This window comes from Perognathus longimembris, chromosome 23 (assembly GCF_023159225.1).
Source record: "Perognathus longimembris pacificus isolate PPM17 chromosome 23, ASM2315922v1, whole genome shotgun sequence".
Taxonomy (NCBI): Eukaryota; Metazoa; Chordata; class Mammalia; order Rodentia; family Heteromyidae; genus Perognathus; species Perognathus longimembris.
In genome coordinates, this window is record NC_063183.1 from 2089802 (window position 1) to 2229960 (window position 140159).

General features: G+C 48.9%; 3 protein-coding genes, 1 non-coding gene and 1 pseudogene across 6 annotated transcripts; 4 read left to right on the plus strand and 1 right to left on the minus strand.

Moving 5' to 3' along the window:
- The first annotated feature begins 782 nt into the window (after positions 1-782).
- Eef2k (eukaryotic elongation factor 2 kinase) lies at positions 783-63965 on the plus strand. 2 transcript variants are annotated; one of them, XM_048331671.1, is made up of 18 exons: positions 784-996; positions 18513-18825; positions 28429-28529; positions 30980-31040; positions 32621-32658; positions 34422-34593; positions 41136-41285; positions 41876-42008; positions 42258-42385; positions 43693-43891; positions 45586-45653; positions 46898-46975; positions 48158-48220; positions 49328-49462; positions 49624-49812; positions 58917-59041; positions 61893-62071; positions 63592-63965. In XM_048331671.1, the coding sequence occupies exons 2-18, from the start codon at positions 18583-18585 to the stop codon at positions 63699-63701; spliced, it is 2172 nt and encodes a 723-aa protein (XP_048187628.1). In that variant the 5' UTR covers positions 784-996; positions 18513-18582; the 3' UTR covers positions 63702-63965. The 2 variants fall into 2 exon arrangements, with proteins under 2 accessions (XP_048187630.1, XP_048187628.1); XM_048331673.1 differs by lacking the exon at positions 48158-48220 and having other exon boundaries at positions 783-996.
- Positions 33431-33523, plus strand: LOC125341270 (annotated as a pseudogene).
- Positions 63966-71842: 7877 nt separating the features above from the next.
- Trnal-aag lies at positions 71843-71924 on the plus strand. Its single transcript has one exon. It is a non-coding gene; the product is annotated as a tRNA-Leu (tRNA).
- Positions 71925-72103: 179 nt separating this feature from the next.
- Polr3e (RNA polymerase III subunit E) lies at positions 72104-96640 on the plus strand. Of its 2 annotated transcripts, XM_048331674.1 has the most exons (21): positions 72104-72225; positions 77677-77751; positions 78149-78199; positions 79680-79757; positions 80122-80237; positions 80914-80996; positions 82940-83047; positions 83359-83408; positions 84630-84749; positions 85649-85734; positions 85895-85939; positions 86038-86129; positions 86998-87118; positions 89413-89494; positions 90364-90423; positions 90503-90660; positions 90983-91044; positions 91330-91886; positions 93440-93517; positions 94816-94941; positions 95881-96640. In XM_048331674.1, exons 2-21 carry the CDS (start codon positions 77716-77718, stop codon positions 95935-95937), a joined length of 2166 nt encoding a protein of 721 aa, XP_048187631.1. In that variant the 5' UTR covers positions 72104-72225; positions 77677-77715; the 3' UTR covers positions 95938-96640. The 2 variants fall into 2 exon arrangements, with proteins under 2 accessions (XP_048187631.1, XP_048187632.1); XM_048331675.1 differs by lacking the exons at positions 72104-72225; positions 77677-77751 and having other exon boundaries at positions 78147-78199; positions 80096-80237.
- A 1913-nt stretch (positions 96641-98553) lies between these two features.
- On the minus strand, positions 98554-118297 carry Cdr2 (cerebellar degeneration related protein 2). Its single transcript, XM_048332652.1, has 5 exons — positions 117949-118297; positions 108937-109049; positions 100114-100262; positions 99741-99905; positions 98554-99495 (listed from the first exon to the last, which is right to left on the minus strand). The coding sequence occupies exons 1-5, from the start codon at positions 118025-118027 to the stop codon at positions 98679-98681; spliced, it is 1323 nt and encodes a 440-aa protein (XP_048188609.1). The 5' UTR covers positions 118028-118297; the 3' UTR covers positions 98554-98678.
- Positions 118298-140159: the final 21862 nt, after the last annotated feature.

Below are 140159 nucleotides of genomic sequence, written 5' to 3' on the forward strand. Positions count from 1 at the left end.
GACCCTGGGTTCAGAGTTAGGAGTACAATACCTTGTCCAAGACAAGACAGTGCTTGGGGGAATTTTTTTTTTTTAAGTTTACTTCAAAAATGTGTTTCCAGGCTGGGAATGTGGCTTAGTGGTGGAGTCCTTGCCTAATATGCATGAGGCCCTGAGTTTGGTTCCTCAGCACCACATAAATAAAAATTTTTAAATGTATTTCCCAGTATTTAACCTGCGAAGAAAACAGCATATTGGTTCATTTTATACGATTATTTTATTTCCAAGAAATACTGGTTAAAACTATTTACATACCTACCTTCAAGTCCACAGTTTAGGACTCTTATTTGCATGGCTTAAAAATGATAGCACAGCATCTTTACATTTAGGGTTGGGAAAGATATTCCATTCAAGACAAAGCCTGAAGCACCCATGTTTTCTAGAGGAATCACTGCAGTGATCCCGGAATTCCCAATTCCCAGTTCTCACTGGCAGAAGTTAGGAACAGCGGCGTTCCGGATGCCATGATCTCAGTATGTATAGAGACTCTCGCAGACCGGCAGCTGTGGGTGCCTTCCGCAGGTGGTGTCCCTGGGCGCATGCGCGTGCGGGGGGCCGGGGGGGGGGAGGGGAGAATGCGCGCGTGCGCGTCAGCCGCGGGCCGCAGCGGCTCCGCGAGGCGGCTGCAGGTGCCGCCCTGGCCACCCGGGGGCGTCCGCGAGCCCCGCGCCGCCCGCTCCCGTGCCACGCCGCCGCCCCGCCCCCGCCGCTCTCCGCTCCGCTCCTGCGGGACCCGACGCCCGCGCCGCCGCTGCTCAGTCCCGCCTCGCAGGCTGTCGACCCCGGCCGCCGCCCCGGCCCTGCGCAGGCTCCTCGGAGCACCGTACCCACCCGCCGTTCTCCAACACGCCCAGGCCGCCCGCCCTGCACCTGGACCTTGGGGCCTCGAGCCTGCGCCGGCCCCTGCGGACCTCAGGACCGCTGACCGCCGCCGCCCCGCCGGTGCTCCCGCGGGAGGTAGGTGCGCGGCGGGCTGCGGGCTGCGGGCCCGAGGCGGGGCCCGGGGGAATCTACCAAAAAGGCGGGGGACGGTGAGCGGCGACGTCGGGGCTCAGGACCCCGAGGCCTGCCTGGGTACCCCGATCCCTCATCCCGACCCTGTAGGCCTGCCCGGGGCCCCCGACCCCGAGGCCTTCCCGGAGACCCCGGCCCCAGACCCCTCACCCCGACCCCAAGACCTGCCCGGGGACCCCGACCCCGTAGGCCTGCCCGGGATTCCCGCACTCGGCACACGCCCGGCCCCGCTCGGCGGCGGACTTGGGGTCGGCGGGCGCCGGGACACGTGCGTCCCGCGTCCGGGCGAGACGGGGCGGGGGCTCCGGGTGAGCCCGGCGGGGATCCGCCGTGATGTCCCGGTGTTCGCGGGGACCCGTGGTGGGTACCCCGGGGAGGAGCCGCCCGCTCCAAGCCTGGCCTCCGGGGCCGGCGCTGCGCCCACGGAAGCGGGCTTCACAGAGTGGGAAACCGAGGCCGAGTGGCCCCTCGGACCCCCGGCAGCCGCCCGCCGGCAGAAGACGGGCGGGTGGGGATGCGAGGCGGGCTGCAGCCGACGGTGTGTGGAGCGGTGGGGTGCGGGCTGACTGGGAAGGCCTCCTGGGGAAGGTGTGGGCAGGGATGCCCAAGAACCCAGAAACCTCCCCGTGGCTCTTCCTTTTCTGCCCGGGACTCCTGGGCGTGGAGGAGATCCCAGCCCGGAGCTGGAGCAGCCTGGGTCCTCCCTCCAGTGTGCCCGCCGGTCCTGGGCCGTCTGCTGGAAAGAATGGGGCTTCCAGAAACTCCATGGAAGGTTTGTGCTGAAGGCTGGTTGGCTGCGGCCTCAGGACGGGCTGTTCCACCCCGAAAACGGGCGGTGTCTTTCTCTGCTTATTCTGCACCTGGCCACAAACCCCAAAGAAAAAGTCTAGCCCTGGGCAGGGCTACTAGCAGCTGGTTGCCAACACTCTGGGAGCAGCATGGAGAAAAGAGGCCAAACAGAAACAGATTTCCTCACTAGGGCTCGCCATTGGTGGTTTGCTTTATTGTTTTGTTTTGAAGAGTTGGACAAGCTCTGCCCAGATCTTATATCCGAGGCAGAAAAGTTTCAAGATCAGCTCTAGAGGCAAACTAGAAGTGGCTGGCTGGACTGATGAAAAAACTAAGAGGTTTTAGCTGCGTGCCAGTGGAACACAGCTGTAATCCTAGCTACTCGGGAGGCGGAGATCTGAGGATCGAGATTGGAAGCCAGCCTGGGCAGGAAAGTCCTTGAGACTCTTACCTCCAATTAACAAAAAGATCTGTAAGTGGAGATGATGCGGCTCAAGTGGTGGAGCACTAGCTATTGCCTTGAATGACATAGCTCAGACCAGCACCCAATGCTGGCACAAAACAGAAAGCTAAGAGGTTTTGTTGGAAGGGGGACAAGTTCTGCTGAGGCAGCGGCAGTTATCCCGGTGGAGTGAAGGAGGCCTTGGTTAAGGTGTAGGCAGTGTCCACACCTGGGAGGATGGATGTTTTCCTCTTAGAGTGTGGTTGGAAAGGCATGTGGCCAGGGTCATGAGCACAGAAAGGATCTGAAGAGGCCAGTCCTTAACACACTGAGATAAGGCAGACGTTCAGGTCTTTTTTTATTTTTTTCACTTTGGCTGTATTTATTTAATTTTTTTTTATTACATTTTATTGTCAAGGTGATGTACAGAGGGGATACAGTTACATAAGGTAGTGAGTACATTTCTTGTCATATTTGTTACACCCTCCATCATTTTTCTTTCTCTTCCCTAGTTCAGGTAAGCATATATACAATATCCAGTGTACCAAAATCATATACAGTGTCCATGTGGGGTATGCTAAAGGAAATTCACCTAGAACATTAAACGTAACAACAACAATAAAGTCCTCCTGTGTCCTTCTCTTGGAGTTCTTCTTGTTTATCCTCATCTTATATAATCATATGTACATAGCTGTTGAGCTATTGTGATCCTCTGATAGGTCTATCCTAGACCTTTTTATGTTTGTTTAGTAGTTGTTTGGTTTTAGATACATAATGCAAAGTTGCTGACTGAAAAATGTGGAAATACCATTTGAAAAGAAGTTTGTTATTTTGCAGACCTGGTCTGGTCTCTGCTCTTCTTCCCCTCCCCCTCCACCCTCCCCAAATAATATATTAAGGAGACCATGAGCCTTTGTTCTCTGTATTCTAGGCTTGTCTTGCTCAACATTATTTGTTCAAAATCTGACCATTCCCCTGCAAATACCATTATTTTATCATTCCTAATTGCTATGTAGTATTCCATTGTATACAGGTACCACATTTTTTTGGATCCATTCATTTGTAGTAGGGCATCTGGGTTGTTTCCATATTTTGGCTATTGTGAATTGTGCAGCAATGAACATGGATGTGCAGATGTTTTTATGGTATCCTGTTCAGGACAGATGCCTAGGAGTGGTATGGCTGGGTCATAGGGTATGCTGAGCTTTTTGAGGAACCTCCATACAGTTCTCCAAAGTGGTTGTACTAGTTTGCACTCCCACCAACAGTGGAGAAGGCTTCCTCTTTCCTCTTCAGCATTTGTTGTTGCCTGAGTTCAGAGTATAGGCCATTCTAACTGGAGTAAGGTGGTATCTCAGGGTTGTTTTTATTTGCATTTCCTTTACTACCAGGGATGTTGAACATTTCCTCATGTGTTTCTTTGCCATTTTTATTTCTTCTACTGTGAAGTCTCTCTTTAGCTCCTTTGCCCATTTAATAATTGGTTTAGTGGGTTTGGAGGAGGTTAGTTTCTTGAGTTCTCTGTAGATGACAGGTATTAGGCCTTTATCTGTTGCTGTGCTGGTGAAGATCCTTTCCCATGTGGTTGGTGGTCTTTCTAGTTTAGTGGCTATGTCTTCAGCTGTGCCAAAACTTTTTTATTTTGTAGTAGTCCCATTTGTCGAGTCTCTCCCCTGTCTCTTGTGCCCCTGGGACTCTGTTCAGGAAGTTCCTTCCTGTGCCTATAAGTTCTAGTGTCTTTCCTACTCTGTCCTTCAGTAGTTTCAGGGTTTCAGGTCTGATGTTGAGGTCCTTAATCCATTTTGAGTTGATCTTGTTGCATGACAATAGGCCAGGGTCCACTTTGAGTTTTCTGCATGTGGCTGAGTTTTCCCAGCACCAGTAGTTGAAAAGGCTATGTTTTTTCCATTGTATGTCTTTAGCTCCTTTGTCAAATATCAGGTGACTGTAAGTATGCGGATTTATTTCTGGGTCTTCTATCCTATTCCACTGGTCTTCAGGTCTGTTTTTATGCCAGTAACAGGCTGTTTTTGTTATGATGGCTCTGTAATAGAGCTTGAAGTCTGGTATTGTGATACTCCTGCGCTGAGCTCAGGTCTTAAGGCCCCCTTTGCCCCAAGCTGTGGAAGTCCTAGAGATTCCAAGGGCTGGGAAGTCAGCCATGGCCTGCATTCCCCCCTCCAGCTGTTTGCCTTCCTAGACTTGGTAGCCACAGAAAGTGGCTACAAGCAGGGGGGCTAAAAGGCAATGTCAGGAGGCTCATCTAACATCTCCCTCCATTGTTGGCTCACCCTAGAGTTTGATTCCTGAGGTCTGGAGTGAGGCTCTGGGGATTTGCATTGCTTTCCCTTCCATTCTTCCTCTTTCCACCCTCTTTCTTATACTGGGATTTGAGCACAGGCTCTCCCTTGGCTTTTTCTCTCAGGGCCACTTGAGCCACAGCTCCACTTCCAGCTTTTTTACTGGTTTATTGGAGATAAGAGTCTGGGATTTGTCTCCTGAGGCTGGCTTTCAAACCATGACTGTCAGATCCCAGCCTCCTGAGTAGCTAGGATTACAGGAAGTTAGCCACCAGTGCCTGGCTTGGGAATTTGCATTTCTAACTAATTTCAGAAAGCTTCTGCTGGAGTCCCTGGATCATGATTTAGGCTTTCAGACCCACTGGCTCAGGAAGTGATCACATGAAAAGCCCTGGATTTGGTCAGGCTACTTTCAAATCTAAGTCGCCTGCCTTTTATATATTTGATATGGAGCAAATCATTAAACCTCTCTCTCCCTGTTTCCCTTTCTATACAATGGAATGAATACAATGGAATGCCTGCAGCCTGGGATTCAGGGGAGGCTCCTTGGAGGAGCCTCTAAACTGAGGCCTGATGGCTGAGCTGATGAACTGGCCAGGAGACCGAAGGGAGGGAGCCTAGGAGCCAGACAGGGGAGAGGGATGCTGCGTGGAAACCCAGGACAGCTACAGAGGGGAGGATCTGCTCTGGGCAGGACCACAGGGGAGGCCAGGTGACCAAGGCCTTTGAAGTGGGCTGCTGGTGGGCCTGGAAGCTGGTCCTCTCCTCTTTTCCCCTCCTCTTCTCTCTCATCTCCCCTCTTTTCTCTCTCTCATACTTAGTCCTGGGTGGTATCCCTTAGCTTTTCCACTCAAGGCTAGTGCTCTCCCACTTGAGCCACACCTCTGCTCATGGATTTTCTTACCTAGGCTGGCTTTGAACCTTCATCCTAAAATCTCAGCCTCATGAGTATTAACTAGGATTAGTGGTATGAGCCACCAGAACTCAACAGAACCATTATTTCTGTGCAACTCTATTGCCAAAATGGGTCGTGTAGCCCTGCTGAGGTGTAGAGGATGCTGGGAAGTGTATTCTGGGTTAGAGGAACACGCATTCATGGTGGATTGTTGACTGTGTTTGCCATGGTGGCGTTTCCTAGCCAATTTCCTCAATTCTTTCCCACCGTGCTCTCTCTCTCAGCTCCACCTATTAAATGAAAGAATTTTACAGGTGAGAAGGTTGAGGTTCAGAGAGGTGAAATAATTTGCCCAGCATTGCTTAGCTATAAGGGACGAGCTGGAACTTGAACTCAAATCTGTTTATCCTAACAATCTTAGGTGACCTAGTCTTGGTTGTGATGCTTTCTACATTCTCCATGGTCTAGGTTTTGGCTTTTCCATGCAGGGTCTCAGCTGGGACCCCTGATGATGACCCAGAAGTCCTTTTGCTCCCCCTATGCCCATTCTCCCAGCTTTTATCCATCCATCCATCCATGAAATGTCTAGGTGTGTGTTACATTCTGGGCTGGGACTAGAAGAGGTGTTAGATGCAGACCCTTGTTTGTTTCACATGCTCACGTGGTCTGACCACTGAGAGGGTGGTGCAAACACAATTCATTGTGCAGTAGGGGACAACACCCCTGATCTGACCTATTGTTGGGCACTATGTCTGGGGGACACGCAGACAGTGTTTAGCAGAGGACTAAAAGGGTTTGTTTTTGTTTTTTGTTGGTCATGAGGCTTGAACTCAGGGCTTGGCTGCTGTCTCTGAGTTTTTTCACTCAAGGCCAGTGCTCTACTACTTTGAACCACAGTGCCACTTCCTGTTTCTAGTGGTTAATTGGAGGTAAATGTCTGGCTTTGAATCACGATCTCTGGATCTCAGCCTCCTGAGTAGCTAGAATTACAGGTGTGAGCCACCAGCACCTTTTATATTTCTAAAATATGGAATGTTTCAACCAGAAAAGTATCATTAGTTGTTGAGTTCTCAGAAGAACTTAAAGAGTGTACATTTCTGAAAATTCCAAAAATAGGTAAAGTATGCAGAGATATAAACAGATAGGCCAACTCTTGGTAATAATATGAAATATACCTCAAGAGCTTTTCAAACTTTGCATGTTGTACCGTTTTTTTCTTTTACAATTATTTTCCTTTTTGTCCTTGTCATTTTACCAGTGTACTGCATGAAGCCAAAGAAAACTGTGAGGGCACTATTAAAAACCTCAGAGTGACTGAGTGCCAGCCGGCACTTCAGTGTGAACTCAGGGCCTCATCCCCACTCAGCGTGCTTGTTCAGCTGGTCCCTTGAGCTGTGCCTCCAGCCCAGCTTTTTGCTGGTTATTTGCTTATTTTGGCTGGCTATTTTGGAGACAGAGTCTCACAGACTTTTTCTCCCTGGCCTGGCTTCAAACATTCATCTTTTGGATCTCAGCCTCCAGATCCTGAAACAAGGCATGAGGCACCAGCACCCTACTTGACAGATTTAATTCTGAGGGGGGAAAAATTAATGTTCAAAGCACTTTTGTGCATTTCGTTTTGCTAACTGAAGCTCTAATTACAATCCTTTCTGCACAGTTTTCTAATTTCTGAAACAATGTTATGTGAACCAAGTATGGTGGGTGACATTTTTGTGAGTGTTTCAGCAGAGCCACTGTTGCCTCTGTTGTGGGGTTTCCATAGCAGGTTGCTGTTTGCACCAGTCAGGACTTCATTTCTCTGTCTCTATGTGAGGGGTGGAGATTGGTTCTTAAGGAGGAGAGGAAAGAGAGGGGGTAGGAAAAGCTCCTGACCTTCCACTGGAAGGGCTGCCCAGGCTACTTACACTGTGGATATTTCCATTCCATAATCTGATAATTCTTCATTGTGGTGCGATGTTCTGTGTTTTTATTTTATTTTTATCTATTTTGATAGAATGAAGGCTTAAACTCAGGGTTTGGACTGAAAGCATAGGTCTCGGCCATCCCAAAGGACCATGCGGAGATAATCACAGGCAGGAGAAGAAGGTTCATAAGGAGGTTTATTAGGGCGGCCATAGTTCCCACGGGAGAGGGAGCTACATGGCGTCTGCACCTTATCCAGGTAGCAGCTTCTCTCTCTGGGGGTAAAGGGGAAGTAGTTAGGTAGTGAGTAGGAGTGGCTCATTAGATATGGGTGGATCTGGGGGCTAGTGGGAGGAGCGGAGGACCTGAGGCTAGAGAAATGCTAACTTGGATGCAGGGTGTGTGTGTGTGTGCGCGCGTGCCCGTCCGTCCGTCCGTCCTAGGGCTTGAACTCAAGACCTAGGTGCTGTCCCTGAGCTTCTGCTAACTTGGATGCAGGTGTGTGTGTGTGTGTGTGTGTGTGTGTGTGTGTGTGTGTGTGTGTCCGTCCGTCCATCCTAGGGCTTGAACTCAAGACCTAGGTGCTGTCCCTGAGCTTCTGCTAACTTGGATGCAGTGTGTGTGTGTGTGTGTGTGTGTGTGTGTGTGTGTGTCCGTCCGTCCGTCCATCCTAGGGCTTGAACTCAAGACCTAGGTGCTGTCCCTGAGCTTCTGCTAACTTGGATGCAGGGGTGTGTGTGTGTGTGTGTGTGTGTGTGTGTGTGTGTGTGTGTCCGTCCGTCCGTCCGTCCGTCCATCCTAGGGCTTGAACTCAAGACCTAGGTGCTGTCCCTGAGCTTCTTTTCCTCAAAGCTAGTGTTCTACCACTTGTACCACAGCATTTTTTGGTGGTTAATTGGAAATCAGAGTCTCATGGACTTTCCTATCCAGGCTGGCTTGGAACTTCAGTCCTCAGATCTCAGCCTCCTCATTAGCTAGGATTACAGGTGTGAGCCTCTGGTGTCGATTGCCCTTTGAGGGAGCAAAATTGCCTCCAATTATGACCCATTTAGGACAGGTTGCGTTAGATTTTGTTTGTTAGTTTTTTGCGCTTTTTTTGTTGTTGTTGTCCATACTGGGGCTTGAATTTAGCCTCTCTTTCACTTAGATTTTGTGGCTCAAGGCTTGTGCCCTACCACTTAAACTATACCTCCATTTCTGGCTTTTTGCTGGTTATTTGGTGATAAGAATCCTCAGATTTGGGCTGACTCTGAATTGCTTATCCTTAGATGGAAACCTACTGGGTAGCTAGGATTGTGGGATTATAAACTTTGGCCACTTGAGGCTAGGGCAGGGCAAGTTTAGTAAATTAACAGTAGATTAAGACAGCACAAAGTTACTGTGTTATAGTTCTGGGGGCAGAAGTTCTAAAGTAAAAATGTCAGTGGGGTTGTATTCCTTTTGAGAAGCTCTTATGAGTGTGTGTGTGTGTGTATGTGTGTGTGTATGTGTGTGTGTGTGTGTGTGTCTGTGTGTGTGTCTGACTGTGGTTTGAGCTCAGGTCCTCATACTTGCTAGGTCTGCACTCTACCATTTGATTTATGCCCCCAGATCTTTTTGTCTGAATGGGTTTTTTGATATAATCCTGAGACTTTGGCAGGCCAGTCTGGACTAGGTTCTTCCTATTTAATGCCCCCTTGCATAGCTGGGATTACGCATGCATGCCATCAGTACCAGCTTACTGATTCACATGGGGGAGTCTCACCAAATTTTTGCCCTAGCTGACCTCAGCTCTTGATTCTCCTTGTTTCTGCTTCCTCAGTAGCTGGGAGTACAGGTGTGATCGACCACAGCTAGCCTACTTCCCTACCTTTTCTAGCTCCTCTGGCATCCTGGGCTCTTGGCCTCCCATTCCTTCACAGCTGCAGTCTGGCAACTTCACACCTTCCCAGTTTGGTCTGGTTTGGTTTTTGGTTCTGGCACTAGGGGTAAACTCAGTGCCTTGTGCATGTCTGGCACGGGATTTCCCACTGGCTAATGTTCTCACTATAGCCCCATGTCTCCCTCTGTGTCTATCGCCTGGCCCTTCTCTTGGCCTTCTCTTCTCCCTGAGATCTTCCGGTTGCCTTTCTTTGCAATGTAATGACAAGCCAATCCAGTATGACTTTCTTATTAATCACCTCTGCCAAGTCCCTGTTGCCATAAAAGGTCGCATATTTGTAGACTCCAAGGGTTGGGAGGTGTGCGTCTCCAGAGGGGCTGTTATTCTGCTGGCCACTCAGACTGCTCTGGGCAACAGAAATGCTTACTGAACACCTGGACTGTATGCTGGTAGCTCACTCACGCCTGTAGTCCTAGCTACTCCGGAGGCAGAGATGAGGATCCAAGTTCCAAGCCAGCCTAGGCAGAAAAGCTTGTGAGATTTGTCTCCAGCTAACCATTAATAAGTGGTAGAGTGCCAGCCTTGAGGTAAAGAGCCCAGTGAGAGCATAATGCCTTCAGTTCAAGTCCCTGTGCCTGAATACACACACACACACACACACACACACACACACACACACACGAAAAGAAGAGGGGAAGAAAGCCTGAGAGGAACAAAGTGCTTTGGATGTGTGTGTGTGTGTGTGTTGTTGTTGTGTAATAGCAGCTAATATATGTTCAAGTACTGTCTGTGCCAAGCACCAGAGGCCTGGTGCACTGAATCTTTTGAACAGCCCCCTGGGCTGGGACTCTGCTGTCTGCTGTTTTAATAGGGGAGGAAATGTCCTGGGGCAGGCTTTCAGGAGTAAATCAGAATTGGACTGAATCTTACAGGAACAGACAGGTTTGCCCTTGAGTGGGAAAGGAGGCATTGGGGCAAGAGGTACAGAGTGTGCAGCCAGGGAGGGGAGGCGAGCTTGGCCCTGCAGCGTGGTAACTGGTTCTGGGCCTCTCGGAGGTAGGCAGCCTGAAACGTCAGGGAGGAAGGATCAGAGGGCAAGAGCCACTGGACACCTCTCCTTGTGTTCTGACATGAAGTACCATTTCTCTTAATAGTTTAAGTGTTTACCTTTGAACATCTATCTACTGAAGGCTAGGGTGCAGACATGAATGAGACACTAACCTGAGTACTTAGCTGAAGGCTTGATGCTGTACCACCTTAAACACATAAAGTGCAGAGCAGCAAGACATTGATTGGCCTGGAAGGATCATGGTTCAAAGCTAGCCTGGGAGGAAAGTCCATGGGACTTTTATCTCCAACTGACCACAAAAAAAGCCAGAAGTGGAGCTGTGGTTCAAGTGTTAGACTGCCAGCCTTGAGTGAAAAAACAAGGGAGAGCATGAGGCCCCAAGTTCAAGTCCCAGTACTGGCATGCACACACACACACACACACACACACACACACACACACACACACACACAAATCTGGGTGCTGATGGATCATGCCTGTAATCACAGCTACTCAGAATGCTGAGCTCTGAGGATCACAGTTCAAAGCCAGTCTGGGCAGGAAAGTCCATGAGACTCTTATTTCCAATTAACCACCAAAAAGCCAGATGTGAAACTGTGGCTCAAGTGGTAGAGCCTTGAGCAAAAAAGCAAAGGGATGCCAGGCACTGGTGGCTCACGCCTGTAATCCTAGCTACTCAAGAGGCTAAGATCTGAGGATCGTAGTTCAAAGCCAGCACAGGCAGGAAAGTCCATGAGACTCTTATCTCCATTAAGCCACCAGAAAACCAGGAGTGGAGCTGTGGCTCAAAGGTGGTAGAGCATTAGCCTTGAGCAGAAAAGCTCAGGGACAGCGCCTAGACAGTGAGTTAAAGCCCCACGACCAATAACAACAACAAAAAAGCCAAGGACAGTGTCCAGGCCCTGAGTTCAAGCCCCAGGAATGGCACAAAACAAAGAAAGCTAGGATTAGCATCTGCTGAGCTGTGCCCCATTAGGTACAGATCCCCAGTGGTCACAGCCTCCACTGGTCTACTGTTTAGAACAAAGTCTGCTCTTATCAGAGGAGCCAGGCTGCAGAGCACAAACTGTCAGCCAGTACATTGGACGCGCGTGCGTGTGTGTGTGTGTGTGTGTGTGTGTGTGTGTGTGTGTGTGGTGTTGTAAGGCACATTTTTCTATGTAGTCCAGGCTGGCCTTGATCTCTGATCTTTCTGCTTATAGGCCACTCAAGCCTGTGTTTCTCTAATCTCCTAGTGGGAAGACTAAGGCTTTGCCTCCACTTCTGCCTCCCCCACTCCCCCCAACCTTCCAGCCCTGTCCCCCTCTGGTAGCTTTCAAGTCCTGTCAGACTCTGGCAAGTCTCCAGGGTAGGCTGAGATAGAATGAAGGGGAGACTCCAGTGTTGCAGGGGGTGACAGGAAAGCAAGAGAGGCCCGGGCTCTCCTGAGCCTCACAGTAACGTGATTTTTACAGAAATAAGACAACACACGTGAAGGACTGGCCGCCCCACTGCCACTGAGCACTTGATGCCTCCTTGCACTTGGCAGTGATGGGAGCTGGTAGGCTAGGCAGAAGTGGCCCCCAAATCTGTAAAGGCCACCCTGGGAGACCAGCTGATGGGGCCGCCCTGGGCGGCTGTTTACAGGCCACCTTGGACCCCAGCATGAGTTGTCATTTTGAGTTTTTTGTGCCAGTACTGTGGCTTGAATTCAGGCCCTCCAGCTCTTACTCTGCTTTTTCACTCAAGGCTGGTGCTTTGCCACTTGAGCCATACTGCCACTTCTGGCTTTTTGCCGGTTCATTGGAGATAAGAATTTCAAAGACTTTTCTGCTCTAGCTTTAAACTGTGATTCTCAGATCTCAACCTCCTGAATAGCTAGGATTAAGACATGAACCACCAGTTCCCAGCCTCATTTTCTTTTTTTTTTTTTTTTGGCCAGTCCTGGGGCTTGGACTCAGGGCCTGAGCACTGTCCCTGGCTTCTTTTTGCTCAAGGCTAGCACTCTGCCACTTGAGCCACAGCGCCACTTCTGGCCTTTTCTGTATATGTGGTGCTGGGGAATCGAACCCAGGGCCTCATGTATATGAGGCAGGCACTCTTGCCACTAGGCCATATCCGCAGCCCCCCAGCCTCATTTTCTCCTGAGCAAAAAAATGCAAGCAGCTGGCATACCTATAATCCTTGCTCCTTGGGAAGCAAAGGTAGGAGAATTTCAGTCTAAGATTGGACTGGGCAAAAGTGTGAGACCCTGACTGAAGAACAAACTAAAAGCACAAGGACTGAGGAATGGCTCAAATGGTAGACTTGCAAGGTTGTGGTACTGAGTTTTATTCGTAGTATCCTCCCCCCACCAGAACAAAAGTATGTGTGTGGTGTCTCGTAGCACTTTTAACTCCTGCGTCACTGCCAAGGGATGCTCTTCGGTCTTGCCCTGTGTGCACAGGGCAGGGCGGGGCAGGCCATATTTTCTCTGGGTTGCTGGCTCCTGAAAGGGGGAGCTGGAATTGCAGCTGCTTCTGCCACAAGCAGGCCCCTCCCTCCTGGGGTGAGGGTGGCCTTGGGAGGCCCAGCTGTCACTGTAGCTTGACCCCCAGGCCTGCCCCAAGCTTTGCAAGTGTAGTTTCCTTCTCCCCTGAATAGCAAGATTCAGAGATTTTGCTATTCAGTGCCTCAAATAGCCTGCTTCCTGAGAAGAAGCTGGCCTGGCCACTAACCAGATGTTTGGGCTGCCAGCCTGCCTGGTGATAGAAATGTTGATGACAGCTGCTCTATCTCTGTGCTGGCACTGTGCCACCACTGCAGTGGGGGCAAAGCTGAGTGGTCTCTCACGTCAGGTCCTCCAGGACTGCTGAGGCCAGAGAGGGGAAACCACGAAGGGCAGACTGGGGTTAGGACCGGGGTCCCTGACTCAGCCTGTCTTTGGGGATATTTGGGGTGGGGGGGGGGCAGTGTCTGGGCCTGAGAGGAAGACACTGGGTCCTTTCCTGTGTTCAGGCTCTCTGCCAACAGGAGCAAGCTCTGTCTTTGGGCTGAGAAAAGCATAAGTCATGGTGGAGATTTCCAGGAGGCCTGATGTCAGAACAGGAGTTGGTAGCTGGGTTGTGGGCTAACAGGAATCCTTTGTCAGCCGGGGGCTGGTGGCTCACGCCTGTCATACTAGTTATTCAGGAGGCTGTGATCTGAGAATAGCGGTTCAAAGCCAGCTTGGGCAGTAAAGTTGGTGAGACTATCTCCAATTAACCACCATAAAACTGGAAGTGGAGCTGTAGCTCAAAGAGTAGAGCCTAGTCTTGAGCAAAAAGAGGGCCCAGGCCCCACGTTCAAGTCCCACAACCGATCAAAGGTAAAAAACAAAACAAAACAAAACAAAAAAACACAAGAATCCCTTGCCAATGGGGAAATGGATTGACCTACAACAAATCATGTTAAATGAGGTAAGCCAAGCTCAGAGAGACAAATGGCACATGTTTTCTCTTATATGCAGAAGCCAGATCTAAAATACCCTGGGGCATGACAAATTATACAGGATTAAAATTAAAAGTTACAATTTAAGTGTTCACACACAGTGAGACCAAAGGAGGATATTCTTAGGGAGGAACACAAAAGTACAGTGCTTATGCCTCTGATCATATATTAATTGAAATGAACTTCAGGAAATGGGAACAAGAGGTTTTTTCTTTGTTGTTTTTGTTTTCTTTTTGTCTTGTTTGTCTTTGGGAGGATAAGAGGGCACAGAAATGGAGGGACAATGGGTGAACAAATGCAGCAGTAGTACTCACTAGACACAATGTGGAAAATGAACTGTATAACTTGTGGGTGGGGACAGGAGGGGAAAACTTGGAGAGAGGGATGGAGGGGGTGAAACTATCCAAAAAGAAATGTACTCACTACCTAACTTATGTAACTGTAGCCCCTCTGTACATCACCTTTGTAATAACAAGAAAAATAAATAATTTCTTTTAAAAATAAGAAGCCCCTGCCAACCCCGGGGGAATGGAACCCCCCCCCCCCCAGGAGCCTGTCTTGCTGTACAAATGGAAGAGCAGCTGCCAATTTAGGACTTGGATGGAGGCCACAGTTTTCCCGGGCTGACCTTACTTAGGCAATTTATCATAAGGGATGTGACATTTATGGCATTGGAGAGAAAAGGGCTGCTAGGCCAGGTAGGATTAGCAGTGTGTGTGGGTGGGGGGAGGGAAGATTACAATAGATTATACAGATTTAGATATCAAACTATGGAGATTATGAGTCCCCAAGATTATTAATACTGCCTTATGATGTAAGAGACCCAGGTGCTCTGGCTCATGGCTCTGCACTTTGTACCTGGTGGCCTACAACATCTCTGCTCAAGCTCTAGCAATGACACCTGCCTCCCAGCCAGAAGGAAGGAGGAAATGGGAAGGTCCCACCTGCTCCCTTTAAGAGCCTCCTCCCCCCCCCCCCCCCCCGCCCCGCTTAAGTTGTATGCAGCCCTTCTGCTTATATCTTATTGGCCAGAGCTTGGTCACGCTGAGCTGCAAAGGAGTTTGGGAAATGTAGTCCTCATTCCAAGTGACCAGGTGCTTAGCACTGTGTCAAGAGAAAGAAGCTTTGTCAAGCAACCACAGCTGCATGAAGAGCAGATTTGTAACAATTCTAAAGCTACGAGACAGACCAGGATCACTCAGTTCTGGACACACCAAGTGTGTGAGTGTAAGGCTCAGTGCCAGGCAATTTCACAACTGCTTGTCTGCAGCAGCTCTGGGGTTCCAGGGTCAGTTATGTCAGGGTGATGGTAGGATGTGGCCATGGGCTGTCATTCTGTCTTACAAGCTATGTGCACTAACTGTGGAACCACAGTAACTCAGCTGTAAAATGGAGTTGGAGCCAAAACACTGGTAATCCTAGCTACCAGGAGGCTGAGATCTGAACATCAAGGTTTGAAGCCATCTTGGGCAGAAAAATCCACAGGATTCCATCTTCAAAAGAGCCAGCAAGGGGTTAAGAATGTGGCTTAGTGGTAGAGTGCTTGCCTAGCATGTGCGTGAAGCCCTGGGTTCGATTCTTCAGTACCACATAAACAGAAAAAGCCAGAAATGGTGCTCTTGCTCAAGTGGTAGAGTGCTAGCCTTGAACAAAAAGAGGTCAGGGCAGTGCCCAGGCCCTGAGTTCAAGTGTCAGGACTGGGGGCGGGGGGGAGGGGGAAGCCAGCAAAAATGCTGACTTAGGACTATGGTGGCTTGGTCTCCAGACTCAGATGTGAGTGAAAAACTGAGCCAGAGCAGAGTCTTAAGCCAGTCTAGAATTGCAAACAAATAAGCAAATGAATGAATGGAGGAGTTTGCCAGGTAAATTAATTTGGCAAGGTCCTCAGCAGCAGAGCCAGGACTTTTCCTGACAGCCAGGCTTCTGCCATTGGTTAAGCACTGAGTAACATTGCTTGGTGGCTGCTGCTGCAGCTGTGTTTTTAGCTTTCCCCTGGTGCCATTTTTGGCCCCCAGAGATGCTGCGTCTGCTTGACCCGCCAACAGCCCTGGCCACCACACTGTCTCAGTCAGCAGGGACACTGGCCAGGCACTGACCTGGGCAGAGCAGAGCAGGCAGGTGGCACAGAGATTTGAATTGCAAGTAGGATCAAATGTCTATGATCTTGGCTCCAGGATGGGGACTCTGTCTCGGCCGGAGAGTAAGAAACAAATTTTAGCAAAGGACATAGAGTTGCAAATTGTTCATAGGCAAAGCAGTAACAAAAACAAGAACAACAAAAAAAAGGATAACAGAAGAAAAGATAGAAAAATAACAGCCAGGCATGTGTGGCTTAGGCCTGTAAAGCTACTCAGGAGACTGGGACCTGAGAATTGTGGTTCAAAGCCAACCCAAGCAGAAAAGTCTGGGAGCCTTCAGTTAACCAACAAAAAGCTAGAAGTAAAGGTGTGGCTCAAGTAGTAGAGTATCAGGCTAGAGCAAAATAGATCAAGGCCAGGCACAGGTAGCTCACACCTATAATTTTAGTTAATCGGAAGGCTGAGATCTGAGGATCTCAGTTCAAAGCCAGCAGACAGGAAAATTACAGGCATGAACTCTACCAAGGCCCGGCAAATTTACGAATTGCAATGAAATCTTAAATCCATTTTCAGATATTTTTTGCCTGTGGTTTGAGGAAGGGGCGCATGCAGCTGGTCTATTATCCCAGCACTATGGAAAAAGATGAGTCTCTCCCCCATCCAGTTCTTAGCACTTTAGTTAACAACACAGTGGCTGTAGAAGAGCGCGAATTACCAGCTAGCTGAGCATACTATCCTGTAATCTCCCTGAACCAAGTGGTGACTATCTTTGCAAGCCTATGGTTATGAGAGCTTCCTCTTTTCCTCTTCCTGCTGGGGAAGATGGACAGTGGTTATCTAACCGGCCTCCAGGATGTAGTTAGTGTGGTAGTTTTCTTGTTGCTGAGAGTGTCCTCCGAAGTGTTTGTTTATCCCTGGGAAGTGTGCTGAGCGCCTTCTCTGCCAGACACTTTCTGAACTACTCAGTGGGCCACAGAGTAAAAGCTAAACTGGTTGATTTCAGCTTGGTAGAATTATTGGGGAAAAAAATGAACAAGAAAGATGTAGCTCATGTCAGTAATCTTAGCTACTGGGGAGGCCAAGATCTGAGGATTGAGCCCGGAAGCTAGCTTAGGCAGGAAAGTCTATGAAATTCTTGTCTCCAGTTATCACCAAAAGCTAAAAGTGGAGCAGTGGCTCAAGTGGTGACGTGCTAGTCTTGAGCAAAAAACACCCAGACTCTTAAGTTCAAGGCCCAGAAAGATGCTCTAGGCCAGGCACTGATGGCTCACACCTGTAATTCTAGCTATTTAGGCAACTGAAGTGTGAGGATCAAAATTAGAAACCAGCCCAGGCAGGAAAGTCTGTGAGATTCTTATTTCCAGTTATCACCAAAAGCTGGAAGTGGAGCTGTGGTTCAAGTGGTAGAATGTTAGTCTTCCCAGGCCTTGAGTTCAAGCCCCAGTACTGGCACAAGAAAGAAGAGGAAGGAAAAGATATACTAAGAAGTGTCTAGGCATGCATTTGAGCAGGTGGTTCTTTGGTGTGAAATGGCTCAGATTTAGTTTTTTGGGTCTGGATCTCAATGGTGAGAAAGAACCCATTATAGGAAGTTTGTTTCAGGCCTAGGGAACAGCAAGTACAAAGGCCCTGGAGTGGGAACACATTTGAAGTGTTCACAGTTCCACAAGTAAAAACCATTGTCCCTGGAGGACAGCCAGGGCCGGGAGAGAGTGGGCATGGGGCCAAATGAGTGCTGCCCTTGTAGACTTCATAAGGTGTTGGTTTTATTAGGAGCTCAGCACTGGTGCCTCATGCCTATAATCCTAGCTACTCAGGAGGCTAAGACCTTAGGATCACGGTTCGAAGCCAGTCCAGGCAGGAAAGGTCATGAGACTCTTATCTCCAGCAAAGAGCCAGAAACTCTTTGAGCTGTGTCTCAAGTGGTGTTGTGACAGCCTTGGGTAAAAAAGCTGAGGAAAACCTCCGAGTCCCTGAGTTAAAGGCCTAGTACTGGGATGAAAAAAAAACACATATGTATAAATATAATGTGTATTTGTATGTATATATTATATGTAAATATACAAAATATACATATATATACATATAAAAAAGGGAAGTTGCTGGAGGGTGTTAAACTGAGGAGTGTTGATCTAAGTTTTGCCCTAAAAGAGTCATTGTGGTTGCTTAAGAGGCATTTCTGACTGCGTGCTGATGGCTCACATCTGTAATCCTGGCTGCTCAGGAGGCTCAGATCTGAGGATTGTGATTCAAAGCCAGCATGGGCAGCAAATTTCATGAGACTCTTATCTCCAATTAACTACCAAAAAACCAGATGGGTGCTGTGGTTCAGTAGTGGTAGAGTGCTAGCCTAGAGCAAAAAGAGCTCTGGAACAGAGCCCAGGCCTTGAGTTCAAGCTCATGACGAAAAAATTTAAAAAAGACAAGAGACATTTCTGCTTCCCACATTTCTAATACCTCAGATCTTAGAAGTGCAGCTACTGGCTTAACTGGCTAGAACATTTAAATGGTCCCAAATGCATGGTGGGTACTGTACTGCTCCCTGAAAGATAGCTCTAGGTTTTGCTCTGAGGGTGCGGCTCTTGCTATCACCAGTGAACTGCTGCATGCCTTAAGGTACCCGGCTAGCTCTCACGTGGGGTGCTAGCACCCATGCCTGGCTCTGCTTCCTCCCAGGACCTTCCTTACTGCTGCATTTGCTCAGTAACTCTGGCTGGACCACGCATCCCTGGGCTGCTCCTGGAACATGGCAGACGAAGACCTTATCTTCCGCCTGGAAGGCGTCGGTGGCGGCCAGACCTCCCATGTGGGCCAAGATGGAGATTCTGATTTGGACAGCGATGATGACGATGGTTACTTCATCTGCCCTATCACTGATGACCCCAGGTCCAACCACAACGCCAATTCTAAGGTCAATAACTTCCACAGCCTAAGGAAAAGTGAGCAGAATGGCTCCAGTCAGTCCCCAGCCAGCTCCTTCCACTTCAAGGTCAGTGAACACACCTGGCCCCCTCAGCACTTGCTCACCTGCGGATATGGCTCAAGAGTCACAGGTTCACTGGTTGGAGTCTTTCCTGGCTCCAAACCCTGGCCAGCACTCTAAAATCTGAGGTTTTGCCTGCTGACCTGGGAGGAGTCTGTACCCCCTTCCCCCATGAAGGGATGTTTACCATATATTCAAAATTTGTCAGTGAGACTTACTTACCTAGCTTCTTTTTTGTGTGTGTGCCAGTCCTAGGCTTGAACTCAGGGCCTGGGCACTGTCCCTGGCTTCTTTTTGCTCAAGGCTAGCCCTCTGCCACTTGAGCCACAGTGCCACTTCTGGACTTTTCCTATATATGTGGTGCCAGGGAATTGAACCCAGGGCTTCATGTATGGGAGGCAAGCACTCTTGCCACTAGGCCATATTCCCAGCCCTGTTCCTGAGCTTTTTTTTGGCTCAAGGCTAGTGCTCTACCGCTTGGAGCCACAGTGCCACTTTCAGTTTTCAGGTGGTGAATTGGAGATGAGTGTCTTGTGGCCTTTCCTGCCCAGGTTGGCTTCTATCAGCTTTCCTCAGATCTCAGCCTCCTGATAACTAGAATTACTGGCATGAGCCACCACCACTTGGCTTCCTGGCTTTCTCTGCTCAAGTCTAGCATTCTACCATTTGAGCTTCAGCTCCACTTCTGGCTTTTGGTGGTTAATTGGAGAAAAGAGGCTTTTCTGCCCAGGCTAGCTTTCATCCATGATCCTCAGATCTCAGCCTCTGGAATAGCTTGGATTATAGGCATGAGCTACCAGTGTCTGGCTTACCTAGGTTCTTTTAAAGTCATGGAACAGAACAAAATAAAAACATTAGAGTACATTGCACACTATAAACATGTTACTTTTTTTTTTTTTGGCCAGTCCTGGGCCTTGGACTCAGGGCCTGAGCACTGTCCCTGGCTTCTTCCCGCTCAAGGCTAGCACTCTGCCACTTGAGCCACAGCGCCACTTCTGGCCGTTTTCTGTATATGTGGTGCTGGGGAATCGAACCTAGGGCCTCGTGTATCCGAGGCAGGCACTCTTGCCACTAGGCTATATCCCCAGCCCAACATGTTACTCTTGAATGTGGGTATATACACACACAAAATTGGTGATTTGCTTATAGTCAGCAATTTATCTTAAAAAAAAGAAAATGAGATGGAGTCAGGCACTGAGAGCTCATGCCTGTAACTAGCTGTTCAGAAGGCTGAAATCTGAGGATCTCAGTTCAGTCTTTCCAATATAAGAGACTCATCTCCAGTTAACCAGGAAAAGGTCAGAAGTGGAAGTGTGGCTCAAGCAGTAGAGGGCCAGCCTTGAGCAAAAAAAGCTGAGTGAGCTCAAGGCCCTAAGTTCAAGCCCCAGTACCAGCATAAAACAAAAACAAACAAAAAGTGGTGGGGGCAAAATTCAAAACCAGGTAGCAATGCTGCTGTCATTTAATTGACATTTTCAAACACTTTAAGTGTCAGCACTATAAGCAAAAGTTCTATTGCCATTATGGGATTTGAAGTTAAAACCATTCTTTTATAGCTTCAGAATCAGTCTGTACTTAACAAAGTAATAATTTTGTTCTCAGAGAGGACTGTGTAACTTTTTTCTTTCTTTCAGGACAGAGTTCTAGCCTAACTCACTCGGGCAGGCAGCTCCAGAAATAGCCCTGTAGGTCTCCTCTGGGGTTGGGGGCCCCCTGAAGGGGCTGGATGCAATTTATATCATTTCCCTTCCCAAAGCAGCCTTGGGAAATGTCGTGGGAAGGATAGATGTTCAGACAGTTCAGCTGTCCCATCAGGAGGGGCTGTGTGTGTGAGTGAGTGTGTGTGTGTGTGTGATTGCGCGTGCACGCATGCCAGTCATGGGGTTTGAACTTGGCTTAGGTGCTGCCTCTGAACATGACATGAAGGGTTTTAAGTGACAGACATGGTTCTGACAGGATATTAAATTTACTTTAAAACAAGTATAATGATCTTGGTTGGTCACCAGTGGCTCATACCTGTAATCCTAACTCATCAGGAGGCTGAGATCTGAAGGTTAAGGTTTGAAGCCAGCCTGGGCAGAAAAGTTCATGAGAGACCCTTATCTACAATTAATCGCCAAAGAGGTGAAAGTGGTTCAAGCCTTGAGCTAAAAATAAGTATCTCTGGGACAGCATCCAGACCCTGAGTGCAACCCCCAGAACTGGCACAAACAAAACCAAACAAAAAAGAAGCCCAAATATAACCATTCTATGTGACTGGACAGTGCCTATCAATATTTCAGGGCCTGTGGGTATGACTTAGGGCTAGAGTGCTTGTCTTACATGCAGAAGACCCCGGTTTGACCCCCCCCCCAGTACTGTAAAAAATAAAATAAAAGGAACAATAAAATAAACATGTGTATGTTGTGTATGTATGTGAGGAAAAAGTGTGTGAAAACCCCTTGACACAGTGTTGGTCCGTAGTAGATACAAAAATGATAGCTATTAAAAAAAAAAAAAAGGTGTTGGGGGCTGGTAGCTCATGCCTATAATCCTAGCTACAAAGTGCTGCGAATTGAGGATGGCAGTTGAAGGTTAGCCCAGGTAGATATATCCATGAGATTCTTTATCTGCAATTAACCAGCAAGTAGCCAAAAGTGGAAGTGTGGGCTCAAATGGTTGTAGAATGCCGGCCTTGAATGGAAAAAGCCAGGTAAAAGCACAAGGCCCTGAGTTCAAGCTTTAGTATAACTCTCTCTCTCTCTCTCTCTCTCTCTCTCTCTCTCTCTCTCTCTCTCTCTCTCTCTCTCTGTCTCTGTCTCTCTTACACACACACACACACACATCTCATGAACTGTGCACGAGTGGTTCATGCCTGTAATCCTTGCTACTCGGGAGGCTGAGATCTGAGGACTGAGGTTCAGAGCCAGCCTGGCCAGGAAAGTCCAGGAGACTCTTATCTCAAATTAACCACCAAAAAGTGAGAAGTAGAGCTGTGGGTCATAAAATAAACTCATAAACACAATATATGTTAGTATTTGCAGGAGTGATTTGGTGATCTCACACAACACACATCCCTACAAGGTATGTATTACTTGTATGAAGAATCTACACAAATGAACAAATAACCTTTCCTCTAAAGTTAGGACTTCCATAAGTCATCAGAGTTCAAATGCCTTCTTCAGGACTGTGTTCACCCTTCCCGTGGCTTCGGGGTTCTGGTGTGGGCTCCTCCTTTCCCACCTCTGCAACAGATGCATGGGTGTGTGCAAATTACAGGGACGGTCTCCCAGTCTGCAGAAGTTGCTGGCACTCTCCAGTGTACAATGCAGGGGATAATTAGCATACACATACCATGTCTCCTGGCACATCTGCATGTGTGTGCATGCACACAAAACGTGCATGTGTGTTACACAAATGCACTTGGAGAATATCAGCCTCTTAGGAAGCTCATCACTGTTCACAGGGATTGCCTTTGACTAGGATCAGAGATTCTTTTTCTATGTCTCTGTCATTTCTACATTTTCTAGAATAAGCATATGTAGCTTATATGATTTGTTTGTTTGTTTTATGCCAGTCCTGGGGCTTGAACTCAGGGCCTGTGAGCTGTTTCTGAGCTCTTTTGCTAAAGGCTAGCACACGGCCACTTGAGCCACAGTGCCACTGGCCGTTTTCTATATATGTGGTGCTGGGGAATCGAACCTAGGGCTTCATGTATACAAGGCAAGCACTCTTGCCGCTAGGCCATATTCCCAGCCCCAGTGAGACTCTTATCTCCAGTTAACCACCAGAAAAATGAAGTAGCACTGTGGCTGAAAGTGGTAGAGCACTAGCCTTGAGCAAAAAAGCTCAGAGACAGTGCCTGGGCCCTGAGTTCATGACCACTACCACCAACAACAAAAGTGAAGAATCTCATGGGCCTTCTTCTTGCACAAGCTAGATTTGAATTTTGACTGTCACATCTCAGCCTCTGAGTAGCTAGGATTATAGGCATGAGCTACTGGTGCCTGGCCACATGCTTTTAATTTTGTAAGAAGGTGAGAAATTTTATTTTACAAAAACTGTCTGGGGGTCATTCCACATCACATATAGAGCACTTTAAGAAAAATTTCGGTGCATGGCTTTCACCAAATGATAGATGTGATTTTATCAGCCCTTTGTGTGTGTGTGTGTGTACATATGTGTGTGTACGTACATGCATGCGTGTGTGCGTGCGTGTATGCAGGTAAGGAAATTGAACTCCTAGCCTAGGTGCTGTTCCTTACCTTTTTTTGCTCAGTCTTGCTGCTCTACCACTTGAACCACAGCTCTATTTCTGTCTTTTTGCTAGTTGATTGGAAAAAAGCGTGGGCTGGCTTTGAACTGCAGTTTTCAAACCCGACTCCTGAGTAGCTGGGATTATAGGCACCTGGCCAGTTCAGCCCTTTTTGAGTGTGTGTGTGGGGGGGGGGCTTGTAGATATGTCAATACTGAGGCTTGAACTCAGGGCATGGGCACTGTCCCTTAGCTTTTTTCCCTTAAGGCTGGCGCTGTACCATTTGAGCCATGCCTCCATTTCTAGCTTTTTGCTGGTTAATTGGAGATAAGAGTCTCTTGGGTTTGTCTGCTTAGGCTTGACTTCAAACCTTCATCCTCATATACTGAGGATTTATAGGCATGAGCCATTATATCTAGCTGATTTTTTTCCCCAGTGCTGGGGCTTGAACCCAGGACCTTGTGTGCGCTAGGCAACAATTGCTCTACACTGGACTATGAGTGTAATTTCTGTTGTTTTTTTCTCCCTATTATCAACAGTGTAATAGTACATTTCACACATATGTGACTATATTATATATAATATGTAGTGATACACATTTTCAAGCAAACCTTAAAATGCTGTATGTCTTGTAATATACAATTAATATATGTGCCAGGTAAAATGAATCCATCCCAACCCTCTGTGTGGAACATGGGAAAAGTGGGCCTTCCACCTCTGAGCCCAGGGCTATGCTTCCAGAAATGTCTTTTGCATGCAGAAGCACATGTTTGCACGTCTTTCCTTTCTCCCAGAAACATTGCAAACCTGTTCTGTGCTCTTGTGTCTGCCCTGCCTCCCCTCCCCTGGGAGCTGCTGTGGGCGGGGCAGGCCCTGCTGGACGTGCCTTGCTCACATGGACTCATTTACTGTGCACAGCAAGTCCCTGGCGGCTGGCATTTTGCCCAACAGTAAACCTTGGGCTCCGAGAACTTAAGTGGCTCTCCCAGGAGATCTTGCTCCAGAGTTGATTCTGTTACTAACTGCAGCTTTTTTTGGTCCTTGGTCTTGCTTTTTTTTTTTTTTTTTTCCTTGCAAGTCCTGGGGCTCAAACTCAGGACCTAGGTGCTGTCTCTGAGCTTATTTTGCTCAAGGCTAGTGTTCCACATCTTGAGCCATAGCTCTACTTCTGCCTTTTTGCTGGTTACTTGGGAATAACAGCCTCAGACTTTCATGCCTGGTCTGGCTTCCAACAGTGACCTCAGCCTCATGAGTAGCTGGGTTACAGACATGAGCCACTGATGCCCAGTCTGGTCTTGCTTCTTTAATGCTATGCTCTTCTTTTGTTTTTTGTTGTTTTCAGAGGTAAGGTTGGAATTTGGGTCCTCATGCATATCACCAGTGGGCTTTGTTATTTTTACTGATTGAATATCATTTCATTGGAAAAAAATACTTTTGCTCAAAGAATGCCCAGCACTAACATGACTGAGGTACAGCTTTGCCTGTAAATGCTGAGGATTGTCCACAGGCTAGTGCTCATGCCTGTAATCCTAGCTACTCTGGAGGTTAAGATCTAAAGATCTCTGTTCAAAGCCAGCTGGGACAGAAGAGTCCCTGAGACTCTTATCTCCAATTAACTAGTGAGAAGCCAGAAGTGGAGCTGTGGTAGAGCACCATCCTTAAATGGAAAAGGACAAGCAAGAAGGCAAGGCCCTGAGTTCAAGCTCTAGTACTAGCACAACAACAGAATATTGCGTGCTGGGTGTCGCTGGTTGCCTTTCAGAGAGGTTGGGCTAACATGAATGCCTCCTACCCACTCCATGCCCAACATGCAGCTCTCCCACGCCCTGTCAGCCCCCTTCCACTGCACTCAAGCCGTTCAATCACCAGACTAGGAGGCTGGGGGAGGGGGAGGACCCTGCACAGAACTGTGTTCTCTGGAATGAGATAAGGATGTGAGATCAGGAGACTGGCCTTGTGACTCACCAGGCAAAGCGGTGTTCCTGCCCAGGCGGAGGCCCAGAGGACTCAGCCCAGCAGTCTCAGGCTTCACAAGGCAGTGAGCACAGCGAACAACCCTGAGGCAGTGAACTGTGTGTGTGTTTGTGTTTGTGCCTGTGTGCATGCCTGCAGGCGCACAGTCCCTTGCTCTGGGAATGGAGACAACTCAGCAAGGGTGTGGGCCATGGATTCATGATAGAGGGCTTGAGGCTGCAGGTTCTGTCCCTATGTGGTGATGGATGGATCAATCATTCATAGATAGATGGATGGATGGATGGATCAATCATTCATAGATAGATAGATAGATAGATAGACAGACAGACAGACAGGTAGACAGAGATAGGCAGCCAGACAGGTAGATGAGATGAAAGAGACTGCACTTGCTAGACAGGCATGCTTCCTCTTGAGCCTCCACTCACTCCACTCTTCACACTGGTTATTTTTAAGATAAGGTCTTTTTGCCTGCCCAGCCTGACCGTGATCCTCGCTGTATAACAAACATATATAACACCTATGTGTTGGTTGAGTTTGGCTCTCATGAGCTTTTTTGCCTTTGCTAGCCTTTAACCATAGTTCTCTTGATTTCAGCCTCCTGAATAGGAAGGAGTACAGGTGTGAGCCACTGTACCTGGTCAATTTATCCATTTAAACTGTACAAATCATCTGGGTGTCAGGACTCACACCTGTACTCTTAGCTGTTTAAGAGGCTGAGTATCAATCACTGTTTGAAGCCAGCCCAGACTGGAAAGACCGTGAGACTCTTGTTTGTTTTGTTTTTGTTTTTTGCCAGTCCTGGGGCTTGAACTCAGGGCCTGAGCACTGTCCCTGGCTTCTTTTTGCTCAAGGCTAGCATTCTACCACTTGAGCCACAGCGCCACTTCTGGCCTTTTCTATATATGTGGTGCTGAGGAATCAAACCAGGGCTTTGTGAATGCTAGGCTAGCACTCTACCACTAAGCCATGTTTCCATCCCCTATCAGACTCTTATCTTTAATTTACAACCAGAAAACCAGAAGTAGTGCTCTAGCTGTAAGTGGTAGAGCATGATCCTTGAGCGAAAGAGCTCAGGGACAGCATTCAGGCTTAGAGTTGAGGTCCCACAAACAAAAGAAAAAAAGTGTATGCACACATAAAATGTACAAATCACCAGCTTTTCATATAGTCATATAGTTCTGATTCCAGCACTATAACAAATTTTACTATGTTTCATTCCCTCAAAAACACTTTCTGGCTAGGAATGTAGCTTAGTAGATTGCTAGCCTAGCATTCACAAAGCCCTGGACATCTTTCCTCCCTCCCCTTCTCTCCCTTCTTTCTTTCTGGTTGGTCGAGTGGAAATGGGCTGTCATGTGGTAGTTCTGTGTTTAGCTCTTTATGCCTTTCATACCACATCAGCCAGCCAGGGTGTGGCAGGCTTGGCCTGGAGTCCCAGGCCTGCCATTTCTTGGCTGCTGATGGTATTTGGCAAGAAGTTTCTTTTATTCTTTAAGTCTGGGATCCTTATGGTAATCTGGGGAATGGCCCCACCTGCTCAGTGCAATCACAAATTGCCATAGGGTGACTGGCAGGATGCCATCTTGAAAAGGACTCCCAAGAGGTCAGGGCACTTTTTTTTTTTTTTTTTTTTTTTTGCCAGTCCTGGGGCTTGGTCTCAGGGCCTGAGCACTGTCCCTGGCTTCTTCTTGCTCAAGGCTAGCACTCTACCACTTGAGCCACAGCGCCACTTCTGGCCATTTTCTGTATATGTAATGCTGGGGAATCGAACCCAGGGCCTCATGTATACGAGGCAAGCACTCTTGCCACTAGGCCATATCCCCAGCCCCATCAGGGCACTTTTATTTCAGTGAATGTTACTGGTTTGGTGTGTGTGTGTGTGCACACTGGGGCTTAAACAGAATCTGGGAACTGTCCCTTAGCTTTTTTACTCAACGGTGCTGCTGTAACACTTGAGCCACAGCTCCATCCACAGCTCTTTTGGCTTCTTGGTTGTTAAATGGAGATAAAAGTGTCACAGATTTTCCTGCCTGTGCTGGCTTTTTTTTTTTTTTTAATTGCCAGTCCTGGGGCTTGAACTCAGGGCCTGAGCTTGAACTGAGTCCCTGAGCTTCTTTTTGCTCAAGGCTAGCAATCTACCACTTGAGCCACAGCACCACTTCCAGGTTTTTCTGTTTACATATTGCTGAGGAATTGAACCCAGGGCTTCATGCATGCTAGGCAAGCACTCTACCATGAGGCCACATTCCCAGCCCCCCCAGGCAGGCTTTGAACCACAATCCTCAGATTTCTGTGTTCTGAGTAGCTAGGATTGCAGGTGTGAGCCAGCAGTGCCCAGCTTTTCACATTTTAAATGTCGTGTATGGAACAGTTACATTTTCAAACACATTATGTGTCCCATTGAGCTCTTGCACAAGGGTGTAGAGCTGAAGACAGAAAGGTGTTTTTAGTTCAGTACTGTTGGTCATAGGTCCTGGGGAAGTGAATCCAAGTACTTTTCCACGTGGGAGCTGAAAAGATAAGATAGCCTGCAGTACAGTTACACAATGGGTAGCTTTCAGCCGGGGAGAGGAAATGAGGTCAGTAAGGCAAGCTATACACAGGACCTGGAGAAGGGAAATCAAGCTAGGGGCTGGCAGCACCCCTGTAAGCCTAGCTATTCAGGGCTGAAATCTGAGGATCACAGTTTGAATCCAGCCTAAGCAGACAAATCCAAGGGATTCTTCATACAGTGGGGGTTTTGTTTTTGTTTTTTCCAGTCCTGGGGTTTGAACTCAAGGCCTGGGCACCGTCCCTGAGCTTCTTTAGCTCAAGGCTAACACTCTACCTCTTGAGCCACAGCACCACTTCCAGCTTTTTCTGTTTATGTGGCACTGAGGAATTGAACCCAGGGCTTCATGAATGCTAGGCAAGCACTCTACCACTAAGCCACATTCCCAGCCCTCAAAGGACTCCTTATTTCCAAATAACCTGCAAAAAGTTGAAAGGGGAGGTGTGACTCAAATGATAGAGTGCCAAGCTTGAGCAGAAAAGCCCAAGAAAGAGCATGAGGCCCTGAGTTCAAGTCCTGGCACAAAACCAAAAAAGAAAGGCCAGGTGCTGGGGCTCATGTCTGTAATCCTAGCTGCTCAGTAGGCTGAGGTCTGAGGATTGCAGTTCAAAGCCAGCCTGGGTAGAAAAGTCTGTGAGACTCTTAATCTCCATTTAAACACCAAAAAAGCCAGAAGTGGAATTGTGGCTCAAGTGGTAGAGCACTAGCTTTGAGCATAAAATCTCAGGGATAGCATCTTAGCCCTGAGTTCAAGCCCAGGACGGCACAATCCCCAAGGATTCCATGTCTGTGAAAGCCTCCAGGGACAGGCACCTGGGCCATAGGTCTAATGTCCCTTTGCCTTCCCCAGGAAACCTGGAAACATGCGATTGAGAAGGCCAAGCACATGCCTGACCCCTGGGCCGAGTTCCACCTCGAGGATGTTGCCACAGAACGGGCATCCAGGCACAGGTTAGTGACTTGTCTGAGGGCTTTGAAGAGTCCAGGGAGGCCCAAGTCCCATTGGAGTCAAAGAGAAGGGAGTAATACAGAGCAAGTAGCCCCAATCTGAAAACCCACATTTTGGATCTTCAAATTATGACTGCTTACCCAGTCAATTCTACACAAATACTACAGACATCTGGAAACATCTGAAAGCGGAAATGCTTCTGGTTCTTGGAGAAGGGAGACTCTACCTGTAATCACAGCAGCCAGGGAACTGGGGCCCGGCTCCACTGGAAGAGCATCTGCCTTGCAAGGGCAGGGCCCTGAGTTTAAAGGAAGGACGAAGCAGCAGCCACCGTCTGAGTGTTTGTCCATGTGCCAGGCACTGTAGGTTATCTCACTGGGTCCTAATGGGGCCACAGGTACATATGAGCCAGGTTAGGCTGACCTCTGCCGCAGTAACCCAGGACTCTGGATGAGAGTTTAGGGCAGCCCAGGGATGCAGGCTACTCTTATTATGGCTCCATCGTCTCAACCTGTAACTCACCAGGCACTGGTGGCTCACACCTATAATCCCAGCTAGTCAGGAGACTGAAATCTGAGGATTGAAGTTCTAAGTAAGCCTCCAATAAACCACTCAGAAAAAGCCAGAAGTGGGGCTGTGGCTCAAGTGGTAGAGCACTAGCCTTGACCAAAAGCTCAGGACAACACCCAGACCCCGAGTTCAAACTCTAGGCCCAAGGGGGACAAAAGCCAGAAATGGAAGTGTGGCCCAAGTGATAGAGCACCAGCTTGGACCAGAAAGTTAAGGGGCATGTTGAAAATGAACTATACAACTTGTGGGAGGGAAAGACTTGGAGGGAGGGAAGGGCTGACGTTGTCCAAAAAGAAGTGTACTTATACCTGCCTTCAGTCACTGTAACCGCTCTGTACATCACCTTTATAATAACACTAAGAAATTTGATAAGGAAAAAACAAGCTAAGGGACAATACTCTGGCCCAGTGTTGAAGCTCCAGCACCAGCACACAACAACAACAATAATAACAAAGCACTGCTGGGGATAGCCGCCTCCTCTGAGCCTGGGCGGGGCTACCTGCCGGGCCTCTGTGTGCTGCTTCTTACACAGGTTTCCAGATCTGAGAAACCTGTTCTCACCAGGGCTGGGCGTGTCCTGGAATCTGCCCCAGCTGAGAAGTAGGACCAAGGAGGCCTCCACCCAGAGCTAATAACAGCTGAGCCCAGAGTTAGTGATGGGTGTTAGAGATCCCTGAGGCCAGGAGCTACCCCCTGGCAGCCCATTTCAAACCTCAAGGGGTGGGGCTGGGGGATATAGCCTAGTGGCAAGAGTGCCTGCCTCGGATACACGAGGCCCTAGGTTCGATTCCCCAGCACCACATATACAGAAAACGGCCAGAAGCGGCGCTGTGGCTCAAGTGGCAGAGTGCTAGCCTTGAGCGGGAAGAAGCCAGGGACAGTGCTCAGGCCCTGAGTCCAAGGCCCAGGACTGGCCAAAAAAAAAAAAAAAAACCTCAAGGGGTGGGGCTGGGAATGTGGCTTAGTGGTAAAGTGCTTGCCTAGCAAGCATGAAGCCCTGGGTTCCATTCTCAGCACCACATAAACAGAAAAGGCCGGAAGTGGCGCTGTGGCTCAAGTGGTGGAGTGCTAGCCCTGAGTTTCAAAAGGAAGCCAAGAACGGTGCTCAGGCCCTGAGTTTAAGCCCCAGGACTGACAAAAAACAAAAAAACAACAAAACCTCAAGGGGTGGGAATGCCTGGAAATAGAGTTAGTCTAGAATTTTCTCAGAAAGATGGAAGTATCCTGGAACATTCATCTCTCACTTGCCTCCTGCTCTTCCTCCTTCTCTTTCTCCTTCTCCTCTACCTACTTTCTTGTCTTCCTTCCTCCTTCCCCCTTTTTCTTTCTTTCCTTCTCTTCTTCTTTGCCTTCTTCTCCTTCCTTCTTCCCAAGTGCCTGGCAATGATGAGGGTACAGCTACTTTCCTTGGGACTTGTTACATAGAACAGTTATAGGGATATTTGTTTTTTCAGGCATTTATCCAACATGCATTTGTTAAGATCTACATACCCTGCTGGGCGCCAGTAGTTCACACTTAATATCTGACTGCTCAGGAGGCTGAGATTGGAAGATCAAAGTTTTGAAGCCAATTCAGGCAGGAAAGTCTGTGTGTTTTTTTATTTACATTTAACTAGCAAAAAGCCAGAAGTGGAGCTGTGGCTCAAGTGGTAGAGTGTTAGCCTTGAACAAAAAAACTAAGAGAAAGTACCTAGGCCCTGAATTCAAGTCTTAGTACCAAAATCAAAGAAAAGAACAACTAAATCTCCTTCTCCCTGTGACATAGTCTTGTGCAAGAGCCAGCTGCAGATAAGGCTGTGGGGAGCCAGAGGGCCTTTTAGCCAAGGAGGGATGGGACAGTGTCATGATGCTGCACTCTGGTGTTGTGCTCTGGTCTCTGCAGATACAATGCTGTCACTGGGGAATGGCTAGAAGATGAAGTTCTAATCAAGATGGCATCTCAGGTGAGCCAGCCGAGCCTTGGGAACTCCTTGCAGCCCGCCTCAGTCCCTGTGCCCTCCTGCCACACCCTTTCTAAGTTCTTTAATCCTAGGGATTCCTCATGCTGATATTTTTCCCCCTACCAGTCCTGGGGCTTGAAAGCAGGTCCAGGGTGCTATCCTTGAGCTTTTTTTCCATGCAAAGCCAGCGCTGTGACACTTTAACCACTGCTTCACTTCTGGTTTTCTATTGGTTAAGTGGAGATAAGATTCTCACCGACTTTCCTACCCAGGCTGGCTTTTTTTTGGCAGTCTTCAGATCTCAGCCTCCTAAGTAGCTAGGGTTACAGGCATAAGCCACCAAGGCCCAGCCATGGAACAGATTTTTTTGTACGTGTCATGACTTCAGACCTTTTAGGCCAAGGTGGCTTGGCACTGTAGCTTTGGACCAGTCCGCATCATGGGAGGAGCCCATGGTGGAGGAGGTGTGTTCTTCTTATGGTGGCCCAGAAGTAAAGGGGAGGAAGAGGAGGGTCTTAAAATCCTTCTCATGACCTGACCCCCAGTGACCTGAGTTTCTTCCACCTCACGTTTTCACCGCCTCCTAAGCACACCCTGCTTTGACAACAGCACCTCTCCAGGCCCTTAGGAAATATTCAGGAGCCAAACTATAGAAGTTGGGTGTAGTCCCCACAGTCAGGCCAGAGAATTGCTTGAGTCTAGAAATTTCTGGCCAGCCTGGGTAACATAGTGAGAACCCCCATCTCAAAAGAGTAACGCAAAGCCAGGTGCTGGTGGCTCACTCCTGTAATCCAAGCAGTTCAAGAGGCTGAGATCTTAGAATTGTGGGTCAAAGCTAGCCTTGGGTAGAAAAGCCTGAGATTCTTATCTCCTGTTCAGTAGCAAAATACCAGAAGTGGAGGTATGGCTCAAGTAGTAGAGTGTTGGCCTTGAGCAAAAAAAGCCTAGGGAGAGTTAAAGACCCTGAATTCAAACCCCAGGAGCAACACAAAAATAAACAAAAATGATTAAATGACAGCAGACAGAGGCACGCTGTACTGCCTAGACCTCTTCAATCCTAGGTTCAGTGATCCTCTTGCCTCGGCCTCCAGTGTAGCTGGGACTTCAGATGCATACCACTGTGCCAAGCTCTGTTTCCATCCACCTTCCAGAGTTTCTATTTTGTTTGTACCACATCGGGCCTTGTGCCTGCTAAGCAAGCACTCTCTGAACCACACCCCAGTTTTGTTTTCAGTTCATTTGTAGATAGAGTCTTTCATATAGGCTCTCCAGACAGCCTTGAGTAATGCTCCTATATCTGCCTCCCGGTAGCTGGGATTACAGGTGTGCAGTACCAGTGCACCTTTTTCTTTCTGTCTGTTACTCAGGCTGAGGATCTTCCCCTTCTCCCCGCAGCATCCAGGCTCCTTGGGCTATATTGGGGAAACAGAGGGTCCTTCTTGTTCCAGGAGCATCTGTGCATTGGCCCAGGGCCACAGGGTGTTAAGATTGAGATGAGGTCCAGTGCTCACCCACTGGATGGATGATGTTGAGGGGGAGCAGGAGGTATGGGGTCTGATGATTGTCTGTGTCCTGTCTTTCAGCCCTTCGGTCGTGGAGCCATGAGGGAGTGCTTCAGGACGTAAGTGACTTAGTCCAAGGCTTGGGGCCCCACCCATACTCCATCAGGTTCCTAAGTCCTGGGACATTTGTATGTTACCAGCAAAGTGTTATATGTGTTGTACGTTACCAGACACAGTGGCCTCTGTGTCTTCTTGCAGCCCAAGTACATGTCCATCTGGTCTTTGTTGAACCAGCCATGGGGCCTATTGATAGGAACAGGTTGCAGGAATATTTAGAGGCCAAGGGAAGTGGAAGAGGAGACCTTTCACAGTGACCTCTACCAAGCCTGGTGCTGGTGGCTCAAGCCTGTAATCCTAGATACTTAGGAGGCTGAGATCTGAGGATGAAAAGTTCAAAGCCAGCCTGGGCAAAAATGTCCTTGAGACTCTTATTTCCACTTAACCAGTAAAAAGCCAGAGTAGAGGTGTGGCTCAAGGCATAAAGCCAGCTTTGAGTAAGAAAGCTAAGGGAGAGTGCCCAGGTCCAAAATTCAAGCCCCAGTGTAGTCTCTCTTGCTTTCTTTCACACACACACAATTTTAAAAAACCACCACTAGCCAGCACAAGTGGTTCACGCCTGTAATCCTAGCTATGCAGGAGTTCTGAGGATCGCAGTTCGAAGCCAGCCCTGGCAGAAAAGTTCTGTGAGACTCTTATCTCCTATAGACCACTCAGAAAACCAGAAGTGGCAGTGGTGCTGTGGCTCAAGTAGTAGAGTGCTAACCTTGAGCTGAAGAGCTCAGGGACAATGCTCAGGCCCTGAGTTCAAGCCCTACAACTAAAAAAATAATGATCCTTTTCTGGTTCATAAGCATTGATTGGGTTCTCACGTACATGTGCCTCCCTCTAAACCTTGTTATAAGTGGGCACATTACCCATCTGACATGAAACTAATAAAAAAAAAAAAACAAATGTAAGTAAAAACCACCCTTAGATAGGTGCTGGTGGCTTATTCCTGTAATCCCAGCTACTTAGGAGGCTGACTAGTGAGGATTGAGGTTCAAAGCTGACCAGGCAAGAAAGTCCATTTGAGTCTTATCTCCAAATTAACCATCAGAAAACCAGAAGTGGAGCAGCGGCTCAAAGTGATAGAGCAATAGCCTTGAGCAAAATGAGCTCAGGGACCTTGCCCAGGCCTTGAGTTCAAACCTCATGACTGACAAAAACAAATTAAAATTATAAAGAAAAATGCAGGGGGGTGGGGCGCCGGGAAAGTGCGATACAGTGCTTGCCTTGCATGCATGAAGCCCTGGGTTCGATTCCTCAGCACCACATACACAGAAAAAGCCACAAGTGGTGCTATGGCTCAAGAGGTAGAGCAAAAAGAAGCCAGGGACAGTGCTCAGGTCCTGAGTTCAAGCCCCAGGACTGGAAAAAAAGAAAAATGCCAGGACTGGGAATATGGCCTGGTGGTAGAGTGCTTGCCTCATATACGTGTAGCGTTGGGTTCGATTCCTCAGCACCAGATATAGAAAAAGCTGAAAATGGCGCTGTGACTTAAGTATAGAGTGCTAGCCTTGAGCAAAAAGAAGCCAGGGACAGTACTCAGGTCCTGAGTTCAAGCCCCAGGACTGGAAAAAAAAGAAAAGAAAAATGCCACCACTACCAAAAAGAACTCTATGACTGCTAACCCTGTTCCCCTGCCTTTGAAAGGTACAGTGGGGTAGAGGTCCCTTGCACCTCCTGCATTCCTGTTCCTGTAGCCAGCCAGGTTGTGCAGGGTCAGGAGGCCTCCTAGCAAACCCCAGAGTTCCAGATGGTCTTCCCCCTGCCTTACCCCCAGGAAGAAGCTCTCCAACTTCCTGCACGCCCAGCAGTGGAAGGGTGCCTCTAACTATGTGGCCAAGCGCTACATCGAGCCAGTGGACCGGGACGTGTACTTTGAGGACGTGTGTCTGCAGATGGAGGCCAAGCTTTGGGGGGAGGAGTATAATCGACACAAGCCCCCCAAGCAGGTGTGTACCACCCTACCTGCCTCCCTTCCCCACTGTGCAGATAAGGGCAGGGTCTGGATAGGAGGAGGGTCGTGGTACTAGCGTGCAGTCCCTTCTTCACCTTCTTTTGTTGTTGGTGATGGTCATGGGGCTTGAATTCAGGGCCTGGGCGCTGTCCCTGAGCTGTTTTGCTCAAGGCTATGCTCTACCACTTTGAGCCACAGCTCTACTTCTGGTTTCCCGGTGGTTAATTGGAGATAAGAGTCTCACATTCTTTTCTGCCTAAGGCCGGCATTGAACTGGGATCCTCAGAGCTCAGCCTCCTGAATAGCTTAGATTGCAGGCATGCATGCAATGGCACCTGGAAACAGCCTGTGTTTATTGGGCACAATGAACCATTTACTCTATATGCAGAGTTATTTATTCCTAAACACAGAGCTCTGAGATTGGGATCTTACATCCATGTACAGCTGGGATCTGTTTGTCAGGATTTTTGTTTGTAAAAAAACAGAAACCCACACAGAGTAGCTTAATGCAGAAAGAGAATTTAAGCTGGACACTGCTGGCTCACGCTGGTAATCCTAGCTACTCAGGAGGCTAAGGGTTCAAAGCCAGCCCAGGCAAAAAAGTCCATTCAATTCTTACCTCTAGTTAACCAGTGAAAAGCCACAGGAAGTAGAGCTGTGGCATAAGTGGTAGAGCAAGAAGGATTAATTAAACCAGTATGCTAATATGGGATAATAATTATGCAGAAAAGTGGAAAGCAAGATTATTTTGTTTGTTTATAATGGCTGTGCATTTTACTATTAAGCTAAGAAAGGCAAAACATAGAAAAGTATTTCCTTATTTTTCATAAGCCTGATTCAGTTATCTCTAATTATAAGAAATAATGGCAGCCAGGCACTGGTGGTTTACTCTTGGAATCCTTACTACTCAAGAGGCTAAGATCTAAGGATCTCAGTTTGAAGCCAGGCCTGGCAGGAAAGGCCATGAGACCCTGTATCTCCAATAAACTACCTACCAAAAAAACCCAAAAAAGCCAGAAGTATAGCTGTGGGTCAAGCAGTAGGGCACTAGCCTTAAGCAAAAAGAAGTTCAGGGACAGTGTCCAGGTCCTGAGTTCAGGCCCCCAGGACTGGCACCAAAAAAAGAAAATAATGTCATTCCATTAAAACACATTAATAAGAATCTTAATTCTACATGCCATTACTAACTAGGAGCCAGTAGGCATAATTTCAGAACATTTCACATGAAAGATAAACTCTCCCACGGTGCTGGTGGCTCATACCTATAATCCTAGTTACACAGGAGACTGAAATAGGAGGATCACAGTTTGAAACCGTGAGCACAGGCAGTAAAATCTGAGAGACTCTGATCTCCAGTTAACCACATTGTATGTAATACCTTTTGAAGTAGTGTTGGCACTCTTGGGAAATTGCCAAAGGGAAAGGAATTGCATGACAGCTATAAAGAGCTGTTGGTGTTAACTATTACCTGTCTTTCATACAAGGCCATGATAGCTAATGTTCTATTTCTGCTGAGTGTGGTTTGTATAATGATCTGCGTTTTTGTTTATGAAAATAAAAGTGATTTTATGTACATTTAAAAAAAAGCCATAAGTGGAACTGTGGCTCAAGTGATAGAATGCTAGCCTTGAACAAAAGCTCAGGGACAGCATCCAGACTCTTGAGTTCAAGCCCCAGGACCAGCACCAAAAGATCAAACAAAATTATTTGAGCTGAGGGTAAATTCAAGGAACTGATAAAGCAGAATGATGTGAATGAGAAAGGGGAAAAGTGTGAAGCTCAGGCATAAGACTGAAAATGGGATGTCTTAACAGAAAGCACAAGGCTTTGGTTGCTGAACAGAGAGGATGCTGGGTAACAGGCTGGGCAGGTACTGCACTGACCCTATAAAGGCACAGAAGCCTGGTAGCCCTGGGAAGGCCCCCAGGTGGCCTGGGCGAGGGTGGCGCCCATGGCATCAGCCACTCAGGCTTCACCACGTGGAAGCCTGTGTGTCGAGGCCAGTTGCCGGTGCCTCTGGTCTGGTAATGAATACAAAGCACACAGGAAGACCCTGTGCCAGAGGAAGGGCTAGCACCATTTACTGATGGCTTGGTGCCTAGACCCTGTTCCTTAGTGCCCATCTCTTCCCGGGAAGACTGTGACCTAGCATTGCTTCAATCTGGGAGCTGTGGGCTTCCAGAAAAAAGAGAAAAATCTTTATTGAATACCTTCAATTTTTCCACTAAAAAAAAAAGCCAAGCAAGGGTGCAAGGCCTTGAGTTCAAGTCCCAGTATCGTCACAAAACAACAACAAAATAATTTAGTTGTCTCATGCACCTGAAAAATAGATTGAACTACAGGCAACCTGGCCAAAGTAAAGTTTTTAGCAATCTTCTTTTACCTCTGGCCTGGGTGCTCTTTTTTTTTTTTTTTTTTTTTTTTTTTGGCCAGTCCTGGGCCTTGGACTCAGGGCCTGAGCACTGTCCCTGGCTTCTTCCCGCTCAAGGCTAGCACTCTGCCACTTGAGCCACAGCGCCGCTTCTGGCCGTTTTCTGTATATGTGGTGCTGGGGAATCGAACCTAGGGCCTCGTGTATCCGAGGCAGGCACTCTTGCCACTAGGCTATATCCCCAGCCCGGTGCTCTTTGATATTGATGTCACTCTCAGGCATCTTCTTCCCCTGTAATGACATATGTGCCCTGGAGAGCTGCAGGCTCACTTTCTGTCTTCTCCTCCTAGGTAGAATAACACCTTTCCCCCAGAAGTTCCAATGAAAGAAAGTCTCAGAAGTGGATTTCATTGGCTTTCTTTTTTGTTGTTGTTGTTCAATTAAAATGCTCTTAAGATACCGTATCTTTATATTATATTACACGTTATTCCCTCAAGGTTCATTGTCTTTCATTAGGCCAGATGTCTCATCCAATCACAATGTCCAGGGGGCAGGACTTGCTGAGTGGTCTCTGCTAAGCTATTAGGCCAAATTAGGAGGTAGGGCATTCCACCCCTAGACCACATAGACAAGGTATCACCCTAGCAAAAGCAGGAGAGGGGGCTAGGAATACGGCTTAGCGGTAGAGTGCTTGCCTTGCATGCATGAAACCCTGGGTTCGATTCCTCAGTACCACATAAACAGAAAAAGCCAGAAGTGGCATTGTGGCTCACTAACAGACTTTCCCAATCAGGCAGGGGTGGAGCCAAGGCTCAAATCCAGAGTTCTCCATGCTCTGCCAGGTTCTTTCATGTCTTCCATTACTCTCTGCCAAGCAGAATTTCCTGTTGCTTGCAGATATCTAAAGAAACATTATTTTACTGTGGGCTAGTAGCCCATGCCTGTAACTCTACCCACTCAGGATGCTGAGATCTAAGGATCACTCTTCAAAGCCAGCCCAAGCAGGAGGGTCTGTGAAACTCTTCAGTTACCAACCAAAAAGTTGGCAGTGGAGTTGTGGTTCATGTGGTAGAGCACCAGCCTTGAGCAAAAAAGCTAAGAGACAGTTCTTAGGTCCTGATTTGAAGCCCCAGTATTAGCACAACAGGAAAAAAGGAAAAAAGAAAAAAACATTGCTCTTTTTCTGCCTTGCCCAAATTCTCAGCTCAGCCTTCCCACTGTTTTTTGTTTTGTTTTATTTTACCATCTTAGATCTTAAACTCAGGGCCTGAGCACTGCCCCTGAGATTTTTTGCTAGTGTTGTACCACTTTGAACCACAGTGCTATTTCAAGTTTTCTGGTGGTTAATTGGAGATAAGACTCTCACAGACTTTTCTGCTGGGTCTGGCTTTGAACCCTGATCCTCAGATTTCAGCCTCCTGAGTAGCTAGGATTTTAGGCATGAGCCTGTCCAGCTCAGCTCTCCCATTGTTTGGGCACCTGTTGTTTAAGTATTGTTTGTTTGCACAAAAAGCCATGGTCCCCACTCCCACCTAGCCTCTTTACTCTTCCACCCTAAATTTGTTCCTTCCTCCAGAATCTTTGCTCTTTGCTACGCTTTTGGCCTGCATCATTCATCTTCCTAATCCATAAATGGCTGGTCCTTCTAGTCTGTTTCTATGTCATTTCCTCAGCAGGGCCATTGGAACTTCCCTAAATGAAGTGGCCCTTCCACCCAGTTGCCTCTTCCATATTACTCTGGTTTATTCTATTTTCCTTTCTTGAGAGCAGTAATTGCTGTCTGAAAGAATCTTGTCTACTTGGTTCCCTTTTTTCTTGGTCAATTATGGGGCTTGAACTCAGGGCCTGGGCACTGACCCTGAGCATTTTTTTTTTTTTTTTTTTTTGTTTTTGGCCAGTCCTGGGGCTTGGACTCAGGGCCTGAGCACTGTCCCTGGCTTCTTCCCGCTCAAGGCTAGCACTCTGCCACTTGAGCCACAGCGCCGCTTCTGGCCATTTTCTGTATATGTGGTGCTGGGGAATCGAACCTAGGGCCTCGAGGCAGGCACTCTTGCCACTAGGCTATATCCCCAGCCCGACCCTGAGCATTTTTGCTCAAGGCTAGCACTCTCCTACTTTGAGCCACAGCTCCACTTCTGGTTTTCAGGTATTTAATTGGAGATAAGAGTCACAGCCTTTCCTGCTCAGGTTGGCTTTGAACCATAATCCTCAGATCTCAGCCTCCTGAGGAGCAAGGATTATAGGCATGAGCTACCAGCACTCAGCCTTATTTTGTTACTGGGATCTGATGTATATGTGTGCTGACTAGGAAGTGATCACAGAGTTGAGTTAAGGGACAGGGGTATGGTAGGTAGAGCTTGTGCTGGCTGTCCACTTGGCCCGGGCTCTGCTCTGCACCCAGTCAGCCTTCTGGCTAAGCCATGGCTTTTGTAGGGATGAGGCCAGCACTGACAGCAAGAACCCTCTGAGCACCACCCTTCCCGCTTCCTGTGCTTGAAGCTCTCAGCTCTCGGCTCTGGGGTCTTTTGGGTTGTGCAGGTGCTATCTGCCTGTTTGTGACTTGGTCTTCCTAGAAGGTCATTTTCTAGGGTAATCCCCACCTGGCTCCTCCCATATTGTGGGTGCCATTGAGGTGTTATGGGTTAAGTCCTTGTGTGACAAGGTCACTGATCTCCTCTACCCTCCTTTGTAAGTCAAATATAATATTTATTCATTCTTCTGTGCATAAAACTAGACATACTGCATGTTTTTAAAAGTCAAGAAAAAGCTGGGTCCTGGTGGCTCACCCTTAATCCTAGCTACTCAGTAGGCTGAGATAAAGTCCACTTGAGACTCTTATCTCCAATTAACCACCAGAAAAGCAGAATTAGAGCTGGGCGTCAAAATGGTAGTGTGCTAGCCTTGAGCAAAAACCTCAGGGACAGCATCCAAGCCCCGAGTTCAAGTACCACAACCAACACACACAAAAAAGTCAAGAAAGAATATCAAAACTCTTCATAATTACTTGTTGCAGGGAGAGATCCACTATTTATAAGTTGAGATGAGTAAAACTCTGTCTACTTAAAATGACATCCCAGGGGCTGGGGATATAGCCTAGTGGCAAGAGTGCCTGCCTCGGATACACGAGGCCCTAGGTTCGATTCCCCAGCACCACATATACAGAAAACGGCCAGAAGCGGCGCTGTGGCTCAAGTGGCAGAGTGCTAGCCTTGAGCGGGAAGAAGCCAGGGACAGTGCTAAGGCCCAGGACTGGCCAAAAAAAAAAAAGAAAAGAAAAAAGAAAAGAGGGCTGGGGATATGGCCTAGTGGCAAGAGTGCCTGCCTCATATACATGAGGCCCTGGGTTCGATTCCCCAGCACCACATATACAGAAAATGGCCAGAGGGGGCGCTGTGGCTCAAGTGGCAGAGTGCTAGCCTTGAGCAAAATAAGAAGCCAGGGACAGTGCTCAGGCCCTGAGTCCAAGCCCCAGGACTGGCCAAAACAAAACAAAACAAAACAAAAAAGACATCCCAAACATTAACAGACTCCTTAACGAATCAGCATATTTAATGTTTGTGCTAAGGCTCAGATCCCCTTTCTATAGGTGGGGAAGCCGAGGCACAGAGAGATGTAATAAACTGCCCAAATTCACAGTATTAGTGTAAGACACAGGCTGAGTGGCTAGCAAACAGACCCAGGAGTGTATGCTGAGACAAGTGGTTTCTTTCTCACGCAGGGCAGGCTGACGCCTTGTGCCCTTGAGGTCATTGGATAGCTTGGTTTCTTCTAACCTGTTGCTCTGCACCCTCTAAGGTTGCTGTGGACCATGAGGGGAGTTCTAGCTCCTAAGCAGGGACTGCTTGGCAAGATAGGGTGCAGCTATGACACTGATGCTACTTAGTTCCCATTGGCCAGTGTGGTCACATGACAACCGAGCTGCAAGGGAGGCTGAACAACATGATTCCCTTCATGATGCATCCTGGCTGTGTATCCTGTTAAAACTCAGGGATCAGAGTGTTTATTCTAAAAGAAGACGGGTAGGGGAAGTGAATTTTAGGGATAGTCAGCAGTTCCTGCCACAGCCACAGAAAGCTAGTAAGTGATGGAGCCAGGATCTGAGCCCAGACAGAGGGTGACATGGGCCCTGCCCCTCCATCTAACCTTGCCCCCTGCCTTTTCACCAGGTGGACATCATGCAGATGTGCATTGTGGAACTGAAGGAAAGGCCAGGCCAGCCTCTCTTCCACCTAGAGCACTACATCGAGGGCAAGTACATCAAATACAATTCCAACTCAGGTTTTGTCCGTGATGACAACATCCGTCTGACACCACAGGTGAGGAACCAGACTTGCTCGGCCCACCCTAGCTCTGTGAGGTGAAGCCTGACTCACCCCTATGGAGGAGGATCCTTATGGAGTGGGCTCTCATATCTCCAGAGACCCCCTTGAGCCCCTTGGAGCATTGAAGAGATCTTAGGTCTCAACAGACCCAAGATGGTCACATGCCTGCATCCCCATAGTCCCCGTAGAACTGGACAGATCTCCAGTCTTTGTCTTTTCCTCCTATGGAGAAAGCACCCAACGTAGACAGGTCTCGAGTGTTTCCATCACAGTGGCTGGCCTGTGTGCACCTGTGTCTCTATTTTTGGTGCCAGTTCTGGGGCTTTAACTCAGGACATGGGTGCTGTCCCTGAGCTTTTTTACTCAAGGCTGGCACTCTACCATTTGAACCACAGCTCCACTTGTGGCATTGTACTGGTTAATTGGTGGTAAGAGTCTCATGGACTTCTCCACACAGAACGGTTTCAAACCACAACTTACAGATCTCAGCCTCCTGAGAAGCTAGGATTAAAGGTGTGAGCCACTAGTAGTACCTGGCTTGCCTGGTCTCTAGCAGCCACCTCTTTCTTCCTGACCCATAACAGGCCTTCAGCCACTTCACATTTGAACGTTCTGGCCATCAGCTGATTGTTGTGGACATCCAGGGTGTGGGTGACCTCTACACGGACCCCCAGATCCACACTGAGATGGGCACTGACTTTGGAGACGGCAACCTTGGTAGGTTTGGGAAAGCCAGCCCATTTCCATGGGAACCATGCTCTTCCCACCTCAAACCTATATCTTTGTACACTGAAGAAGCATGCCAGGACAGCATGTGGGCCTTCCCAAATTTACCCACATGAGATCCTCTGTCTTCCAATTCAGTGTGATTCCCACTAGCTCTGGTCATGAGTTTGTACCCACACAGCTCCAGGGCCCCCAACACTGTGTCAGACAACAGTCCTAACACTCCTGCTCTGTCCGCAGGTGTCCGAGGGATGGCTCTCTTCTTCAGCTCTCATGCCTGCAACCGGATTTGTAAGAGCATGGGCCTTACCCCTTTCGACCTCTCCCCTCGGGAACAGGATGCGGTAAATCAGAACACCAAGCTGCTGGTGGGTACCCTGTGTGACCCACTTGACCTCACTGGCCCTTGTTTGTGTCAGTCATGGGGCTTGAACACCATCCCTGAGCTGTTTTTGATCAAGGCTCTACCACTTGAGCCACACCTCTACTTCCAGTTTTCTGGTGGCTAATTGGAGACAAGAATCTCACAGACTTTTCTGCCTGTGCTGGCTTCAAACCATGATCCTCAGACCTCAGCCTCTCGAGTAGGTAGAAGTACAGGTGTGAGCCACCAGCGCCCAGGTGGCTGACCCTTTTCCCATCCACACAGTAAGCTCCCCTCCCTGTGAGATGTGGCCAGGCGCAGTAGCACTTAACTAAATATGGGGCTTAGCTGGGCGCCAGTGACACTTGCTTGTAATTTTAACTACTCAGGAGGTTAAGATCTGAGGATCCCCAAAACAATCAGTAGAGTCCTGCTTGAATTCAACCCATTCATAACTAGAGTGAGGAAAACAGGCAGGTAGAAAATTGAGAGGAGAGTTGGGTGTGGTGGTTTACCCTGATAATCCTAAGCTACACCGGAGGCTGAGATCTGAAGATCATAGTTCAAAGCTAGCCTAGGCAGAAAAGTCTATGAAATTCTTATCTCCAGTTAACCACCAAAAGCCAGAGGTGGAAGTGTGGCTCAAGTGGTAGAGCATTAGCCTTGAACAGGAGCAGCCAAGGGAGAGTAGGAGGCCCAGAGTCCAAGCCGTGTACTGGTGCTCACACACACAATTAATAGTAAATAAAGAAACAGGAGGAGGTGTGGGGTTTGTATTTGTGTGGTGTGTTGACAGATGAGTGGGTTAGAAATAGATGTAGCCCTCTGTATACCATTGTGAGAAGGATGGGACCTCCCCCTACACCCCAACTACGCAGCCCAGGTGTGGGACGACATTGGCAAGACCAGCTTGGGACTCTGGCTATGTTCTGGCACTTTAGGGAACGGTGGTTGGCAGGCCCTCTGTGCTCCATTCCACACCACCCCTCCACACATAACATCTTCCATTTAACTTTTTCCTTTTTTATGCCAGTACTGGGTCTTAAACTCAGGGCCTGGACATGTCCCTTAGCCTTATTTGCTCAAGACTAGTGCTCTACCACTTGAGCTACAGCTCCATCAGCCTCCTGAGTACCTAGGAGTGCAGGCATGGGCTCCTGGCAACTTCTTTTTTTTTTTTCCTTTTGGGCTAGTGTTAAGAGTCTTGTCTGAAATGGCTTAGGGCAGAGGGAACACCCTGGGCGGGGGGGGGGGGGGGGGGGGGGGGAGGTGCGGCCTGTGTGACCTGAATATCCTTGTTCATGTCCCCAGCAATCAGCCAAAACCATCTTGAGGGGTACAGAAGAAAAGTGTGGCAGCCCCCGAGTAAGGACCCTCTCTGGCAGCCGACCCCCCCTGCTCCCTCGCCTTTCAGAGAACTCTGGAGATGACAACATGAGTGACGTGACCTTCGACTCTCTCCCTTCCTCCCCCTCTTCTGCCACCCCAAGTCAGAAACTGGATCACCTCCGTGAGTGATGGTTTGGCCACTGGCCACTGTGACTGGAGGGGACAGGAATCAGGTAGAAGAAAGCTAGACTGATTTTCCAGTGTAGGAAATCACATATGCCAGCCAAAAGAGTTGTACTTCTAGCTGGTTTTTCACAGGTGAGTTCTTTGAATAAACTGTTAAAATGCAGGTCACCTGAGTGCCATAAAAATATACCCCATTATGGAAATGAGGTAACATTTTTCGGTTTTATGAAACTAGCAAACCCTTTATACAAAACTTAAAAAGAAAATTTTATCCCATTCTCACTTTTATATATGCCATGTAAAAATTGAGAATGAAGTATTCACAAATAAAAACTAATAGGAGGGCACAGTTGAATGTGAAGATTGTTCGACATAGCTGGGTCCCAATGGCTCATGCCTATAATCCTAGTTACTAAGGAGGCTGAGATCTGAGGATCGCAGTTCCAACCCTGCTGAGACAGGAAAAGGCCCTGAGACTTATCTCCTGTTCACCAGCAAAAGGCTGGAAGTGGAGCTGTGGACTGGCACAAACAAATAACAACACAAAAAAGAAAAAAAGATTGTTTGACATAAAGAGAAGGCTAGGCTGAGGCTGACTCAGGTTTTGGAACTGTTGGCTATTTATTCAGCTGGGAGAGGCTGTCTGACCAGACTCAGAGCAGCAGAGGGAGATTTTTAACATCAAACCATTAAGCCAGTCTTTTAATTAGATGTCTCCCTGGGGAGACCTTTGGACTAGCTTGGAGTTGTGTGTCAACAAACTTTTTCTTACAAGGTCAGAGAACAAATGTCTTAAGTTACAAGCCATGTGGAGTCTGTGTTTGCAGTTTGAAAGCAACCAGACAATATTGGAATGAATGATCGTGGCTGTGTTCCAAAAAAAGTTTTGTTTATAGATACTGAAATTTAAGTTTCGTATAGCATTCACATATCAAATATTCTTCTTTTGATTTTTTTAACTATTTGCAAATGGAAAAACAATTCTTTATACACACACACACACACACACACACACACACGTATTGAGCTTTGAACCCCGAGCCTCATGGTCTGTCAGCTTTCTTCCTTACAGCTGGCCTTCTACCACTTGAGCCTCACCTGTAGCCTGGCTTCTCTTGGTTAATTGGAGATGGGGGTCTCATGGACTTTTCTGCCTGGGCTGGCTTCGAATCTCAATCCTCCACATCTCAGCCTCCTGAGGAGCTAAGGTTATAGGTATAGGCCACTGGGGCCCAGCTTATATAATTTTTTTTTATAAACATGTGTGTGTACAGGGCCTGAATCTAGAACTATGGATAGACAGGACGACATTGATCAAGATACACTGTACTCATAACCTGATCTGTGGAATTGAAGCCTCTTTGTACAACTACTCAATAATTTAAATTTAAAACTAAAAAGGAAAGGCAAACACCAGTGGTTTATGCCTGTCTGTAAGCCTAGCTACTTGGGAAGTTGAGATCTGAGGGTTGTGGTTTGAAGTCCACTCAGGCACGAAAACACATGTAACTACCAAATGAAAGTACAAGTAACCACCAAAAAACCAGAAGTGGAGCTGTGATTGGAGTGGTAGAGTGGTAGCTTTTTGAGCACAAAAGCTCAGAGAAGGTGTGGCCTGTTGTAGGCCATGGGTTGCTTTCTTGAATGTTGGAGCCATGTAGTCAATCCATTATTTCTGTCCCTGTGCAGACTGGCCAGTATTTGGTGATCTTGATAACATGGTGCACAGAGATCCTGACCATCTGGACAACCACCGGGTGAGTGGAAGGGCCTGGGTGCTCCAGTCCCCTGTAGAGTAACCCACCATGGGCAACCAGCTCAGGTCTGCTCTGGGCACTGCCAGGAGGGTGTGGGGAGGTCGTGGAGGGGCCGATGAGTCTCAGCCAGCTAGCTGCCCAAGGCAGCTCTTCCTCCTGAGAAGAGCTGAATCTGTTGCCATTCCAAATGGGCTACAGAATGACCTTCTAGTCAGTGCCAGGCTTGGTCTGGCTTAGGTTTTGTCACAGGTATGGATGGTTGACTTCTGGGGTCCCAGTGCTGGGAATGCAGAGCACAGGGGCCATGGGGGTCTGGCCTGATTATGTAAACAGTGCTTCCTGCAGCTTCAATGGATACAAAGAGAAACTAAAGGTTTGCTGCCACCCTAACATGTATGTACTGTCAAAGGAAAAAGGGAAGGCTGGGTGCCAGTGATTCATGCTCATAATCCTAGGGATTCAGGAGGACCATGGTGAGCCTGAGCCGAAAAGTCCATGAGACTCTTATCTCCAGTTAACCAGCAAAAAGCCAGAAGTGGTATGGCTCAAGTAGCAGAGTGACAGCCTTGAATGAACAAGTCAAAGGAGAAATCAGATGTTTGTGGCTTGTAATCCTAGCTACTCAGGAGGCTGAGATCTGAGAATCACAGTTAGAAGCCAGCCTGGGCAGGAAAGTCCATGAGACTCTTACCTCCAAATAACCATCAAAAAGCTGGAAGTGGAACTGTGGCTTAAGTGGTAGAATGCTAGTCTTGAGCAGAAAAGCTCAGAGGCAGCACCCAGGCCCTAAGTTTCAACCCTAGAACTAGAATACACACAAAAAAGATACCCTTCAAAGGCCTGGACCAGTGACCTCTTTCCTCTAACTAGACTTAGCACCTATAAAGTAACCCATCTATGGATTGATTCATCTACTGATGAGCCTACTGTTGTCATAACCCAGTCACCTCTCTGTAGCACCAGTCACTGGGGTCCAAGACTTCCATCCATAAGCCTTCTGTGGGGGACATTGCATTTCCAAATCATACCATGTCACACATAGTAACTGACAACCAGGATCGGTCCCAGGCAGTATGGCTCCAGCACCCAAGCCTTTCCTATTACTTCCTATTGCTTCCCGATCTCCCAAGCAGCAAGGGGCAGAAGCACGAGGATAGGGAGGTGAGGTGATGGGGACATAGGAGAAAAAATGATTGGGATGTCCAGAGGCCCACTAAGACCCTAAGATCATCTTCTCTCCCCAGGACTCTGAGAACAGTGGGGACAGTGGGTACCCCAGTGAGAAACGGGGTGAGCTAGATGACCTCGACCCCCGAGAACATGTACGTATCTGCCAAACAATAACAATGAGACCTTTTTTTCCTCATCTACCCTCCTGTAAGATAAAATACTAGAGGAGGATTGTGATTGGATCCTAACAACATAGCAAATAGATTTAAGTATCAAACAAGCTGAGCACTGGTGGCTTACACGTGTAATCTTTACTCAGGAAGCTGAGAGCTAAAGACCACAGTTTTAAGCCATCCCAGGTAGGAAAGTCTGTGAGACTCTTTATATCCAATTAACTACCAAAGAAAGGCCAGAGTGGATCTGTGATTCAAGTGGTAGATTGCTAGCCTTGAGCTAGAAAGCCCAGGCCCTGAGTCCAAGCACAGAACTGGCATATATACACACACAAAAAAACATGATTACTTGAGCTGAGGGTAAATTCAAGGAATTGATAAAGCAGAATAATATGAGTGAGAAGGGGAAAAGTGTGAAGCTCAGGTATAAGACTAAAAATGGAGAGCCAGGCACCAGTGGTTCACATCTGTCATCCTAGCTACTCAGGAGGTTGAGATCTGAGGATCACAGTTCAACACCAGCTGGGGTAAGAAAGTCCACAAGACTCTAATCTTCAGTTAAGCACCAGAAAACTGGAACTGGCTCTGTGGCACTAAGTGGTAGAGCTGTAGTCCTGAGCTAAAGAGCTCAAGGACAGTGCCCAGGCCCAGCATTCAAGCCCCACAACTGACAAAAATAAAAAAAAAAAAGACTGAAAATGGGATAAATCTTACCAGAAAGCACAAGGCTTTGGTTGCTGAGCAGAGAGGATGCTGGGTAACAGGCTGGGCAGGTACTGTACTGACCCTGTAAAGGCACAGAAGCCTGGTAGCCCTGGGAAGGCCCCCAGGTGGCCTGGGTGAGGATGGTGCCCATGGCATCAGCCACTCAGGCTTCACCACATGCCAAAGGGAAGCCTGTGTGTCGAGGCCAGTTGCCGGTGCTTCTGGTGTGGGAATGAAAACAAAGCACACAGGAAGACCCTGTGCCAGAGGAAGGGCTAGGCACCGTTTACTGGTGGCTTAGTGCCAAGATCCTGTTCCTCGGGGCCAGTTCCATCTTTTCCCTGGAAGACTGTGACCCAGCATCCCTCCCATCTGGGAGCTCTGGGCTGGCTCCCTGGAGTTGGTTCTTGGGGCAAAGTCTGCCCTTTGCCTCTGTCAATATCCACTTCCTTACAGGGCCACTCAAACGGCAACCGGAGGTTGGAGTCTGATGAAGATAGCCTGGGCAGCTCAGGACGGGTAATGTGCCCTTAGGAGACTTGCAGACTCTGTTGCTCTTTCTCTTTCTGCTGCCCCTCCTCCTTTCACCTGCCCTGAACATGTCTATTATGCAAAGGTGCAAATTCCTCCAGGCCCTGTTCTGGATAGGATACTGGGGAATTAGAAGAGGATTGAATTCCTGGAGGGGAAACTGAGAAAATGCACCCAGCTGGGGATATGGCCTAGTGGAAAGAGTAGCTGCCTCGTATACATGAAATCCTGGGTTCGATTCCCCAGCACCACATATACAGAAGATGGCCAGAAGTGGCACTGTGGCTCTCGTGGCAGAGTGCTAGCCTTGAGCAAAAAGAAGCCAGGGACAGTGCTCAGGCCCTGAGTCCAAGGCCCAGGACTGGCAAAAAAAAAAAAAGAAGAAGAAAAAGAGATACCCTTTGCACATTGTGAACCTAGGCTCAACCAATGGGAGCAGAGAGGAGGGGCCTGCCACGCTAGGGATAGAAAGGGAGCAGCCTGCCTGCTCTATAAGCTTTCTTGCCAGAATGTGGGCTGATGGGACACCCCAGCATCCTGAGCTGTTTCTAACAAAATGACACTGACAGCTATAGTGCATGTGTTAAGTTGTCTGGCTTTACTTTTTTTTTTTTTTTTTTGCTGGTCATGGGGCTGGAACTCAGCCTGGGCACTGCCCCTGAGCTTTTTTACTCAAAGTTGGTGCTATACCAATTGAACCACAGCTATACTTCTGGCTTTTTATGGTAGTTAATTAGAGATAAGAGTCTCATGGACTTTCCTGCCTGAGATGGCTTTGAACTGTGATCTTCGGGTCTCAGCCTTAAAAGACTAGCTAGGATTACAGGTACAAGTCACAGTTCCCAACTACTTTTTTGTTGTTGTTAATGCCAGTTCTGGGGCTTGAACTCAAGGCCTTGAATGAAAAACCCACATGAGAGTTCAAGCCCCAGTACTGGTACAAAGAGAAAGAGAGAGAGCACAAGAAAGCTTGGTGTCATGAGGGCTTGCTCTCTTCTTGATGGAATGTTATAGGAGCTGCCGACAGCTGTGGCTGCACATCTGGCCCCAGCCCCTCTTTCTCTATTTGTGAACTCTGCCACTGGTCTCCCCCAGGTCTGTGTGGAGACTTGGAACCTCCTGAACCCCTCCCGCCTCCACCTGCCGAGGCCTTCAGCTGTGGCCCTGGAAGTGCAACGCCTTAATGCTCTGGAACTTGACAAGAAAATTGGAAAATCTGTTTTGGGGAAGGTACCGATGATGCCTTGTTTTGTAACTCCCTTGATACTAAGCCAGCACCCCAGCCTCATGTCTCGTTGGCTAATTGCTTCCTCCTGCAGGCTGACTAGGTGGCCCTTGGGTGCGGCCTGGGCCTCCAGATGGCCAGGCCAACACCACAGTCTATGTGGCAGGTCCATCTGGCCATGGTGCGCTACCACGAGGGCGGGCGCTTCTGTGAAAAGGATGAGGAGTGGGACCAAGAGTCAGCAGTCTTCCATCTGGAGCATGCGGCCGACCTGGGCGAGCTGGAAGCCGTCGTGGCCCTGGGACTCATGTACTTGCAGCTGCCCCACCACCTCCTGGCAGATGTCTCTCTGAAGGTAAGGGTGGCAGAGTCCCAGCAGGAAGGGAGGCCCCAGCCACTGGTTTAGCACCGGGGTACTTCAAATTGATCTCTGTTTTGAGGGAGGGAGGGAGGGAGAGGAGACAGTCACACATTCAAGCAATAAATGACAACATGCAATGAAAGAGACAGAAAACACTGATGGAAACAAATGAGAAAGAGTGTTGTCTGGGGTCCATTTTTCTTTTGTGCCAATTACTGGGGCTTGAACGCAAGGCCTTGGCTCTGTCTCTGAGCTTTTTCTGCTCAAGACTGCAGCTTGACCACTTGAGCCACAGTTCCACTTCCACATTTGTGCTCATTAACTAGAGCATTCCAGGCTGGCTTCAAGCCATGATCCTCAGATCTCATCTGCCTGAGTAACTAGGATTACAGGTGTTAGCCACCAGCACCTGGCCCCTCTCTGGAATCTTGAAGGTCATTACCTCCACCATAGTCTTACTGTTACCATACTCAGGGTATCAGATTTAGGAGCCAGAAACTTTTTGTTCTCATGGGAAAAAGAATGTAGGGATGAACATAGAAGTTGTTTGTTATTGTTGTTGTTGTTGTTGTTGTTGTTTCTACCCCTAAGCCACATTCCTAGACCACATAAAAGAAGATTTAAGCAGGAATAGTTTATTAATGCAAAGCAATGTATTGTCACAATGAGACTATTGTCTATGTCTGTCTTTCCTTCCTTCATTCTGTCTTTCCTTCTTTCCTTTCTCTTTTTTCTTGGTGGTACTACAATTTAGACTCACGGCCTTGTTGGCACTTGCCCAGTTGGCACTCTCCTACTTGAGCCATTCCTCCAGTTCTACGTTTCGTTGGCTATTTTGGCAAGGGAGTCTCACAGACTTCCCTAGGTGACCATCCTCCAGACCTCAGCCTGAGTAACCAGGATAACAGGAGTGAGCCTCTAGCACCTGGCTGGGACTGTCACATGCAGGCTGCAGGGACCTGGGGTCAGAGCGACTCTGGTGTGTGTTATACGTCATTCCACTGGGGTCAGCAGGCCAGGATGTGATTCCTTGTCAGCACTGAAGACAGCCGTTGTTTCCTAACTCCTGTACCAGTGGTGGGTAGAGCAGAGCCTATGACCTGAAAGATGTCTGCTCACTCAGAGAATGATGGACAAAGGATAAGACCAAAAGGCCCAATGGAAGGGAGCCAAGCAGAGTGTTGGGGATGAGCCATTCAGGTACAGGAAACGGCATGTGCTCAAGCCCGCCGGTGAGAAAAGATGACAGGGAGCTGGGTGCTGGTGGTTCACATCTGTAATCCAGGCTACTCGAGGCTGAGATCTGAGGATCGCAGTTTGAAGCCAGCCTGGGCAGGAAGGTTTGTGAGACTCTTATGTCCAATAAACTACTCAGAAAAAGCCGTAAGTGGCGCTGTGGCTCAAATGGTAGAGTGCTAGCCTTGAGCAAAAGAAGCTCAGGGACAGTGCCCAGGCCCTGAGTTCAACCCCAGAAGCATCACCAAAGAGGAAAAAAAAAAGAGAGAGAGGCTTAGAAGCAGATGACTAGAACACAGAGTGAGATGGTGTAGGCTTTGGGGCTAGAGAGCCAGCCAGTATTAAATGTATAGCAGCAGAATGAGCCTGGTACTGGTGGCTCATACCTGTCATCCAAACTGCTTGAGAGGCTGAGACCTGGGGACCGAGGCTCAAAGCCAGCCCAGGCAGGAAAGTCTGAAAGTCTTACCTCCCGTTAGCTACCAGAGCGCTGGAAGTGGAGCTGTGGCTCAAGCAGTAGAGGACTAAGCCTAGAGAAAGCCAAGCAAGGGCTGGGGATATGGCCTAGTGGCAAGAGTGCTTGCCTTGTATACATGAAGCCCTGGGTTCAATTCCCCAGCACCACATATATAGAAAATGGCCAGAAGGGGCGCTGTGGCTCAGTGGCAGAGTGCTAACCTTGAGCAAAAAGAAACCAGGGACAGTGCTCAGGCCCTGAGTCCAAGGCCCAGGACTGGCCAAAAAACAAAACAAAAAAACTCATTTGGGGCTGGGGATATGGCCTAGTGGCGAGAGAAAGCCAAGCAACAATGCCCAGGCCCTGAGTTCAAACCCTAATATTGGCACCCAAAGGAAAAAAAAAAGGCAGCAGGATGTAGATGTGTTAGAAATCCTTGGGATCTTCTTCTTCTGCCTCCTGACATTGCACACAGAAGAGAAAGACTGAGTGGACAGGAACTGGTAAGACTTAGAGAGGTTGAAGTGATCTTTGTTGGTATGTGTGTCCCCACTCCCCTTCACATGGGCCAGGGCTGTGACTGGACACAAGGCTGGCAGAAGGCCATGGCCAATGACTGGGTGGATCTCAGACCAGAAGAGGGTGGGGGAAAACACTCTCAAGGCTCCACCTCCTCTTCCTCTTCTTCCTCTTCCTTCTTTGTTGATACTGGGGTTTGAACTCAAGACATTTCTGAGTTCAAAGGAGACAAATAATCTACCACTGAGCCATGCCTCCAGCCCTTTCCTTGCACAGCTTGTTTTTGAGATAGGGTCTCCCTCCCTGCCTGGGTGTGCATCTAGGACACTTCCTGCTATAGCTAGGACAGAGGCACACCATTACAGTATTGGAAACTTTTCTGGCCAGAGCTGGCCCAGAACTATGATCCTTCTGCTCTCAGCCTTCTATGTAGCTAGAATGGCAGATGTCCAAGCTGGCCTCAAACCTTGGTCCTGCTCAGCTCAGCTTCTCAAGCAGCTTGGATTACAAGTGTACCTCTCTGGTGCTCAGCCTAGTTTTTTTTCTTAAGTTGGTTGATAAACTCAAGTGATTTAAGTGTGTGTGTGTGTGTGTGTGTGTGTGTGTGTGTGTGTGTGTGTACGTACCAGGGCTTGAACTCAGTGTGTACGTACCAGGGCTTGAACTCAAGGCTTCATGCTCTTGCTTGGCATTTTTGCTAAAAAATGGTGTTCTATCCCTTTAGCCACACCTCTACCTATGGTTTTCTGGTGGGTACTTGGAGATAAGAGTCTCACAGACTTTTCTGCCTGGGCTGGCTTTGAACCACGATCCTCAGATCTCAGCCTCCTGAGTAGCTAGGATTACAGGCGTGAGCCACTGGTGCCCAGATTTCAGGACTGTTTATTCCCCAGCAGAAGCAAAGTTGGACTGAATTCTGGTGTTCTCTAGTTTGCATTCCCCGCTGTTCAGCCAGTTTAAGAGTTGCTTTTGTGTTGACACTTCTTGGCTAGGACAAAATGAACCTTTTGTCTGTCAGGGGCCATTGAAGGCCAACCCACTCAATTTGCAAACGAAGTGAGAATAGATTGTGTGCCTTTGTTCCATTTGATATTTACCCAGCAAGCTTCAGTACCATAATACAACCAAAGTAAGAGCCACCACAGGGGCCCTGGGTGAGAAGCCTGGAGGAATTAAATGATCTCAGTATGATTGCTGGACAAGTCCCCAGCTGTGCCTTTGGGCTGTGGGCACACTGAAATGCAATTGCTGTTGTTTGAGATTGCCAGATCTCTTTCTGCAATAAGAAGTGATTTTTCTTTTTTTAAATTTGTTTATTAATTAAACAAATTTTTTTTGACAAGGTGTTGTGCAAAAAGGATACAGTTACATAGTAGGGCAGTGTGTACAGTTCTTGTGATATCTTACACCGTGTTTTTCTTTCTCTTCCCTAGGTCAGGTAGACATATATACAATACACAGTGTACAAGAACAAATGCAGTAGCCAAGTGGCCCACACCAAAGAAAATTCGCCTAGGGCTTTAAATGTAATGTCGACATTAGACAGTATGTCGACAATAGTCTTATATGAACGCACATACATAGCTTTTGAGCTATTGTATTCCACTGAGATGTCAATTTTTGACCTTTATATGTTGAGTAGTTGTTTGGTTTTAGTTACATAATGTTGGGTCGCTGACCCAATCCTGTGGGAAATACCATTTGACAAGAAGTTTTTGGTTTCACAGACCTGGACTCTACTGTCTCCCCTTCACCCCATCTTAACAGTCATATATCAGGGAGATCATGCCCCTTTGTCTTCTGTGTTCTAGGCTTGTCTCGCTCAACATTATTTGTTCAAGTTCTGACCATTTCCCTGCGAATAACACTATTTCACCATTCCTAATCGCTATGTAGTATTCCATTGTGTATAGGTACCATTTTTTTTGGATCCATTCATCTGTGGAGGGGCATCTGGGTTGTTTGCATATTTTGGCTATTGTGAATTGTGTAGCGATAAACATGGAAGTGCAAGTGTCTTTTTGATGTCTTGGGACCTGCTGTTCAGGATAGATGCCTAGGAGTGGTATGGCTGGGTCATAGGGTAGGTCTTTATTGAGCTTTTTGAGAAACCGCTGTGCGGTCCCGTACCTCCCGTCCGTGCCGCCATCTGTCTGGAGTCCTGCTGTCTGGACTCTGCACTCCTGGCGTGACTTTTTGGCAGTCGGTTTGTTGGCGCCGGGTCCCCTTTCCCAGCCTGGCCCTGTTCGGGCCAGGGTTTGCGGGTGGGGAGGGTACCCCGGAGATTTTCCAGCTCCGTGCAGGTTATAGGTTCTCCTTTTTTATTTTTATTTTTTCGTTTCCTGCGTTTCTCTGTTGCTTCTGGCTGCTGGGTTTGCTGGGTTCTTGATGGGGTGTTGGGAGCTGGAGTTCCCAGCTCGCTATTCAGTTGGAGCTAGTTGGGGTGCCTCCCTACTACTGCGGCGCCATCTTCCTTTTTTTTTTTTTGGCCAGTCCTGGGCCTTGGACTCAGGGCCTGAGCACTGTCCCTGGCTTCTTCCCGCTCAAGGCTAGCACTCTGCCACTTGAGCCACAGCGCCGCTTCTGGCCGTTTTCTGTATATGTGGTGCTGGGGAATCGAACCTAGGGCCTCGTGTATCCGAGGCAGGCACTCTTGCCACTAGGCTATATCCCCAGCCCCATCTTCCTTTTTAAGAAGTGATTTTTCTGCCTGTGTGTGTGTGTGTTGTATAGTGTGTATATGCCAGTCCTGGGGCTTGAACTCAGGACTTAGACTGTGTCCCTGAGCTATTTCACTTAGTGCTGGTACTCTACCATTTGAACCATAATTCTACTTCCATCTTTTTGGTGGTTAATTGGAATTAAGAGTCTCACAGACTTTCTTGCTTGAGTTAGCTTTGAACTACAGTCCTCAGATCTCACCCTCATAATTAGCTACGATTATAAACGTGAACCATTTTTCTGCCTTTTTTTTTTTTTAATCTTTGGATCATTCCTGGGGTGTGAACTCAGGGCCTGGTGCTGTTCCTGAGATTCTTTTCCTCAAGGCTCTACCACTTGAGTCAGAGCACCACTTCTGGCTTTTTCTAAGCAGTTTATTGGAGATAGAAGTCTCAAAGACTTTACTGCCAGGGTTGTCTTTGGACCATGATCCTCAGGTCTCAGCCTCCTGAGTTGCTAGGATGACAGGCGTGAGCCACCAACACTTGGATTTTCTGCTTTTATGTTAAGTACTTAAGGAATTATTATTAATTAATTCATTTATTTATTTTTGGTGCTGGTCCCAGGCCTTGAACTAAGGGCCTGGACACTTATCTTTGAGGTTTTGTGCTCAAGGCTCACCCGTTTAACACTTGAGCCACAGCTTCACTTTTAGCTTTTTGGTGGTTAAAGACTCTCATGGACTTTCTTGCCCAGGCTGGCTTCAAATCATGATCCTCCTCCTCCTCAGCCTCTTGAGTGGCTAGGATTATAGGCATGAGTCAGTGCCCAGCAGGACTTGGTTTTTAGAGTAGCTTTTGAAACTTTGCTGCCAACTTTGGAAGGATAAGAGGGTGTGGATCTCTATTCTCTGAACTCTACATTGTTTTCCACTTGTTCTTGTTCTACCTTGTTCTGTTTTGTTCTCAAAGCTTACCTTAGAACCCGTGTTGATACTTGAGAGAGACTCTTAAAGAGTAAAGTTTTTTAGCTGGGAGCTGACAGCTCAGGCTTGTAATCCTAGCTGCTTAGGAGGCTGAGATCTGAGGATCAAGGTTTGAAGCCAGTCCAGGAAGCAAAGTCTATGAGATTCTTATCCCCAATTAACTAACAGAGAATAGAAATGGAGCTGTGGCTCAAAGTGGTAGGATGCTAGCCATGAGCAGAAATGCTCAGAGACAGCACCCAAGCCCTGAGTTCAAGCCCCACTATCAAAACAAAAAGAAAAGAATAAAATTTCCACTGTGTCTAAAAAATAAAATAGGAGCTAGGCACAGGTGGCTCACATCTATAACCTACCTGCCAGCTTCTGTAATAGAGAGGATCCTGACCCAAGGCCAGCCAGGGCACACGCAGCAAAGTCCTTCTGAAGCAGTAGCTGGTATGGTGGCATAAACCTGCCATTTTTCTACAGGGAAGCCTTTGATCAGGAGGAGTGCAGTTTCAGATCAGCTCGGGCAGAAGAAGTCCACTCAGTAGAAGCTACGCGAGGTGGGATGTGCTTGTCATCCCAGGTTCAGTGAGAATCCTGAGACAGGCTAATCACAGCCTAGGCACAAACCCAGGGGAAAAGGTGAGACCCTGTCTCAAAATAACAAGTGCAGAAAAGGGCTGGCTTAGTGCTATTCCACCTGCCTAGCACATGAGTGCAGATCCCAGGACACTAGAACAGTTGGACAGAGCCAAGTGCCAGTGGCTCTTGCCTATAATCCTGCCTACTCAAGGGGCTGAGTTCTAAGTCAGCCCAGGGAAGGAAAGTCCACAAGATTCATTATCTCCAGTTAACTACCAAAAAGCCAAAAGGGGAAGTATGGCTCAAGTGGTAGAGTGCCAGCCCTGAATGAAAAAGATAAACAGTCCCCAGGTCCTGAGTTCAAGCCCTAGGATAGGCAACAGGGGAAGAAAAAAAAAAAAAAGACCAAAGAAGTTGGACAGCTTCTCAAAAGGCAAAACCTAGATCTACATCTACCCAGTAAGACCACTCTAGTAGCACCTTCCTCAAGAATAAAAGTCCTCAAAAAACCTGTCTGTCCCATGAATGTTTATAGCAGCACTATTGATAATAGCTAGGTTCCTATAGCTCATACCCTTAATCCGAGCTGTTCAGAAGGCTGAGACCTGAGGACTGAGATTTGAAGCCCACTCAAGTAGACAAAACTATGAGTCGCTTATCTCCAATTAACTAGCAAAAAGCGAGAACTGGAAGTATGCCTCGAGTGGTAGAACATCAGCCATGAGCAAAAGGAGAGGATAATACTGAGCTATCAGCTGGGTGCTGATAGCTCTTGTCTATAATCATAGCTACTCAGGCGGCTAAGGATCACGGTTCAAAGCCAGCCCAGACAGGAAAGTCATGAGACTCTTATCTTCAATAAACTACTCCAAAAAAGCCACAAGTGGAGCTGTGGCTCAAGTAGCAGAGTGGGGCCTTGAGCAAAAGCAGCTCAGGGACAGCACCCAGGCCCAGAGTTCAAGACAGGTACACACCAAAAAAAAAAAAGAAAAAGAATACTGGGGTCTTGAGTTCAAGCCCTGTTTCCAGTACCAAAAAAAAAAAAATATATATATATATATATATATATATATAGAGAGAGAGAGAGAGAGAGAGAGAGAGAGAGAGAGAGAGCCAAAATATGGGAACAATCCCAGTCTCCACCAGTGAATGAATAGAAAAACACAGTGGCTCAAGTGGTGGAGTACCAGTCTTGAGAGAAAAAGGTAAGCAAGAGGGGCTGGGGATATGGCCTAGTGGCAAGAGTGCTTGCCTCGTATACATGAGGCCCTGGGTTCAATTCCCCAGCACCACATATACAGAAAATGGCCAGAAGTGGCGCTGTGGCTCAAGTGGCAGAGTGCTAGCCTTGAGCAAGAAGAAGCCAGGGACAGTGCTCAGGCCCTGAGTCCAAGCCCAGGACTGGCCAAAAAAAAAAAAAAACAGTAAGCAAGAGTGCAAGGCTGGAGTTCAAACCTTCATACTGGCCCAAAAAAAAGAGAGAGAGGCAAACATAAAAAGACACATATATGATTCTAGATATTTATTGATTTTTTTGTGTGTGTGTCAGTTGTGGAGCCTGAAGTCAGGGCTTGGGCACTGTCCCTGAGCTTTTTTGCTCAAGGCTAGTGTTCTACCATTGTGAGCTATGGGTTCATTTCCAGTTTGTAGGTGGTTAGTTGAAGATAAGAGTCTCATGGACTTTCCTGCCTGGGCTGGCTTTGATCTATGATCTTTAGGTCTCAGTCTCCTGAATAGCTAGAATTACAGGTGTGAGCCACCAATCAGCACCTGGCAATTTTATTGATTTTTTGAGACAGGGTCTTGCTATGTAACTCTAACCTCAAATTCATGATTCTTCTGTCTCAGCCTCCCCAGTGCTGGAATTACAAGTGTGTACCACTATGCCCAGTTGTGACTCCATTTATATGGAATGTCTTGAAACCATAGAAACATAGAGAAGGGGTTGGGGATATGGCCTAGTGGTAGAGTGCTTGCCTCTTATACATGAAGCCCTGGGTTTAATTCCCCAACACCACATATACAGGAAACAGCCAGAAGTGGTGCTGTGTGTGGCTCAAGTGGTAGAGTGCTAGCCTTGAGCAAAAAGAAGCCAGGGACAGTGCTCAGGCCCTGAGTCTCAAGCCTCTGGGTGGGCAAAAAAAAAAAAAAAGAAAAGAAAAAAGAAACAGGGCTGGGGATATGGCCTAGTGGCAAGAGTGCTTGCCTCATATACATGAGGCCCTGGGTTCAATTCCCCAGCACCACATATACAGAAAATGGCCAGAGGTGGCGCTGTGGCTCAAGTGGCAGAGTGTTAAGCGCCTTGAGCAAAAAGAATCCAGGGACAGTGCTCAGGCCCTGAGTCCAAGCCCCAGGACTGGCCAAAAAAAAAAAAAAAAAAAAAAGAAAGAAACATAGAGGAGATTAATTATTGCCTGGGGTTGGGCAGGAGGGCAAGACAGCATAAGGAGAGACAGTTCAAAGGTGTGGTATTTCTTTCTGGGTTGATAAAAATGTTCTGAAACTGATGATGAGGATGGCTGCATAAATAGAGTAAAAACCACTGGCATGGAATTTTCCAGCTCAGAACTCTCAGAACAACTCAAGAAACGGAGACGATGGATGAATGAGATCTTGGCAGCCTCCTCTTCTTCAAGCCTCATGGCCCTCCTCCTTTGTTTGTATTGACAGGAGACAGAAGAGAATAAAATAAAAGGATTTGATTACTTACTGAAGGCTGCTGAAGCTGGTGACCGGCAGTCCATGATCCTAGTGGCACGAGCTTTTGACACTGGCCAGAATCTCAGCCCGGACAGGTACTGAGGCTATTGAGCAGGTGGGGCCCCTGGGAACTGTGCTGCAGGTGGCTTCTTCCCCTTAGAATCAGGTCAGACCTGGGTCCATTTCTTATCCACTGACCATGGGCCCATAAGTCGCACAGTACCAGGCACATACAAAAGACAGCAGCATGAGAAAAACAGTCTCATGCCCCAAGGTCAGCATGATTTGTCTCTAGTATCATAGGATTAGGAGTAGTTTTAATAAATAGACTTTTTTGTTTTGATATGTATTGTTTTTCACTGTGTATGTGCGTGTGCGTGCACACATGTATGCGCACACACACAGATGCGCACCAGTACTGGGGCTTGAACTCAGCCTGGCGCTTTTTTACTCAAGGCTGGTGCTCTACCCCTTGGGCCACACCTCTACTTCTGGCTTTTTGCTGGTTATTTGGAGGTAAGAGTCTCACAGACTTTCCTGCCCCGTCTAGCTTCAAACCACGACCCTTCCATCTCAGCCTCCTGAGCAGCTGGGGTTACAGGTGTGAGGCATCAGTGCCGGCTTTTAGCTTTGTTTTTCACTTTTAAGGGGCAGGGAAAGAAGAAGGCAGGATCCAGGGTGACTTCTCCCCTGCGGCTTGGGGACTCCGGGAGGCTCTGGAGTACAGGCGACAATACTTTCCACTTGCCCTTCAGGCTGAGAAGCAGGGCTGGACTTTAGCATGTGAGAAACCAACAGGGCTCAGCCTCATCTCAGCTTTTCAGCTTGGCCCAGAAGTTGAGGGACCCAGGGTGGTTGTGGAAACTGAACTTACAATAGGCCCCATTGTTCACCCTCCAAGGGCTCACATTTAAACTTGGCTCCTCAGGAGCCTGCGTAACTTCCAGGAAGGGAGTGTGCAGGACCTGTTTGCTGTCCAAATCAGGTTGGCAGCTGGTCCTCCCCCTTTAGTGTCACAAGCTCATCTCTCTTACTGGGTTCAAAGGGAATGTCAGGTCTGTGGTTCCGTCATGACTGGCTTGGTGTCAAAAACTAGGTAGATGACAGCGCTTCCTGCATTTCCTGTCAGGCAGCTCCCAGCAGGGCGCCTTGGACAGCAGTTCTGCAGTTGATCTGATTTCACTGAGGGCAGACATCAGGTCTCTATATGTTGTCACCTGCTTGTAGATGAAGCACAGGGTTCAGCTCAGTTCTTTGGGTTTTTTTGTTTTGTTTTGTGTTTTGTTTTTGGTACTAGTCCTAGGCCTTGAACTCAGGGCCTAGACAGTCCCTGAGCTTTGGCGCTCAAGGCTAGTACTCTACCACTTTGAGTTACAGCTCTACTGCTTTTTTTTTTTCAGTAGTTAATTGGAGATAAGAGTCTCTCAAGGACTTTGCTGCCCAGGCTGGCTTTGAATCATGATCCACAGATCTCAGTCTTTTGAGTAGGTAGGATCACAAGGCATGAGCCACTGGAGCCTAGGGTCAATGGTTCTTCAAATGAATGAACCAATTCATTCTTATGACGTAGACAACGCAGGTATTTTTTTGTGCCAGTACTAGGTTTGAACTTGGGGCCTCATGCTCTCTTGGCTTTTTTTTACTCAAGGTTGACACTCTACCACTTGAGCCATGCTTCCAGTTCAAGCTTTTTGTGGTTAGAGTCTCTGTAACAGGTGCGTGTGGCTCACTCCTTTAATCATAGCTACTCAGGACACTGAGATCTGAGGATTGAAGTTTGAATCTAGCCTGGACAGAAGAGTCCATGAGATTCTTTTTTTTTCTTTTTTGCCAGTCCTGGGGACCAAATTCAGTGCCTGAGCATTCTCCTTGGCTTCTTTTTGCTCAAGGCTAGCACTCTTACCACTTGAGCCACAGTGCCACTTCTGGTTTTTTTGTTTGTATATGTGGTGCTGAGGAATCGAACCCAGGGCTTCATGCATGCTAGACAAGTATTCTACCACTAAGCCACATTCCCAGCCCCTCCATGAAATTCTTATGTCCAATTAACCACCAAAATGCTGGAAGTGGAGCTGTGGCTTAAGTGATAGAGTGTTGGTCTTGAGCACAAAAACTCAGGGACAGTGCCTAGACCCAGAATTCAAGCCCTAGAATTGGCACACACACAAATTTTTTTTTTTTTTTTTCCAGAGCTAAGGACCGAACTCAGGGCCTTGTGCTCGCCAGGCAGGCATTCTTCTGCTGAGCTAAATCCCCAGCCCCCCCCCCCCCAAATTTTTTTTAAGGCTCTGGAATTTGTCTACCCAGGCTGGCTTTGAATGAACTTCAGCTCTCAGCTCTCAGATCTTAGCCTCCTAAGTAGCTATGCTTTTCTTTTTTCACCAGGGAAAATTATTTCATTGTTTCTGAGGTTCTCAGCATTGTTTCAGCATGTGCAAAAAGCAAATGTAAATGAAAAACACAGTCCTTTAAAGAACCTTTGTCCACATTTCAGGATCTCCTGACAATCCCACAGAAATTTCTGGTGTGTATATGCTTGAACACAGAGCCTCATGTTCTTGCTTGGCTTTTTCACCTAAGATTGGCATTTTGCCACTTGATCCACACTCCTGCTTCCAGATTTTTACTGGTTAATTGGAGATAGGAGTCTCTTGGACTCTTATACCCAAACTGACTTCCAACAATAATCTCAGCTGCTTGATTAGCTGGGATTAAAGCTGTGAGCCACCAATGCCCAGCTACTTTTGGTAAGGACAGCTACTTGACTGCCCTCTTGATAAGTACAGATGCCTATGACATGAAGGAGCCTCTTGGATGCGCTGGCTTAGGTACTACATAGGTTGTGAAGAAGAGAGGATGTCCTCATCTTGCCACACTGCTAAGTGACCCTCTGCCTTCCCAGCCACTGTGGTAATGTCCTGTGTTCCCTTGGCTTCTCTTGACCAGGTGCCAAGACTGGCCCGAGGCTCTGCACTGGTACAACACTGCCCTAGAGACAACAGACTGCGACGAGGGCGGGGAGTATGATGGGATGCAGCACGAGCCGAGGCACGCGCTGCTGGCCAGGGAGGCCGAGATGCTATGCTCCGGCGGCTTCCGGCTAGAGAAGGACTTGCAAAGAGCAGGTAGGACAGGACACAGGCGCGTGGGGAGGGCTGTAGTTCTCATCCCACTAGTCTTCACCCAGAAGGGGTGTTTATGGGACTGGATTGTACATGATGATTTATTTCTTGTGCCAGAACTGGGCTGTGTGAATTTAGGGCCTCACTCCCTGATTTTTTTACATTGATTTTTTTTCTTTTTTTGCTTAAAGCTGGTACTTTTCCCACTTGAGCTATGCCTCCAGCTTAACATTTTGCAAGTTAGCTGGAGATAGATTCTCTTTTCTGCCTAGGCTGGCTTCTAACCATGCAATCCTCAGATTTCAGCATCTTTTTTTGTTTTTGTTTTTTGCCAGTCCTGGACCTTGGACTCAGGGCCTGAGCACTGTCCTGGCTTCTTTTTGCTCAAGGCTAGCACTCTGCCACTTGAACCACAGCACCACTTCTAGCTGTTTTCTCTATATGTGATGCTGAGGAATCGAATCCAGGGCTTCATGTATACGAGGCAAGCACTCTTGCCACTAGGCCATATTCCCAGCCCTAGATTCCAGCATCTTGAATAGCTAGAATTATAGGAATGAGCCACTGGTGCTTTGCTGAGCATATTTATTTATTTATTTATCTATCTATCTATCTATCTATTTATTTATTTATTTATGGTTCTGGTCCTGAGGCTTTGACTCAGAGCTTGGGTACTGTTTCTTAGCTTTTTCACCCAAAGCTGGTGCTCTACCATTTGCATCACCCTCCACTTCTACCTTTTTGTTGGTTAATTGGAGATAAAAGTCTCACAAACTTTTCTGCTAGGGGTCACACTTGATTTTTTTTTTTTTTTGTCAGTCCTGGGACTTGGACTCAGGGCCTGAGCACTGTCCCTGGCTTCTTTTTGCTCAAGGCTAGCACTCTGCCACTTGAGCCACAGCGACACTTCTGGCCGTTTTCTGTATGTGTGGTGCTGGGGAATCGAACCCAGGGCCTCATGTATACGAGGCAAGCTCTCGCCACTAGGACATATCCCCAGCCCCCACACTTGATTTTTATATCTTAGCCTTCAAGTAATTAGGATTACAAGTATGAGCCACCAGCATCTGGCCTGGCTGTAATTTCTTATTTGCAGTTTCTAGATCCAAAATGCCCTAAAACCAAAGTGTAAACATTTTTATTGGTGGCAAAACATGTGCTGGGCTGATGTGAAATCAAAATGTTTATTTCTTATACTCTCTCAATTCATTCTGCAAAAAGTCCTTAGCCTGATTCTCAATTGTCTTAAATTGAATCACCTGCCCACCTCAAAAACCATTCACTGCGATATAGTTACTCTGATTGGTTATGCATAAGCATAGACCAACCCTCTGAAGTAGTAGAGATTGGAGGAGCACTCTGATTTGCCAGGTTCCACCACATGACCAGTGATTCACAACCATTGATAGATCTCGGGGATTAGTTTGGGTTCTGTAGCAACTTTAGGACTTTGGAAGGAAGTGGGCTGGTGAATGCTGTGGGTAGTTTAACTCTGTGCTGTGCCCCACTTTGCTGTCTTCCAGGGGACTTGTACACCCAGGCGGCTGAGGCAGCAATGGAAGCCATGAAGGGCCGGCTGGCCAACCAGTACTATGAGAAGTCGGAAGAAGCCTGGGCCCAGATGGAGGAGTAACTTGCCAGAAGTCACTGCCAGCCAGTTCTAAACAAAAGGGCTGGGGTGGGATGGGGATGGGCTGAGGGATCTTATTTGGTTTAGGATGGGGGAAAAGTCTTTTATAGGGTGCTGTAAATCAACTTTTGTATTTTTTCTTTTTTGATGCTTGAACCAAGTCTTTGCTATTAGCAGAGATACGCTTTAACTGTCCCTTAGGACAGCATTTTGAGGGAGTGGGGATTAAAATGCAGCCTAGTGACCCAATATATTGTTATAAAGTTCTGTTTTGTTTTCATGATTTATTTTTGTCGTGGGATGGAAGAAGTGCTTGTCTGCCTTGAATGGATAGTCAGGGCTTTTCTCCCCAGCCTTTTTAGGCTGGACTCAAACCTCAGGCCCTCGGAGCCCTGTGTTCAGTGAGTGAAGATGGGCAGTTGGAGAGTCCCCAAACTGTGCCTTGGGGGCGTTTTGAGCAGAGCCTTCGCGCTTGGAAGTGCGTGTGGCACCGCTCTTGGGAGTGTGCGTGGCATTGCTCAGTAGCTGTGAGCTCCTTCCTCAGGGAGGCTGAGCCCACAGGCTGTTGTCAGAGTTATGTGTTTAATTTCCTCCTTGCCAGCTCCCCATGTTCTGGCAGACAGCCAGATTTCCATTTTTATGCATGCCTTCTTTCTAACATAGGCTTTATATTACAGATTTGCTTTTTGTACATAGGCATTTACTACCTCTATCTCCAAAGTCAGCCGGGGTGGGAAGAGGGTAAGGCTGAAAGCGTTCCTATATAAGGACAGTGGCTTGGAATTCGAATTCTGTATCTCATTGACAGCCACCACAATGCAACTGAAGGCCCCACAGCCTCCTGGTACAGGGTTGTGACACCCCCTGACCGAGCCCCCTTCCTATCGCCTCACAATTGGCATTTTCTGCTTAAAATTGAGCTGTTTCTCTTGTCCTTTGCAGCCAGTTGCTTTCAGTAGCAGCCTCCTGAGACTCACTTAAATGTTTGAGGATCTGAGGGTGAAAAAACACGTATGCAGCTGTTTCCCCAGGGCCAGGGCCGACAACCTTTATTTACCGAGTTTCCTCTTTAAAAAAGAGTTCAGATGTAATGTTAGCTTGACTTTGTTTATGTCTCAACTGGCCAAGAAAAGAGCTGCTTTGATCAACCACAACTGCTACAGCAGCCTCTCCCTTTGTATAAAAGTCAAACACAAAAAAGCAGAGTGTATCATCCAAGCCCTTCTAACCTGTTCATTTGAAACAGGTCCTTGGGCTGGGAATGTGGCTTAGTGGTAGAGTGCTTGTCTAGCATACGTGAAGCCCTGGGTTTGATTCCTCAGCACTACATACACAGAAAAAGCCGGAAGTGGCACTATGGCTCAAGTGGCAGAGTGCTATCCTTGAGCAAAAGTTGCTTGGGGACAGTGCCCAGGCCATAAGTTCAAGCCCCAGGACTGGCAAAAAAAAAAAAATCCTTGAGGACTTCAATGTTGAATGCTAGAAAGTCTTGAGCTCAGTCAAGCATTAGATGGTAAAGTCTACAGTGCAGTCTTCCAGAGAAGTCATAGTCAGACTTGCTCTTGAGTTGAGCTCCAGTGGCTCACACTTACAATCCTAGTTTCTCAGGAGGCTGAGATTTGAGGATCATGGTTGGAAGTTGGTCCAGGCAGGAAAGTTCTAACGAGACTCTCATTTCCAGTTAACCAGTAAAAAGCTAAAACTGGAGGTGTGGCTCAAGCGATAGAGTGCCAGCCTAGAATGGTGAAATTGTAAGGCCTGAATTCAAGCCTCAGTACCTCAGTATCTGCATAAAGCAAGCATTACTCTGAGGGGGTCTGTGGGGGGCGGGGGAGAATCCATCATTCCACCCAGAAATGACTATCCCCCTTTTCTGTGTATGGACTCTTCATGGTTTGCTCTTTAGAAGTGGGCCCTAAAATCACTCACGCTTCCTCAGCACCAGATCAGTAGTTGGCTTGCATGAAGTCTTTGTTTTAAACCAGTGCACATCATCAGTATGCCTATGTTAAAGGTAAGAAGCAACATACCCCCCCCCCAGGTCGTCAAACATCTTATACATCATGATTTTTGTTCATGTTGGCCACCCTCCTGTCTTCCTGATATTTAATATGCATAAATATTCCTGAGATTTTAATATGCAAATAGCTTTTCTAGCCACACATCTCATGTCTCAGTTCTGTGTCACCTGTCCTCCAGCGGAAATAGGCAAGGTTTTTGGTAAAGGGCTAATCAGACATATTTGAGGCGTTGAAGGTCCTTTGGTCTGGATTGAACTACTTGGTCTTGCTGTTGAAGTGCAAAACTATCCATAAAGCCAGCACTCCTCCTAGCTACTCTGGAGACTGAGATCTAAAGATTGTGGTTCAAAACTAGCTCAAGTCAAGAAATTGGGGAAGACTCATACCTGCCGTGCCATGAAACAGCATAAAGCCAGGAGTGATGGTGTTGTTTACGTGCCAGCCTTGAGCATGCACACAAAGCTGAGACAGTTCAAGTCCTAGTATTAGCAGCAAAAAGAAGAAAAAAATAGTGCTGGAGGTGTAAGCTCCAGCAGTGCAAAAAAAAAAAAAAAATGTGCAGGCTTTCTGGTGACACTGAGAACTCAGATAAAACCTTGCAGAGCCAAGACACACAAAATGCCCTTCTTGCTGCTTTAGTAATTCTATCTCCATCATTCTTGAACAGTTGTCTGCATAGCTAGACATGTTTTACAAGTTAACACATGTTTACGCAAGTATCTGCAACCTGGATTTTGTGTCTCATCTTTCCCTGGGTGGGACCCAGAGAAGTAGCTTATGTTTCAGATTTCTTTTTGCATATATACTAAGTTCCATTTCATCTTTCCAAATAAAGTTGTTCCTTTCCCATTTCAAATTCAGATGTTACCTAGTTAAAAACAAAACCAAGCTGGGTGTAATCCTACTTACTCAGGAGATAGATCTGAGGTTGGTGTTTCGAAGCCAGCTGGGGCAGTAAAGTCATAAATCTCTTCAATTAACCGCCCCCCCCCCCAATAAAAGTTAGGAGTGGAACTGTGTTCAAGTGGTACAGTGCTAGTCTTGAGGGGGAAAAGAAAGAAAAGCTCAGGAACAGTGCCAGGCTATAAATTCAAGCCCCAGGACTGGCACCAAATAAATAAGTAAATGAGTAAGTGAATAAGTGAAGTAGCTGGCTGGAGACTGGTCAGCGTGTGGGTGCAGCCACCATTCACCCTCAAATGCTTTTCACTACCAAATTTTCACAAGCTACTGGAAATTGTTTTCTTTTTTTATGCAATGTCTTCTGATTTTTAACACTTGTAAACAATGTTAATAAATGCTTTCACATTTGTCCTCTATGTTGTTGTTTGCTTTAGATAAAATATATAACCCTCTCTTGTCTGGATCTTTTTCATCTATAAAACAAAGACTACACTAAGGATTGTCATCAGCTTCAGAGAACATAATATATGTTTAAGTTCCTTTTGATCCAAACCTTAAGAAAATCTTAGCTACGCATTGGTGGCTTACACTTGTAGTCATAGCCAATCAGGAAGATCACTGTTCAGAGCCAGTCTAGGCAGGAAAGATTGAGAGACTTGTCTCGAATTAGCACCAAAAGGGAGAATGGAGGTGTAGCCAATTGGTAAAATACCAGCCAGCCTTGAGTGAAAAAGACGAACGAGAATGCAAGGTCTTAGGTTCAAGCCCTGGTACTGGTCCAAAATAAATTGGTAAATAAACAAATCTTGTGATCTAGTTTCAGGATAAAAGTTTTTGTTTTCAACTTAAGAAACTTGTTTGTGCAACTATCAATTACAATGAACATCTACATATAAAGTCTTCTTGCTCCTAACCCCTTAATACGGTGATAGAAGGGGTACTTGTTCAGTGGCACCAACCTATGAGGATGGAGAGACAATACCAACAGCATTTTGGATAGCCAGAATCAGGTTCCCTGGAATCATTGACCTAAAAAAGCTGAATCTTAAAGGTCAACAGTAGAGAAAGCTGAGAAAGAATTTTTATTGTCAGAGAAGCCCCACAGGCTGAAGAATTGGCATAGAGAACTTCTGGAAAGGGGAGTAAAATGGAGGATTGCCGGGCTAGATTCACCTCCCCTAGTGCAGGGATGCTAAGCTTACTCCCTTATCAGTGCTCCCCTTTTCACCCTCTCCCCTGGGCGCCCTACCCGTGGGCGGCCAAGGTGGAGCAAAGAGACACGGGCAAGCCGAAAGTGCACGCGGCCGAACGAGATCCCCTTTTCCTCCCTCCTTACCCACCAAGGGAGCCAGGCACAGACGGATATCAGAGACGCTTCGGAGAGCAATCTGGTTTATTTGAGGGGCACTCACAGTAATATAATGATGACGAGGATTGAGCATGAGCTGGCGATAGGCTGGCGAGCTTGTCCATCCAAGAGCAGCTCCCAAGGACCTCCCTCATGGGCTAACATCACTTCCCATAGTACCGCCCTCTGGGTCTCAAAGCTGTCCCTTCTGGTTCCGGACCCAGAAGGAGATAGTTGTGGCTTCCACAGTGCCCCAGGGGAGCGCTCTCATCACCCTTCCCCCCCCCCCCCCTTAAGGCCAAGATGAATCCCCAACAGAGGATTACATCTCATGGTCTTCCAAAAGTAGTTTTTATCAGTTAAAACTAATAGGGGTTGGGAATGTGGCTCAGTGGTAGAGTGCTTTGCCTAGCATGCAGGAAGCTCTGGGTTCGATTCCTCAGTTATCACACAAAATGCCAGAAGTGGTGCTGTGGCTCAAGTGGTAGAGCGCTAGCCTTGAGCACAGAAGCTCAGGGACAGTGCCCAGGCCCTGAGTTCAAGTCCCAGGACTGGCAAAAAAAAAACAAACCCAAAACCTAATATTGAATTAAGCCAGATACTTAGTGGCTCAAGCCTAAAATCCTAGCTACTCAGGAGGCTGAGGATCAAGGGTTAAAAATCACCTGGGCAGTAAAGACTCTTACCTCCAATTAGCTAGCTCAAGTGGTAGCTCACCAGCGTTGAACGGAAAAAGCCAAGGAAAAGCACCTTGCCCCTGAGCCCTAATAGCCACACAAAAATGAAACAACGCCAGGAGAAGCTGAAAAATAGAAGCAACAGCTCCCAGTTCACCTAACTCTTAGGTTTATTTGGTTACAAGAATAAAAGACATAAAGGGGGTGCATTGACCTCTTGCCTTATTGAGATGTAAAATGTTTCAAACCCAGAAGTCTGGCCTGACAAAGGAAAATCTTAAAGTGATCTGTTATCCCAGTGTTTCTGGTGGGTCTAGATACCATCTCTATCTTACCCATCCCAAAGCCTTTGTCTTAGTGTGTTCTCCCTGCTCCACAGGTAAGGGCCTCCTTTCTGAGTCTTTCCCTCCCATTTCCTGTGTGGGGAGCAGGAAATGTTGCCCACTTTTTTTTTTTAATTCCTCCTTACTTTAGTCCATTATACTAAAATAAACCCATGCAAAACCAAAAGATTCTAGCTGGGCCCAGTGGCCTGAGCCTATAATCCTAACTGCTCTAGAGGTTGAAGTCTGAGGATCGTGGTTCCAAGCCAGTCTGGACAGGAAAGTACATGAGACTTCTGTCTCCAGTTAACCACCAAAAAAGCCAGAAGTGGAACTGTGGCTCAAGAAGAACACACACACACAAAAACCAACCCAGTGATGGTGCTCAGGCCCTGAGTTCAAGTCCCAAGGCCAGCACACACACAAAAAGTAACAAACTCTCAGAACAATAAAAATTTGCATATTATGACGGTGTTAAAGGTAGGTGGAGAATAAAACCAGATTGAGTAGGGATTCAGGAGGAGAAACATGGAATGCCCAAATGCTATATGCCTGTATGACAGGTTATTGTAAGATCCACCCCTGGGAGGACTCCATGCAGATGCCCCCCACCTGTTTAAGTCTTCACCCAGTACCTATGTTACCTAGTTAACTGGCACACCTGGAGGCAGTTACCTCCTCCTTCTCAGGTCACATCCAATCCACCTGGCCATATCTCCTGTCTTTCCCTTATACAGGCTCATGAGTCCCGCTCTCTTTCCTTCTCTTATTCTCTCTTGCTCTTTTTCTCTTTTTCCTTTCTTCCTTCCCTTCTGTCTCCCCACCCCTCCATCATGTGTGGGCTGGCAGTTTGGTCTCCCCACAATAAACTCTTCTTGCTTGAACCATGTGGTGGGCTTCCTTTCTGGCGAACCTTACAGTTATGAACCACAGCTTGGAATGTAGCACTGAAAAGTGTAATGAAAGTTAATATAAAACCAGAACTATCGGGTTTTTTTTTTTTTTGGCAGTCCTGGGCCTTGGACTCAGGGCCTGAGCACTGTCCCTGGCTTCTTTTTGCTCAAGGCTAGCACTCTACCACTTAAGCCACAGCGCCACTTCTGACCATTTTCTATATATGTGGTGCTGGGGAATCAAGCCCAGGGCTTCATGTATATGAGGCAAGCACTCTTGCCACTAGGCCATATTCCCAGCCCACTATCGGTTTTTTTTCTCCAGTGATGGTACTGGGCCTTAAATTCAGGGCCTGGATGCTGTCTCCTAGCTTTTCTGCTCAATTCTAATGCTGTCCCACTTGAGCCACAGTTCTGCCTCTTGTTTTCTGGTGAATAGTTGAAGGTAAAAGTCTCATGGACCTTTCTGTCCTGGGTTGGCTGCCAACTGTGATTCTCAAATCTTCACCTCCAGAGTAACTAGGATTAAAGGCATAAGCCATCAGTGCCTGGCTGCTGCTGGAAGTGGAGCTGCGGCTCAAGTAACAGCACTAGCCTTGAACAAAAAAGCTCAGGAACTGTGCCCAAGTTCTGAGTTCAAACTCTAGGATCCACACAAAAATATATTAAATAAATAGATAAACCAGGTGCCAGTGGCTCCTGCCTATAATCCTAGCTACTCAGGAGGCTGAGTAGCTTAAAGCAAGCCCAAGTAGGAAAGTCTGAGATGCTTATCTCCAATAAACTACTCAGAAAGAGCTGGAAGTGGCTCTGTGGCTCAAATAGAATGCTAGCCTTGAGTACAAGGCTTAGGGATAGCACCCAGGCCCAGAGTTTAAGCCTCATGACCTGCAAAAAAAAAAAAAAATGGACAACACCAAAAGTGATTAAGAGCAAAGACAGATATTTACCTCAGAATCGCTTGTAAGTCAGGCCTTGCCTTATTATAGCCCTGATGTAAGGAGCTCAGGGTGTCTCCTGTTGAGTACCCACATTCAGTCTGTTGAGAGTGCCCTCTACCTCTGTTTCCCTGCTTGATTACTGCATAGAGTTCTGTCAAGTTTTCCTACCATTGCGACTTGTCCGGAAATTCTTAAAGTCAAGGACCTCAAGTGGAGAGTCCCTACTTCTAGATGGAAACTTCACCAAGCCCAAGGGATGAAAATAGAATTATTTTTTCCTTGTACTTTTTAGTCTTTTAAAATGCACATACATTATCACATATATTGATTATGTATGCGATATATGCATATGCATATTGACATGCATTTTTATTTAAAAGTAAAATCTTGTGAGAATAACAGCACCCGGTCAGTTGCGTATCTACATCAAGAGTAAGGTAATATTTAACACTCCATACACAAACACGACTATTTTCTAATGGGAAAGTATGTAACTATATATGATAAGTGCATATAATGTGTTCTGTAATATATAAATATAACAATAAATGGATATGAGTCTATATACATGCATACACTACATATATTATGTATACATGTAAATGTATTCGTGTCTGTTCTTAGAAATTGGCAGCAACGTTGTGGAAGGATTTACAGTCAACTGAAAATGACTTTTACCCTGCGGAGAGGAAAGGAGGGGCTTTGTACCTCATCTGAGCGCTGTAAACGCCCTTTCCGGAGCGCTCCCGGCCGGCCGGCCAGGTCGGGCCGCCCGGGTCGGACCTCGGAGCCCGGGCTCGGCCCCGCCGCGGTCGCCCAGCTCGGTCCTGCGGGCTCCACGAGCAGAGCTTCCCTCTGAAGACCATCAGGAGCAACCCCGGGTCTCAGTATAGCGGCGAGGAACACTGTAGCAAATTGTAGCGCAAATTCTCTCCGGATCCGGTACAACGCCAAGGGAGATAGGACACTATCATTTCAAAGACGGGAAGTGCTTGCCCAACCATTAAGTAGCAGGTTAGAAACACTGCCGTTCGCCAAGGTAGCGTGGCCGAGCGGTCTAAGGCGCTGGATTAAGGCTCCAGTCTCTTCGGGGGCGTGGGTTCGAATCCCACCGCTGCCAGGCAAATGCCTTTTGGTCTCATTTGCTTCTGAGGACGCTGTGTTTTGCCTCGGCATGAGCGCCCCCTGTCGGGGCGGAGACTACCCTGTGAGTCGATGAGGGGGCGGGCCTGCGTGCGCCGGGGCGGGGCATTGTGGGTAAGAGGAAGCGCGAGGGCCGGCCCGCTCCCCCCACGTGTCCGCCGGAGTTCCTCCGCCAGCAACATGGCTGCTCCCTGAGAGGAGATTCCGGCCGCTGCCACCTCTGCAGCCCGCGGCTTCCTGGGCCGTTGTCGGCGTCCGCGCGCGGCCCCAGCACAGAGGTGAGTCTCGGCCCGGCGGCGGCGGTGCTCAGGATCGGGCCGCCATCCTCCCGAGGCCGGATCAGGCTCGGATTTCGGGAGTAGGCCGGGCGAGGTCCGCGCCGCGCCGACCGAGGGGCCGGGACCCTCCCGGGGCTGGGGCGGGTGCGCCGCGCCGCGCGCCTCGGGGACCCCGGCCGCCCGGCGCCTTCCGGGCCGCTCTGCAGGTTGCGAGGCGCGGCGGCCGGCGGTGACTCAGGGCCCTCGCCGCGCCCGCTTCGGGCCGCCCTGAGGAGGGGCGGTGTCCCCGGCCACGGAGTCTCCGGCCACCGGGCCCGGCGGGCGCTGCGGCCGGAGCGGCCGGAGCGGCGTGCGCGGAGCTTGGCCTCCACAGCGAGGTGGGACCGCCGGGCAACGTGGAGGCGGCCGCCCCGGGCCGGGTCGTTCCTTGCAGCCCCATTCATTAACCCCGCTGCAGCGCGCCGGGAGCTGGCCCGGCTGCAGACGCTGCGACCGTGCGAACCGAGGCCTGGAGCGCGGCCTCGCCGGGCGCAGCGCGAGGAGGAGCGCCGGGCCGCTGCCGTCCAGTTGCCTGTCTGTGAAATGGGGGTGATGGGAATTCCTGCCTCCCGGTGCCGGGCGGGGATCGCTCATCTCCGCGTGTTGGGAAGAAAACAGGTCGCCACGTAATAACAAGCCTTCCCTCTAGTCTGCTAGAGCCTGGCGTTTGTATTTTGGCCGTTTAGAGGATGAAAATAGGAAAGGATAGCGAGGCTGGGTAGGCCGCAGGCAGCACTCCGCAGAGGTGAGACTTGAACCTGTGGAGTCAGGTTCTCGAGTTCACTTCCAGATCCACTACACCATAGTGTCTTTTATCAGAGATGTTTGCAGCAGCGTGCTTAAGAGTTCTTTGAGATCAGCTAGACCTTTGGCTTCTGTTGTGGTTACAGAATTACCTTGGATAATTATTCTCTGAGCCTCGGTATCCACCTTCCTAAGGTGAAGGTGGCAAGTCTTGAATTCTATGGCCAAGAAAATGATAAGATGTGAACTTCCTTGACTCCAGGCATCTCCAGGTATTGGGGAGGAAGAGCGACTTAAAAAAAAAAAACTCATCCCACCACAAACCCCAATGATGTACATAATTACTACCTCTGCCTTTTTTGGTGTGTTTTTTATTTTGCCAGTCCTGGGGCTTGAACTCGGCCTGGGCTCTGACCTTGAACTCTTTATGCTCAAGGCTAGCGCTCTACCACTTGAACCACAGTGCAACTTTCTGCTTTTGCTATGTGTGTGGTACCAAGGAATCAAACCCAGGGCTTGGTGCATGCTAGGCAAGCCCTCTACCACTAGGCCAAATTCCCGGCCCCACTATTCTCTGCCTTTGTGTGTGTGCATGTATATGTGCATGTGTGCCTGCACATTCACACACCCACACACACTGAGACTTGAACTCATGTCCTTGTCGTTTGACTTTGCTTTATCAGGCAGGTGCTGTGCCATTTGAGCCATAGTATGCTCTGCTGAAGGCTTTTTGTTGGTTAATTGGGGATAGGAATCTCACAGACTTTCCTGCCTAGGTTAGCTTTGAACCTCAATCTTCATATCTTGGCCTAGTGAGTAGCTAGGACTACAGGCTCTGGGCTTTGTGCTGGAGGAAGCATTGAGTATGAAGCATTGAGTGTATATTCTAGTACTGGAGACTACGAGCCCCCCAGAAAATAGACTGGGAAGTTCCTGATTATAGTAAGATCCACTCAGGAAATTAGCTGGGGAGTTAGGTGTGACTGGAAGGGGTTGGGATGAGATCTAGGCCTGGAGGGGTGGTGGTTACAGCTAATTAGCCAGGAACTCTGCTGCTTCCCCACCCCACCAGGAAAAGCCCTGGGGGTAAAAGGCATTGGCCTGTTGGCAGTCTAGTCGGTAGCCACCCAGGCCACGTAGAGAAGGTAAAGCAGGAGATGAGGACGGCTTTATGGAAGGCCTTGAGGACCGTGGGGGAACAGTTTGCATTCTATTTTATGACACAGAGGGTTAGGAGGCGGGATGGTGTGATTTACCTAATAAGGACTGGCCTTTGCTGAATTCAAGGTGGGAAAGAGGATCTTAGGGAAGATGTTAGATTGTTCTTTTTATGACTAGATCAAGATTTATTAATGGAATCAGCTTAAGGGGATTGTCCCTACCATACATAGAGCTTGAAGTCAGGGTCTGGGAGCTGGCTCTGAGCTCTTTTGCTGGGGGCTAGCAGCTTTACCACTGGAGCCAGAGAGCCTTTTCTGGTTGTTAATTGGAGATTAGAATCACCTTGGACTTTCCTGCCCTGGGATGACTTGATCAGGATCCTCATATCTCAGCTTCCTGAGTACTAGGATTATAGTCCTGAGACACCAGTGCCTGGCTGGCTTTATCTATTGCAGTTTATTGGAAGTAAGATTCAAACCACAGTTCTCAGATGTTAGCATCCTGAGTAGCTAGGCTTACAGTTGTGAGCCACCTGCTCCCAGCTAGCATTTTTATTTTAAACGAACAATGGTAGAAGCTGCATGGTATCTAGGTAAGCAGTTGTAGTGGCTCTCTGTGAAATCTTGCTTCAATCATACAATTGGTCAGGTGTTCCAGTCACTGACAAGAACTTTCTTACTCAGAATGTTAGGCTGAAAACTTGGAAAGTCACTGAGTTGGATCTTGTTGGCAGGGAGACTGGAAATAATCATTCATCTTTAATTTTCTTTGAACACAAGTGTGTGTGTACGTGTGTGTGTACTGGGACTTGAACTCAGCTCTCACTTAGCTTTTTCTGGTCGTTAGCACTTTTCTACCTGAGCAGCAGCTTTACTTCTGGCTTTTTTGCTGATTAATTGGAGCTGAAGGACTTTGCTGCCCAGGCTGGCTTTGAACCTCTGTTCTCAGCTCTCACTCTCCTGAGTAGCTAAGATTACAGGTGTGAGCCCCGCCCCCCCAGGCGGCCTAGGATGATCACCTTTGCAGTCAGCCAGTCCGGTGTGGGATCCAGAGGGAGGCATGGCAGCCAGAGGGCACTCCTGTCCCGTCCCAGGCTGGGCGGAGGTCATACCCTCTCCCGGTGAGCCCTCAGTCCCGGCTCACCTGGCCACAGAGCCAGCTGCAGGGAGAGTAGGTGCCTGCCATGCTTACACACACGAACAGGGCAAGCCCTCCACCCTTTGTGTCCTCTCTGCACAGTAGCACCTGCCTAAAACTGTCCATGTAATGGCTCAGAGTTCCCCAGCCCTCCATTCCAAGTGGTTGTAATGGCCTGTTCCCCTTCAGTCCCGATTGCTTCCTACTCCAGGGTTTTTCTTCTCAAGCTAAGCCCTCCCATGGCACACCCATGCTCCACCTTGCCTATAACAAGTAGATGCTGTGTGTTAGGCATTGGGGTATAGCACACGACAGAGTCAACTGAAGTCCCAGCCTGTGTGTGGCCATGGTGGTGACTTGTATGTTATGGTGAAAGTCAGAACAGAGGAGTGAGGGCACTGTAAAGTTTTGAATAGTGGGGCTGACCTGGTCTTTAGGGACAGGTAACATTTTGATCAAGAGTCAAGAAAGAGATGCAGGAGAGATCCAAAAGGTTGTCTGCCTGTAGAGCAGTTCCTCAGGCCCAGAGGTGTGGTGGGAGGGCACTGGTGTGAGGGAAAGGGGCAGAGGGCTGCGCCGGGTGTCCAGCTGCATGGGATGGGATGGGATGGGGCCTCCCAGGCTCTTCCCGACAGGTCACTTCCTAATGGGCTGTAAGCAAGGATTTGGGGGGCGCGGTGGAAGCAGGGGGCTGTCACTGTGATCCCGCAGGAGAGGGAGAGCTGGTGGGCTGGGGCAGCTCCTGATTGTCTTTCCAGGGTGATCAGAGTGGATTTTGCTGGAATCTGGAGAAAAGTCAAGGGTGACACCATGGCTTGGATCTGGGTAGTTAGCAGCTTGGGGTGTGTCTGTGATAGAGCGGGCCTCAGTGGGCTAAGGTGACACTGAAGGAATCCCTTGAACATCAGGGTCAGGGGTCAGGGTGCTCTTATCCAGATGTCTCCGAGAGGTGTGGACTGCCGAGGCCAGGGATGCCCAGCTGCCTTCCTCAGCTAGATATTCCACCCTTGTCCCCCGTGGGGATGCCTGCAGCCTGCCTCTCTTAAGGGGCTCGCTGGTGTGCCTCTCCCTTTCTTTCCTCACCCCCCCCCCACTCTTCTGTTGCTCTGTTGTGGTTTGTCCCCACCCTTTTCTCCCCTGAGCAGCCCACACCCTCCTCCCCAGCAGTGAGACCCTGCCTTCCTCTGAACCCCTACTCAGTTGTCACTCCAAGGCCTGGACTGGAAGTCTACTTGATCACCTTGTATGATGGGGACCCTCAAGCCACCTCACAGGCCCCTCACACGAAATACCCAAGAGGAAGGATGGGCACACTTTACCAAGTCCCCTCTCACTTGTTTTCTTGTTTGACACCTGGCTCTTCTGCCTCTCCGCGGCCACAGGTGTGGAGGGGGGACTCTGACTATGGACCAGTCCTCCCCTTAGTGACAGGTTGGCTGAGTCTTTTCTTTTTTGGAGGAGTCAGTCCTGGGTCCTGAACTCAGGCCCTGGGCACTATCCCTGAGCTTTTTCTGTTCAAAGCTAGTGCTCTGCCACTTTAGCCACAGCTCTACTTCATTCTTTGTGGTAGTTTATTGGAGATAAGAGTCTCATGGAGGGCTGGGAATATGGCCTAGTGGCAAGAGTGCTTGCCTCCTACACATGAAGCTCTCGGTTCGATTCCCCAGCACCACATATATGGAAAACGGCCAGAAGGGGCGCTGTGGCTCAGGTGGCAGAGTGCTAGCCTTGAGCGGGAAGAAGCCAGGGATGGTGCTCAGGCCCTGAGTCCAAGGCCCAGGACTAGCCAAAAAAAAAAAAAAAGTCTCATGGACTTTACTGCCCTGTCTGGTTTTGAACTTCAGTCCTCAGATCTTGGTCTCCTGAGTAGCTAGGATTGCAGGCGTGAGCCCCTACTTGACTTCCTCCCTCCCTTTTTTGTGGGGCTTAAACTCAGGGCTTGGGCACCGTCCCTGAGTTTTTGTGCTCAATGCAAGCCCTGTACCACTTTGAGCCACAGCACCATTTCTGGTTTTCTGGTGATTAGTTGGAGGTAGGGGTCTTACCAACTTTCCTGCCTGGGTTGGCTTCGAACCTGGTTTCTCAGATCTCAGCTTCCTGGGTAGCTAGGATTACACAGGCCTGAGCCATCAGCACCTGGCTGAATCTCCTTGCTTATACCCACTGATGGTTGTGCGTTCTGTTTCCCTTCCCTCCCCCTCCCTTGGTCAGTAGAAGAGTATTCACTTGGCTGTCTACTGTAGACGCAGAAGTTGGTCATTGTTGGTTCTGGGTCCCCCACTTCCCCCCTGCAGTATCCATCAGAACAGGTGCCCCAGCAATGTTAGGTACCGACCAGCTGACTTCCAGGACTCTTGCTGTGCTTTGCAGATCCAGACGAGGACTGCAAGAGGTGTTGCTCTCCCTAGTATGGCCAATGAAGAGGATGACCCAGTCGTACAGGAGGTAACTGCTGCTGTTCATCCTCCTCCAGGGCCACGGTCAGTGTTCTGAGCCCTCCCCTGTTTCCACAGTCCAGTGTGGTGCTCTTGATGTCCTCATGTCCCTGACTGCTCCCTTCCAGGGAGTGAGCAGCTCTGCTCCTGGCTGCAGAGATTTTTCAGGAGGGAGGCCTGCCCATGCCTGCCTGGTGTGAGACCCTCTTTATTTTAACACGAGTTGAACTATTTCTCTCTCTCTCTCTCTCTCTGTCTCTCTCTCTCTTTCTCTTTCTCTCTCCCCTCCCTCCCTCCCTCCCCCCCTTTCCCTCCCTCCCTAACTGAAGTTCAAGGAGTAGGTTTGGGCCTGGGGTCTGGTGTTCTCTGCCTTGTGCTCTGGCTAAATATTCTCCCCTTGTTCCCAGATTGACGTTTACTTGGCCAAAAGCCTGGCGGAGAAGCTGTATCTGTTTCAGGTAAATGTGGGACTGGAAGGGAAAGGGGAAGCCAAGCCAGCAAGGGGCCTTTCTTAGAATTAGAATCAGATCCCTTCCCAGGGGCTGGGGCTAGTATTAGGCTCTTCCCAGTGAAATGGAAGGCAGAGGCGAGCAGTGCTTACTTTGCAGACCACACGTCCCTATGTAGCTCCCAGCCCCCTTGGACGTTTCCTCATCTGTCTCAGTGATGCCCACATCATGGGGTTCATGTGAAGACTGGACCATGTGGAAAAGCCATAGTGGGAGCCCACAGCGAGCATCTCAGACCTGCCAGCCAGGATGCCCTCCTTTCTGGGTCATCTTTGGGCATATTTGTTTATTGTTGGTCCTAGGGCTTGAACTCAGAAGTGAGTTTGAGCACTTGATCATCCTGTGTTGCAGTGAGAGCGAGGGAGGCCCCTAGCCGCTGCAGCTGGGGGCAGGTAGCAGTGGGGGCATCTGCTTGTGCTAGGAAGGGGCCTGGGTCTGTGGCTGGCTGCAGAGTGGTGGCAGTGACTTGGGTACCAGGTCCTACGCGGTCCACACTCCTGGCCGTCCTGGGCATAGGACATGGCAGAGGCTGCCAACTTCCTTCCCCAGGGCCCCTTATCAGCTGAAGTTGTAGGAAGTCCTGGCAGCCAAGCCTCAGGTCTTCTGGATGGCAGGAGAGGGCTTGCCCACCTAGTGGGCTCTGGGCTCCAGGCTGTTGGAGCAGCAAAGCTGTCCTCACCCCTGCTGAATGGGAGGGTTGGGGGGGAGTGCTCTGTTGCTGTTGAGGGAGCTTGGAGGACCACAAGGTAGCTGATCCCCAAAATGTAGTACTTATGTTCCTGGTCCTGTCTGTCAGGCTCCCCACAGAGGCTGGAGGCCTGAGCTCTGGAGAATGGAACCAGCCATGGCTCCTCTGTCATAGTATGTCCATAGCAGGCTGTAGGGTGTGAGCCGTTTGCATAAAGACAACTTTCCACAGGGGGCTTGGGGCCCAGGGAGGGGATGGAATGGGGCTGGTGAGTCATATGCCACACCCCTCCTGGTACAGGCACAGCAGGAGAGAATGGGGTGGCCAGTTTCCCATGCCTGTCACTCAGTTCAGCAGTGGACACAGCCAGGCCAGCCTTGTTTTCTGTTTCTTCTCCCTGGATGTTCCCCTTCTCCCTTGGTACTCTGTAAACTGAGGGCCCTTGGGTCCCAGGCTCTCAGACCCATGGCTGTACTGTTGATTCCTAGAGCCTTGGGTACTTGTTTAACTTGCTTATGCTGGACAGGTCCCTCACAAGTGAAAAGCACCCTAAAATTGCTCTGCAGAAGGCGACTGGGAGGAGCCAATGACATGGGGTTGCAGGTAGAGACTTCTGGGCACTCGTGAGCCTTGCATCCTCTGGACTCTGCTTGGGATGTTGTTAGGGTGACTGTTGATTCTTGGCCCCAGCTGCTGGCTGGGCAGGATGGACTGACAGCTCCCTTCCTGTCCTGTCCCCAGTACCCTGTACGTCCAGCCTCGATGACCTATGATGACATTCCACATCTTTCGGCCCGGATCAAGCCCCGGCAGCAGAAGGTGGGCTGTCCTCTGGCCCGGGAGCAGTTAGGAAGGCTGGGGAGGGGCATGAAGGGGGCTGATGGGGCTCAACAGCAACTCACAGTCTGCGATGAAGGACAGGGTTTCCAGAAGGAAAGGAGGATCAGGTGAGCAGGTGCCTAATGGAATGGGGAGGTGGAAAAGGCTGCGAACCCCCCACCACCTGAGAAGTCACTATGACATTTCTGTTGCCATTTGAGGTGGTGGCCTCTGATGTAGACTGAAGCCTGGGCACCCACAAGGAGGGACATGTCCATCTTCCGGGCAGAGACTAGGTCAGGGTAACCCTGCTGAGCTGTGCATTGGGGTCCTTACAGGTGGGGGCATTGTTTGGTATCCCCAGGTAGAGCTTGAGATGGCCATCGACACCCTGAACCCCAACTACTGCCGCAGCAAAGGGGAGCAGATTGCACTGAATGTGGACGGCACCTGTACCGATGACACCAGCACGTATTCCTCGTGAGTCCCCAGGATCCTCACCCCCCAATCCACTGGGACTGGACAGGAGCCTTCATGAGGCCTCGGAGCATGATTCTCCTCTTCCCTATCACCGTCCCCTTGCTGGGCACCTCCTGCCAGGCTGGCCCCTAGAGCCTCTGCCCAGCAGGCTGTGAGGTAGTTGTTTTTTTGGCTAGTTCTGGGGCTTGAACCAGAGCCTGAGCACTGTCCCTGAGCTTCTTTTTGCTTAAGGCTAGCACTCTACCACTTGAACCACAGCTCCACTTCTGGCCTTTTCTGTGTATGTAGTACTGAGGAATCGAACCCAGGGCTTCATGTGTGCTAAGCAAGCACTCTACTAGGCCACATTCCCTGCCCTGAGCTTCTTTTTTGATCAAAGCTAGCATTCTACACTTGAGCCAAGCTCCCCTTCAGACTTTTTTGGTAATTTATTAGAGATTAGAGTCTCAATAGACTTTCCTGACTGGGCTGACTTCAAACAGCAGTCTTCAGATCTTGGTCTCCTGAGTAGCTACGATTACAGGTGGTTTTTTTTCTTTCTATTTATTGACTGCCTGAGGCAGACAGGCTGCCCTCAGCCTTGGTGCTGGTCCCTGGCTGGTGCATTTCCTAAGGTGGGCTGGGCCCTCCAGGCCCCTCTGGAGCTTGATGTCATCCTCCCTGTGCTCCCTCCCAGGAAGCTGATGGACAAGCAGACCTTCTGCTCCTCGCAGACGACCAGTAACACGTCCCGTTACGCAGCTGCACTCTACAGGCAAGGTATGGGGGCAGGGAGACCCCATCCAGCCTTGTGTCTGACACCTGCTGCCCCTGAGCTAGACCCTACAGAGTCCAGCCAGTTTGGGAATGAGCTACAGTTATTAGGGCACTGAGAGGAACTACTTTGGGGATACTGCCCAGCCTGACAGGATTAGGGCTCCAGGCTGATTTCCTCCTGGGCACAGGGACTCGAGTGCATTGAGGTGGTAGAATTTTGTGCAAGTTATTTATGACCCAGCAATTTCTATTCATGATAGCCCCAAAGTAGAAGCAACCCAAAGGTCACCAGCTTATGAATGAATAAACAGAGTGGCAGCACTAGCTGGCCCTTGCTGTTGTGACCCTGACAGACGATCCCGAATGAGCCTTGACAGCTCTGAACTGTGGTGGAGGAGGCCCAGCTCGGAGGACCAGGCAGCGTGTGAAATGTGTGGAATAAGCAGAACCACAGAGCCAGAGCCAGTTGGCTTCCAGGCTAGAGGGAAGGATGACGTGAGGACTGACTGGTTCTTTATGGGATGATGAGAACGAGCTAAAATAACTTCCACTGCTGGCATGGCTGTAAATATAGGAACACGTCCAGTGGTACACTAAATAAAACTAATGTAACCCCAGGAAATCAGATCAAAATCAGAAGCAGGGTCATAGAACTAGCGACTTGGCTCTTTTCCCCCCTCATGGCTAGCACTCTATCACTGGAGACACAGCTTCTCTTTTTGGTGGTGAGAGAAGAGTCCTGAGGGTTTTCCTTCCAGGGATAGCTTTGAACTGCAATTCTCAGATCTTAGCCTCCAGAGTAGCTAAGATTACAGGTGTGAGCCACTCGTGCCCAGCTTCGTCTTTTTTTTTTTGGCCAGTCCTGGGCCTTGGACTCAGGGCCTGAGCTCTGTCCCTGGCTTCTTCCCGCTCAAGGCTAGCACTCTGCCATTTGAGCCACAGCGCCGCTTCTGGCCGTTTTCTGTATATGTGGTGCTGGGGAACCGAACCTAGGGCCTCGTGTATCCGAGGCAGGCACTCTTGCCACTAGGCTATATCCCCAGCCCCCAGCTTCGTCTTTTATTCTGAACTGTATCTCAAGGTTGTAGTTTTTTAAAGCCACATTTCCTGTAGTCAGAATTCCACACTCCTGCACTGTATTCTAGCAAGCAAGCCACTTCTCCAGCCACATGAGCAAGATGGGCATGATTTGGGCAGGTTAGGTGGAAGGATGAAAGGAGAGGAACTGGGCACGCGTGGTTCACACCTATAATCCTAGTTACTCAGGAGGCTGAGATCTGAGGATTACAGTTCAAAGCCAGCCTAGACAGGAAAGGCCATGAGATTCTTGCACCGGAAAACTGAAAGTGGAGCTGTGGCTCAAAGTGGCAGAGTGCTAGCCTTGAACAGAAAAAAACTCAGGGACAGCGCCTAGGCCTGACTGAGTTCAAGTCCCAAGGCTGACAAAAAAAGAATGGGGGCTGGGAATGTGGCTTTAGTGGTAGAGTGCTTGCCTAGCATGCATGAAGCCCTGGGTCTGATTTCTTAGTACCACATAACAGAAAAGGCTGGAAGTGATACTGTGGCTCAAGTGGTAGAGTGCTAGCCTTGAGCAAAAAAGAAGCTCAGGGACAGTGCTCAGGCCCTGAGTTCAAGCCCCAGGATTGGCCAAAAAAAGAATTGAAAAGGGAAGGAAATCATTTCCACATGGGGTGGGGTAGGAGGAGGAGTCTGGTGAGGCTTGGTGGGGATCATGGGTGAGGAACCCAGTAAGGCGAAACAAGTAATTCCAGAAAAGCAGGGGAGGCTGGTTGGGAGGTGGCCTGCAGAAGGTGCCTTTGAGCAGAAACTTTTAGGAGGCTGTTTGGCTGTGGGCCTAGGCCTTCTGGACTTCAGTGACTTGAGCCAAGCTGGGTGTGTTGGCTTTGGTTCCTAGAGGCAGATTCAAGCCCATCTTCCTCTGCCAGGTGAGCTCCACCTGACGCCTTTACATGGCATTCTACAGTTGCGGCCTAGCTTCACCTACCTGGATAAGGCAGATGCCAAGCACCGTGACAGGGAGGCGGCCAACGAGGGTGAGCCCTGGCTTTCCTGCCATGCTGTCTGTCTTCTGTCTGTGGTTTTGGTGGGTTGGCTTAGGCCAGATTGGGGGACGCTTAGCATCCCTCTGTCCACTACTGTTACCATCTCCCATTTGAAGCAACCAAAAAGTCTCATGTTTCCATCTGACTTGGGGAGTAAGAACTGTCCCCAGTGGAGACCACCATTTAGACATCTGCCTGTGATTGCTGGCAGTTCAGGCGCCCAATCAGCCTCCTAAGGGTGGTACTGAGGCAGGGCAAGCAGCCCCAGCAGAGCTGTTAGTGGCTGCTTGCTTCTCTTGCAGCTGGGGACTCTTCACAGGACGAGGCGGAAGAAGATGTGAAGCAGATCACGGTGAGCTCTGGCCCTGGGTGAGGGAACAGCTTGCACTGAAGGATAGCGAAGGGAGGAGGGCCTGAGCCGTGAGGGGCTCACCACTGTGGGTGTGCGGGGCAGCCCTTCCTGTTGGCTGGCTGGAGGCCAGCTGGCCACCTCTCAGCAGAACAGCCTTGTTCTTTGTGGGAGAGGGGACCCTGTAGGGTGGTTCTGGGGTTCTGTTGTCTCTTTTTTTTATACCAGTCCTAGTGCTTGAACTCAGGACCTGAGCTTGTTTGCTCAAGGCTAGCACACTATGCTTGACCCACAGCTTCATTTGAGGCTTTTTTCTTTTCTTTTTTTTTTTTTTTTTTGGTGGCTAATTGTAGATAAGAATCTCATGGGGCTGGGGATATGGCCTAGTGGCAAGAGTGCTTGCCTCGTATACATGAGGCCCTAGGTTCAATTCCCCAGCACCACATATACAGAAAATGGCCAGAGGTGGCGCTGTGGCTCAAGTGGCAGAGTGTTAAGCGCCTTGAGCAAAAAGAAGCCAGGGACAGTGCTCAGGCCCTGAGTCTAAGCCCCAGGACTGGCCAAAAAAAAAAAAAAAAAAAAAAATCTCATGGGCTGTTCCTCTTGGGTTGGCTTCAAACCGTGCACCTCAAATCTCAGCTTCCTGAGAAGCTAGGATTCCAGGTGTGAGCCGCTGACCCAGTGAGCTCGCAAGGCCCCCTGTTGATTACCTGTGTGATTCCATTGTACTCTGCATGGTGCATAGTCGTCACCTTAATGCTTATTCCAGCCTTTGAGATGATGAGAGTATCAACTGTCTCGTCTCTGGAGCAGTGTTAAGTGGCTCTGGGTGGCCATGAGTTTTGAAAGAGAAGTATTGTACAATACTCAAGAGCTTGAACTCCTCTTATGGATGATGGAGCCTAAACAGACGATGGTAGTGGGGCTGTGGGAGTCTTGTCCTCTCCGACAGCTTGCTGGGTGTCCTTAAATCTGCTAAGCGTGTGTTTGTGAACCCTGTGGTCCATCAGCTGGAGCCCTGTGGCAGGACAGATGGAAGCCAGGGCTCACTTGCCCTGGCCTGTTTGAGTAGCTCATAGAAAGGGCTATCAGTGCCTGCATCCGAAAGTGAAGAGCAAGGAAGCATGGAAATGCCCCAGCCTGGGGCTCCCTGATCTCCTGCCAAGGGCGGACACAACTTAGGGCAAGCGACAGGCTGAGGCTTGGTGCCCCCTCCCCCCCAAGGTGCGGTTTTCAAGGCCGGAATCGGAGCAGGCCCGCCAGCGGCGTGTGCAGTCTTACGAGTTCCTGCAGAAGAAGCAGGCGGAGGAGCCCTGGGTCCAGCTCCACTACTGTGGCCTGAGGGTAAGCCGCCCCGCCCCACGTCTCCTCTGCCTTCCTTCTCGCTGAGTCCCAGCCCTCAGCAAGGAAGCTCTGGGCAGCTGGTGTCTCTTCCCATCCCAGGCAGCATTCGCTAGGCATGGGAGCAGAGAGGCCAGCTAGGCTTCCTGGGGTAGGGCTTCTCCCTCGGGGCGCTTCACAGGGGGGTGAGTGTTTGGTTACCTGTTGTTTGCCTTTCCCCCTCCCCCCCAATCACAGTCCAGGCACCTCATCAGGTGCCGCCGTAGAGACTCTGCCATCTGTCGCAGGCCTCAAGGGTCACTGCATCCCTTGCCGGGGAGAGGAGGGGGTGCTTTAGGCTCAGTTTTCACTTCACGCACTGGCTTTGAACCTTACCTCGAAACTGCATGGGAGGCGAGCGATTGAATATTAGTGCCCATGCTCGTTTCTCCAGAGCCTTTTGGAGGAGGCCTTTACTGACAGCATTGGCCGCAGGGTCAGACTTCCTGTACTCATGTATACGAGGCAAGCTCTTGCCACTAGGCTATATCTCCAGCCTAGACTTCCTATACTCTTTATTTGCTACTGTGAGTATGGGCAAGTGACCTAAACCTCTCTGAGGTCTTCTCTGTAAAATGGGAATGGTAAAACTCGGTAGTTACTTTGTGGAGTGAGCGTGTGTCTAGCCATTGGTGTGGCTGGAGCCTGTGCTCAGTGGCCAGCTGGGCTTTGGCAGTTGGTGGCAGTGTTTCTGCATTATAAATGGGGTGTCAAGCCCTGGGGTTCTGGGCTCAGGTTGAATGGGCTCGTGTCTGGCCTCAGAGCAGGCATGGGGTGGCTGGAGCCATGGGTAAGGACAGCATAGGAGAGAGGCCTGGAGGGGGACATGGCCTGACCGCCCCATCCCGTCCCTCCCCCAACAGGACAGCCGCTCGGAGCATGAGCGACAGTACCTGCTATGCCAGGGCTCTGGTGGGGTGGAAAACACGGAGCTCGTCAAGTCACCCAGGTGAGGCTGGCTGATGATGGGACTAGGGCCCCTTCTCCACAGCGGGCAGGGGAAGAGGGGCTCTACCTGTCATGTATGGAACTTGAGGATGCTCCAGTCTGGCTGTGGCTGGTGCTCATGGGGAAGGGTGGGGTCTCTGATCACAGCCATCTCCCCACAGTGAGTACCTCATGATGCTGATGCCACCCAGCCCGGAGGAGGAGGAGTGAGTAAGGGGCTGAGGTTACTCCCTCCCCTCCTCTTCCCCGCCGCCCCCCCCCCCACCAGCCTCCTCTAACCCATCACTCCCTCCCATGATCACAGAGATAAGCCTGTGGCCCCCAGCAATGTTCTGTCCATGGCTCAGCTGCGGACACTGCCCCTGGCCGACCAGATCAAGATCCTCATGAAGAATGGTAGGTACTGGGGACCCCAGCGCCGCTAGCTGCTGCTGACATGAGTCTGGGGCTGTCTGAGGTTCCAGGGCAAAGCCAGAGGCCCTGCACCCCAGAGTGCCCAGTCAGCTCTGGAACTCCATCCTGGGCAGGGTAGCAGGTTCGGCCCCATAACTCTGAGCCTTTGCCACATCCCCACTGTGGGGACCTGCAGCAGGTTACTCAACCTTCTGAGCCTCAGCTTGTCTGTAAGAAAGCTCACCATTGGGGTTGGTAGAGTGCTCGTCAGTGAGCAAAAGTATCAGGTACCGAGTTTGAGTCCTGGTGTTGGACCCCCAAAAAAAGAAGCTCATGGTATTTGGGAGAACTTACAGATGAGGCTTCCGCAGGGCTGCACATGACTGGGAACTGGGGTCATTTTAGTTGATAAAGTTCTTTCCCTTGCACAACGTCTTGGTGTCTGCAGCTCTACATGGTTGGGCCTCCTTTTCTCAAAGGCCAAGTGGCTTCTAGTTGCTTCATTGCCCACCTGAGCCCTGGGTTCCTCCTCTGAGATGCCACATGATGTTTCCCTCTGTGCTTGGAACTGCCAGCAGACCCTGGCATTCTTCAGGGGACCTGGACCTTGCCCAGCCAATGCCATGCTCCCTCGGGGCCAGCAGGGCAGTGACTAATAAGGGCGCATGGGTCTGGAGCCAGAGGCCTGGGTTGAAACCCTGGCTCTGCCACTTTGTCAGAGCCAGGTGAGCGTGAGTTTGAACCTTCTCTAGGCTGAATGAGTCTAACTCATTCTGAGGCTGCTACGGGAGCCTGGGGCCGGGGATGGGGAGAGCGGAGGGCCAGGCCTCTCTCTGGACTACTGAGCCCTTGTCTCCTGCGTCCACTTCAGTGAAGGTCATGCCTTTTGCCAACTTGATGAGCCTGCTGGGCCCCTCTGTGGACTCCGTGGCTGTTCTGCGTGGCATCCAGAAGGTGGCGATGTTGGTCCAAGGAAACTGGGTGGTGAAGAGGTAAGCTGCTCTGGTTGATTCGGGTAAGTTTGAGGTTCTTGATAATTTCCTGGGTCTAAACCCTACCATACTGCTTTCTATACATTCTGCCTATATTTAAATTTTTATTTAGAAAAATATTTTTAAAAAATTTGAATGGAGGATGCTGTATTGTGACATTTGTGTCAGGGACATCTTGAAATATTTCCCTACCCCCAAAGAAAAGTTAGGGGAAATTCTGCAGGCCCCCACGCCACCCCAGTAGGACACAGTGGCCGCTAATACGGCCAGTGGCCATATTTCTATCAGGATAATCTTGCGTGGAGAGTGCTTTAGTGCAGCTCTGTTGGCAATGGCATGCCTTGGTTTTCATTTTATCTGGAAATTGTGTGTGTGTGTGTGTGTGTGTGTGTTGGTGCTAGGGCTTCAGGTCAGGGCCTGGGTGTTACTGTTTTAGCTTTTTTGCCCAAGGCTGACCCTGTGCCACTGAGCCAGCCACACCTTCACTTCTAGCTTTTTGATGGTTAATTGGAGACAGTCTCCTGGACTTGCCTGGCTGCTCTGGCTTCGAATCTCAATTTTCAGATCTCAGCCTCCTTAGCTAGGATTACAGGCGTGAACCACCAACACCCTGCTCACTTTTGTTCTTGAAGAATGCTTTTATGGAGTGTAGAATTAATTCCTGAGGCGATTATTTCCCTTCACACACAAAGATTTGCTGCGTTCTGACTTTATTTTTGTTAGAAGTCCACTGGCAGTCTAATCCTTGTTGAGTTGAATGTCTGCCTTTATCTACCTTAGGCTGCATGGGAGAATTTCTTTTTACTTCCTGCAGTTTCTTTACACATGTCAAAGGGTGGATTTCCTCTTCCATGGCCTCTTCGGATCCATAGTTGATGGGTTGTGATTTGATGCCACTTCCTTTCTCCTGTGATTCCCCCGCTAGACTAGCTGCTTCCTCACTGACTGGCAGTTTTGAGGGTGTAGGGACAATTGCCACATCATGTCCCTAGTGCTCATTATGACTTCTGGCACATGCAGACCCCTTAGCAAATATTGGGTGTCATGATGAAATATATCGATAAAAACTCACTTTTTAAGGAATGTGGTGCTAAGGTGAATCATATGATAAAAATGTCACTTGGTTTCCTTTTTTTTTTTTCTTTCCAAAAAGGAATTCACTACACAAGCTTGGTTCCATCATTTCACAACTGGTTGACCAAGCCATTTATAAGGTGTATTTGTGTTCTTGCTCTGTGGCGGTGCCCTTTCAGTGGTCACTGTGCTAGCTGTTGTCCTGACTTTCCCTGTGGAGGAGCTTTGCCACGGCGCATCCCTTGTTAAAGGACACTTCCCTAGCGAGGCCACAATAGCCAGGAGCAGCCATCCCCTCGCATACCTGAGACCCAGCCCAGTGGCAGGGTGCCAGGTGTCACATAGCAAGTCTTCCACGGAACTGTTGTTCATTTTTGTTCTGGTTGGTATGTGTACGCTCATGTGCCACATCTCCTGTGTACATGAAACTCAACTGTTTTGTTGTGATAGTATTGAGATTTGAACTCAGGGCTTTGCATGTGCTTTGCAGAGCCTCTCCCATTTGAGCTATGTTCCCAGCCGGCCCTAGAGGTCAGCTTGTGCTCATGGGTCCTAGGCGGCTGCAGGTCAGGACTGGGCAGGGGTGCCGCAGCTTGGCTAGGGCTGAGGATGGGGTGGGGTCACCCTGGAGACCTCTTGTCTTTATCCTAAAGTTCTCAAAGTGCCCAGGTCCATCCTCTGCCCTGTGACTTCAGCTCATACACATCTGCCCCTTTGGGTAGGTGATGAAGGCCTTTGTCTCTAATTATAATCTGTTTAGTATCTGTAAGTAGTCCTACCAAGAGGTTTTTGTTGCTGGTTCTGAGGCTTGAGGCTTGAACTCAGGGTTGGGTGCTGGCCCCTGAGCTTTATGTTCAAGTCTAGCATTCTGCTGCTTGAGCCATAGCTCCACTTGCAGCTTTTGGTGGTTAATTGGTGGTTAACTGTCTCGTGGACTTTCCTATCCACAGGCCGGCTTTGAACTGCCATTCTCATATCTCAGCCTCCTGAGTAACTAGGATTACAGGCCCAAGCCCCAGTGCCTGGCTCACAGAGAGGTTTAATCCATGCATCTTTGTCAGTGTCACCCTGCCACACATAGCTTCACATGGATTTCCCCAAGAGCCCTGGGTCCCTGAGGCCTCTAGGGCAGAGTTCTTGGGGTGCAGTGCGGCATACTGCCCTTTCCCAGGAGGGGTGGGGGAGGGACTGACCAGCTCCTCCATGCCCTTGTCTGGCAGTGACATCCTGTACCCCAAGGACTCCTCCAGCCCTCACAGTGGGGTCCCTGCCGAGGTGCTCTGCCGAGGCCGAGACTTTGTGGTAAGTACCCAGGCTTCAGCCGTGGCGCAGGTGAGGAGGCTGGGCTGTGAGCTGAACCTACTGCCTTTCTCCTTCCTTAAACCCTTGGGTCATTAGCCAGGCAGTGCTTTACGAGTCTCGCCTGCATGGTGGATCTGGGCAGATGAGAGTGGGTTTAAAGGAACTAGATTTCTAGTGGCCATGGATAATTGAGCACCCTGGCCCTGCTGAGCTCATAGGCTCAGGACCTGTGGCTCCTTAAGCAGGCTTCCTCCCCAGTGTTCCAGGCCATCGGGCCTTGTGCTGCCTCCTCAGACCCTGGCATTGAGATTGGAGCTTCCTGATACATGTCCATGGTGACGTGCCCACCCACTGGCCTGCCTTGTCCCAGGGAGCTTAGTACTTGGAGTCTGTGATTTCTCCCGGGTCTGGTGGGTGTGATTTCATCTGTAGGGTCAGAGTGCCTCCAGTCCCCATTCCCAGCCTCCTCTGCGGGGAAGGGTCGGATCTCGGACACCTACCCTCACCTCTGCAAGGCAGCCTGTGAGGCAGGGCAGGGGGCATGAGAACTGCCAGGGTGGGTGGGGCTTGCGGGCTGTGGCCAGCTTCTGGGAAGTGGCATTCCATCGGCAGCCACCACATTGAATGCTGCCTGGGAAGAGTGCCCGGGACACACCAGGCTGGAGTCACCCACCAAATCGCTAGTGTTTCAGGAAGCACTGGGGATGGGACGATGGCTGGGTGGACAGATCCTGGCCCCTGGGGTAGAGCGGAGTGGGTGGAGGGGGGGGGGGGGGCAGCTCTGAAGGACCAGCCGCCAAGGCCTGTGGCTGGGGAAGAAGGGGGCTGTCCTCTGCGCCGCCTCTGGGAATGCTGCTTTTCCCCCTCAGATGTGGAAGTTCACACAGAGCCGCTGGGTGGTGAGGAAGGAGGTGGCAGCAGTGACCAAAGTAAGTGATGTCCCCCGAGCTCCAGGCCCCCTTGCTGGAGGCCCCGCAGCCGGTGGGCCTCACCAGCTCCTCCCTGCAGCTCTGCGCTGAGGACGTGAAGGACTTGCTGGAGCACATGGCTGTGGTGAGGATCAACAAAGGCTGGGAGTTCATTCTGCCCCATGACGGGGAGTTCATCAAGAAGCACCCCGACGTGGTTCAGCGCCAGCACATGCTGTGGTCGGGCATCCAGGCCAAGTAAGAGCTGGCAAGGTGGGATGCAGGCAGGGCCAGGGGCAGGCGGGCACCGCAGCCCTGAGCGGTAGAACTGGACCTGCACGGCCCTGTGCTCTGTGCTGGAGGATGACCCCCGAGCCCTCCCAACACAGGACCCATGTGGTCACAGCCCCCAGTTAGCAGAGCTGCGAGTTCCGAGGGATTGAGGGAGAGCAAGGCATCACCTGCCCTGGCCCAGCTCCGTGGCTGTCCAGTGACCACAACATCCCATGGCTTGGGGGCTTGAGTGTATTAAGAGGCAGCAACCAAGGTCCGAGTTCAAACACTTCTCTCTTCTTTCCAGGTTAGAAAAAGTCTATAATCTTGTAAAGGAGACTGTGCCAAAGAAGCCTGAGGGACAGGCAGGTGTGTGGGGCTTTGGGCCAGGCAAACCTTAGCTCAGTCCTTCCAGCCCAGAATGGGTCAAAAAGGGGGTGGGGTGTGGCTCTTGCTGTTCCCTCTTCCCTTCCTGCTCCCGCAGGGGCAGCCCCTGAGGCCAGCGGGGCTGTCCAGTCTCAGGATTGGAGATGTTGCTGGCAGGAACTTGTACCCCAGCCCTCCTTCCTTGTTGTGGGGTAGCCCAGTCCCACCTGTGCAAGGTGAGGGGAAAGATGGCACTTGGCTCCTGCCATCAGCTTGTCATCCCCACAGGGCCTGCCGTGCTGATCTCTGGGGAGCAGCGAGTCCAAGTAGCCAGAAGCAAGGCGCAGCAGAACCACGTACTCCTGGAGCGGGAGCTGCAGCGGTGGAAGGAGCAGAGCCAGGGACCTGCTGTGGCCAGTGTGCAGATCAAGCAGGAGCCGCTGGCCAGTGTGCAGATCAAGCAGGAGCCGCTGAGTGAGGAGGGTGAGGATGACGACGAGCCTGATGCAGAGGAGGAGGAGCCCATGGACACCATGCCCAGCGGCAGCAGTGGCCTCAGCAGCAGGCTGGCCAATGGGCTTCCCCCCGGGCGGGCTCCGGCTGGGGACAGTTTCAATGGGCACCCGCCCCCTGGCTGTGCCAGCACTCTGGTGGCCCGAGAACTCAGGGCCTTTGTGACAGCCACCTTTCAGAGACAGTTTGTGCTCACGCTGAGCGAACTGAAACGCCTCTTCAACCTGCACCTGGCCAGCCTGCCGCCTGGCCACATGCTCTTCAGCGGCATCTCGGACCGCATGCTGCAGGACACAGTGCTGGCCGCGGGGTGCAAGCAGATACTGGTGCCTGTAAGTAGAGCCCGCACGTGCACACAGTGCCCCACGGAGGGAGGGCAGCATGAGTGGGGGCAGGGCCCCCCCGGCATATGTGTGGTAGCTCACTCCTTCCCTCTACTTCAGTGACCATAGACCAAGCCTTCTCCACAGCTGGACCTGGGTCCTGGTGGACCACTGGGAGCCCAGGCTTATGTGCTGCCAGCCAGGAGGCCTGTGATGGCGGCAGTTGGTGGAGCCATGTATGCTGCTGTTGTCCTTTGGCAGGGAGGAGGGCGCCCAGCTGTCCCCTAAAGGAGACTGGTGAAGGCTTCCTTCCCAGGCACTACCTAGCAGCGGCAGCAGATAGGCCGAGAGGAGGCTGGCTGCCTCCCACACCAGGGAGAGTTGACGTGGCCGATGCCAGGGTCGTGTCACCCCTGTGGCCTCTGCGGCCAAGGATCGCGCCTGTGCGTGGGGACAGAAAGTAGGACAGGAGGCCCTGTGGGTCCCAGGCTGGCCAGCCGCCTCCAGGGGCCTGGCCCTGTTGGCAGGGAGCCTCCTTGGCAAGGTCTCTAGAAAGTACTGAGATTTGGGGCCCCTGTACCCCAGCAGGTGGATCTAGGCCTCTCTGTGTGTGCATGAAGGGAGGGCGTCAGCCTGGTGTTGGGGATGTGCCCTGCCATGGGCACAGGCAGAGGGGCAGGGCAGCAGGGCGCCCTCCTTCCCCTTGGTAGCCTGGTCTCTGTAGGGAGCCCCAGGGCCTTGACTGGTTGCAAGGCCTTGGACCCAGCCTGGTGCTTTTTAAACATGAGAGAGGAAGCCTAGGGAAAGCAAAGAGATGAGTTGAAGCTGAGTGTGGTAGCCATGCTTGTGGTCCCACACCTTTGGAGGTGGAGGCCAGCTTGGGCTAGGGGGACCCTGGCTAAAGGGAAGGGCCACATGTCAGTGGCCCACACCTACAGTGCCAGCTACCCAGGAGGCCAAGATCTGAGGGTGGAAGCTGAAAACCCGCCCAGGCAGAAAAGTGAGATGCTAATCTCTAACCATCAAAAAGCTGCAAGTGGAGCTGTGGCTCCAGCGGAAGAGCACCATCCTTGATGAGAAATGCTAAGGGATAGCGCCCAGGCCCTGAGTTCAAGCCCCAGTAAGGACCAACTGCTCCACTGCTGGTCAGCTACGCGGCCCGGGCTGCTTTTCCTCTTGTGCCAGGTGGCATCTCACATCAGGGTTCCCACAGCTGCTGCTGCTCCCTGTTTAGAACCTGCCCTTCTCTGCCGCCCTCTGGAGGTTGGGTCTGTGCCGCCCTTTCCAGGCCCACCTATGACCCTGTTGAACCAGGCAGCCAGGGTGACTCCAGGGTGACTGGGGTCAGGGGAGGCTTCGGGGCCTTCCATGGCCTTGGGGTCTCTGGTCTGGCCCTGCAGGGTTGAGCTTGTGGGAGCTGGTAGGCATGGAGCCAGCTCCCCCCCCCCCCATCCAGAGCCCGGCGGGTTGTGCTCCACAGGCTGGGGGTGGCGGCTGAGCAGGGTCACGGGGCTGCACGGCACGGCAGGCAAATGACCAACTCACGCCTGGGCCCGCGCCAGTTTCCCCCACAGAGTGCTGCTTCCCCGGACGAGCAGAAGGTGTTTGCCCTCTGGGAGTCAGGAGACATAAGCGATCAGGTGAGGTGGCCTTCGTGCGGAGTCGGGGGGGGGGGGGGGGACACCAAGGGGGGCCTTGGGAGCTATACCCTGTCACACAGGCTGTCAGCCTCCCAGCCGCCCCACTGCCCTGGCAGGGACCAGAGCCCACAGGGCCGGCCACCAAGGGCCGGGGGCCTCAGAACCATGCTGGACAAAAATGAAGTGGGTTCCCAGGACACACATGGTGTTCCGTGGCCCCGGCAGCGGGTACCATAGCAGCCGCCACGCAGTGCCTCGGGTGGGGACACCCATGGGTCACTGCAGAGAAGTGTGCCCAGTGGCACTGGCTGCAGGCTTCTAAAGCCTTCCTCGCTGGGCCCCAGGCTTGGGTTTTAAGAGAGGTTGGTTATTGTACCTAGCCATGTCTTGGCAAGTGAGGGTCTCAGGTGTTTGGGGAGCAGAAATGTGAATTAAATAGTGGTTCTCTGTGGGCTGTAGCCATGGGTCCTGAGGGGTTCTCCCCACCCCCACCCCCACCCCTGAAGTTTTCTTGATCTAAAAACAACTTCTCTGAACCGTGTGTGTGTGTGTGTGTGTGTGTGTGTGTGTGTGTGTGTGTGTGTGTGTGTGTGTGTGTGTGTGTGTGTGTGTGTGTGTGTGTGTGTGTGTGTGTGTGTGTGTGTGTGTGTGTGTGTGTGTGTTGGTTTGAATGCAGAGCCTGGGTGCTGTCCCTGAGCTCCTTTTTGCTCAAGGTTAGTGTTCTCTATCGGTCGAGCCACAGCTTCACATCCGGCTTTTTGATGGTTCATTGGAGATAGGAGTCTCATGGACTTTCCTGTCCAGGCTGCCTTTGAACCTTCAGATCTTAGGCTCCTGAGTAGAATTACAGGCGTGAGCCACTGGTGTCCAGCTAGAATTTTTTTGATTTGGAATATATGGCATTTGCCTTGTTTCTTAGATGCAATGGCAGTGTTCTATGTCAAGACTTTTAGTCAGGTTGATAGGTTATTCTGTTTCAACTGTGGCTGCTCTCGCCTGTTCACAGTCCCCTTACTCCCGGCCTTGGTCCCGGAACCGAATCCCTGCTGCTTGTCCCGAGTCCTCTGCCCCTCTCCTCCTTGTGTATAAACCTGGATGAGGGCTCGTCCCGAGTCCTCTGCCCCTCTCATCTGTGCACATGAACCTTGGTGAGGTTTGATGCGATGGCCGTTGGTGGGACTTGCTCATCAAGCAGAGGAGGTGGGCGAGGGCTGTTACCAGGGACGCACTGGGTGTCTTGGGGGCTAGTTGGCTTTGGGGGCACTGTTTCCTATAATAACACATCTCTATTACTAAAGCATCGACAGGTTTTGCTTGAAATTTTTTCCAAAAATTACCGTGTGCGCCGGAACATGATCCAGTCTCGGTTGAATCAAGAATGTGGAGAAGATCTAAGCAAACAGGAAGTGGATAAAGTGCTGAAGGTAGGCCCACCACCCGTGCATGGTGTGAGTATGCTCCTGGTAGGCACTGGTACGTGGAGCACGTGGAGAGGGTGACCCACAAGCCGTGGGGCGTGCAGAATTGTGGGCAGTGGGTCACCTCTCAGACAACACTTGCATCAGAACCACTCCACCCATGCAGCCTTGCACCATTTCCCATTATTGCCAGACTTAACACTGTGTGATAGCTTTCAGGAGTGAGTGAGCGTGTGTGTGTATACATAATATGTATGTGTATTAGGGCTTGGACTCAGCATCTGCATGCTGTTCCTTAGGGGTTTTTTTGCTCAAGGCTAGCGCTCTACCAATTGAAGCACGGCTCCACTTCTGGCTTTTGCTGGTCAGTTGGAGATGAGTTGCACAGACTTTTCTTTCTGCCCAAGTTGGCTTTGAACTTTGATCCTCAGATCTCAGCCTCCTGAGTAGGATTGCAGGGCAGAGTCACTAGTGCCAGCACAGAATCCTTGTGTCTGTGCTGTTCATGGGAGTAGACTCCACTTCTGGCTCTTTGGTGTTTAATCAGTGGTAAGAGACTCAGACTTTCTACCTGGGCTGGCTTGGAACTGTGATCCTTAGAGCTCTTGAGTAGCTGTGATGCAAGTATGAGCCACTGGTGCCTAACTTTTGTCCTTATATTTTGACCTGTTATCTTGAACACTTAAGGTCTTTATTCTGGTTAATTTAACAGTATTTGGTGTTTATAAGGCACATTTCTTTTATGGTTCCTCTTAATTTTATCCCAAGGAAAGGGCCCAGAGCCCTGAGGAAGAGGCAGGGCATTTAGTGCAGCATGCTTAGCTATGATTATTGTGTTTATTCTGCCCAGGAATCGCACATCTGGCTGATCACCCTGGACACACAGACCAGCATCCTTCTTCTGCTAGGATCTGTCTTTCAACTTTTTTCTCTCCCTTCCTGTAGGACTGCTGCGTAAGCTATGGCGGCATGTGGTACCTTAAAGGGACAGTACAGTCTTGACAACAGTAGCAGACCACTAACCCAACAAATCCAAGCCAAGGAAGGGTGGCGAAGCCAGGCGCAGTCTCCACTTGCCTGAGAAGACAGAGCAGGAGGCCCTGCCGTCTCGTGGCCTGCAGCCCTGCCGTCTCGTGGCCTGCAGCCCTGCCCTGCCCGGACCAGCGGAGAGCGCAGGGCCGGCTTTGGGGAGATAGTGCCGTCGGAAACCAGCCGGACCTCTGCCATGCACTCTGAAGTTCCTCATGTATTGTGCTTATTATTTCATTCATTCTCCTAATAAAGAGAGTGTGTACTGACTTGGGCAGGATGATGAAAATCATGGTTTCATATTTTCCTTTTCAAACTTAATGCCAACAAAGTCAAAGTTATGTTTACAAGATGAAAAAAAACCCTCAAGGTTTTTGTATTTAAAAGTCTACAAGCCAATATCTAATCTTGCTAAGACTTCTGCCAATTTCATTAAACCAAATTGAATGGTTTCCTGGTTGGGTTTCGGTGACCGTGTTACCTTTTACGATACCTATTTACATCGCAGTCTCCGCTGTTTACAAAATTTGGATCAGCCCCCTCTCGTAATGTTTGCACAAAGAAGGAAACAAAACCAGGTAAGTGTGGAGCAGTGTCAAGTGAGCTTATCACACTTTGATGTAAAAAGATTTCTATTTTGTGTATTTTAAAAATAAATACTGACACTAAACTGGCATCTTGGTGCTGCTGTCATTAGTGCACTATTCAGGGGAGACCTGGGAGGAATTTGAGGGCATGTGGGCCACATCCAGCCTGCAACACTAAAGAACAGGTTAAATTCTTGTGTATTTCAGACCCAAATCTGAAGCCTCAGATGTAATTTTTGAAAAAAATACTGGTTTTGCATTGCCCTCTGTGAAGTCCTTCAAGTGGTACGATTATTCCTGGGTTCACATTAGTGTTCCTGTGGCGCCCTGACCACAGCCCCCACAGGCAGCCTGCCACAGGACAGTCCGGGGCCCAGAGGGTGTCATGCCAAGAGCAAAGAAGGCAGTGAACACCCGCAGGTGGAATGCAGAGAAATGACTGCAGAGATGAAATCCAGAGCTCAAGGTTATCGCTTCACAGGATCACTGCCTAGCTGGCAGCCATGATTCTGATACTCGGGAAGCTGAGATCAGAGGGTTGGGACAAAAGCTAGCCTAGGCAGACAGATTTGAGACTTGACCTGTAGCCAGCAAAAGGGCAGCTGTGAAGGAAGCTGTGGCTCCAGTGATGGAGTGCCAGCCGTGAGCTGAGTGAGCTCCAGGTCCTGCCTCAGTTCGAGATAAGAGCATTTGTGTGTTACACCCCTACAAAAGGCCAGGTATGATGGAGAGGCCCTCGGTGCTACAGCATCCATGAAGCTCTGGGTTCGATACCGTGCCCCCACTCCCCAAAGAGGCATATACAAAGTGAAGGGGAAAATTGAATCCGTTTGATATGAAAGATAACCAATTTCTTGATATAAAATTTGTGGTCCCAAGACTTGAACCAAGGCCATGGGTGCAGATGGATGCCAGGGCTTTTTCTCCCACTCAAGGCTGGTTCTTCCAGCTTTTAGGTAGTTAACTGGAGATAATGAGTCTCAGGGACTTTACTGACCAGGCTGGCTTAGAACCTTGATCCTCAGATCCCAGACTCCGGAGTAGGATTACAGGCTTGAGCCACCAGCACCCCACATGACAAAGTATTAAAACAGGGATGTCCTTGATAAACGGGACTGACAAACATGTTTACTCTCACAACCATTTAATATTCTGGATATACCACAGCAGTTAGACAAGAATGGTAAAAGGTCAACATTCTTTTCAGGTAGTTATCAAGAGTAATAAAAGGTCCTCTTAGACTCCAACAAGGCAACCTGGACCCAAAGCTTGCTTGTAAGCAGCTAGTTTGGAAATGGGAAGGTTTTCGCCTATGTTGTGCAGGGGCTTAACCTCACAGCTTGGGTGTCCTCCTTTATCTTGCTTGCTCAGGGCTCCACTGCTGGCTTTTTGCCGATTAATTGGAGAGCCCAGGCTGGCTTCAAACCTTGGTCTTCAGATCTGTCTCCCCAGTAGCTAGGACTACAGGTGTGAGCCAGCACCCAGTTAAGTCTAGATCTCTTTATGAGAGGTGTTTCGAATAAAAAAGTATGACTTGGGCTGGGCATGTGGCTTAGCAGTAGAGTGCTTGCCTAGCAGGCATGAAGCCCTGGGTTCGACTCCTCAGCACCACACATATAGAAAAAGCCAGAAGTGGCACTGTGGCTCAAGTGGTAAGAGTGCTAGCCTTGAACAAAAAGAAGCCAGGGACAGTGCTCAGGCCCTGAGTTCAAGCCCCAGGACTGGCAAAATAATAAAATGGGGAAGCCTCGCCTGCCCGTCGACGGAACTATAGTGAGGAGCCTGAGGCTTCTGCGCATGCCCATAGACGGCTTTATTTGGCGTTTAGAAAAATATATACAGTCGTCAGAACCTCGGTCTCTTAAATACTCTTAAATTAAAAGTGCGCAGGGCGGGCGGGGCCCAGGCTGGGGGGGGGGGGGGGGGGGGCGGGCTCTGCCGGAGCTGGGGGCAAGTGAGTCGGGACGGGCGGGCCTCGGGGCTCGCGCGGTAGGGACCAGCAGGCTCCCGGGAACCTTCCAGGCGGCGGCAGGAGAGGCCTCAGCCCGGCCGCGTGATGCTCCGCGCAGTCGGTGGAGCCCAGCAGCGGGCACCGAGGGGCGCGGAACCCGGGGGCCGGCGGCGGGGCTAGAGGCCCGGCTGCGCCGACAGCGGCCGGTACCGGGCCCTCTGCTCGTCGATCTCGCGCTTGGTCTTCTGGATGCAGCTGAAGATCTCCTTGAACAGCGCCCGGTACTCCGGCGGCGTGCTGGGGCTCAGGGAGTCGCCGCGCTCCGGGGCGCCAGGCTCCGGCGAGGAGCTCGCGGCCGGCGGCTCCCGGGTGGGGGCCCGGGAGGTCTGCACGGCCTTATGCGACAGCGAGTCCGGCTCGGGCTGGCACCTGCGGAGCAGCGCCTCGTACTTCTCCTTCAGAGCACTGTACTGCGAGTCCACCTCGTGCAGCAGGGAGACGCCGCGCTGCTTCACCGCCTTGGCCCGGCGGATGCAGGTCTGCTCGTGGCCGCTCACCAGGTCGGCAGCCCCCGAGCCGCAGAGGGCCGTCTCGCTGCTGCTGCGCTTGAGGGGCTTGCGGGGCGGCTCGGGGGCGCCCAGGAGGATCTCCTCCAGCAGGCTCTGGCTGGGCTCCTCGGGGCCCGTCCCGTCCCCGCCGCCCGCGGGCCGCGCGCGCAGCCGCCGCCGCACCTCGGCCACCTCGGCCTCCAGCTCCAGCGCTCGCGCGCGGCAGGCGTCGGCACCGCGCAGGCGCTGCTCCAGCTCGCGGTTCTCGGCCAGCGCCAGGCCCAGCTCCTCCTCCAGGGCCGCGCGCCGCCGCCGCTCGGCGCCCAGCTGCGCCTGCAGCGCCGCCGCGGCCCTGCGCAGCCGCGCGTTCTCCTCCTCGTCGGCGCGCGGCGCGCTCGGCAGGGATGCGATCTGCTCGGCGAACACGTGGTCGTAGACGAAGTGCCTGCGGGAGAGAGCGGTGAGCGGGCGGGAGGCTGCGGGGCTGGCTCCGAGCCCGGCCCTCCGCACGCAGCCTCCTGAGTGGCTAGGATGGCAGGTGAAGATGGCTCGCCAAGTGCGAAACGCGCCCCCACATCCGCCTTCCGAGAATTCCTAGCTTGAAGCGAGGACCTAGCACATGAGAAGCAACGAAATGGCGCTCCCGGCCTCCCAGCGAGGCGTCCCGACTCCCGGCGGGGCGGCGCTTACTGGCGGAGGTCGTACAGCTCCTTCAGGCAGGCGAAGGCGGGCGCCGCCCTCTCCTCGCTGGGGCTCGGCCTCGGCCTCGGGCCTGGGCTGGAGGCCTTCAGCTCCTCCACCTGGCCCTGGAGGTGATCGATGTTTGTCTGTAGACATTCGATTGTTTCCGTCAGGCTGTGAGAACAACGGAGCTGATCGGCTCTAAGAGCCAGGGCTTCGATTCCATCCCCTTTCTCCACAGGCAGCGAGTGCTGTCTCCCTGGCCGGCCCCGGCCCCGGCCCCGGCCCCGGCCCTCGGCAGCCAGGCCCCCGCCCAGCTCCAGGGCCCCCTGGCCAGCCCGCAGCCCCCACTAGGGCCGTGCCCCAGGTCTGGACAGCTGACCTGAGGATCTTCTGCTGCGAGGCCCTGCTGTCGGCAACCAGCTTCTGATTGGTCTCCTCCAGGTCCCTGGCCGTGACGTCCAGCTGTTCGTACACCTTGGCGTGCTGCTCGTTCATCTGCCGCAGCAGCTCCACCTGCTTGCTCAGGTACTGGCAGGGGAAGAGCGCCAGCTGAGAGGCGGCCAGCAAAGGCGCCCATCCTCTGCCTCACCAACGCTCACGCCAGTAATCCTGGCGACTCAGGGGGCTGAGATCTGAAGGCTGTGGTTCAAAGCCAGCCCAGGCAGGGAAAGCTGTAAAACTCCAATTGACAACCACCCAAAAGTGGTGGAGCTGTGGTTCAAGTGGTAGCATGTAAGGGACAGCACCCAGGTTGAGTTAAAGAAAAAGGTTTACTACAAGCCAAGCGGTAGCTAGCACATGCCTGTAAGCCCAGCTCAAAAGACAAAAATCAAACAAAAACAGCCTTATTGCATAGGCGCTGATGACAGAACCCAGCCCCAGAGGCGGAGTCCTCTGGAGGGTCTTGTTCCTATCTCTCAGAAAATGCCAAGGGTTTGGGAGATCAGTGCTGGAAATTAGGACAACGACCAAACATGTAATTGTGTGTGGGGGTCTTAAACTCAGGGCTTGGGCACTATTCCTAAACTCTACTACCTGAGCTACAGCACTAATTTTTTTTTTTTCTGGCCAGTCCTGGGGCTTGAACTCAGGGCCTGGGCACTGTCCCTGGCTTCTCTTTGCTCAAGGCTAGCACTCTACCCTTGAGCCACAGCGCCACTTCCAGCCTTTTCTCTTTATGTGATGCTGAGGAATCAAACCCAGGGCTTTGTGCATGCTAGGCAAGCACTCTACCACTTTCCCAGGCTAAGCAAGCACTAAGCCAGCTCCAACAGCACTAATTTTTATTCTAGGATGTCAACACAAGTTTCTTTTATGGAAAAATCTTTAAATCGCAATAAGCCAAGCATGGTGTCTGGTGCCCGGAATCCCAATTACATGAGAGGTGGAGCCTGGGCCAGGGTTCAATGATAGGCTGAGAAGAAAGCAAAGCCATACCTGAAAAGTAACGAAAGCAAAAACATCCAGGGGGCATAGCTAAAGCAGTAAAGTACTGTTAAAGTAAGTGCAGGCCTGGAGTTCAAATCCCAGTATCTCCAAAACAAAACCAGGATTCCCAATAAAATGACCTATCTTCCTGGGTAAGGAGCACAGCCAGCCCCATCAGCCTAGCTCCCCCAGGGCACTATGGTGCTAATGTCGCAAAGCACACGCACACAGGAAGTTCCTATGCGACAGAAACATCAACTCCAATGGAAAAGGGGGACAAGGATGGTAGTAAGGGAGGGGACAGCACAATGCAACTCACCAAGCAGGGGGGAGAAGACAGGGAGAGGGGGTGAATTGTTCAATGCGCACCCAGTGTGCATAGGGAAATGTCACAGTGAAACCTCTCGTGTCACAAATGTACGTAAACTCAGAAAGGAAGCAAGAAAGAAAAAAAGCAGAGATTGGCGGCTCACACCTCTAATCCTAGCTCAGGAGGCTGAGATCTGAGGATCATAGTTCAAAGCCAGCCCTAGTAGGAAAGTCCGAGAGACTTTATGTTTCCAATTAAATACCCAAAAAACCCCACAAATAAATCCAGAAGTGGCACTTTGGCTCAAGTGGTAGAGCACTAGCCTTGAGCCAAAAAAAAACGAAAAGCTCAGGGACAGCGCCCAGGGCCTGAGTTCAAACTCCAAGACTGTAGGGCAGGGCCAAGGCCGGCACCACCCACCAAAAAAAAAAAAAAGCTGGAAAAATACGGTCAAGGTTTAAACCAAAACACAATGTTTGGGGCTGGGGATATGGCCTAGTGGCAAGAGAGCTTGCCTCGTATACATGAGGCCCTGGGTTCGATTCCCCAGCACCACATATACAGAAAACGGCCAGAAGTGGCGCTGTGGCTCAAGTGGCAGAGTGCTAGCCTTGAGCAAAAGGAAGCCAGGGACAGTGCTCAGGCCCTGAGTCCAAGGCCCAGGACTGGCCAAAAAAAAAAAAAAAAACCCACAATGTTTAACAGACACAAATAAGGACTAAAGCGGAAAATTTCTGATGATTTTTCACTTGAAAATATTCCTTTTTCTTTTTTTTTCTCCAAGAGTGAGGCATGCTAGGCATGCGCAGGTGAAATATGGAACCTGGATCTTGTCCTCATCATCACTTTGCAGAGGTAGCAGAGGACTTTCTTTGATGCACAGTTGTGCGGTGGGTTGTTAAACAGTATAGAGGTTCCAGTCTGAATTGCAGATATGTCATGAGTTGATTCGCTCCAGAGAACACATGCCCTTGGCTGTCCTCGGTTATCCCCTCGACAGCTTGCTTTGCTGTCCCCATGCCACCTGACATGTACCTTGATGGGGTTTTTGCCTTTCTAAGCTTTGTGATAACTGCATTCGGGGCTGCAGGTTCTTTAGGACACTAGTCCACCTGCAGTCGTGGGCTTTCTAATAAAGGCCCCTGATTCGACCTCTTCTTTGTCAGTTGTAGAGTTTGAACTCAGGGCCTGGGTGCTGTCCATGAGCCTCTTTTGTGTTCAAGGCTGGTGCTCAGCGCCACTTCTGATTCCACCCCTTCAAGTGTGGCTTCCCTGTTATCTTGCTGACAGAGCTCCTGGATAATACTGGGCAATAAGAAATGCAGCATGGGGCTGGGAATATGGCCTAGTGGTAGTGCTTGCCTCATATACAAGAAGCCCTGGGTTCGATTCCTTGAACCCTTAGCACCACACATATAGAAAAGGCCAGAAGTGGCTCTGTGGCTTAAATGGAAGAGTGCTAGCCTTAAGCAAAATAAAAGAAGCCAGGGACAGTGCTCAGGCCCTAAGTTCAAGCCCCAGGACTGGCAAAATGAGAAGACAGAGACAGTGATTTAAGCAGAGCCCCCTTGATTGCTCTTCCCAAGAAACCAGCCACACGGTTCATTCTGGTCCTGCTGACTGCCTGGTGCAGTCTCAAGGGCAGTGGAAAGCCACCCTGGCCCCTGGCCCTCCTCAGGCCACTGGAAAGACTTCCCCACGGCCAGCCAGGTCTCTGTGGATGGACACACCCAGCGCAAAGAGGAGAAATGGGGCGTGAGCATTCCTGATGTCCGAACCTCAACAACACTTACTAGAGTTTCATGTCACTTTACTCACACAGTGACCACAGGCTGTGTTTTGTTTTGTTCTGAGACCAGCCAGGTCTCCTATGCAGCCCAGACTGCCTCAGTGTCCCGAGGGCCGGGATTACGGGCATGTGTCACCACACCTGCTTCAAAGAGCCAGGCTAACTGATAATCAGTGGGCTTTTACTTGGTGTTGAGTCTTTAGGCTTTTTTTTCAAACCTAGTTCCATGGCTTGGTGGCATGTCTTCCTCATCTGAGATGCTGCAGCCAAACATGCTCATTTTGGCAATATCAAGTTCATGCCTTTCACTTTCAACACTTGTGGGGTCTGGCCTGGACCTTGCCATTAAGCATTTGTACTTATAAAGTTTCTTTTTTTTTTTTTTTTTAACTGTATTTTTTTTGTGTTTTCTTTTTTGGTACTGGGGATCGAACCCAGGACGTTGCACTTGCTAGGCAAGCGCTTTGCCACTGAGCTACATCCCAGCCCAGTACTTATAAAGTTTCTAAGCCAGGTGTTGGTGGCTCACGCCTGTAATCCTAGCTACTCAGGAGGCTGAGATCTGAAGACAGCAATTCGAAGACAGCCAGAGCAGCAAAGGCCATGAGACTCTTATCTCCAATAAACCACCAGAAAACTGGAAGTGGCGCTGTGGCTCAAAGTGGTAGAATGCTAGCTTTGAGCAAAAGGCGCTCAGGGACAGTACTCGGGCCCTGAGTTCAAGCCCTTTGACCAACCAAAAAGGTAAACAGACAAGCAAGTAAATGAAATAAAGTTTCTATAGGCGAGCATGGTAGAGCTTTCCTCTCAAAGCCCGAGTCAGGAGAGGAGATGGGGCTGGGCCCTAGCAGAGGCTCTGGGGCAGGGTCCTATCTTGCTGCTGAGAGATATGCAAACTGGCAAGAACCTGGTGTTTGACATCTTTTCATCAGGACCTCATGGGGCTGTGGAGATTAAAATACATGTGGGGGAGACCGGCGAGTGTGTTACCCACAAGGACCATTTAGTGGAGGGTGATGGAGAAGCAGGCACAGACCCCACCCATCAAGACAAAGGCTCCCCTGTCAGGCTGGATGAAGGTCGCCCTGCCAGGCAGGGCCAAGGCTAACATGGAGGAATCCATGTTAATCAGCTTACCCAGCCTCTTCCCCTACCCCTGCCCCCCTACTTCTAAGCCTTCCCCATAAGCTGCCACCCCAACAGGCCCAAAGTCCTTGCTTGGCCTTGTCCCTAGTCTTAAGAATTTATTTCTCTCCCGAAGTGGCGGGAGCTTGCCTATGATCCTAACACTGGGAGGCAGAGACAAGGAGGATCATCAGCCTGAGGCCCACTAGGTGCTTCTGGAAGCCCACTGTGTCTTCCTCCTCCTCCCTCTCCCTCCTTTCCTCCTGTGTGTGTGTGGGGGGGGGGCACTCATGTACACTAGTATGTTCCACTGCATGGTGGCTCCGCTGGCCCCAAAGTGACTCTGAAGCTCAGTCCTCCCCATTCTCCTCTTAGAGCTTAGCTTGATTACAATTTCTCACTTTCATCAGAACATCATTCTTTCTCATGGAGTTTTCATTTTGGTCTTTTAAGTGCTTGAACTCAGGGCCTGAGTGCTGTCCCTTAGTTTTTGTGGTCAAGGCAAGTACTCTACCATTTGAGCCACCGCTTGCTCCCCTGTGACTATTTTTGGTAGTTACTTGAAGATAAGAGTCCTATGGATGGGGGTGGGGGGGGAGGAAGCAGCTCAAGGACAGTGCCTAGGCCCTGAGTTCAAGCCCCAGGACTAGCAAAAAAAAAAAAAAAACCCAGAGCCAATTTAATTTCATCTACTGCTCTGATCTTCAATTCTTTTTCCCCCCATTTTGTGATGCTGGGGTTTAAACTCAGGGCTTCATGCTTACAGGGCAGGGGCTCTACCACTGGAGCCAATACCTCCACCCCTCCTCAGTCATTTTAGGACAAACTCAAGGTATCTTAGTCCAGGTGTACATCTGCACCTATTTCTAAGAGACAGTTTCCCATAATCCCTAGGGGGAGGCGGTCATTCCCTGTCCATCACTCACATGAACGAATATTCCCCCTGTTATCACGAAGAGCCAGGCTTCATCAGTACTATTTGTTACTGTGTCCTGGGGCTTGAACTCAAGGCCTGGGTGCTGTCCCAGAGCTTTTGTGCTCAAGTCTTTTTACCCCCTCTTTTCTGTCAGTCCTGGGGCTTGAACTCAGGGCTTGGGCACTGTCCCTGAGCTTCTTTTCACTCAAATCTAGTACTCTACCACTTGAGTCACAGTGCCTCTTCTGGCTTTGTCTATGTATGTGGTGCTGAGGAATCAAACCCAGGGGCTTCATGCATGCTAGGCAAGCACTCTACCACTAAGCCACATTCCCCACCACTCAAGGCTTTTTTTTACACTACCAGTTAACTCACAGCTCCACTTCTGGCATTTTGGTGGTTACTGGAAGATAAGAGTCTCACTGACTTTTCCTGCCTAGGCTGGCTTCAAACCATGGTCCTCATGTCTCAGCCTCCTGAGTAGCTAGGATGACAGGCATGAGCCATCAGTGCCAGCATTGTTCCTATTTATTGTCAGGGCACCAACATCCTGTACATTATTCCTAACAAATCTTGTCCGGGTACACAAGCTGATGCCTGTTTTTGAAGCTACAATGTCAAATTCAGATTGATGCCAAGAGGCTACTTAAAAAAAAAATCTATTACAGAAAGTTCTCTTGTTTAATATATAAACCTTGTGATAAAAATACAATGAGCTCTTTTTAAGAACTGTGCTACTGTGGTCTTAGAGGGCTTGGTTTTCTGGATAATATGAGGAATGGCAAGGAGCCTGTTTGACCTGGCAGGAGTTATAATCTTATTATATTAGATCAAAACGAATCAGAAAAGCCCTTCTCCAAGACTCAGACGTGAGGCGCCAAGGGCCGAACTAGAAAGGGCCGACTGGAAAAGCTGTGGTGTGTGAGCAAGCCTTGGGGAAGGGCAGGCACCGGCCCCACACAGGAGGCTGGCCCTCCACACAGAAAGCTTCCCCGCCCCCCCCTCCCCCCCACCGCCCACACCTAGGAGGCTGGCCCTCAGGTTCCGCCTGAGTCAGGCAGGGCTCATCTGCTGAATATGGAGGAGCTGGGCAGCCTTCTCCTCCTACAGATGAGCTCTGACGCTCTGCTGCTCTGCTTCTCTCTCAGCTCGGAATCTTTCCCACACAGCTGGAAGGACTCCTCCCTCCAGGAGGGAAAGGAACAGCTCCAACCTCACAGTGGAAGAAGAGGGGTGGGAAGAGGCAGGGACAAACGCTGACTTAGGGCAGATATCAGTCTAGAGCTTCAGTATCGTGCTGTGTAGAACTACACACAGGATATGCCACCTCACCTGAGAGAACAAGGTTCAGTTACAAACACAGGTAGAAAAAAACAGGCCACCTGGATGAGAGGGACCAAGGCAAAGTACATGCCAACAGGATCACTTAACAGCTGTTCAGTCCAGGAGCTTCCTGGGAATCTTAACCTGGATCACAGGAACAGAAACAACCCAATTTAATCTAAAGACATAGGGCCAGGCATGGTGGTATATACCTATAGTCCCAGCCACTTGGGAAGTAGTTAGGAAGATGGAGGCTCAAGGACAGCTCGTTAAAAGTTAGGTAGATCCTCTCTCAATCAACTAGCTGGGGTGGTGGCATACACCTCTGGTCCTTGCCACTTAGGAGGAGGACACAAATCCAGGTTGAAGGAACGCCTGGCCAGAGGCTCAAGACCCTTTTGAAAAACAAACTAAAACCAGAAGGACTGAGGATGTGGCTCAAGTGGCCCTTAGTTCAATTACTAGTCCTGGGAAGCCACAGTAGGGGGTGGAATTAAATCAATCTTTAAAACAAGCATTAAAACCCAAATCTTCTGAACTTAGAATCAAAATTAACTTTACAACAATGAAGAAACTTTTCCTATAAACCTTGAAAGAAAAATCTCTTTCCCCTGATTAAAGTAATATTATTTGTCCTGTAGGAAATCTTAGGGGTGGGGGGAGCGTGACTATGAAAATAAAAGCCACCTCTAATCCTGATCAGACATGTGAATTCTCCAGCTATTTGCAAAGAAAACTGAAGCCTCGTGCCTAAATCTCCTGTACACCAGTGCTCCAGAAAAATCTCCAGCAGTGAAACCCCACAGTTTAGCAATTATTGGAAGAGCTTTGTATACTGTCTGTCTTCTGTTTTCAACAAGGTTTTGTTTGGTGTTTTTTTGTTTTTTTGGCCAGTCCTGGGCCTTGAACTCAGGGCCTGGGCACTGTCCCTGGCTTCTTTTTGCTCAAGGCTAGCACTCTGCCACTTGAGCCACAGCGCCACTTCTGGCCGTTTTCTGTATATGTGGTGCTGGGGAATCGAACCCAGGGCCTCATGTATACAAGGCAAGCACTCTTGCCACTAGGCCATATCCCCAGCCCCTGTTTGGTGTGTTTTTGAGGCAGGGTATTACCATGCAGCTCAGGCTGGCCTTGAACTCAAGATTCCCTCTGCCTCAGGTTCCTAAAGGCAGACATTACAGGTGTGTTCCTGCACCTGTAAGGATCTGTTGATTACCTACTACAGCCAAAGAACCCCATGAAAAACCCAGCGGCAGCCCTCAGTGCTGTGGTGGAAGACTGGGAGAAAGCAGAGCAAAGAAGCATTAAATGTTTTAGAATCCCCAGAAAGTTCCCTCAGGAAGTCTAAAGACCTGGTGTGGCAACTGCCCCGCCAGGTTAGCTCAGTGCCAAGGAGCAGCACAGCACAGGGTACAGGAGGCCTCCACCTCAAACAAGATGGCATCGGGGCTCACGACTCTCTCTAGTTTCCGGATGTTACTTTTTTTTTGGTTGTGGGGCTTGAACTCAGGGCCTAGGCGCTGTCCCTGACCTTTTTCACTCAAGACTGGTGTTCTACCACTTGAGCCACAGCTCCACTTCCAGCTATTTGGTGGCTCGTTGGAAAAAGAACTTCACATACCTTCCTGCTCAGACTGGCTCCAAACCTTGATCCTTAGCTCTCAGCCTCTTGAATAGCTAGGATTCCAGGTGTGAGCTGGGGGGGGTGAGGGGTGGGAGTGCTTAGCATGCACACGCCCTGGAATCAACCTTCAGCACCAAATACATTCAAGTGTTCATATACAACTTGTATGGTTTCATTTATGTAAATGAAGTTCAAAACTGGGGTGTCAGCCTTGGAATGTGGGTGAGTGGGGCAGTGGCTAGAGGGCTGATAACTGTTATCTGGGTACTGGGTGCATGAGCATGTTTACTGTGTAAAAATTCACCAAATGACAGTCAGCTATAGCACCACTTCAGTTCTCTGTTGTGTCCTACGCCTACTGGATTTTTATTGGTGTGTTTTGTTTTTGTGCCAGTCCCGGGACTTGAACTCAGGGCTTGGGCACTGTCTTTGAGCTTTAGTGCTCAAGGCTAGTGCTCTACCACTTGAGCCACAGTGCCACCTCCCACTTCTTGTGGTTCATTAGAGTCTCACAAACCTTTCATCCCAGGTTGGCTCAGAACCTTGATCCTCCTATCTCAGCCTCCTGAGTACCTATCGACAGACATGCACCCGACTAAAGGGCTGCATTGAACTTCAAGAGACATGAGAGGCCCAGTGGCAGCACGCCATTCCCGAGTCCCTGCCTCTCTCCAGTAAAGTAATTACCTCAATTTCCTGCAGCTGCTCCTGGTTGGTTGTGTACATCTGCTGCAGGGAATCCTCCAGCTCTGTGTTCCGATCCAGCAACGTCTTCCCAAGCTCGGCAGCAAGCTGGAGATCTAGCATAACAAATGACCGTTAGAATAGTACCAGTTCACACCACTGTCTCACACAACCCAGCCCTCTAACTAAGCCCGACGCAAGGCCCAACAACCCGCAAGTCACACCACCTGGCCCAGGAAAATACAGTCCTACTTAAAGGTGGCTCAACTGGGGCCTCTCGCAGCTGAAACTCTTCTGTATCTTTCGTGTGTGTGTGTGTTGGTGGTTAACTGAAGATGAGTCTCATGGATCTGCCTGCCCAGACTGGGTTCGAGCTACAATCCTCAGCTCTTAGCCTCCCAAGGAGCTAGGATTGCAGGCATGAGCCACTGACGCTACTTGTGCCTTCGGAGAGGAAGTCAGTCCAGGAGCAATCCTACTCACTGGCTAACAGAATGGACGCTCTCAAATCCTTTTTTGTTTGATAGAACCTTGAGTTCCATCAAGTACATACAAATCTTCCAGAAATCTCTGACGTTTAGAGAGTAAGCCTGGCTAATGGGACTGTAACAATTAAAAGCAAAGGTTGATAGTTTATGTTCTGGACTCCTAAGGGGACCAAACAAGAAAACCTCATTAGAAGAGCACTGGTCCCTCACCCTGTCATCCTAGCTACTCAGGAAGCTGAGATCTGAGGATCACAGCTTGAAGGCCAGCCCAGGAAGGAAAGCCCAGGAGACTCTTATCTCCAATAAATCACCAAAAAAGCTAGAAGTAGCGCTGTGGCTCAAGTAATACAGCACCAGCCTTGAGCAAAAAAAAAGCTCAGGCACAGCGCACCTAGGACTGCAGTTCAAGTCCCATGACTGGCAAAAAAAAAAAAAAAAAAAAAAGCTGAAAGTAAAGGTGTACTTCAAGTACTAAGCGTGTCAGCTTGGGCTGAAAAGGCCAAGTGAGCGCATGAGGCTCTGAGTTCAAATCCCAGTGGCTGTATGCACAAAGGAGGTCACACAAATGGTCTGTGTGAGGAAACTGAAATGGGGCAGCTGCAACCTGAAGGATGAGAAGTCACCACGGAAGGGCCAGGAAAGAACTCAGCAGATCCCACACTAGCCAGCAGCCAGCACACAGCAAGCACACGGGGTGCCTCACCCCAACACCACCTTCCATGCCACAGGAGAAATTCTACATCGTAAATGTTTTTATGACAAGACTATGTGAAAACAAGCAAACAATTGCTATGTGGTTTCAGTCCATTTTTAAAGGCTGACAAATCAGGTTTGACATCTAGCCATTGCTGCAGATGGTAAAATTTAACCTTGAGTAACAGAAAAGCAGAAAGTGTTACCTAGCAACACCCAGCCAAGCAGATCAACTATACTTGGCCAGCTTTCACTCATTAGGAAACAACAAAGCAACAAAGCTCGTCTCCTTCCATTCCTGTTTATTTTATATCACACACATATGTCTGTCTGTCTGTCTGTCTAAACTGGTATGACAGATACAGAAATACATAGTTTTTTTTGAGATTTTTGTTTGTTGTTGTTGAGATAAGGTCTTGTTATACAGTCCAGGCTGGCCTGACCTCAAAAACCCCTTGTATTATCCTTCGAGGCAGCTGGGACTACAGGCATAAACCCCATACCTGGCTCACTTGTGCTCAGACATTACGCCGGGCACTGTAGCTTATACCTATAATTCTAACTCTCAGGAGACTGGTGGCTCAAAACCAGCCCGGCCAGGAAAGTCTGAGAGACTCTTATCTCTAATTAACCATCAGAAAACTGAAGTGGAGTTGTGGCTCAAAGTGGAAGAGGACTATCCTTGAGCCAAAGAGATCAGGGACAGCACCCAAGCCATGAGTTCAAGTCCCATGACTGACAAAAAAAAAAAGATATTTCATACCATTTTAGACAAAATGGTATGGGTATTATTTCAATACTAACAATATTAAAACATCATGCTTTGAAACTACATGATCACTGTTATAGTAAGACTACAATTCATAAGTCAATCAAATCCCACTTTGTATTCATAACACAACTATAAATACAACCTAAAGCATTAAAGAGGCATCTAGCCATCTAATCTACCTATCTATATGTTTGTATGTATGTGTGCAGGTACTGGGTCTTGAACTCAGGGCCTGAGCACTGTCCCTGGCTTCTTTTGCTCAAGGCTAGCACTCTACCACTTGAGCCACAGTGCCACTTCTGGCTTTTTCTGTGTATGTGGTGCTGAGGAATCAAACCCAGGGCTTCATGCATGCTAGCAAGCACTCTACCGCCGAGCCACATTCCCAGCCACTATCATTTTATCTTTACAAGGCATTTCGTCTAGCTTTGCAGATGAGACAACCTAAGGCACAGAGAGCTGTTGAACAACCTGAGTGAAACTACATGGTTGAGTCATAGGTAAGACAGAAATGACTGCGGCTGCAAGTTCCACATCTCCCTCAGCAAGGTCTGGCTATACACACCTACACGGCGCCTGGAAGAGAGGCCCAAACACCTGCTTTATTTCCAATAGAGGAAAGAAAAGTTCTCTACCCAAGGTACTTAACCTTTTCATGAGAAATTAGAGTCCAATTACTTGGCTGTTTAGAGCCAGCACTGCTTGTGCAAGCACACACAATCCAGGCAAGGTTAGTGTCTAGCGCTCACTAGTGAGAAAGGACAGGTGTATGGGTGCAGGTGATGTCATACTCTTTGCATTAGTAGGGTGTACAATGTATATGCATGCATCCACTTAGGAACAGCCACGCCATGCTGCTTTGAAGACACAGCATTACTGAGAGTAAATGCATAAAAGCATTTCTTCTGGCCTGTTCTATGGTAGTTAATTCCTCGCTGAGAAGACTCAGAGACTTACTAAAAAGGTTATTTTCTATGTATGCCAGTCCAAAGACTTGAACTCAGAGCCAGGGCACTGTCCCTGAGCTTTTGTGCTCAAGATGGTGCTCTATCACTAGAGCCACAGTTCCACAGTTCCACTTCTGCATTTTGGTGCTTAACTGGAGGTAAGACTCACACAAGCTTTCCTGTCTGTTCTGGTTTCCAACCACAATCCTCAGATCTCAGCCTCCTGAGTAGCTAAGATTACTGGCATGAGCTACCACTGCCCAGCAGAAACTGTTTCTTGTTTGCTTGTTTAGTGGCTTTGGGGATTCAAGTCAGGGCCCTGAGCTACCACTGGAGTCACACTCGCAGCCAGAGCTGTTCTTCACCAGCGCTGAGCTCATGCGGAAGCCTCTTCCAGCCAAGGCTGGCTTGAGGTCAGCCTCCAGCACTTGCAGCCATCAAACAGCGTATGCTGCTCAAAAGCAGCCAGGGCATCGCCGCCACTCCTGCAATGCAGACAGGAGGCCCAGTGGGCACTCCTCCACAGAGCAAACAGAAAAGAGCCTCCTTTCCAGTTCAGCCAGGCCACCTGCCTCGGGAACCTGAACTCCAGGCTCCTGAATATTTCATCAGATGATTACAACTCTAGCAAGAGTCTCAACTACAAGAAAGTGTCTGTGAAGTCACGCTGCATAATAGGATATGACTGCATCTGTTAGTTTAAAGACTGTGGACTGTTCTAAGGCTTAAAAAAAAAAAGTCCACTTCCTGTTTGTGTAGCATCTGGCTTCCACAACCAAGAAGAGCAGAGAGCTGGCACTAAGCCAAGAAGGTTTTCCACATAATTAGTAGAGGGAAGAGGAGAATGCTGAATGTCCTTTGTATTTTTAAATTAAAGCACAAAAGCAAGGGAAACAATATCGTTCGGAGGTCTTTCCCAGCTGTTCTCTATTGTACAGTATGAATTTTCATTCAGTTGTCCTTTCTAAATCTTATTAAACTGACCTGGTTTAGGAGACATTAAAAGTAACATAGGGGCTGGGAATATGGCCTAGTGGCAAGAGTGCCTGCCTCATATACATGAGGCCCTGGGTTCGGTTCCCCAGCACCACATATACAGAAAATGGCCAGAAGTGGCACTGTGGCTCAAGTGGCTAGCCTTGAGCAAAAAGAAGCCAGGGACAGTGCTCAGGCCCTGAGTCCAAGCCCCACGACTGGCCAAAAAAAAAAAAAGTAACATAGATTTTCAGGCACGAGTAGCTCTTACTTTGTAATCCTCCTTACTCAGGAGGCTGAGATCTGAGGATCCCTGTTTAAAGCCAGCCAGGGCAGGAAAAGTCCCTGAGACTCTTCTGTTCTACTAGCCAACAAGAAAAGCTGTAGAGGGGCTGGGAATATGGCCTAGTGGCAAGAGTGCTTGCCTTGTGTACATGAGGCCCTGGGTTCGATTCCCCAGCACCACATATACAGAAATGGCCAGAAGTGGCGCTGTGGCTCAAGTGGCAGAGTGCTAGCCTTAAGCAAAAAAGAAGCCAGGGACAGTGCTCAGGCCCCTGAGTTCATGGCCTAGGACTGGCCACTAAAAAAAAGAAAAAGAAAAGCTGTAGATATTGGCTTAAGTGGCAGAGTGCCAACCTTGAGTGAAAAAGCCAACGGACAGCTCCCAGACTAGTTCAAACCTCAGGAGCAGGGCACACATTGTAGATTTGTCTGATACATTCTTCCACTGATACATGCTAGGTAAGCTCTGTACTACTGAAATACAATCCCTGGCTGTAATATTTTATTTTAATTGTGTAAACTGTTTGTTTTAAACAGATATTCACTGAATCCTATGCTTTAGTTATGCACAACTGTGTGATTTTCTAAAAGAATCTCTCTTCCAGTAGTTTGAAAGGCTTAAAATTCCACTGCTATTATCTTCTTATTTTCCTTCAGCTTCTTAAGAAAACTCCAGGGACAGCATAGTCTGTGGTAGCTGTAGTCTGTAGCAGTAATTCAATAACAGTAAGGCTGAAAGCTTTTCCTATTAGAAAGTCAAATGCATCATTTGTGACACTTCTGTTTAACTCGCTGCCAATGTTACTATGATTGGGAAAGCAAAAAAAAAAAACAAAACAAAACTTGAATATAAACACTAAGAAAAATAATGGTGTCAGTTTAGCTTTTTGTGCTGGTCCTGGGGCTTGAACTTAGGGCCTGGCTGCTGCCCCTGAGCCACAGTTCCGTTTGAGCCAAAGCTCCCCGGCTGGCTTTTTGCTGATTCACTGGAGATAAGTGTCTCAGGAATTTTCCTGCCTGAGCTGGCTTTGAATTGTGATCCTCAGATCTGCTGAGTAGCTAAGATTCCAGGTATGAGCCATGGGTGCCCAGCATGGTGTCTATTTTAATACCTCTCCCCACAGTGATTCGGCAAATGTAGGCGCACACACAAAATGATGTGAAGATGTCTGGAAGTGAAATGTTACAATTTCAAAGAGCTCATATTCTAATTCACACACTTGAAACTGGAATCCTCATTCTGAGCTCTCAATGCTCAGCAAATGACAATTATACTATCAGCTGGCTAGTCTCTGAAGTTGATCCACTTTGTTCTCAGGGACGCATTTCTAAGCAAGCAGCGCCATTACCTGCGCTGAAGACTCTGCTGTCCCAGAAAAGATCCTAACCCGCAGGGCTCTGCTCACCTGACTCTGCAGCTCAGCCCTCTGATGAGTCCTTCCATCACAGCCCCTCCACGGCCTTCACCTCAGGGAGAAATGTGAGACCAGGGTCCACCCAAGTTTAGAATGTTCCAGCAATTTTAATTTTAACAAGAATGTCCTTCCAAGTGTTAACAGGAAGACTTAATCTACTTAGATAACACTGTCCACTGCTAAGTGAAAAACAGCAGTTTTAAGATTTTGTGAACAGGATCTTTTCAAGTTGATTTAGGAAAGCAGGAGGGTCCTCCTAGTGTGTTCAGCATCTTCCTACAACAAGCTTCCCTCAGTAACAGTGGAAATGGTCAAAACAAGACAACAAAACAAAAACATGATGAAAATTCCAGTACACTTGCTAATCCGTCCCATAAAGGGCCAGACCTGCTCCCTGCTTTGCTCAGTAGTAAGTACCCATTGCAGACTTGGGACATGCAGTACACAGCTCTGGCTCGTGCAGGTTAGCCAGGTGAGCAGACTGAAACATGAACTCCATGGGACCCGAGTCCTGTCTGCCAGGCACTGTGGGCCCCAGATGAACACCTGGCTTACATAAGATAAGACAGCCTTGAGAAATGACCAAGCTTTAAAGGCTGCTAAGAGGTTTACTCCAGGAGCAATGTAACTAAAGGACAGAAGGCTTGCCAAGTATGCACACTCGTATGCATGAAACCTTGGGACAAGTGTTTATTTCTTTAACAATTGGGGGAAAGATGCACCTTTTTTTACGCTGCTACTGTCATTCTTTGAGGGACATATTCACGAGTTTTTTTCCCCCTTCTCTCTCTCTCTCTCTCTCTCTCTCTCTCTCTCTCTCTCTCTCTCTGTTGGTTGTGGGGCTTGAACTCAGGGCCTGGGTGCTGTCCCTAAGCCTCTTGGTGCTCAAGGCTAGTGCTCTACCACTTGAGCCACAATGCCTTTCCAGTTTTTGAATGGTTAACAGTCTTTTAAGATAAGAGTCTCAAGGAGACTTTTCTGCCCAGGCTGGCTTCAAACTGCAATCCTCAGCTCTCAGCCTCCTGAGCAGCTAGGATTACAGACATGAGTGCACCTGGCTCTTTTTCTTTCTGTCCTGGGGCTTGAACTTAGGGCCTTGCATCCTCACTTGTTTGTTTGTTTTTCCACTCAAAGCTGGTACTGTAGCATTTGAGCCACACATCTGCTTCCAGCTTTTTGCTGGTTAACTGTAGATAGAGTCTCACAAACTTTTCTACCCTAGCTGACTCAGAACTGAGATCCTCAGGTCTCAGCTTTGTAAGTAACTTGGATTATGGGGGTGAGCTGCCAGCACTGGCTCTTCACAAGCTTTCATGGGTGGAACTTGCTATCTACTAAGTCAAAGTCTCCCCTCCACTCCCCTACTGGTTGCAATAGAAAAGGTTATGGCAAAGCCCGTTATGATAATGGACAATGGGTTGCAAATTCCAACTACAAAGTGGCAGTAAAGAGGTTCAGAGGTTCATTCCTGTTTTTAAACCTCAAGAAGGAGAATTCCACATGTAACCCCAATCCATACAGCTTCTCAGCAGATTGAAAGATTCTAAATGCTTGTGACTGATGGGGGCGTGGGGCAGATGCTGGGAACGGCAGCACCTAGTGGAAGAGAGCCACAAACACAGTCATCTTGCCTGAGTGCCTCCGGTCAATAAATACTTAAATGGAGCTCCTATTATGATGAGATAAGTATTATATGCTAAATGTGGGAGATCACAACAAAAAAAGTCATGTGCTTAAAGATTTTGTATGGTTCTTAAATACAGGTGAGAAAAAGATCCAATCTTGATGATAGAAATTGTTTTTACTAAGGCAAATGTTGCAGATTTAGGTTGCTTCATTATTCCTGAATTAAGTATCAAAGTAGGCCATCAGTGCTTCTGGGACAAGCCTAAAGTATGCCTGTTAGAATCTATGACAAATATGAAGACTGAACAGTCCACACATTGGGAGCCCAGGTGAAGCACTGGAGTTTGAACTGACAGGATGTAAGTCACCTTCTCCCAGAGGTGTTTGTTTCCTTTGTTTTTGTCTTTTCAAGTCCATATTTTTTTTCTTTCTGCCAAGTTCAAGGGTAGCATGAACACTAAGATAGACTGAATAGTGAACTAAATGAGATGTTCATTTCACTGCAAGTTCAGAGTGTAAGTAAAACTGATTTTCACAGAATAGTTCAAGCAAAAGTTCCCTTAAAAATATTCCTGAGGATTGAGCGCCAGGATTAAAGGTGTTTGCTCTAGAGTTTGAAGTGAAAGGTTAGCTCCTGGGACAATACCTACTTCTACCAATAACAATTCTTAGATTGTCCAACAGTCCTCAGTAATATTTACTGGGGGAGGGAGGAATTAAATGAGTATCTGTGTTACCAGCCTGTTTGGCACATAAGGGGTTCCTAATTACTGATTCCTACTGGGTATGTTAAGGGGATGGGGGTCTGAGCTGGCTCCTGACTGAGAGTGGCCCTTAAGATTGTTCTCAGAAGACATGGTAAGCAAGTCCATGTGTGTAGGCGTGTGTGTGTGCATATGCGCCAGTATTAGGGCTTGAACCTAGAGACTTGCACTTTGCTTGGTTTTTCTTGAGTCACACCTCCACTCCCACCTTTTTACTGGCTAAGTGGCAGTCTCTTGGATTTGTCTACCTGGTCTGGCTTCCAGCCTAGACCTTCGGACCTCGGCCTCCTGAGTAGCCAGGGTTACAGGCCCGTGGCTCAGGGCACTTTAATGGAAGTCAAGCGACAACCGAATTGAAGGAGGTGCTTTCCATCGCTTCATCTGCCCTCGGTGAAGTGTGCACGCACAGCAAGGAAAAGAAACGGCGGTTCAACATCCAGCCGAGAGTGCGGCCGGCTGGGATGGTCTGGGAGGGAGGACGTCAATTCCGGGGCTGTGGGTCCCGCATTTGTTTTAGGCGGGCCGCTTAGTCGTTTAGTCTCCTCTTTCCTCCTCTGGGAAATGAGACAACCAAAGTTACTTCCCTAGAGTGCGGGTGTGGACCAAGGGGAAACCAGTGTGTACCGGCACCGCACCGCGCCGCACCACGCCGCACCGGCACCGCACCACACCGCACCACACCGTACCACACCGCGCCGGCACCGCACCGGCACCCCGACGACTCGCAGCAGCTGCCATCAAATGGCACCGGGGTGCCGAGCAGAGGGACCCCGGCCTTTCCTCCGCTCTGCCACCCCGAGCAGGAGACGCGGGTTCGCCCCGCTCCGCCTCGGGGGCGCACGGCGAGCCTTCAATCCGCTTAGCCGCTGAAGAGGACACTTGAGCGGGGCCCCGGGGGCGTTCACCCCGAGGGCGCACCCGCGAGGTTCGGGGCGCGGCGCCCGGCAGGGCTGCGGCCCCGGACCCCGCAGACCCCGAGCGAAGAGCTGCGGCCGTGCGCCTTCCGCCCGCCGCCCCCCGGCCTCCGCGGGCGCCGCGCCCCCGCCTCACCTTGCTGGAGGTCCCGGTGGTCGTACCACGGCTCGTCCTCCTTCATCTCGAACTCCTCCACCAGCTGGTCCGCCAGCATCCCGGCGGGCTCCTCGGGGGCCGCGGCCGCCGCCGCTGCCGCCGCCGCAGCCGCCGCCCCGGGCCGACTCCCGGCCCCGCCGCCCTCGGCCAGAGCCGCCCTCGGGCGGGGCGCCTCGCCCGCCTGGCCTCCCCGCCGCCTCCGCCGCCGGCTTCCCGCCTCACCCGCGCCGCTCCACAGCCCCAAGCCCGCGAGGAGCCCTGGGCCGGCGCCCCAGCCGGCGCCCAGAGCTGTGCGGAGCCGGCTCCCTCGCCGCAGCCCGGCCCCAACGTGGCACTTTGGCAGAACCCTCCCCGGCCGGCTGCGATTCAAACCCCCGGCGGCGCCTTGACCAATCGCGGGGGGGCCTCTGCGTGAGCGGCAACAAGTTCGCCCAATCGCGTCTCAGCGAAGGCCCGCGGCTCCGGATTAGTCAGCCAATGGAGGCTCGGAAGGGAACAAAGAAGGCGGGGAGAGGGGGGAAGGGTGCGGTCGGGAGCCCGCCCCTTCTGGCCCGAGTTCGGGGCTCCGGCGTGAGGGAGCGGCGGTCCAGCGGCGCCTCAGCCGTCGGGTCCTGCGGATTGAGCTCCGCGGGGCGGAGGGGCGAGGGTGACAGACTAGCGGATCGCAGCCTCCCGAGCAGCCGGGGTTGCCGGGTGAGGGCTCTGGGTCGGACTTCCGTGGCATCTTCTCCCCTCGCAGACGGAGCGCCGGGGTGACAGGTCTGCCTTCTCCCCGGGATGCCTGGGGCAGCCCGTAGGTCGGGAGAGGAAGGCCATCCGAATCTCTAGAGGCCGCCTCACGGTGCCTCAAGCCCGGAATCCCAGATAATCGGGAACCTGAGATCTGAGGATCAGGGTTCGAAACCAGCCCGAGCAGGAAGGTCCGCGAGGAAGTGGCGCTGTGACTCTGAATACCAGAAGGCCAGCCTGGTGCGGAAAACCTCCGGGCCGGCCGGCTCCCAGGCCTGGGGACCGGAGCACACTCACACACGCGCACGCACACAAGAGGTTGATGCCTCAGAACTAAAAGATTATGTCCACCACAAAGGTTAGGTGGTAACTATCGGGAAATCAGAGGGAAGAGGAGTTAGTTAAATCCAGTCTGCCACAGCAGTGAGTCCACACGTGTTACCTGAAAGTGCAATTCAGTGAATCACAACTAAGGAGAGTGCTACCAGATCTAAGGTGAGAAGTTAAGTGTTTGCCTAAAGAAAGGACTGAAGCTCACTGGACACTGGTGGCTCACTCAGGCCTACAACTTAACTACTGGGGAGGCTGAGATCTGAGGATAGAAGTTCCACACAGCCCTCTGAGACTCTTCGCTCCAATTAACCAGCAAAAAGGCCAGAAGTGGTGCTGTGGCTCATGTGGTAGAGTGGGATAAGCTCTGTGAAGAAGCTCAGGAATAGAGCCAAGGCCCAGAGTTCAAGCCCCAGGACTGGCACAAAAATAAAAATAAAGGAGTGCTGAGTACCTAGAGCTAGAAATCTGAGGGTTGTTGCCACTGTAGTACCTACAGAACACTAGCAAACCTTTATGGTAGTGATTACCTCTTTGCCTTGCTCACAGAGTTCTGAGAACCAGAGAAACCATATGAAAGAAACTGTTTTGTGCCTAAAGGAATGTCATTGTTTCTGATACTGTTAAAGAGCAGGTGACCTGGAAACACTATTAGCTTCAAAGTGTCTTCCTTTCTCCCTCTCCCTTTCTCTTTTCTTTTTCCTTCTTTCTTTTTTTTTTCCAGTCCAAGACCAGAACTTGAATTGAGTATCTGATGCTTTCACTCATTGGCTAGCCTCTACCAACTGAGCCATGCCTCCAATCCCTTTTAAAGGTTCGTTATTTCTTCTTCTTTTTTTACCGTCCTTCTTTCCTTCTTCCTTCCTCCCTTTCTTCCATGTTGGGGATCAAATACAGGGCCCTCACTTGGAACCATACTCCCAGCCTGTCATAGCAACATAAGTAATGATGATGGTGGATTATATTCCATTGAATGTTAAGTCCATTTTTTTTCAGTCATGGGGCTTAAACTTAATGCTTGGGTGCTGTCCCTGAACTTTTTCACTCAAGGTAGTGCTCTACCACTTTGAGCCACAGCTCTGCTTCCAGTTTTCTGGGGGTTCATTGGAGATGAGAGTCTCATGGACTTTCTTGCCTGGGCTGGCTTTGAACTACGATCCTCAGATCTCAGCCTCCTGAATAGCTAGGATTACAGGCATGAGCTACTGGCACCCAGCCATGTGTCCATATTGAAATAAAGAAATGAGTGAGAAAAAGAAAAGTCTTATACTAACACAACAGCCAAAAGATGTAAAAGTAGACCAAGTATTAGTAATAACATTAAAAGAGAAATGGAATATGGGTGCAATGGCTCACATCTGTAATTCCAGCACTTAGGCAGTTGAAACAGGAGGATCATGAGTTCCAGCCCAGTGGGAGGTTACATAGTAAGACCCTGTCACAAAACAAAATAAAAAATCAAAGTAGAATGACAAACTCACAATTGTGAGGCTTAAACTCAAGGCTATCGCTCTACCACTTTGAGCCACAGCTCCACTTCTGGTTTTTGAGTAGCTCATTGGAGATAAGAGTCTCACTGGGACTTTTCTGCCCCAGCTGAACTTCATATCTCATCCTTCTGAATAGCTAGGATGACAGGAGTGAGCCATCTCTCTTTTTAAATAAATGCTTATAATCCTAGTTACTCAGGAAGTTGAGATCTGAGGATTGAGGTTTGAAGCCATCCAAAACAGACAAATCTATGAGACTTATCTTCAATTAACCTACAAAAAGCTGGAAGTGGGAGTATAGTTCAAGTGGCAGAGCGACATCCTTGAGTAGAAAAGCATCATTTTTAAAAAGGGAATTTCTCTCCATCTTTCTGTCTCTGTGTGTCTATCTGTCTCTGACACAAGGCACACACAAGGCACATATACACAAGGCATACACACACCACACACACAAGGGCACACACACGGCACATAAGCCATATACACATACTCAAGGCACACACACCACACACACAATATTTATTTATTTACTTATTTACTCACTCATGTACTTGCTTATTTATTTACTTACTTGTTTATTTATTTATTTATTTATTTGGTCATGGGGCTTGAACTATGGGCCTGGGCGCTGTCCCTGAGTTCTTCATCTCAAGGCTATCCCTCTACCACTTGAGCCACAGCTCCACTTCCAGTTTTCTGATAGTTAATTGGAAATAAGAGTCTCATGGACTTTCCTGCCCAGGCTGGCTTTGAACCGAGATGCTTAGATCTCAGCTTCTTTTTTTTTTGGCCAGTCCTGGGCCTTGGACTCAGGGCCTGAGCACTGTCCCTGGCTTCTTCCCGCTCAAGGCTAGCACTCTGCCACTTGAGCCACAGCGCCGCTTCTGGCCGTTTTTCTGTATATGTGGTGCTGGGGAATCGAACCTAGGGCCTCGTATATCCGAGGCAGGCACTCTTGCCACTAGGCTATATCCCCAGCCCCTAGATCTCAGCTTCTTGAGTAGCTAGGATTACAGATGTAAGCTACCAGTGCCTGGCTGTGCCTCTATATTTTTGTTCCAGTTCTTGTACTTAAACTCAGGACTGAACACTGATTTTTATTTTTAGCTTTTTTGGCTCCAGGCTGGTGCTTTACCACTTGAGTCACTTCTCCACTTCTAGCTTTTTGCTGCTTAATTGGAGATAAGAGTCTCATGGACTTACCTATCTGGGCTGGCCTCAAACTGCAGTCTTCTATCTTTCCTTTTCTCTCTTACTCTCTCTTGCTCTTTTTCTCTTCTTTCCGCTCTGCCTCCCTGCGCCTCCATCTTGTATGGGCTGGCAGTTTGCTCTCCCCCCAATAAACTCTTCTCTGCTTGAAAAAAACCAAAAGCAAAAAAAACCAAAAACCCCAAAACAACAACAACAACAAAAACCTGCAGTCCTCTTGAGTAGCTAAGATGTGAAAAATACCAGCACCCAATAGCGGTGGTGTTTGTTTCTGCTAGTACTGGGCTTGAACTCAGGCCCTAGGCACTGTCCCTTAGCTCTTTTGCTCAAAGCTAGTGTTCTACTCTTTGAGCCATATCCCCACTTGCGGCTTTTTTTGTAGTTGATTGGAGCTAAGGGTCTCCCAGAAGACTTTCCTGCCCAGGCTGGCTTCAAACTGTGATCCTCAGATCTCAGCTTTCTGAGTAGCTAGGATTTACAGTCATGAGCCACCAGCACCTGGCTATGGTGGTGGTGGTTGTTTTTGTGTGTGTGTTTTTTTAAAGGCTTGTAACTAGTGATTTTCAGTTTGACATAAGGATTTACTAAGATGAAAATAACCTGAAGCAAAATATTGCTATCTCTTTTTTGTGAGGTAAAGAAGAGATTAGTTCTCTCTTGCACTCTGTGTGTGTGTGTGTGTGTGTGTGTGTGTGTGCCAGAAGTTCAGATAGATTTTTGTTTTTTTTGCAGTACCAGGGATTGAACCCAGAGCCCAGAGCTTGCTATGTTCCCTGTACTTTTGGCTTTTAGTTTGTTTTTCAGATAGTGTCTCACACTTTGCCAGGGCTGGCCTTACACTTTAGTCCTCCTTACTCTGCCTCCTGAATGGCAGGGATTACAAGCATGTAGATAGTAGAGTTTTCCATTATGTTATTAAAACTTGATATTTTTAGTTTCAGACAGGCTAGGTACTTAACTCAAATTCTCTGGGGAAAAAAATTGAATTCAGGGAGGCTGGAACTATGGCTTACTGGCAGAGTGCTTGCCTTGCATGCATGAAGCCCTGGGCTTGATTCCTCAGCACCAAAAGAAACAGAAAAGGCTGGAAGTGGCGCTGTGGTTCAAGTGGTAGAGTGCTAGCCTTGAGCAAAAAGAAGCCAGGGACATTGCTCAGGCCCTGGGTTCAAGCCCCAGAACTGGCACACACACAAAAACAAAACAAAACAAAACGAAAACAAAATTGAATTCAGGGAGTTTACAACTCTACAAAATTTAACAGTACAAAACTCTGAGTGTGGGGCTGGGGATATAGCCTAGTGGCAAGAGTGCCTGCCTCGGATACAGGAGGCCCTAGGTTCGATTCCCCAGCACCACATATGCAGAAAACGGCCAGAAGCGGCGCTGTGGCTCAAGTGGCAGAGTGCTAGCCTTGAGCGGGAAGAAGCCAGGGACAGTGCTCAGGCCCTGAGTCCAAGGCCCAGGACTGGCCAAAAAAAAAAAAAAAAAAAAAAAAAAAAAAAAAAAAAACTCTGAGTGTATAAATACCTGCTTTCTGTCCTAATGGCAGACCAGTCCAGAAAGGTATGGTATTTTTTTTTTGTTCTAACTCCCCTAAAATAAAACTAAGGGGAAAAAAAGAGTGTCTAGATTTGGGTAGGCTAAAATTACATCTTGGCTTTTGGTTGTGCCAGCTCGCTTGCTTTGAGCTTTCATAATAACAAAGTGACCTCTTGCTCAGTCATCCTGACCGGTGCCAAAAGAAATTCCCTGGGGTGAGATGTCACCAGGAGAGCTCAGCTTTCCTCATCTCAGATTATATTTTTCCTGTCTGTCTTCTGGGGCTTGAACTCTGGGCCTGAGTGCTATCCCCGAGCTTTTCATCTCCAGGCTATCCCTCTACCACTTGAGCAGCAGCTCCATTCCAGCTTCTTGGTGGTTAGTTGGAGATAAGAGTCTCATGGACTTTCCTGCCACAGCTGGTTTCCAGTGATCCTAAGACCTCAGCCTCCTGAGTAGCTAGAATTACAGGAATGAGCCACTTGTGTGCAGCTATTATTTTTTGTACTGGGGCTTGAACTTGGGGCCTAAAGTGTGCTTTTTTGCTCAAGGATAGTGTTCTACCACTGGAGCCACAGCTCCATTTTTGCCTTTTTTGTCATTAATTGGAGATAAGAGTCTTATGGACTTTCCCTCCCTGGACTGGCTTTGAACCATGATCCTTATTTCTTAGCTTCCTAAGTGGCTAGGATTACAGATGTAAGCTACTGGCACTGGCTCGTTTTATTTATTTATTTTAGTTGGTTCTGAAAACAATTCATTTTTTTTCTTCTGATCACTTCTAGATACTTTTCTTAAGTATTAAAAATAATCACTACTATGTAATTGTACCCTTTTTGCACAACACCTTGTCAAAAATTTGTGTTCAATTAATAAATAAATTAAATTTTAAAAAATTAGGAACTAAAAAAAAATAATCAGGGGTGGGCTGGGAACGTAGCTTAGCCGTAGAGTGCTTGCCTAGCATGCATGAAGCCCTGGGTTCAATTCCTCAGCACCACAAAAGCAGAAAAAAACAGAAGTGGCGCTGTGGCTCAAGTGGTGAAGTGCTAGCCTTGAGCAAAAAGAAGCCAGGGACAGTGCTCAGGTCCTGAGTCCAAGCCCCAGGACTGGCAATATAACAATAACAATAATAATAATAATAATGGGATATTTTCATCTTCTGCTGAATGCAGATTACTTGAAATTGTCCTGTGTATTTCCTCTTCCTAGATAATTTTAATGGTCTAATGGTCTAGAATGTTCTCAATGACCTGATTGGGTATTTTCCACATTAACCCTGCTCCCACGTGCTGTTTCCACCCTAGTTCTGCACTGGATGAAATCCTGTCATGCCCAGCAGCCTTCCTGCTTCCCTGGTTTCCTTGGCAATGCTAGCCAGAACATGATTGGCTGAATGCATTCCCCTGGAGGTATCCTTCTATGCTCTTGATGGCATGTTTATCTCTGAGCAGCTAGCCCAGGCTAGACCATCTTCAGAGACTGTCCCTAGATGAGAAGGCCAGCTTCAGCTAGTTCAAATAAGCTACTGGTGTCACTGGGAGTTCATGGAGATTCTGCCCAATTTTCAGGCCATGGCTGATGTCATGGCCTTTTTCAGGACTGCCAACCTTGACACTGGCATGTACCTCCATGAGACATTTGCAATGTCAAGGAGGCCCTGGGGAAAATCTGTCAGAAAATGAACAGGATTACCTGGTGCTACCAGCGCACACCTGTAATTCTAGCTACCTGAGAAGCTGAGATCTGTGGATCAGGATTTGAAGCCAGCCCAGGCAGGAAAGGTCATGAGACTCTTATCTCCAATTAACCACAAAAACCAGAAGTGGAGTTGTGGCACAAAGTGGTAGAGCACTAGCCTTGAGCATAAAAGCTCAAGATCAGTGCCCGGGACCTGAGTTCAAGACCCATGGCCACTTAAAAAAAAAAAAAAGGAAATGAACAGGACCATGCTTGGACTGGTTGATTAGACTAGTCTTGTTCCTGGAAAAAAAATTAACCTTTTCTGATAGTGAATTTTTCCCAAGACTTTCATTGATAACTTCTTGTTCATCCATTCTGGCAGTATATGTGTTTGAACAAAGGACTTTGAGCATTGCTAAGCAAAGAACTCTACCACTTGAGCTGTATACCAGGAGCCCTCATTTCTAGCTTCTCCAATTAACTTCAAGATGATCTTCGCAGAGTCTCTTATTCAAAGCCTGGTTAATTTAATTTATTTTATTTTATTTTTTCTTTCTCTCTCTACCCCCCTTCCTTTGTTCCTTCTTCTTTCCTTCCTTTCCTTCTGTCTTTCTCTCTTCCTTTCCTTCTTTCCTTCTTTCTTCTTTTCCTCCTCCTCCCCCTCCTTTTGTTACAATCTTGGGGCTTGAACTTTTGCAGAGCACTGGGCCCTGTCCCTGAGCCTTTTCACTGAAGGCTAGTGCTCTACCACTTGAGCCATAACTCCACTTCCAGCTTATTTGCTGGTTAATTTGGAAGGAAGAGTCTCATTGACTTTCCTGCCCAGGCTGGCTTCCAACTGCCATTCTCAGATCTCAGCCTCCTGAGCAGATATGATTATAACATGAGCTACCCTCATTGGCTTCTGGTTCTTTCTTATTCCATGAAGAGGGTCAAGCATGTGGTTGGCTTTATTTGCTCACAGGTAGGTGAAAATCCATTCTATATTTTCCTAGAGGAATAAGGATGTCACTCAGCTGGCTGAGAAAATTAGAATCATGGGCTGAGAATGTGGCTTAGTGGTAGAGTGCTTGCCTACCATGCATGAAGACCTGGGTTCAATTCCTCAGCACCACATACGCAGAAAAAAACAGAACTGGCGCTGTGGCTTAAGTGGTAGAGTGCTAACCTTGAGTAAAAGAAGACAGGGACAGTGCTCAGGCCCCGAGTTCAAGCCCCAGAGAGAGAGAGAGAGAGAGAGAGAGAGAGAGAGAGAGAGAGAGAGAGAGAGAGAGAAAGAAAATTAGAATCATGATTCTGTCAACTGTTTGAGCAAATGGTACATATTTGTTAAGAAATCCAAAGGACTGGGCACTAGTGGCTCATGCCTGTCATCCTAGCTATTCAGGAAGCTGTGATCTGAGGATCCTAGTTCAAAGCCAATCCAGACAGGAAAGTCTGTAAAACTCTTGTCTCCAGTTAATCATTCCTAATAGAAGTGGAGCTGTGGCTCATGTGGTATAGTGTTAGGCTTGAGCAAAAAAGCCAAGGAAGAGCCTCAGACCCTACCATCAAGCCCCAGTGCTGGCTTGCGCGCGCGCACACACACACAACGCACACAATGGGAAAACAAAACAAAACAAAAAAAACAGGACAAGGGAAGAGAGGAGAGCTCAATCTGTCAGCCAGGCAATGTGATATTTTTAACATTTTAGCATTGGAATTTCCCACCTGCGCTTTCTCTTTTCCGCATGAACAATGCGATGGATGGAAGGAAAATAAATGGCTTCCTATGAGTGTGTGTACTTTGACTTCTTCAGATACCTGAGATTTCTGTGGAAGAAAACTCACTTGATCAAGAGTTCATAGGGCCAGGTTTCAAAACACTTGGCCCACAGTTTCAGTCCTAGGATTCCAGGGTGTTATTAGAATTCCATGGTCATAAAAAAAATTCCATAGTCATGACTATGAGGGTAGCTGGCATGCCCTCCTCCAAAAAAATAAACAGAAGTCATGGGCAGTCTGGTTGATAGAGGCTTGGAGAACTGGGATTGCTCTCCTAAACCTGGTTTCTCAACTAGGGTTTGAACAAACATGTGACCTATTTTTACCATGAAATAAAAAAAATCTCTTTTAATCTCTAGAGAGTAAGAGGTTAAATTATTCTGGATCTACTAGTTGTCAGTGTTTGCCAACATTCACAAATATTTAAACCATTTGTGGTAGCAGTAATTCTAAAGTGTTTCAAGGCGGCCTTAATTTATTTGCTTTTCCTTTTAGGTTGGTATTAGAGCTTGAATTCAGTGCCTAGTTGCCGTCCTTAGCCTTTTCTTTTCTTTTTTTTTTTTTTTTTTGCCAGTCCTGGGCCTTGGACTCAGGGCCTGAGCACTGTCCCTGGCTTCTTTTTGCTCAAGGCTAGCACTCTGCCACTTGAGCCACAGCGCCACTTCTGGCCATTTTCTGTATATGTGGTGCTGGGGAATCGAACCCAGGGCTTCAAGTATACGAGGCAAACGCTCTTGCCACTAGGCCATATCCCCAGCCCCATCCTTAGCCTTTTCAGTCATGGCTGGTGCTCTATACCTTTAGCCAAAGCTCTATTTTCAGCTTTAAAAATTATTATTATTTTTTTTTTTGGTAATTACAGATAAGAGTCTCATGAACTTTCCGGCCCAGGCTGGTTTCAAACTGAGATCCTCAAGATCTATCTCAGCCTTCTGAGTAGCTAGGATTACAGATGTGAGCCCCTGGCACCCAGCTCCTAATTTGTTAAACAAATTGAAGAGAATTTTCCTTTCTGCTAACTCTGGATCTTCATGATTCCTGCTCGAGTGATGATAGCTGACAGTCTTTGCCCCAGTGCTTAGCAATGTTGACAGCTGACAGTCCCTGCCTGAGAGCTTAGCAAGTGCTAAGCACTACAGGAAGCTCTGCACACAGGTCCTTGCATGGTGCTCCTAAAGGCTGTGGAGGAAGGGGCTCCCACCCTCCCACAGAAAGGTACAGAAGTACCTGCCTACAGAGCTGGGCACCTTAAGACTTTGTCCTAGTGAAGTAGTGAAGAGCCAGACTAAAGCCATTTTGAAGTCAGGCCCCACTTTACCACGCGAACCTGAGATAAGCAGGCCCTGTGAGCAAACCCAGGACAAGCTTATTAGGGCCCAGTGGGTCAAGAACTCTAACTGCCTGGGAATGCTTAACTCTAACTGCCCCCGGAATGCCTCGAGCCCTGAGCCAATCAGATTTGTGTCCTAATCTTGCTTGAACACCTGATTGCTGTAACTTTGTTTTTTGCCTTTATACGCTCTGTGAAATCGCAGCTCGGGGCTTCCTCCTAACCTCCGCTGCGTCGGAGTATAGGATGAGGCCCGAGCGGTGGCCCGCTTGACTAAAGCCTTGCTTTTGCAGTTCAGAACGTCTGGTGGTCTTCTCACGACTCAGGCATAACAGTAGAGCTACAGCTCAAGTGGTAAAGCACTAGCCTTGGGCAGAAATGTTCAGGGACAGAGCTCAGACCCTGAGTTCAAGTCTCAGAACTGGCACAAACACACACACACCATCTTTCTTAAAATGTACTATGTAGTTTGATGCCAGTGGCTCATGCCTGTAATCCTACCTACTTAGGAGGCTGAGATCTAAGCCAACCTAGGGAGAAAAGCCTGAGACTCATATCCAACTAGCCAGCAAAAGGTGTGGCTCAAGGGGTAGAGTACTGGCAGCCTAGCATGAAAAATCTTAGAGACAGCACCCAGGCCCTGAGTTTTAAGTCCCAAGACTGACACAAAATGAATGAATACATACATACATGAATACATGCATAAATGTACTGTGTGTCCATCATGCATTTGGCATTTGGTTTCTTGGTAGAGGCCAGTTATCGTGGATACAAGATAAAACGACGCCATCCACACAGTCACATCTAGCTTTGTGTAAGTCAGCTTTGTGTTGCTACAAAGAAATAATTGGGGCTGGGATGTAGCTCAGTGTCAAAACACTTGCCTAGCAAGTACAACATCCTGGGTTCAATCCCCCGTACCAAAAAAGAAAAGACCAACAAAAACTTTTTTTCCTCCCAAAGGGAGAAAAATGAGGAAGGCGGTACAAAGTTTGGCAAGAAATGTACTCACTACCTTACATATGTAACTGTAACCCTTCTGTACATCACCTTGACAATAAAATTAAACAGGGCTGGGACTGTGGCTTAGCAGTAGAGTGCTTACCTAGCATGCATGAAGTCCTGGGTTCAGTTCCTCAGTACCACATAAACCAAAGAAGCGGAAGTGACACTGTGGCTCAAGTGTAGAGTGCTAGCCTTGAGCAAAAGAAGCTGACAGTGCCCAGGCCCTGAGTTCAAGCCCCAGGACTGGCAAGGAAAACAAAAACAGAAACAACCCTAACAAATAATTGGCTGGGAGCCAGTGGATCCTGCCTCTAATGCTAGCTACTCAGGAGGCTGAGGACTGAGAAGTGAGGTTCAAAGGCTGCCTGGGCAGAAATGTCAGTGAAGCTTGTTTTTGTTGTTGTTTTCTGTTTTTTTGTTTGCCAATCTTAGGGCTTGAACTCAGGGCCTGAGCACTGTCCCTTGCTTCTTTTGCTCAAGGCTAGCACTCCACCACTTGAGCCACAGTGCCACTTCCGGCCTTTTCTGTTTATGTGATACCAAGGAATTGAGCCTAGGGCTTCTTGCACGCTAGGTGAGCATTCTGCCTCTAGGCCAAACTCCTCCCCAGCTTATACCTTTTAATATATTGGGCATAAGAATAATAAGTCACAATTAGTGCATGCCTAGTGTGGACCTAAATGATGGGTGAATGGGAGGAAGGAGGTCAGGAAGAAACACTGGTCTTCTCAGTGATAGACCCTCCCCCCCCCCAATTTTTTTTTTAAAAACAATCAAGTCAGAGATGTAGGGAGAAAAAGAGAGAGAGAAAATTAACATATAGCTAAAGTTTTGGCAAAGCTGGAATTAAAAACTCAACCATGTAATTTTAAAACCATGTATTTTCTTCTGCTCTGTGACATTCTCTCTCTCTCTCTCTCTCTCATCCTAGGGCTTGAACTCAGGGCCTGGGGCTGTCCCTGAGCTCTTTTGCTCAAGGCTAGCACTCTACCACTTGAGCCACACCTCCGCTTTTAGCGTTTGCTGATTAACTGGACTTAGGAGCCTCAAGAACTTTTCTGCCCAGGCTGGCTTTGAAGTGCAGTGCTCAGTTCTCAGCCTTTTGAGTAGCATGGATTACAGGTGTGAGCTACCAGTACCAGGCCTGGGATATGTGTCTTACAGGATCACTTCTTGCATACTTTTATGTATTCAATCTTGAGAAGATGCAGCTTCATTTCAATGTATGGACATGTTTTTTGTTTTGTTTTGTTTTGTTTTGCCAGTCCTGGGCCTTGGACTCAGGGCCTGAGCACTGTCCCTGGCTTCTCTTTTGCTCAAAGCTAGCACTCTGCCACTTGAGCCATAGCGCTACTTCTGGCCATTTTCTACGTATGTGGTGCTGAGGAATTGAACCCAGGGCTTCATGTATAGGAGGCAAGCACTCTTGCCACTAGGCCATATTCCCAGTCCCTGGACATGTTGTTTTGTAATGCTGCAATGATATGTAAAACCCAAGAGGGTCTTGCTTAGTGTTATACTTCCGGAACTTGCAGAAATAGCTGGAATCCTATCAAACATGGAGCAATTGTCTTCCTAAACAGGAAAAATGAACTCTTGTTCCTTGAAAGGAGAGCAGGAAGCCAGAGCATCTGTGGGGGGAAAATTTCCTATGTCACTGAAGGCCCTTTGTATTCTGCTAATCTTCCACAATTCTCTGCTAATTGTAATGCATATGTATTTGCTTAGTGGAAACTTCTCAGGGCTAAACTGCACTTTTTTAAAAATTATTGTTATTGAAAACAAAGTGTCTTCTCATCTCTCAAAATGTATATTTGGGTATTTCGCACAAACTCTGTAGTCTGAAACAATAAACTTTTTCATTAGTAACAAGAAATGCAGACAAAAGACAATCAAAGTCTAAGTTCTCAACATGAATTTATTAAATTTCTGGAAATATATATGGTTGGAGCAGGGCACATGAACAGAAGACATGGAGATAGAGTAATCAGCAAAAGGCTGAACCAGAAGCATGGCTCAGGTGGTAGAACACCAGCCATGGTCAAGAAAGCCAAGTAAGAATTTGAGGCCCTGAGTTGCAGCCCTGGAATTGTCACTCCCGCACACAAAGGAGTATCCATTTCAGGGACAAAATAAGGGCCTAAGGTCAAGCCCTAGGACCAGCACATACAAAAAAATTATCACGAGACTAGACCTAGACAGGGATCGAATTCAGGGGTCATCGGCTCCCGTCTGCCCTTTCACCTTTGTTCACCGTGTGAAAAATGGCTTCCCACCTCTCTACTCTCTGGCCAGTCAGAGACCTGAGAAGGCGTCTTTGCATTCTGGCTCTTCTTTTTTTTTTTTTTTTTTGTAATTTATTTATTAATTAAAGAAAAGTTTTTTTTGACAAGGTGTTGTGCAAAAAGGGTACAGTTACATAGTAGGGCAGTGTGTACATCACTTGTGATATCTTACATACTGTTTTTCTTTTCCTTCCCTAGGTTGGTAGACATATATACAACATACAATGTACCAAGAACATATACAGTAGCCACGTGACCTACGCCGAAGAAAATTCGCCTTGGGCTTTAAATGTAATGTCGACAATAGACAATATGTCGACAATAGTCTTATATGAACGTACATACATAGCTTTTGAGCTATTGTGATCCACTGAGAGGTCAATTTTTGACCTTTATATGATAAGTAGTTGTTTGGTTTTAGTTACACAGTGTAGGGTCACTGACTGTGGGAAATACCATTTGACAAGAAGTTTTTTGTTTCACAGACCTGGTCTCTACTGTCTCCCCTCCCCCCACCTTAACAGTCATATATCAGGGAGATCATGCCCCTTTGTTCTGTGTTCTAGGCTTGTCTCGCTCAACATTATTTGTTCAAGTTCTGACCATTTCCCTGCGAATAACAATATTTCACCATTCCTAATCGCTATGTAGTATTCCATTGTGTATAGGTACCTTTTTTTTTGGATCCATTCATCTGTGGAGGGGGCATCTGGCTTGTTTCCATATTTTGGCTATTGTGAATTGTGCAGCGATAAACATGGAAGTGCAGATATCTTTTTGATATCTTGGGACCTGTTGTTCAGGATAGATGCCTAGGAGTGGTATGGCTGGGTCATAGGGTAGGTCTATATTGACTTTTTGAGAAACCTCCATACTGTTCTCCAAAGTGGTTGTACTAATTTGCACTCCCACCAACAATGGAGGAGGGTTCCTCTTTCCCCACACCCCCTCCAGCATTTGTTGTTGCCTGAGTTCAGAGTATAGGCCATTCTAACTGGAGTGAGGTGGTATCTCAGGGTTGTTTTTATTTGCATTTCCTTTACTACCAGGGATGTTGAACATTTCCTCATATGTTTGTTTACCATTTTTATCTCTTGACTTGTGAAGTCTCTCTTTAGCTCCTTTGCCCATTTCCTAATTGGTTTATTGGGCTTGGAGGGGCTTAGTTTTTTGAGTTCTCTGTAGATGACAGATATTAGGCCTTTGTCTGTTGCTATGCTGGTAAAGATCCTTTCCCATATGGTTGGCTGTCTTTCTAGTTTGGTGGCTATGTCCTTAGCTGTGCAGAAACTTTTTAATTTGTAGTAGTCCCATTTGTTGAGTCTCTCCCCTATTTGTTGTGCCCCTGGGACTCTATTCAGGAAGTTCCTTCCTGTGCCTATAAGTTCTAGTGTCTTTCCTACTCTATCCTTCAGTAGTTTCAAGGATTCAGGCCTTATATTGCGGTCCTTGATCCATTTTGCGTTGATCTTGGTGCATGGTGATAGGCTTGGGTCTACTTTGAGTTTTCTGCATATGGCTGCCCAGTTCTCCCAGCACCAGTAGTTGAAGAAGCTCTGTTTATTCCATTGTATGTCTTTAGCTCCTTTGTCGAATATCAGCTGACTGTAAGAATGCGGTTTTATTTCTGGATCTTCAATTCTAATCCAGTGGTCTTCGGATCTGTTTTTATACCAATACCAGGCTGTTTTTGTTATGATGACTCTATAGTAGAGCTTGAAGTCTGGTATTGTGATACCTCCTGCACTGCTTTTTTTGCCTAGAATTGCTTTGGCTATTCTAGGTCTTTTGCTGTCCCATATGAATTTATGGGTTGTTTTCTCTATTTCAATGAAGAATGTAGCTGGGGTTTTGATAGGGATTGCATTGAATTTGTATAACAATTTGGGTAATATGGCCATTTTCACTATATTGATTCTGCCTACCCATGAGCATGGGAGGTCTTTCCATCTCCTTGTGTCTTCTTTGCTTTCCTTTATTAGATTTTTTTTTTGGCCCATCCTGGGGCTTGGACTCAGGGCCTGAGCACTGTCCCTGGCTTCTTTTTGCTCAAGGCTAGCACTCTGCCACTTGAGCCACAGCGCCACTTCTGGCCATTTTCTGTATATGTGGTGCTGGGGAATCGAACCCAGGGCCTCATGTATATGAGGCAGGCACTCTTACCACTAGGCCATATCCCCAGCCCTTTTATTAGATTTTTATAGTTCTCATTAAATAGGTCCGTCACATCTTTGGTTAGGTTGATTCCTAGGTACTTTATTCTTTTTTTGGCTACTGTAAAAGGAATTATTTCCATAATTTCCTTTTCTGCTTGTATATTGCTGGTGTACAGAAAAGCTGCTGACTTTTGTGGATTGATTTTGTATCCTGCTACTTTTCCAAAATGGTTTATTAGGTGTAGGAGTTTGGGTACTGAGTTTTTTGGGTCCTTCAGATATAAGATCATGTCATCTGCAAATAGGGATAGCTTGATTTCTTCCTTGCCGATGTGGATCCCTTTGATGTCCTCCTCTTGCCTTATTGCTATGGCTAGGGATTCCAGCACTATGTTGAAAACAAGTGGGGAGAGTGAGCGTCCTTGTCTTGTTCCTGAGTTTATTTTCTCTCCATTTAATATGATGTTAGCAGTTGGTCTGTTGTATATGGCATTTATTGTTTTTTTTTTTGTTTTTTTTGTTTTTTTTTTTGCCAGTCCTGGGCCTTGGACTCAGGGCCTGAGCACTGTCCCTGGCTTCTTCCCGCTCAAGGCTAGCACTCTGCCACTTGAGCCACAGCGCCGCTTCTGGCCGTTTTCTGTATATGTGGTGCTGGGGAATCGAACCTAGGGCCTCGTGTATCTGAGGCAGGCACTCTTGCCACTAGGCTATATCCCCAGCCCCGCATTTATTGTTTTGAGGGATGTTCCATCTATTCCTGGTCTCTCCAAAGCTTTTAGTAAGTATGGATGTTGTATTTTGTCAAAGGCTTTTTGGGCATCAACTGAGATAACAATGTGATTCTTGATTTTAGTTCTGTTTATGTGGTGAATTACGTTGATTGATTTACGGATGTTGAACCATCCTTGTGACTGTGGGATGAAGCCTACTTGGTCATGATGTATAATTTTCTTGATCAGTTTCTGGAAACTGTTAGCTAATATTTTTTGAGGAGCTTTGCGTCTGTGTTCATTCATGATATTGGTCTGTAGTTCTCTTTTTTTGTTGGGTCTTTGCCTGGTTTGGGAATGAGTATGATATTAGCTTCATAGAATGAGTTTGGGATTTCTCCCTCTGTTTCTATTTCACGGAAGAGTTTGAGGAGTATTGGTATTAGCTCCTCACTAAAGGTTTTGTAGAATTCATTGGTGAATCCATCTGGGCCTGGGCTTTTCTTTGTTGGGAGGTTCTTGATTACCTCCTGTATCTCACTGTAAGTTATTGGTTTATTTAGTTGATTTATTTCTTCTTGGTTCAGTTTGGGCAGTTTATACTTCTCCAAGAATTGATCCATTTCTGTAATATTATTGTTTTTTAGTGAATAGAGGTTCTAGAAATAGCTCATTATGATTGTTTGAATATCGTGTGTACTTTTTGTAATTTTTCCGGTGGAGTCCCTGATTTTACGTATATGAGTCTCTTCTCTTCTTTTTTTTGTAAGTCTTGCGAGGGGTCTGTCAATTTTATTTATTTTCTCAAAGAACCAGCTTTTAGTCTTATTTATTTGTTGAAGGGTCTTTCTATTTTTAATCAGCTTTATCGCTTCTTTAATCTTTGTGATCTCCTCCTAGTCATTTTAGATTCGGTCATTTCTTTTTTTTTTTTTTTTTTTTTTTTTGGCCAGTCCTGGGCCTTGGACTCAGGGCCTGAGCACTGTCCCTGGCTTCTTCCCGCTCAAGGCTAGCACTCTGCCACTTGAGCCACAGCGCCGCTTCTGGCCGTTTTCTGTATATGTGGTGCTGGGGAATCGAACCTAGGGCCTTGTGTATCCGAGGCAGGCACTCTTGCCACTAGGCTATATCCCCAGCCCTAGATTCGGTCATTTCTTGTTTTGCCAGTTGTTTTAGTTTCATCGTGAGGTTATTCACCTGCTCTGCTTCCATTCTTTTAATGTGAGTGCTGAGGGCAATGATCTTGCCCCTCAGTACTGCCTTAGCTGTGTCCCATAGGTTTCTTTGTGATGTATTTTCATTGTCATTGTGGCTTATGAATTCGTTGATTTCATCTTTAATTTGGTCTTTGGCCCAAGTGTTGGATAACAGTGTGAGGTTTAGCCTCCAAGAATGTGTATAGCCTCTGTGGTAACCGTTGTTATTGAGGGTTACCTTTAATCCACTGTGATCAGACGTCAATACTTTTGTATTTGCTGAGGTTCTTTGTGTGGGCTATGACATGGTCTATTTTGGAGTATGATCCATGGGGTGCTGAGAAGAAGGTGTATTGGGTCTCTGTAGGGTGGAAGATTCTGTATAGATCTGTCAGATCCATTTGGGATATGGTGTTACTTAGGTCCTCAGCTCCCTTGCTGATCCTCTGGGTGTTGGATCTGTCTCTTGGAGAGAGTGGGGTATTAAAGTCTCCCACTATGATTGTGTTTGTGTCTATCTTGTTCTGTAATTCTGTGAGAATTTGCTTGACATATGTGGGGCCTCTTTTGTTCGATGAGTATACATTTATCACCGTGATGTCTTGATTCTGGATTTTTCCTTGTATTAAAATGTAGTGTCCTCCTTTGTCTTTTTGAGTTGATTTTAATGAAAAGTCCAGCTTGTCTGAGATCAGGATGGCTACACCTGCCATTTTGGTAGGTGCGTTTGCTTGGAAGATCTTGCTCCATCCTTTCATTCGGAGCCTGTTTTTGTCCCTTGCTGTAGTGGGTCTCTTGTAGACAACAGATACCAACTTTTTGTTTGCAGATCCATTCTGCCAGTCTGCTCCTCTTTATAGGAGAGTTTAAAGCATTTATATTCAAAGAGATCAAGGATAAGAGTGTTTTTTTTTCTCCTTCCATTTTCTTGTTGGGCTGTTTTTCCTCTTTTTTTTTTTCTTGTCTTTAGTGAGCTGCTCTTTCTGTTGGGCTCTGGCTATTGTAGTTTCTATCTGGTTCTGTCTGTGTGTCTTGTATGATCTTTGTTGGGTGGGATTCCCCTCTTAGAATTCACTGTAGGGCTGGTTTTCTATTCACATACTCCTTTAGATCCTCTTTGCTATGGAAAGATCTGGTTTTTCCCTTCGAATGTGAACTCCAATTTAGCTGGATATTTAATCCTGGGTTGCATATTGTTTGCCTGAAGTACTTGGATAGTGTTCTTCCACTCACTTCGCGCTTGGTAGGTTTGTGTGGAGAGGTCTGCTGTTATTCGGATCCTCTTCCCATTGTAGAAAATTTCTTTCCTCGCTTTGGCTGCATTTAGAATTTGCTCTTTATTCTTGAGATCTGAAGTCTTGAATATTATGTGCCTGGGCATGGTTTTTCTGGGGTCTGGCCTGCCAGGCGTCCTATAGGCTTCAGTTACCTGGGTGAGGTCCCTTGTGAGATTGGGGAAGTTTTCTGAAATCACTTTATTGAAAATATGTTGAAGCCCTCTGCTTCAACATTCAGCTCCTTCTTCTATTCCAATTATGAGCAGATTATATCTCTTGTCTTTGTCCATTAGCTCCTGGATTAGTCTGCCCTGGAGCTTTACCGTTTCTTGGAGTGTGATAATTTTCTGGTTCTTGTCGGCTGCATCATCGTCCAAGAGACGGATTCTCGTTTCAATATGGTCAATTCTTTGTGCTGTGGATTCAAGTGTGGAGTTTATGGATGTCAGGGAGCTATTTATGGTTGCCAGATCAGCTCTGATTGTGGAAATTTCTTCCTTTAAAGAGTTGTATTTTAGGGCTGGGAATGTGGCCTAGCGGCAAGAGCGCTTACCTCGTATACATGAAGCCCTGGGTTCAATTCCCCAGCACCACATATATAGAAAACGGCCAGAAGTGGCGCTGTGGCTCAAGTGGCAGAGTGCTAGCCTTGAGCAAAGAGAAGCCAGGGACAGTGCTCAGGCCCTGAGTCCAAGGCCCAGGACTGGCCAAAAATAAATAAATAAATAAAAATAAAGAGTTGTATTTTAAATCTATTTTTTCGTGCATTTCGCTTCTCAGGATGTTAAGGTCTTCTTTAATGGAGGTTTGCACTGTAACCATTTTTGCTTCCATTTCTTTCTTGACTTCGTGAAGGTCCTTCAAGACTTCCATTCTAAACTCCTGGAATTGTTTTGTGATTTCATTCTTGAGGCTTTCCATCATTTCTGCTATCTAAACCTTGGTTGCTTTTTTATTCTCCATCTCCTCTTTGGTCGTACTGCTTTTTGGTGCTGGCGAGTTGGCTTGCCCTTTCATGTAGTTTGCAATTATTTCTTTGTGATTTGCGCATCTGGGGATCTGTAGGTGGTTTCCTTGGGTTGGCTTTGTGCTGGTTCCCGCTGGTCTGTCAGTGGAGACTTGTTTGTGTCCTGGCTCTGGGTTCGAGTATGGCTGTTGAACCTTACTGCCCAATGGGTGTGCGTGATCGTCTCAGTTGTTGCTGGGGTGGTCACCCTCACTGCACTTGGGGGTGGGTAGGTTCTGTGTCTTTCTCTGCAGGATAGTGTCCTGCCGCTGTGTTGTGCTGACCCTAGCGTGCCCCTGGTGGGGGTTTGCGGGTCGCTGATTCAGCGTGGTGTGGAGGCTTTTCTCTTCTTTGGTTCTTTTTTTCTACTCGGTACCTTGGTCAGAGGAGCTCACCTCTCAGATTAAGCTTTGCCGCTGAGAGGCGGTTCGTCCACCTGTGTGGATTGCTCCCGGCCGGTGTTGTTGAGGGGCGACCCACCCACCTGTGCAAGAGTGGGCACTGCTGCAGGGTGCTCTGCCCACCTGTGCAGAGTGTGCCTACCAGAGTGGGTGCTGCCGCGCAAGGCCCTGCCCACCTGTGTGAAGCTCCTGCAGAGGTTTGGGCAGGAGGTCCTCTTGCTGGAGGGTTAGCACGCTGGTCCACGCTGGCCCTTGGGAGGGCGCATGTGTGTGCACTCTAGTGCTTCCTCTGGGGGTGTGCTGCCCTGAGCTTTTGGAGGGTGCTTGTACCCTCTCGCGAGTTTGCTGTGGGGGGGTGGTATGCGTGAGCCCCAGCTGGGCCAAGTGTCCGGGTGCGGGTTGGTGCCCACAGACTCTGTGCCTCAGCTGCGAGGGGGTGTGTGTTTGGGCCCAGTGAGCCTGTGACTGCTGCTCAAAAAGTCTGTGAGGACCAGGCGCCTCAGGTGGGGCTTCCAATGCCCACCGGTCCCCGGGCCCCTGTTGGGGAGGGGGCAGGGCCGGTGCAGCCCAGCTCAGGCTCCTCTGCTGCCTTGGCGCTGCTCTGCCCCTGCTAGCTCCTGTGTCCTCCCAGAGTCTGTAGGGACCTTTTGCCACCTGCTTTGTGGCTCCTTTGTTCCCTTGGGGTAGGGAGGGGGAGGGAGGGACCACGCGCCAGCGTGGGCTTTTCGGGGCTGTGGTGCTGGGGTGCAGCGATAGGTCGTTTGGTGCTGGTGTTCCCGGCTCTCCCGGTCTGCACCGCCCAGTTCCCCTGCTGCTTACATCTGATCCCGGCTGTTTGGTCCCGCAGCTCTGGTGTCTCTGTCTGCACTCACTTCTGGGGTCTGTGGAGCTCCTGCTGTCTGGACTCTGCGCTCTTGGCGTGACTTTTCGGCTGTTGGTTTGCTGGTGCTGGGTCCCCTTTCCCAGCCTGGCCCTGTTCAGGCCAGGGTCAGCAGGTGGGCGAGGGGTACCCCGGAGATTTTCCAGCTCCGTGCAGGTTATAGGCTCTTCTTTTTTTGTTCTTTTTCGTTTCCTGGGTTCCTCTGTTGCTTCTGGTTGTTGGGTTTGCTGGATTCTTGATGGGGTGTTGGGTGCTGGAGTTCCCAGCTCACTATTCAGTTGGAGCGAGTTGGGGTGCCTCCCTACTGTGGTGGTGCCATCTTCCAAGTCTCTGGCTCTTCTTGAACGTCCAGACTCCCCGTCAGTGGCCCCAGCCAGTCCAGTGCCGGTCCTTGTCGCTCTTCTTTAAGCTGGCCTCCCACGTGGTAGCTGCAGCCTCTTCTTGATTAGCAGACCATTCAAGAAGCTTCTTTGTCCCATAGGCAGTGTGTGTGTGTGTGTGTGTGTGTGTGTGTGCGTGTGCGTGTATACTGGTCCTTGGGCTTGAAATCAGGACTTAGGCTCTGTCCCTGAGCTTTTTTACTCAAAGTTAGCACTCTACCACTTGAGCCACAGCTCCACTTGTAGATTTTTGGTAGTAAATTGAAGAGTCTCATGGACTTTCCTGAGTACCTAGGATTACAGGTGTGAGCCTCCCGGGCCCAGCTTCTCATGACATTCTTTTGCCCAGGCTACCTTGAACCTTGACTCTCTAATCTCCACATACCAAAAAGTTAAGATTATAGGCTTGAGCCCCTGTGCCCAGTCTTTTCCTAGTTCTTGAAGATCATCACACTTTCTATCCTCTGGTTCACACAGGCTGAGCAGCCACTGGGTAAGAGCTCAGATGCCCAAGAGAAATCCCACTTCATCTTATCTGCTGTACCTGGCAACTGAGCACTGAGTGATAAGGCAATGTGACCTTTGCCCTATGACCCTTGCCCTGGGACGTAGTTCTGGGACACGGCAAGAATGAGAAGTCAAGCTCCTGCCATCTTTTCTTTCTTGAAAGAGCCCAAGCCCATGTTAGAGGCTTTATTCTTTGCTATGGTTTCTCCACATTTTAGGTCATCCCCCAAGTCCTGTTGGTTGGCAAGTATTTTCTTATATATGGGTCCTGTTTGATGGATTAGAGTGTTATTTGAAGACAAAGGAACATTCT

Excerpts from the sequence above, each read along its gene's own strand:
- Polr3e (XM_048331674.1), top strand. The coding sequence starts at position 77,716 with ATGGCCAATGAAGAGGATGACCCAGTCGTACAGGAG. Across the intron at positions 77,752-78,148 it reads ATGACCCAGTCGTACAGGAG|ATTGACGTTTACTTGGCCAA; the intron begins GTAACTGCTGCT and ends CCTTGTTCCCAG. Across the intron at positions 80,238-80,913 it reads GACACCAGCACGTATTCCTC|GAAGCTGATGGACAAGCAGA; the intron begins GTGAGTCCCCAG and ends GCTCCCTCCCAG.
- Eef2k (XM_048331671.1), top strand. The coding sequence starts at position 18,583 with ATGGCAGACGAAGACCTTATCTTCCGCCTGGAAGGCGTCGGTGGCGGC. Across the intron at positions 28,530-30,979 it reads GAACGGGCATCCAGGCACAG|ATACAATGCTGTCACTGGGG; the intron begins GTTAGTGACTTG and ends TGGTCTCTGCAG. Across the intron at positions 42,386-43,692 it reads ATCAGAACACCAAGCTGCTG|CAATCAGCCAAAACCATCTT; the intron begins GTGGGTACCCTG and ends TCATGTCCCCAG.
- Cdr2 (XM_048332652.1), bottom strand. The coding sequence starts at position 118,027 with ATGCTGGCGGACCAGCTGGTGGAGGAGTTCGAGATGAAGGAGGACGAG. Across the intron at positions 100,263-108,936 it reads AGCAGCTGCAGGAAATTGAG|TACCTGAGCAAGCAGGTGGA; the intron begins GTAATTACTTTA and ends TTCCCCTGCCAG. Across the intron at positions 99,496-99,740 it reads GAGCTGTACGACCTCCGCCA|GCACTTCGTCTACGACCACG; the intron begins GTAAGCGCCGCC and ends TCTCTCCCGCAG.